Raw genomic sequence first — 144,179 nt, 5'->3', positions numbered from 1 at the left:
TCTCACAGACCTGTAACTTCTTCTTTAAGAGGCTCCTCTGTCCTCCACTCATTACCTGTATTAATGGCACCTGTTTGAACTTGTTATCAGTATAAAAGACACCTGTCCACAACCTCAAACAGTCACACTCCAAACTCCACTATGGTGAAGACCAAAGAGCTGTCGAAGGACACCAGAAACAAAATTGTAGACCTGCACCAGGCTGGGAAGACTGAATCTGCAATAGGCAAGCAGCTTGGTGTGAAGAAATCAACTGTGGAAGCAATAATTAGAAAATGGAAGACATACAAGACCACTGATAATCTCCCTCGATCTGGGGCTCCATGCAAGATCTCACCCCATGGGGTCAAAATGATCACAAGAACGGTGAGCAAAAATCCCAGAACCACATAGGGGGACCTAGTGAATGACCTGCAGAGAGCTGGGACCAACGTAACAAAGGCTACCATCAGTAACTACACCGCCAGGGACTCAGATCCTGCAGTGCCAGACGTGTCCCCCTGCTTAAGCCAGTACATGTCCGGGCCCATCTGAAGTTTGCTAGAGAGCATTTGGATGATCCAGAAGAGGATTGGGAAAATGTCATATGGTCAGATGAAACCAAAGTAGAACTGTTTGGTAGAAACATAACTCGTCGTGTTTGGAGGAGAAAGAATGCTGAGTTGCATCCAAAGAACACCATACCTACTGTGAAGCATGGGGGTGGCAACATCATGCTTTGGGGCTGTTTCTTTGCAAAGGGACCAGGACGACTGATCCGTGTACAGGAAAGAACGAATGGGGCCATGTATCGTGAGATTTTGAGTGCAAACCTCCTTCCATCAGCAAGGGCATTGAAGATGAAACGTGGCTGGGTCTTTCAGCATGACAATGATCCCAAACACACCGCACCGGCAACGAAGGAGTGGCTTCGTAATAAGCATTTCAAGGTCCTGGAGTGGCCTAGCCAGTCTCCAGATCTCAACCCCATAGAAAACCTTTGGAGGGAGTTGAAAGTCCGTGTTGCCCAGTGACAGCCCCAAAACATCACTGCTCTAGAGGAGATCTGCATGGAGGAATGGGCCAACATGCCAGCAACAGTGTGTGCCAACCTTGCGAAAGCTTACAGAAAACGTTTGACCTCTGTCATTGCCAACAAAGGATATATAACAAAGTATTGAGATGAACTTTTGATATTGACCAAATACTTATTTTTCCACCATAATTTGCAAATAAATTCTTTCCAAATCAGACAATGTGATTGTCTGGATTTGTTTTCTCATTTTGTCTCTCATAGTTGAAGTCTACCTATGATGTCAATTACAGGCCTCTCTCATCTTTTTAAGGGGGAGAACTTGCAGAATTGGTGGCTGACTAAATACTTTTTTGCTCCACTGTATGTATATATTTATATTTATTTTGTTTTTCTATTATGTCTAATATCTATTTAAAAAGAACATTTTTTTCAATTATAGATAATTGGCTACCAGACTGGCATAATATCAGATAGTATACAAAAAGGTGAAAATAAAAGAAAAAAAATTCCAGGGTCGCTAATATTGCTGCTTCTGGCACATTTTCAGAAACTAAATTTGATTGATTTTATTAACATTTCTTTTTTCAGAATTTATGAATGTCTTGAGTATAGCTTTTTTTTTTTAAACCCAAAATTGCTAGTCAAGCATTGAAATATGTGATATTTTTGTAAGACCATCTATATGCCGCAATAAAAAATAAATCTAGAAATAGGCTAAATCTAGATTACATTATTGTTCCTTACCTTCAACTTTTATCCGAGAAAAGCAATTACATTGTAATCATTGTAACTAAGTTATTTGCTTAAAACATTAACACACACCCTGATAACTGAAACTCAACTTTTATTTTTGTTTTTGGCATGTACAGTAGACAGTTTACTTTTCATTTTATTAGCAAATTTGTATCATCAACACTATAACTTTTAATCGGGGTTCCAGGAATTTTTTTAACAAGTTCCGTGGCTTGGGAAAATGTGAAAACAGAGGAGTTTTCCTGTTGATTTAGATAATCAATTTCATCTAAGAATCTCTGTATTCCCATCCCGCCCAGCAATAAAATCATTTTGCTGCAGAAACTGCTCTTCCCTTGTTTCGCTTTCCACAGATATATTTCTCAATTGAGGAAAGTCCATTTTTCTTACTTCCTCTTTCCTGTAAAGGAAGAGTTTTCTTTTGGTTTGAGGGCTGAGAGAACCTTTTTTCCCTGAAGCAACTCATTTCAATTGTCTGTGAATCAGGACCTGGAAACAGGTAAGTTCCAATGCTAAACTATCAATAAAAGAAGATATTCCTTTATCTTTCCTTATCCTTCCTAAAGTTTCAACTTTAATTGAGCTGATGAACTGTGAGTTTTACAAGACTCTGCAGTTCAAATTCAAAGGGAAAGAGGCGATGTTAATTTGAAGTGTTTCCTGTAGATATCAAGAAATAGTGAACACTGCCTGCATTGGTGAGAATAAAAGTTTCTTTTAATGCCAGAATCATGATTTTATTAGTACCACAGCAAGGACCCCAAAGATTGTTATGTCTTATTTGAATTCAGACCCTATTCATTTCCAAACCATTTACACAAATTTGAATTGCAAGTGACATGTCATCTTCACACATAAGAAAATGTCCTAGAAATTTGTTTTTGCATTGAACAAGTAACAAGAAGAAATTATGAGAGAACATGCATAAATATTGTGTGCACAAAATCTACCTCTATATCAATGTAAGCTCTTTTAAAAAGATATTTCATTGATTTTTTTTTAGGTTTTTAATTTTTTTTCTGCTACAGCTACATTGCTCGGACATACTAGACTCACTAGAAAAATGTGGCACAGGAGTTTTCATATGTTTTTTTCTAATAGCTCAAAAAGTGGGAAAAGGGAGAGGAGGAAGTAACTTGTAAATACTTTTTAGCAGAAACTGACTTCAGATTAATAATTGACATCCTGCCTAAGATTTTGTTTCTACTGTCTGGCAGAGGAACCCGAGAACCACCAAGTGAATGCTCATAATATGCCGGGATAAACAAAATTTTGAGCAATTTCCTGGCTTTGGATGAGTTTATAAAGTCTGTGAATTAATCCTGTTCCTTTCCTCCTAGACTGGTAGCCTCAGGTATTGAGGATGGATACAAGTAGGAGGGTAGATGCTCTCCTGATATTACTTGGAAACCGTCCTTCATGCCTGTAATCTATCCTCCAGGATAATCCTGAACACAGTTCTAGTGTGCTTTTCAAAAACTGCTAAATCTGTTTCCAAAAATGACCCAGCTGTCACATTGCAACAGTAAAGGATGAACACATAATGAAACAGAAAGCAAGCTCTTTGAAAAGACAATTTGTCTTTTTGTCAAATTTGTCAATTTGAAGGGGGGGATTTAGTAGTCTAAGGATAGATAGGTTAATTTAGTTTATGATTGTTAATTGAAATACCTTATATTTTGCTCTGGGAAGTCGGGGGGGGAGGGGGGGATGAGAGGAGGGAAAGGGTGGGGGGGAAATCTTTTTCTTTTCTGTAAAACTTTTCAATAAAAAAAAAGAAAAGAAAAGACAATTTGTCACACATTCAGAAATAGTCTTGCTCACAAACTGGAGGCATGGAGCACTTCTGATCTATCAGCCTGCTAGATGCGCAACTTGATAATTGGCCAAACCCAACATTCATTCTCCTGTCAACCTAGCAGTTCAAAACCATGCAGATCAGGGATGGGTTCCACTTACTTTTACTACTGGTTCGCAACAGGAGCATGCGCAGATCATCAGTGATGATGTCAGGGTGGGTGGGTGGAGCCTCCTGCTGCCATTACTACCGGTTCGCAAGAACCAGGCCGAACCAGGAGCAATCCACCACTGATGCAGATGCAAATTGATAAATAGGTACCACTTTGGTGGGAAGGTCACAGCATTTTGTGTACCTCAGGGTACAGTCATGCTGGCCATATTACCACAGAAGTTTCTTCGGACAATGCTGGCTCCCTTGGCTAAGGCTAAGAGACATAAGCACTGCCCCCTAGAGTTGGATTTGACTAAATGGGAAATTTGTACCCTTACCTTTTAACCTTCATTCACCTAGACACTCTTTAGCAGATATTATGGGTAGAGATGAGTAGTTGTATTTTCAGCCAGCAGTTTGAAGCTCAGTTGGAGAGGAAGGAAACCAAGCAGTTGTCTCCTGTAACTTCTGAATTAAAACTATAAGACAGCATCCTTTACCATCCTGGAAATAGGAACCAGCTGATAGGGCAGCAAATTTTAGACCAGTCAGATTTATGCCACCTCAAGGAGTGGTGGATTACAGTATACTTTAACCTTGTTATCTGGCTATCCCATATACAGTGGCAATGAGTGTATCATTAGAAGACTTGAAAGAACAGGTTAAGGTTAGACCATCATGGAGAAAATCAATCTATCCGGTTGCTAGCAGTAAAAAAGGTCTTGATTAATCAATCTGGCTTTGCATTAAAAAATGTAATAAGTAATGCTCTAAAAAAGTAGCAAAATGTACTACTTGTGATAGCAGACCCATACTACTTCAGTTGACTCCTTGGGGAAAAAACCCCCACCATAATTATTATTACTCTGTGCAATGAAGTATGTAATTTCAGAGCCAGATCATTTATGATGTATTGACTTACAATTTTGTTTTGTTTTTAATATCATAGAATGGCTGCCCAAGAGACTTCTGCAGATATCAGTAACATTTCAGAGCTGGATTCCACTTATATTGAGAGGTTTTACCCTCAGGCAAATTTTAATTTTAGCAAAATTATGGAAGAAATGGAGCTAGAATACCGGCAAATTCGCAAGGAACATCAAAGAGGGTTTAATCCTACAATGAGAAGTGAAGCCAAAAGGTTAAAAACTTTCCTCTCCCTACCTACTGGTTGTAAATCATCTTGGGCACCCTCAGAAATGGCTGCAGCTGGCTTCCATTACATCAGTGTTAAGACTGCAGTACAGTGTTTTTGCTGTGGATTAGTTTTGCTTGCAAGAAGTCTTGAAAGGTCACCTTTTGAGGAACATAAAAAGCTATGGTCCAGTTGCGAATTTATTTTAGGCAAAGAGGTTGGTAACATCTCTAAATATGACATTCGAGTACAGAATCCAGAGAACAATTCTTCAGAAGTAAAAAATAAGCACAAAGAAATGGAGTCAAGACTTGAATCCTTCACCAACTGGCCATTTTATTGCAAAGAGATACAGCCTGCTTTACTAGCTAATGCTGGATTTTTCTTTACAGGTAATCCTAAAGCATATTTATTTTCTAATTTCTAAAATTTCCATGCTGCAAAGAGAACATAAAACATTACAAGTTTTTGGTTGAGTTGCAAAATTTGGCTAATGGGCTGCTTAACAACCCTGCCACAATTTGCTGCCGTTTAATTGTACCACATTTCCAACACTTTTTGCTGTTGAGAAATATTACCATTTTTATGTTGATCAGTGGCACTATTCCCACTGTACATCAAGCCACAAACCCAAACAAGCCTTCTTACCGGTGTTTCTGGCAGCTCATTCATATTAACTGGGCTTTTTGACAAGGCAGGGTCCTTATTCATTTTCTCCAGGAGGTGCCTAGACCATAAGCCCATGGACCAAAAGAATTGTCTGGGGTACCAAGAGGATTACTGTTGTTGTTTTAAATGGTGGCATTATTCTTTTTTATGTTTTTGACTGCTGCTTGTAAGCCACCCATCCAGTGTTATTGTATGTAAGATAGGCAACAGTGCAAGTCCAATAAACAAACACTCCTGAAGTTTGAGCCCTGGTGGAACATAATGCAGAATTGCAGGCTAACTCTGCCCACAGCCTGGACTTCGAACCTCAAGGTTGACTCAGCCTTCCATCCTTCCGAAGTAGGTAAAATGAGGACCCAGCTTGTTGAGGGCAATATGCTGACATTATAAACTGCGCAGAAAGTGCTGTAAAGCACTATGGGGCAGTAGGTAAATCTAAGCCAGTGATGGCTAACCTTTTTGCCGTTGCGTGCCAAAAGCGGAGGGAGTGCAGGGGGGTCGCGCGCGCGCGTGCCTACACCCATAATTCAATGCCCCCCTGCCCCCTCGCGTATGCACATGTGACCTCCCCCTCTGCGACCCCTGCTTTTGGCACGCAATGGCATGGTGGGCCTGGTAGGCCCATTTTTTGCCCTCCCCAGGCTCCAGAGGCTTTCTTGGAGCCTGGGGAGGGCAAAAACAGCCTTCCCTAAACCCCCCGGAGGTCTCCCGGAGGCCGGAAACAGCGCGTTTCCTGACTTCCGTTGGACCTGGAAGGCCCAAAAATCAGCTGGCTGGCGCGCACATGCTCGCTGGAGCTGGGCTAGAGCAACGCTCGCATGTCCACAGATATGGCTCCACGTGCCATAGGTTTGCCATCACGGGTCTAAGCTATTACTATTGCTATTTTACCTTGGCCAGCCAAGTAGAAGTTTACATGTTTTGTTCCATAAGCATCCAGTAGAAGCTACAATTAAGTCTATAAATTCAATATAGTATTTTGTATATGTACTACGCATACAGGATGACTCTATTGGGTTTCATAAACAAGGATGATTAATATAGATTTCACTATCAATACAATTTTCTGCTTGATTGGCATTCTTATTGTACTGGTTTGCCTTCCAGAAGGATAGCTTCAAAGTACCAAAAGTCAGATGAATAGCTCAGCTCTGTGTAATTGTCTTTCATGCAGGCATAAAAGATACAGTTCAGTGTTTTGCCTGCTCTGGGTGTCTGGGAAATTGGGAAGAAGGTGATGATCCATGGAAAGAACATGCAAAGTGGTTTCCTGAGTGAGTAATACACGAGACAAGTTCACAATCCCTTTATATTCCTGGTTCTAATATTGAAGATAGCAGTACTGTAGTTATATTCCCAGCAGCTGTGACCCCCCCCTGTGACTACCAGACCCCTTGAAGCAAATCCAAGATAGCCAAATGAACAGAAGATCCAACAGTATCTTTGATCTGTGATCACCAACCACAAGCTTGTTTGCTGACCATGTCTCCAGATTATCCTCAAAGGAAAGCACCAATCATTGTAGGGTGATAGTAATATGGCCTCAGATCAACATAATTCAATACTCATCCACTACAGGGCCATTGGAATGGGATTTTTTTGTTACTTGTATAGAAAAATGCAAATTCCATACGCATTCTCAGTTACAAAAATGTTGTTAGAATATCTTCGTTGCTCTGTGTCTGTGAAACACTCTCCCTTTGGAAATCAAATAGAATTTTACCCTCTCTGAATCCTGGAAGAATATCTTTTAAATGTAACATTTCAAACAGTTTTAATAGGTTTTAAAACGTTTACTTAATGTATGTATGTTTATGTTAATATAAACTGACATTATTTTTTATTTGAACAATGCTATGTATTGCTTTAGCAATATTAAAAACAGCGGGCAAAGAGCATTAATAAGTTGAGCGTATAAACTAAATTCCCATCGTGGTTGGATTTATAGGTAAGAGTTGGTCAGAGGTTTCTAAGGCATCAAATCCTGATCCAACCCAATATCTTAAACATCAGTAACAATGATGAAATTTATGTCATTACGTAAACATATTACCATATAAGTAAAAACAAAGGAATGCTGAATGAGAAAACATAATATAGGTAGACTGAAGGGGTGCTTGGAAGCCTTAGGCTATCCTAATTCATTCCTGCCCTTCCAGGATGCTGCTTGGCTTCTTACTCCCAAATAACAAATGACTCTATCTGGATTGCTTGGGATGAACAGGTAGAAGAAACAACCCTTTTCACCATCAACAATCCCATGCTATCACTGTTCCATCTTCTATCACCACCATTCTGAAAATTGGAATGGTACTCAGATTTCAATATAGTAGTTTTGTTACTAGAAAAACAATATAAATACTATGAATAGATACATTTATGCATTCATTTCTAGTGGGCAAAATTCCAACCTGATACCCTCAAAATATCTTGGACTATAATAACCATTGCCAGCTAGCATTGCCAATAGCCTGCTACAGCAGATAGTGGAATTTATAATCCAACATTTTTGGCAGGCGCTAGCTAGAGGAACATTGTTCTTGGATATTTGTATGCTAGTTCTAAAGCAAAAAAGTGTAAGAATCCTGAGAATAAAAACTAGAACAACATGTCCTTCTTATTTCATAATATGAAGCTCAATTTGCTCATTGTATAAAATCTCCACAATACAGCGTACCAATTACTACATATTTACATTTGTGCTTTAAATTCTTGGTCAAATGCCAGGACAAATTGAAATTTCATTAATTGTTCATATCTCTTGTGATAATCTAAAATATATAAATTGCCATTATATTATTTTATAGATGTGAATTTCTTCAAAGAAAGAAGTCCAGAGATGAAATTAAACAGTATATTCAAAGTTATTGTGGATTTTTTGGCATTACGGTATTCTTTTTTCATTTTTATTTTATTGAAACCTGATTGTTTAAGGAGCTACTCTTAATGGGATAATCCTCAAGGTTTTAATTTTTGTGTTGGAAAATCTAACTAAACCTCATGAAAAGTATTTCTCTAGGTTCTCTTCCTTCACAAAATTAAAAGTTAGAATGTTTGAGTATTATGGGAAATTAAAGCAGCAGTTAGCTAATGCTGAGATCTGGGGGGAAGGGAGAGTCAGAACAATCCTAATTGGAGGACTACCAAAGGGGGGAAAACTGCATCTGTTCAAGACATAGTTATTTGTCAAAGTATAAACTCATGGCAGATCAAAGAAAGGTTACTTGAACAAAAATGTTCAACAGAGTCCTTAGAGCAATTTATGTATAGTATTTATAAACTGAATTCAAAGCATCAGTGTAACATATTATCAAAATAATAGAAGAAATAGAAACACGAATAAAACTAATTCTAACAGGTTTTTTTTCTTTGTTTTTTTTTTAAGGGAAAGCATTTTACAGCATCTGCCAGGAAATGTTTACCTTCTGACCCAGGTACAATAATGGAAATATAATTCTAGGCTTGTGATTTAAATCACAAGGAAGCAGCGTAGATATTTTGGATGTTCAAACTTGACCATTGGCCTCATTGCCAATTATGGATCTTGGAATCAAAAATATCTGAAGAATATGAGACTGCAAGACCATGCTAATTGTCACGAGATCCAAAATGCCATATGATCTGCATTATGAGTTCCCTTTTCCTATTGTAGCCTGCTAAAACTAATTTTTAGTGTTTGTAGAACACATGTTGCAAAGTGCAATCACTGCAATGAAAATTCAATTATCTGTTTGTGAACACCAAATCAGTTTCTATAGAATCACATGCTTCTTTGGCTTCTTATGCTTGTATGAATAGAATTGCTATCAGTGGTTGCGATCATGTAGATGTCTATGCACAGCAAATATATCAGTTCAGTGTGGACAGGGCAGGAATTGATTGCAACAGATAACATTGTCCAATTAATTGTTTTGTCAAAGCTTTGAAACATTTCAAAATCTGCTGAATTTTATTTATTTACTAGCACTGTGTTTATTTTAAACACCTTTAATTAAGAGCTCATGATGGAGTACAATTGAACTCAAAATAAATTTTTTCTCTAATCCCATCCTATGCATAAATAGTGAATGCTGTATAAATGTCTCTCTACACATAAAAAAAGACATGCAGTTGATGATTTTCAGTTTTCTTTATGTCGTTGGTTTGAGTTCTGGGCTTAGCGACTTGATTGCAAGCGTTTCATCCCCACTTTGGATAAGCACATTGAAGATGTCTCCTCAAATGGGGACGAAACACTTGCAACCAAATCGCCAAGCTCGGAGTTCAAACCAGCAACATACCATATTTTTAGGAGTATAAGACACACCTTTTTCCCCTAAAAAAGAGGGTGAAAATCTGGATGCATCTGGCTTTCATCTAAAATAATAAGGCAAGCAACAAAAGAAGAATCAATAAAGGTTCTAACCAAACTATGCTAACAAATCTGGAGAATGACACAATAACCAACAGATGGGAAGAGGTTAATCTATATACCAATACAAAAGAAAGGAGATTGAACAGAATACAGATAGTCCTTCAGAATAAAAGCCTCTGAAAGAAGCTTCAGAAAAAAGCCTCTGAAAGAAGCCTCAGAAACAAAGCCTTTTTTTCTGAAGCTCTGTTTTGGAGGCTTTCAGAGGCAGATTTTTTTTTTCTGAAACAGAGTTTCAGAAGTTTCAGAGGCAGAAAAAAAAGCAAGGCACAGAGCTCACAACCAACAACCTGTTGCTAAAATTCACCTCTGGAAACAGCTGATTGGGGGTATTCTGGGAGGCCGATCTACCCACCAATCAGCTTTTTTCTTACTCCGGTGTGTCTTATACTTCGAAAACTATGGTAACTACCAACCCAAGCTACTAATATTCAAAGACATTTCAGTTTTCTTTATTTACAGTTTTCTGGGTCTTTTAAAAACAACATACATTTTATTCTCTACTATAAATCATGAAAATATGTCTACTTGACAATGTCTCAGGCATTTCTTCCTAAACTCTGTGATGTTTTTGGTTGCAAAAGAGGACCTAGAACCCTTTCTGAACATCTACAAGGATGAAGAGATTCGGCTGGAATCCTTCAAAAGGTGGCCACATGATGCGCATGCTGATCCAGCAATTCTGGCTAAAGTAGGTTTCTTCTATACAGGTAAGTCCGCAATAATCTTACCCTTATTTACCAATGTCTGCAAAGTGTTATTGGAGTTTGATTTAAATTTTTGTATATGCATTCAGTTCTAATTAATAATAACATTCTCTTTCTAATTCCACATCTTGGTATTCTTTTACTGTTTTAAATAATATTTTGGAAACAGTTTACATTGTTTTAAATCAAATCAAAAGACAGGTTTTGGAAATGATGGCTATATTGATGAAATTTTAATTCAGTCACCTAGGAAACTTGTTTTTAATTTTTTAAAATTCCTTGTATATAAAGCAGTGTTTCTCAAGTTTGATGCCTTTAAGATGTGTAGTCTTCAATGCCCAGAGTTCCTGGAATTCTGAAAGTTTAAGTTCACATATCTTAAAGTTGCCGAGATTGAGAAACATTGATGTACAGTTCAGAAGTGGGTTTCACTTACATTCGCTACCAGTTCGGAACTGTGAGTGTGTGTGCATGCTCATGCGCAGATCATCCATGATGACGTCCTGGTGGGCGGAGCCTCCCGCCACTACCGGCAACTGGTGGAAACCCACCACTGGTACAGTTAAACATTAACCATACCATTCTAAATATTTAACCTTACTACTGTTTGATGAGGTTCCGCGTGCTTGGAAAATGATTCAGAGGAAAATAACTTCAGCTTTGAGTAAATGTGAACACAGCACTTTTGTGGTACTCATTAAAGCAGCTCAACTTTTTTCAAGTTTTATGAAAGCGTCAACAAAGGAGCAGTTACTTTAAGAGACATTTCAGCTTTAAATAATATATTCCTTAAAGTGTCAGCATGCTTTTCTTCAGGCTTTCATGGCCTATTCATTATAACCAACAAATTATGCTTGGTTGAGGGCTTAGCTCTACGTATCTTGTATTTAAGTAAGGAAGCATGTACAAAGGTGTCAAAAAAAAGGAGATGGGAATTTAACATAAATTATATATCTTGCTATATATACATTTTCTTGAATTGGTGTTTTGCCTAATAGAAGGCCATGAAGACCTAGCTCTTCACTCACTCGCTGGGGTAAAGTGATAGGAGCCTTGGCATGTTGTCAAGGCATTCTAGGATGACTAAGGAACCTGGTTTTTAGCTTTTAGTGTTATATTTTTCATGGTTTTATGTTTTTATAGTTTTATTGTTGTAAGCTGTCCAGAGGCTCTTGTGTGTTTAATCACACTTGGCCAATATTCTATTCTGTTCTGTTCTGTTCTGTTCTGTTCTGTTCTGTTCTGTTCTGTTCTGTTCCGTTCTGTTCTGTTCCGTTCCATTCCATTCTTGGAATCCACATAGCCTCATAGCTGGGCACCTATCTTTCTCAGTCCTTTACTGCATAAGATTGATGAAAGAACATGGGGAAGCTGTTAATTGTTAATGGTGTGGTTTTTAATGATTATTGTTTTTCTAAAATATAAGTCAACATTGATGTCCGAAGTTTCTGTGACCTTAATATATTCATTCTGTTCTGTAAAACTACCCCAACCAACATTTTGCCTCATTGAGCGGATGATGTTATGGCAGTCCTAGACATATTTTTTATAACTCTCAGTCCCAAAATCATAAAATGTATTCCCAAGACCAAAAACTGTTAGCTCCCTGTATTAGGTCCTCAAGTTGTTTAATTCAGCGGTCACCAACTGGTGGTCCGTGAGAAAATTTTGGTGGTCTACAGAAAAATTATTTGCATTTTTTTATATTGCACTAAATCAGGGATCCTCAAACTACGGTCCCTGGGACAGATACATGCAATGAACTTTTGTGTTGCTGCAGAGTCTCCCCCTTAGGGGTCTTTTTGTGTGGGTAGGAGAAATTCTGAATTGGGGTCTGCTTCAGCAGGGTGAGGCATTGGGCAAAGGCTGGAGGGAAGTGCCGCTGGTAGTGAAGAGCTGGAGGGCCTTGTTCCAGTGGGACTGCATCATGGCCTAGAACTGCTGACCATCTCAGCCCGCTGAGCCTCCAGGCGCTGGTACCTGGCCTTCCACTCCCGCAGGTCTTCCCTCTGCTTGGAAAGCCTATGCTCGTAGTCCTCAGTGAGGTGCTTCTGTTGAGTCTCCTTCTCGGTCAGATCCAATTTGAACTGAGCAGCTGTTTTGCCAACTTTTTCTCATGGTGGTTGCTTAGCTCCAACAACTGCTTCCTGTTGGGGCCCTAAGGTGCCTGGATGGGGAGTCGAGGAGTGGCTGGGAGGGGAGGGGGTGAATCGAGGCTGGCGAGGCACTCTTCAAAGTGAGTGACATTGAGTTGGCCACACCCACCCAGTCACATGATCAGCTAGTCATTAGGCAGATCATATTAGTGGTCCACAGGATTTAAAATGAATTTAATGGTTCCTGAGGTCCGCAAGGTTGGTGACCCCTGGTTTAATTTATTTACAAGAAAAGCTGCACATTTAAAAATGAGAAGAGGGTCTTCCATTTAAGTATACCTAAGGCAATCAGGACAAAACTGATCCTACTTGATATATGGACCAAACAATGGCATTCCAATCCCCATTTCCTGGCAAACTAGGTGTCATCATCTGTTCATATTGTCTGACAAGTTAGTCCTTCCAGGTAGCAGCCAGGTTCTCATAATCACTCTCACATATCACCCTCCCTTACAGTATCAATAATTCTCATTTCACCCCAAAAGGACCAATTCTATGCATTCTGATAGATGTTCCCTTCCTTCTACTTATAAGTAAGAGAGTGAAGGCTTTCATTTTCTGATTTTCATTTAGCATTGTATCTATTATTAATGATCTTGATGTAGTGTTAACAAGTCAACTGAAACAAAAGGAAGTATTACAGGTTCTGATAAAAATTAAAGAAAAATATTGATCATACACTGATGACAGTATTCTTCTCTCTCTGTCTCTGTCTCTCTCTGTCTCTCTCTCTCTCCCTATGTGTGTTTGTACATATACTACGTGTATACGCGCACACATACCCCACAATGTTGAACTGTTATTGCCTTTTTTGTAGGGAAAAACGATACTGTACAGTGTTTTTACTGTAGTGGGTGTCTAAACAACTGGAAAGAAACTGAAGACCCTTGGGAAGAACATGTGAAATTTTTCTCTCAGTAAGTGAAGATTGTACTGAATTATCTCATTATAGATATCTGAATTATATTTATAAATATCATTTATAAAAATGATACAATTGTTTGTTTATAAGTTACAAATACTTGCCATTCTTGTAGAAATGAATAAAATAATAAATAATAAAAATAAATATTTGGATAAATATGCATGTTTTAATTGGTTGGTTAAATTACTCTCTAAATTGTACTGAGGTGTCCTCCTAGGGCCGTGATGGCGAACCTATGGCACGGGTGCCACAGGTGGCACGTGGAGCCATATCTGTGGGCACGTGAACATTGCCCTAGCTCAGCTCCATCATGCATGTGCGTGCTGGCCAGCTGATTTTCAGGCCTTCCGGTTCCACCAGAAGTTGGGAAATGGGCTGTTTCTGATTTCCAAAGGGCCTCTGTGGGTGTGGGGAAGGCTGTTTTTGCCCTCCCCAGGCTCCAAGAAAGCCTCTGGAGCCTCGGGAGGGTGAAAAACGGGCCTACCAGGCCCACTGTGCCATCACGTGCCAGAAGCAGGGGGAGTGGGGGGTGTCACACACACATTGAATTATGGCCGCGCACACGCATGCGCGGCCCCCCTGTGCTCCCCCCGCTTTTGGCACATGATGGCAAAAAGGTTAGCCATCGCTGTCCTAGGGAGTTTGTTCTAACTCTCGTGAATTTACTGGTAGTAACGGTAAGTAGAATCCACCCCTGTGTGAAGCGGTATATAAGTCTGTGTGCTATTGCTATCATTTCTATCATCTTCATTAGCACAACATACAGAAAGCTAGGATTGGTGACGGTTATAGTTCAGCCATCACAAATGGTTCTAGATTGGAGCAGACCACATAGTGTATTGATGGATCCTAGGCTGTGATATAGGTATAGAGATATAGTTTTATTTGTTTGAAAAAAAGAAAGCAACTTAAGGCAAACAGACTGGTTGGTGCCAGCTAGAAAATCCAGATAAAATAGCAAGATTCAACCATTCAATAGTGCATTATCTAAGGATATACAAATACTAGTGGTATCTGATTCAGTTCATTTTGTTGATGTCAGTTAACACAGCTATTCTTTAAAAATGCATTGCAGTTGTAAGCTATCAGATCCAGAAAAACGGATATCATCGGAAAATAGCAAAATGCAACCGGAGGCTGAGTCACAGCATGAAAAGGTAAAACAGAGGATAGCTAGGATTTGATAGGTTAACTTTTTCACAATAGAAAATAATTTCCATTTCTATAAATAGAAGTGTCAGAGGAAAAAACAAGAATTGCTTTTTTTGTAATATTCTAAGAAATTGTCCCTGGTGTGCACAAATTTTAGATTTTGGTTAGAAATTCAGGTTGCCAGTATACAGGATACTAAACTATCAGAAACTAAAAAAAGGATACTACATTTCTTATTTAGCTAGTATAATTAGCTTACATCTTATATAGTGCAATACCTCCTTTACATATTACACAACCAGCGATGGGATTCAACTGGTTCGCACCACTTTGGCGGAACCGGTTGTTAAATTGCTGGCTGGCCCCGTCTCGCCCCTTCCAGAAGTCCCCCTGCGGCCTGTTTTTGCTCCCAGAAGGCTGCAAGGAGGCCTACAGGGCCCAAAATGGGGCATGGGGGGTGATGCTCCCTGCCCCGCAACCTGTTTTTACTGCCTGTCATACCCCTGGCCACACCCACCCAGCCAATCATTAGGGCAGAGAAACGGTTGTTAAATTATTTGAATCCCACCACTGTACACAACATCTATTGGTTGTGCTGGATCTTTATATAATTTTTAGTACCATTAATTGTAAATGGCTGAAATAGAAGAAGGTTCAATGTCACAATGATCATGTTACTTCTTAGAAGTTGATACTGAGGTAGTGATAGTGGCTCTAGATTTGTTATAGATTTGTTGTCACCTGTGTCCCAGGTGAATCATGTACAGTAATCAGTGTGCAATCCCTATGGTGACTGCCTAGCCTGCATATGTGGAAGAGCCATATCAGTGCAGTAAAGGTTTTCATGCTATGATGTTCCACAATATTCTGTCTTGTCATCCATGAAATAATGGTTTACATGAAATTAATGGGATAGATTGTAGTTGGTGCCACCAACTATTCTGAAGACACCCTCCCTTTGGAATGCCAAGGAGTCTCTTCAAATTCTACACTACTATCTAATAGCAGGGTAAGACTAGTGGTGGGATTTAAGTAATTTAACAACCAGGTCTCTGCTCTAATGATTTCTTCCAACAACCAGTTTGCCAAACTGCTCAGGAAGTTAACAACCGGTTTTCCCAAAGTGGTGCGAACTGGCTGAATCCCACCACTGGCTAAGACTAAACAGAACAAACAGAAATTTAATATTTTAAAAATATTTTATTTATTTAATTAATTAATTAAAAATATTTTAATAAAAATAAATGATAAATAAAAACATGTCCTTCTCAGTGCTATACAAGACAGAATTATATGCTTAATATGCTTTTTTTTAGCAAACATGTTACAATGAGAATCCGAATGAGATAGAAGCTATCAGCTCAGCCACAACCAGTAAGTATTTCACCACACGCAATGACATTGTTGCAATATTTTCAGGATCAGACTCAATAAAAATAATAGGAGTTAGAGCTTTAAATATATTTCTTTTTAATTATGATAGGCATTCTATATTCACTGAATATTCAAGGTAGAAGCAACGAGAATGGTGAGGGTGGCTCCTTATATATACAAGGGGTGGAGCTAGGAATGGGAGTGGTAAGTTATGAATACATTAAAGTCCAAAGAATAAGTTAACCTCTGATGTTCCATATATACATTATTTACACATTGGAGAATAAGGCATTTACATCTGACAAATCCCCCTTTAAATGCCGGTTCGTTACACAACACCAATTACATTCTGATTCAGGACAATATAATACATATAATTTAGAAGTTAAATATTTGTGTTGTTTAGAAGGTAAGGGTTTTGTTAATATGTCAGCTAATTGTTCAGAAGTATCGCAATGTATTGCTTTAATGAATCCGTCTTGAGACAGTTGTCTCACATGCTTAAACTTTATATCAATATGCCTGGACCTTTGTCCAATTGCATCGGATCTGGATATTTCAATGGCCGCTTTATTGTCTTCATGCATAATAAATGGTAAAGTGGGTTTCTTCCAAACATCAGTGATCAGATCATTGAACCATACAAGGTTATTTGCAGCCTTGGACAAACAAACATATTCCGCTTCTGTAGTAGAAGTGGCTACTAGTTCTTGTTTACCAGTATACCAGTAAACTGGACAATCATTCAATAGAAAAACATAACCAGAAGTACTCTTTCTGCATGATGTATCACCAGCCCAATCTGCATCAGCATAACAAGTAATTTTTGGTTCTCTGTCATTATTGGGTTCCAACATTAAACAAAAATCTAATGTACCCTTCAGATATCTTAGAATTCTTTTGACAGCTTCCCAATGATACAAGGTTGGTTTACTAACATATCTTGACAATAGATTGAGAGGTAATGCAATATCTGGCCTAGTCCAATTAGATATATAAAGGAGTGAACCTATAACTGATCTGTAAAATGTGTTGTCTTTAAACTCAGGGGAAGATTCATCAGTGTTTCTAAGAAAATCAGTTTGCATAGGGGTGTCACAGGTTTTGGCATTATTTAAGTTACATTTGTTTAGGAGTTCGATGATTTTATCTTTCTGTGTAAGTTTGAATCCCCTTTTAGTTTTGTTAATTTGCACACCAAGGTATTTATTCACTTTACCCAGAGATTTCAGTGAGAAGTGTTCATTTAACTTATTTACAAAGATTTCCCTGCTCTCTTTATGCTTTCCAATGTATAAAATATCGTCCACGTAAATTAATACAAATTCAATATGATCATTACTCTTTTTTACAAAGAAACAGTTATCAGCAGTGGTGGCGTTGAAATCCATGGTCTTAAGTACTTTTACCAAGCAATCGTACCATCTTTTGCCGGATTGCTTTAATCCGTACAGACTCTTATTTAATAACCAAATTTCGTTCTTATTAGTGTATTGACTGTGTGGTGCTCTTACATATATTTCCTTATCTAATTTTGCATGTAAGTATGCGGTCTGTATGTCATATTGGAATACGTCCAGATTGAGTGCAGATGCTACTACAAGGGCTGTTTTGACACTCTCTGTTCTCACTGTGGGTGAATATGTATCAGTATAGTCTTCTGGATATTTTTGTGCATAGCCTTGTGCAACTAGTCTAGCCTTGTATAAGGTATTGCCTCCTTCTAAGTTCTTAATTTTATAAATCCACCTGGTACCTATAATTGTTTTATCCTTAGGTGCGATCGCAGGTGTGAATACATTTAATCCTTGTAAACTTTCCATCTCTTTTTCCATAGCTAGTTCCCATTTTTCTCTTTCTTCATGTGGAAGTTTCAATACTTCTTCATATGTATTAGGTGTTATTTGTTCTCCATTCATATGCATTATGTAATCTTTGTATTTATTTGGTATTTGGTTTCTATTGTTTCTAATAGTTCTTTCAGGCTTGCTATGGTTATCATGCAAATATCTAGCTTCCTTTTTTGTTAATGTGTCTGTCTTTATTTTATGCTGACTATTAGTCCAAGTTTTGGTTTTGTTCTTACTTTTGTTAATATTTTGATTTTCTGTTGTTCCTTCCTCGCAAGATATCGTATCTTTACATTTATTAGGAAATATTTCATTAAGGTGCAATTTTGACCAATTGGCCTGTTCATGGAACACAGCTGTTCTGGATACTATAAATTTGTTATTACTATCAATAAATCTGTACCCTTTGGTTCCAGTTTCGTATCCCATGAATCTTAATCTCCTGGATACGTTTTCTCCCTTTCTCCTCAATTGTTTAGGTATGTGTACGTCTGCAGTGACTCCAAATATGTGCATGTGTGATAATTTGGGTTTTCTATTGTACATCACCTCATATGGTGTCTTATTCACAATACTGGACCAGGTTCTATTTTGAGTGTAATTCGAATAATGTAATGCCTCTGACCAAAATTGTTTGCCTAAACCAGCATCCTCTAATGTGCACCTAATCATGGTTTGTAGTGTGGAATTTTTCCTCTCTGCAACTCCATTTTGAAATGCAGAAAAAGGATTGGACGTGAAATGTAACATTCCTCTATCCTTTAACCATTGGGAGAATTCTTTAGACATGAACTCACATCCCCTATCTGTCATAATTTGCTTTATTCTGATATTATGTTGTGTTTCTATACGTTTGTAGAATTCCTTAAATTTCTGAAATGTTTCATCCTTGTGCTTTAATGTGTAAACAAAACCATATCGGCTGTAGTCATCCACTATTGTTAGGAAGTAACGTTTTCTATAGGTAATTGAGGGACTTAATGGACCAACTAAGTCCATATGTACCAAATCAAAAATATTGTTAGTTGATCTGTTAGATTTTTTTGGTCTGGGACTGGTTTTTAGTTTGGTGGACTTACATACTGAGCATTCCAAATAATTTTCACAATTTTTTATTTTGACACCTTCTGCGTGTTCAGTCATTTTTTGTACTACAGGAAAGCTTGCATGTCCTAACTTCCTGTGTAAGATGTGAGCACACTCATCATGAATTGGTTTACCTATTTTTGGTTTCTTTTCCTTGTATGTATTTTTGTGATCATGAGTTATTCTACACTCATCATTGTCACTGTTACTGACATTTTCATCATCTGCTTCAATACAATCTTCCATATTTGAATCAATGTTATGTAAACATCTTTCTTTAGTTATCAGATAGGGTAGACCTCCTTTTATCATTACAGTACCTACATTTGTTTTGTTCTTTTCTATAGTTGCTTTCCCCTTTGAGAAAACTATATTGATATCAGATTCTCTGCTTAATTTTATGGCACTTAGTATGTTGTGAGGTATTTCTGGGATTAATAATACCCCCTCTATTTTCCCTAGACCAGGCAAGGTCACATTTCCTTTGCCTAGTACTTGAACCTTTTCTTGATTAGCTACCTTTATCACAAACTTATCTTCTATAAATGAAGATAATATACTTTTGTTGTTGGTGGTGTGATTTGTTGCACCAGAATCAATAAGCCAATTGTTATTCTCATCCTGCTGTGTTCTGGTGCTGTCTTGTTTATTTAGCCCATTCAGTGACCCAGATTTCCTCTCTTTTGAATTTTCTCTACCCCTTCTACCTTCTTTGTAATTTGGTGGACTTCTATATTTGTGTCTATCTGTGGAAGATTGTCTGTAATTATATTTGCTCCTATATTCTGGTCTATGTCTCTCTCTTGAGACTTTGGGGCAGTCTCTTCTACTATGTTCCCTGGATCCACAATTGTAGCATCTAAAGGCCTCATTATGTTTATCTTGAAAGACTACTTTCCTAAAAGGTTTGTGGTCTGTTTGGTTACTGGATCGATTTTTTCTTGAATTGTCTTCTGCTATCAATTTGTTAGATAGACTTTCTATGGATAAATATCCCAAATTAATGGTATCTAAGTGTGACATAAAGCTATCCCATGATGGATCAAGTGAATTGATAATAACACTTTTCATTGTTTGATCTGAAATCACTTCCCCCCTCAATTGTAGCTCAGCTCTTATTTTGTTTAGATTTATCAAATGCTCACTTATAGAAACCCCTGGTTTTACTCTAGAGGAAAAGAAATCCTTAGACATTCTTGTGGTTGTAGCTACGCTATCGCTGTGAAATAGATTAAACATGCATTGAATTATTTCTGATACAGTTAGGTTTGGTTTGATGCTATGATACATTGCAGGAGACACGCTAGATATTATTATGAAAAATGCTCTATGATGTAAACAATCTATTTTTAAAGTCCAAGGTCTTCTTGGAGGGCTAGTTATAAAGAATAGTAAATTTTCTTTCATGAAAATAACCTGAAGCTGTTGATACCACTCTTGTAAATTAATGCCATCAATTCTAAGTTTTGGGAAGTCACTGGGTAAGTTACCTACATTATTCTGTCCATTACTTACAACCTGGGGCAGTCCGTGATCTCTCAAGTGCAGGAAATTACAGAACGGCATTGGGATGCTTGCAATGAGTCTGCGCGGTTCTCTGGCCAGTTCAAGTCCTTCTGGGTCGTCTACGTAGTTTCGCACATGCGCGTTGCTCATTTCTTCTTTGGTGGCGTCGTGGAAGGTTCTCTCCCTTTCAGCTCTCTCGATCCGCTCCTCCTCAGATGAGTCGGTCTCTGGCTCGGTTTTTGGGGTTCTGGTGGTGGCGACGGTTCTTTTCTTCTTTTTGTGTGCGTTGGTATTCGATTTTGTCTGTGGTGTAGGGCGAAATCGGCATGGCTCTCTGGGCTCGGGCGTCGTCGCTTTCGAAGTCAGGATGGGAGCGTGCAGGTCTTGAGTCGCCGGTTTGATTTCTTGCTTCTTCGTAGATGTCTTGGTAATTTTCAGTCTTGGCCCAAAAGCAGCAAAAAGCGTTTTCATTGCTGATTTTACTTGAGATTTTGTTAAATCGTCTTCACTTTCTGATTTTGGATCATCTGAAGAGTTTGAGACTTCTTTCTCACTTTCTTCGTCTGATAGTGTTTTTCGCGCCAGAAATTTTGAACTGAGCGTTTTGATTGGCTCTGCTCCATTCTCTTTTGAAGTTCGTTGAAACCAAGATGGCTGCCATTCAAAATTTCGCGCGGGATCACATCTTTTCTTTTTAACAACTATTTTCTCAGTAGTCATCTCACTTACGGTTTTTTGATCTTTGGGTTTTTCTTTAATGACGTTTTTCTCTCTCGCTGCTCCGCTGTTCTTCAGCATCTCCTGGAGGTCCGCGATGAGACTTTCATCATTCTTTTGGCTTTTTAGTATCTTTAATATCTCTGACCTGAGTTCGTTATTTTCTATTTCGATTTCTTTCTGGTCATTATTTTCACTCATTAGTTCTTCTTCTTCAGTGGTGTATTCTTCGGGTTCTCTCGAAATCGCATTGGTGGATTCGTTGATCATCTCTTGATCAGTTTCTATTTCTTTGCTGTAGGCCCTGGTGTTGGGCCTATCTTTCTTGGACATTTTTAATTACTTATTGAGTCAATTAACCATCCTCTGCTACCAGCTTGTTGCAATATTTTCAGGATCAGACTCAATAAAAATAATAGGAGTTAGAGCTTTAAATATATTTCTTTTTAATTATGATAGGCATTCTATATTCACTGAATATTCAAGGTAGAAGCAACGAGAATGGTGAGGGTGGCTCCTTATATATACAAGGGGTGGAGCTAGGAATGGGAGTGGTAAGTTATGAATACATTAAAGTCCAAAGAATAAGTTAACCTCTGATGTTCCATATATACATTATTTACACATTGGAGAATAAGGCATTTACATCTGACAGACATGAATCACAGAGATTTTGCCTTAAATTTTAAGATAAGTATGTGATGTGTTCCGTTTATTCAGGGTCTAATAACCCTGCACTAAAAACACCTGTGTAGCATTTGTATACAGTTCACTGATTCAACAGGTTTTTTTTTTAAGGTTTACATTTAAATTAGCATACCTAAGCTTTCAGGCCAAATGAGGGGCATACAGTCAACTGCATTGCACAACTGGATATCAAAAGAGATGCCTTATGTAGATGTTAATTTATTGTATACTGTAAATGAAGCCTGATATGTGTCAAGTCACTGGTCTAAAGTAAAGTATGAATTTATTATCATCATAATATAATTTGGTGTCTTTGAGCCAATTTTGACTCCTAGTGATTGCTTAAATAAATCCCTGCAGTTTTCTTGGCCAAGGGTTTTGTTTTGGGAATGGCTCGCCCCTGGCCTCTTTCCTAGGGCTGAGAGACTTATAGTCTCCTGATTTCTAGCCTGGTTCTCTGTCTCTCTCCCTCTCTCCCTCCCTCCCTCCCCCGTCTCTCCTCCACACATAGGAGCTATCATAATTATCATAATTATCTTCATTAAACAGTTTAAGTTTACAGATTTATTTATTATATTTATTACATTTATAAAGCTGCCCAACTTGTATCAAGCTCTGGACAGCTGACAATATACTAATTCCTTTGTTTGTCTTAGTATTCTATTATTTTACCTCTGTTTATACGCCTTTTCATTTTCCTTCCTTTTTATTATTGTAAGCCACCTACAGTAGCCCTATGGTGAGATAGTAGGAAAATAAAGTTAACAAATAAATAAATGAATAAATCCACAATAATAATCTACAGCTGTCATTTGAGAATCATTATTGAGGATATGATGATTATTTGTTGTTTCCCAAACCAACATTTGCTTGCCGGACAATTGCTTGCTGGACTTTCTTTCCTTCAAGTTTCATCTTACCAAAGGGATTAATTTCTGATGTGCATTTTTATTTTGCTTACACAGTCTGCAAAATATATAATGCCAATATATTCATGGAGAGCTGGAATCTTTCTTATAAGTACTTCACACGTTTGTGCTTCTCATTAAGCAATATTTAACTGCTTTAAAATTACTATTTACATATTGAAAACATTAGCGTGGCAAATTCTCAAATTTCATTCACCATTTCACCATTCACTTATATAGATGTATATTTATATGTGCAATATGTATGTCCTTGATTGGATCGCTTTGCAACATGGTAATTAAGAGCAGACAAGTAAACCCACTCTATATTAACATTTTACTTATTTATATATATCGTACATCACATTTAGAGTAACACTAGGAAGTGTGAAGTAAGACACAGCTTTGCTATAGGTATAGGCTATCCAACAAGAGAACAGCCAACTAAATGAAAATGTACAATTATAAATAAAAGTTACAGTTAAAGCAGCTCAAATCAACTTTATCAAGGCAAATATCTCATTTCTGCTTTTACAGATATTGCTCTGGATGAACGTGAACGGCTGCAAAGAAAGCTCTCAGAGGCTTATAATTATTTCAGTTTCAGGAAAACGTTTTCTTTTGGGGATCACACCCATTTTGCTGTTGACTTGAAATTGCTTTACGGGGATCTGGCCATTGTCTCCAAGGACATCAGTAACCAACCACAGCAGCAGCTGACCTTGCCTGAGGTCCTGGAGAGCTTTGATTCCATTACAGTAATAGAAGGAGAGGCAGGTAGTGGGAAAAGCGCATTGCTTCGGAAAATAGCAATTCTTTGGGCCTCTGGATGTTGTCCCATACTCAACAGATTCAAGTTTGTTTTTTATTTGTCTCTCAATTCTGGGGAACGTGACCAAAGTCTGGCCGACCTTATCTGCAGTCAGGTAATAGGGCTTAAAGGGACCTTGACTGAAGATTCTCTGAAGAGCATATGTCAAGGTTTAACTAACGAGGTCCTGTTCCTTTTGGATGAGTTTGACAAAATGAATGGGCTTCCCTGTGCAATCGAAGATTTGATTCAAAAGAACTATTTGAACAAACACTGCTTGGTTATTGCAGTTCGTCCTCACCAAGTTAGAGGAATTCGCCAACACGCCAACACTCTTCTCAGTATTTTGGAATTCCCTTTAAGTAGCACCCTCTATCTGTTAAGAAAACTATTTTCATACAATGTTCGGCTTTTGGGAGACTTTTTTATTCAATTGTCCTTTGAAGAGACCATGCGTTCCATGCTGAAGACTCCCCTTTTTGTTGCAGCCCTTGCCTCGTACTGGGCTCAGAATCCCAATGGCGATATATTCACTGGGACTGTCATTTTAAAAGCCTACATGCTGTACAGCTTGTTGAAATATCCTCAAGAAGTGGATCTCATGAAAGCTGTGATGTCTGCTTGTGGGGAATTAGCTTTACAAGGTCTCTTCAAATCCCACTTTAACTTCAGTGAGAAAGACCTGTCTGAAGTTGGGGTTAATGGGGAGGAAGCTCTCTACTTTGGATTGCTGAGCAAGTTTACTGCCCAAAGGCTCCAGCCACTCTATAAGTTCTTCCACCTTTCCTTCCAAGAATTTCTTGCAGGACAAAAAATGAGTGAGCTCCTGGCTTCAGATGTAGAGGCAGATATAAATAAAGGCCTGGAATACTTGCAGCAAATCAACTCATTTGTGAAAATTAATGGGCGCTACCAATATATTTTGAGATATGCTTGCAGTGAACCATCCAAAGCAGTACCCATAATAATATCCCACCTAATGAATTTACTCAGTTGCAAGAAGTCACTTGAAAGCCATTCAGATAATGATATTTATCTGCAGCAAACTCCAGACCTTAATTTAAAGCAATATAAGCTTATCAGCATTGCCTCTACTTTGATTCCAGAATATTATCACTCAAAATTCACCGAAACTGTACTGGTATTGGCTACTGAGTTAGCCTATCAAAGCAATATGGTTTCCAGTTGTGCACCTATGATTTTAGAGTTTCTGACTGGGAAAGAGGTTCCTTTATATTTGTTGAAAAGTGGATCCATCCATAAATTATGTCTAGATTATCCAGAAAGTTTGTTCTTACCAAGTAGATTTGAGGAAACGCTTACAGGAAGGGAGGAACTTATTGATATGGCTGCAGCAGAAAGTGCTTTTCTCAACTTGAAGGTTCCATCGGTTGAACCAATATACACTCAAGGTTTTCAACTCTTCAGTAATGTTAACCAGCAACTAAAAGAAGACTTAGATAATATTAATAGTTTTAGGACCTATAGATGCAGACAGATTCCGGATTCCATAATAGCTCCATTTCTCTGTGTGAAAAGCCGTGAGAAGATTCCGTATCTGAAATTTGCTGTCAAACATATGACTTCCCTTGAAGCTCCTGATATTCAGAATTTAACATTGCTCTTCTCATTTTTTGATAATATTGAACTCAATTTGCAAAATTGCAAAGGCCTCCTTGAGAATATCAAAATGGCTGTTGAAGGGAACTTGAAGTCTTTTAAAATCTGCAGCTTAGATAATACTGAACTGAATGAGCTGGAAGAAAACCTACTTCTTTCAATGTCTTCTCTTGAATCCCTTGACATTAAGTGGAGCGCTTCGGTACCAGGTACTTCTATCTATTTTGCTTTTAATTTATAATGCAATATTCAATATTATTGTATCTTGCAAGATTCTAGGTGCCTGTTACAAAAATATTTTTTCATAAATAAATTGGGAAATACTGGAGAATTAGGAGCAACATAAGTCGTTACCAAGTTCTTGCATGAAGAGTGTGGTGGTGGGAGAAGACTGCTTTTGATTTTGCTTGATTTATTTGATACTTAATAATAAGTATCATTAAGTCTGGCAAGCATGTCAAACCAACTTGCCATAAAACACACTAAATACTGTGTTCACAGTAAGCATGCACAGGATTTCATGATAAACCTGAGTAATGTATTTTACATATTAATGTACAAATAAATGTATTGACTATCTGTTTGCCTCATAAGTTTCAGAAACGCTCTTTGCAAATTTGGACAAATACACGTTTTTAAAGGAACTCTCGTTGAATCTATCTGACTGCCAGAATATATTTGATACCGTTCCAGAGGGGTTCAAAAATCTTCGTAACATTGAGAAATTGATCCTCCGCAACGTTCAGTTTAAAACAAGTTCTGCCTGGCTTGGTAAGTGCTATGTGTATAAAATTCAAGAGAACTTTCAATGGACAATTGGTTGCATATGGATGAAAAACTGGGAGGTTTAATGCTTTTCTCCTTTTCTCCTAAGATAACACCATTCTTTTAAAATGTGTCTCTCTTAAGTTATATTAGAACTGAGAATTCTTGTTCCTGTTTCCGAATGTAGCAAGTCCAGCTCAGAGGACTCTTAAGTGGAACAGATAGTCTTTTGGTGAAGAAGGATTCACGATTCAGGCAGTCACAACCATGTGATAGTAATCTCTAAGTGTGTAACTAAGAGCAGTAGCATCCCGTCGTGTATTGCATTGTTCCAAACTGTTTAATACTGTACATCACCCAGAGCTGTGATGATGTTAGGCAGTCTAAGCATTTAATAAATAAACAAATAGACCCACCAACCAATCTAGGCAAAATGCTGATTGCAGCATTAGGATCCAACCCCAATCACTTTTGTGCATGCATTGGTGGGGCATGGACATACAAATGGATTGGGACTCAAGCATGATGTTGCAATTGCCTTTTTTGTCTATTTTGACCCCCTCTAATGGGAAGCACTAATTAGAGAAAAATTGGGTTAAATGCTTAAAAAGAATGTGAGGATTTTAATAAAGTCACTGTGTTTCATTCTTAAATTTTATTTTTAAAATACTGTACTGTTAATGGTATAATCATTAAAAGATTGTATTGCCACAAAATTCTAGGGCGCTAACAACGAAAATATATATATACAAAAAGTACATATGCTACAATGCACATAAGATGTTTGTATATAGCTTTTCCTTCATATCCACATCATAGACCAATATGGAAATCAGGTTGGAAGAAACTTGTAATTCATATCATGAGGAACTAGCTGAAAATGAAACTGGCAGATTTGTTCATGCCTAGGGTAAAAAAAAGGAATAAAGTGAAATACTAGCTTATGTAAAATAGATTCTGAACTAACATGAAGAAAATCTACTGTACACCTGACACTATTAAAGTCAAAAGTAATTTAAAATCCTTCACATCACATTTTCTTTTTTTCTTTTACAGTTGAACTCATACGGAACTTTCCAAATCTCTCTCTCTTCCAGTTGCAAAAATCAACTGGTTTTGATCTGGGAGCTCTTATGAACGCAATGTCTTCCTGCAAGAAGCTCACTGAAATTCTACTCAATGACTTGAATGTTGGAGATGAAGATCTGTATGCCCTTAGTAAGAAAAGTTTAATGGAGAACTTTTGCAATATTAATACCAAATTATATTTTTGCTTAATTACAAACAAATGATAATTTAAAGGCCACAAAGTTCTTAATTTAAAATATATCTCAGAGATTAGAGCCTTCTATGCTGACCTGAACATACCGGTATTTGGGGAAATGATGTATCTGGTTGTTTTTCTTCTATTCTTATACACACATTGCTAGGAAATAAGAGTGCTGGATATGCTGTTATATTTGTAATCAGAAAAAAACATAAAAGGTTGCCTGCAGTGGACAGGAGGAATAACTCTGAGGAAAAAGAGGAAAAACGGATAACCAAGACAATGGTTGAATAAAAGAAACTTGAGTCAGGGCAGTACTGTAACTTGAGAAAACAAGAGAAGTTTCTTTTATCTGTTTTGGCACTGGCTCTTCCTTCTGCTACTCAAGGTCATTCCTTCTTCCAATTTCATTCCCACAAATAATCCAATTTCCTTTTCATGTAGCAAGAGGTCCTATGAACTGGAAGATTCAGAAGTGTCTGTGTCAAAATCTGCAGGATGGAGACTGTGGTATTGTAATCAAAGCCATATTGTTTTGTACATAGATTGATATTACATTCATATACAAAAGGATAGAGCTTAGATTGTGGTGACACACCCATCATTTTGCAGATTTTGGCCATAAAAAATCTAGATAAATGAATTACAAGAAGCTTAAAGAGTGATAAAAAGCATTTTGTTATTGTTAAAGTATTAGTGATATTTTAATCATATCGTCTGTTGATTTGAATTGAAGGCAACTATTTGTAGTTGTTCATTCATGCCGATATTTATTTTTATATGTTGCAGCTGCTGTTTTACCAAATTTTACAGCATTAAAGATACTGAATCTTTCAAGATTGTATTTTGAAAACAAGGAAGCATGCACAGCACTGGGTATGGTTTAACTTTTCATTCCTGATGAATATGTTCTGAGGTTTGGTATAATGCTGGTCTAGAAAATTCAGCATTTATGATGTTGCATTTTCTTGAACAGGTTATATAGTCTATCTAGACTAGACAGTATGGTTTCCTGGGAGACACCCAATGTTTTTTTTTTACTTTGCAGCATTAGCTTTACGTTCTCTTATGAATTTGGAAGAATTTGTTCTACCGAATGGAGAAGGAATAAGGCATGCAGCTAAATTGATTGTTCAACAATGTTTCCATTTTCCAAATCTTCGTAAATTGGAGTTTAGTCTGTATTTAAGTGCTGAAGGCCTATTGGAAATAGGTAAGTTCTTAAAACAAATAATCTCTATACAACTTTTCAGCATAGCCCCATACTCTGTTCATCATCCAGTTGATAGATTTGGCCTGGTCTATCTTATCCCTAAAATGAACATGGAGCTGACAAACACATTTTAAAAGCCCTTAGAGCAACTTTTGACACATAAAAGCCTGCCACATAACTGACATAAATTATGTAATGTTCACGTTGTCATGCAAATGATGTAAATGGTATTTGTTTCAACTACATGATGCAACTAAATATATAATTTGCTTCAATTGAAAGAAAATGTAATGCAAATGATATCTCTGGCTATCGATACTCATGATCTAAAGTGTGGGTTAAAACCCACAGTGATATCCCATACATTATTGAGTTATTGTGCAAATGATGTACATTTTGTAATTCTTTAATGTATGAATTAATAATTCTTGCAATTGATGTTAATTCCATAAATTACATTCTTTGCACAATGACAGACTGATGCTTGTAACCCATTTCCCTTCTTGCAAATGCCATTGAAGGCAATAGAGCCCTTTGTCTGTGATGGTTTCATTTAAATTCTAGAAAGGAATTTGGACATTGCCTAAATGGCCCTTCTAACTTTCTCAGAAGATAGTGAAACCTAATTTTGTAAAAGTGTTTGCTACCATGGAATAACATTATGCATGTTGAAGGAAGAGCTAATGCTTTAAAATATTTAAAGTCAATGTTTTATGTTCAAATGAATCATATAAAGTTTCATTCCTTTTTATTATAAAGAGGTAGCTCTTCCTTTTTATGCTAATTTAGTATTTCTCAACTTTAGTAACTTTAAGATATGTGGCTTTTAATTCCCAAAATTTCCTAGCCATCATGCCATCTGCACTGATTCTTTGCTGTCTGTAATCATGACATGACATTGAGTACAATTTATTCAAAATAATTTCATTTCTCTACTCATTGCTTTTGTTTCAGCAAAAGTAGCTGCTGATGGAGGTTTTCAAAAACTTGAATTTCTATGCCTCTCAGCCAACCATAAAATTACTGAAGAGACTTGGAGAAATTTCTTTCAAACATTGTCCAACATGCCAGACTTACAAAATATGGATTTCAGTCGCCTTGTTACACATCAAATCAAATGCCAAGCAGCAACTGTGAAATCTTTTGTCCAATGTGTTTCTCGACTGCCCAACCTCAGGTCAATCAACATGATTGGCTGGTTGTTCGATGAGAAGGATCTCAACATGTTTGAGATTATGAAAGAACAACATCCCCAGTCAAAGGACTTAAACTTAACTTGGAAATTTATACTGCCATTTGCACCTATTATTAATGAATAAAGAAGTGGAATGTACTTCACTGTACCATATTAACATTAGTTGGCATGCCTTATACATATTCTCACCATTTATTGACTTATTTTAAAATTTATTCCAGTGTCATTATCCTTTAATTTTTTTTTTTCACAACCAGATTCCCATTTTTTTGAAAGCTCTTCCCCATCAGTATTGGTACCAGTTCCTGATTGGTACCAAACCCCTTTGGTTCCATGGCATAGTTAGCATGGGCAGCTGAGATATTTTACTTACAGTTCAACTATAGCTGAACACCACTTGCAATTCTGTATATTGCTGAAACTTTGGTTTTAGGCCAGTTTTCCCATTGATGGGAAAGATGAAGTAGTCCAAATTCTGACATGAAATTCTGACACAATTATAAATCTTAGCGCATTGTAAGCCGCCCTGAGTCTCCAGAGAAGGGCGGCATATAAATCAAATTAAAAAAAAAAATCGATGGAATAGTAACTGGCATGTAGTTGGAGACCACCATCCTAAGTCTATCTGGAAAGAATTACTACTATTTTAATCTTTTTTGTCACATCTGTCAGCATTTTTTCCCATGTTACAGCAATTTTTTTCCTGATTGAGACATTTTATTCCATATAGTATTTAGCATAATTGTTTTTTCTTTCTCCTTTGCTACACTCAACTGGTAGATCATTTCTACTGATATGTTAAGATGTCCATTCTTGTACGGTAATAATTTTACAATTGTTATTTTATCTTTTTATGTATTTTTCTGTTTTTCAAAATATAATAACCTTCAGGGATAAGTTCATGATGTTGTTCAAGATATCTAAAACTCAGTTCACAACTTGGGCATGCTTTACCTCCTTTAGTCTTGTGATCCTGACCAAAAGAGTTATCCCAATGCATGTTAGAAAACCCTGTTGATTTTCTCTCTCTCTCTATCTCTTAAGCAGGGAAACCTAAGTATAATCTTAATAAACGTAATGTAATATATATTATGCATGTCTATGTAATTTATTAGGTATACTGCTAGCCAGTAAACATATATTAAATTAGTAAAATAGATTCATATGTTTCATATGTAGTTCTGTAACTGCTAATGTGTGTTCAAAATACAATTAATTATCATACACACAATAAAAGGAGACATGGTATGAGATGAAAAACAAGCTCTTCTGCTATTATGGCTTCCTTACTGCTTCAAAATTGAAATCAGTGGTGATACCATGGGAGACTTTTAAAATCCTAAAGGGAAAGCAGAGTGTTTTCCAGTGAGCTTAATTCATGCAGTGTGTGCATGTTCTGTGTTCTGTTGTGAGGATAAATAACCACCTGCATATAATCCACAGAAGATTCCACAAAAGAAAACATGACCATCGTGTTAAAAAATGCTTTTTACCTATTCTAGATATCAGTAAGCTTAATAAAAAAGAAAATGGAATATCAATTTGGAAAAAGTTAATTTTATTGACCAGTATTTCAAATCAGTTGAGTGATAACAAGCAACCATTCCCTTAACTGACAGAAGAGTTGTTCTAGTCCTGGATCCTGGATAATCTATGCTTGAATAGAGTTTTTCACTTAGGTCATTGCTGTTGTCCACAACTACAACATGGAATACATCAAAATAATGTTGCGGTGGAGCTAGCAGTGAAGATTAGTCTTCGTCTTCAACTTCGTCTAAGTTGACTCTAAGAATCAGCATGTCAGAATTTATCTGAATGTTACTCAATTTGTCCAGAATAAGCATCTAAAAATGAACACAAGATAACACCAGCAACCGTATCAGTATCTTGCCAGCAGTGAAGATAATGTAGACAAATGCATTAATGGCAAAATTTCATCTCTGAGCATTGTCTGTTATAAGTGAAATTTCTCTAACAAGGGTTGAGGGGGAACTCTTTCTTTCTGAGAGACTGTCAAAAACATCATGTGGGAAAGCAAATTCATTTGGGAACCTTTGCCAATACTATTATGATTTATTCCAGATTTGCGATGGTGGCAAATGTCTGTAGGTTGGGTATAGGATGAGGGTGGAGGTTTGTTCTCCAAGCTCGTGGATTGTTTTCTGAACATTTCATTACTAGGCTAGGTAATATCTTCAGAAGAGTTATGGGGATGTCAGTGTTAGTGTTCCTCTGTTTATAAGGGCTTCATGTGGTATAGTGTTCCTCTGTGCCACACAAAGCCTTTATAAACAGAGGAACACTAATATTGATGTACCCTAAACTCCGCAGAAGATGTTACCTAGCCTGGTAATGAAATGTTTGGAAACCAACCCACAAGCTCGGAGAAAGAACCTCTATCCTTATTCCAGATTACTTATAACTGATAGAAATCTGATGCTTAAATACTTATTCTTCTTGGGCATGTAAAATATGATATAAATAATATAGATCGGAAAAACTACTCCCAATGATTTTATCAATCCATCCCTATACAGCAATTTTGGATTCAGTTATATTATTCTATGAGTTCTACATGCTACTAACAATTACCACAAGACATGCTATTTTGAAGTGATATTTGGTCAGGGGCCCATCTTAATACATTCAAAGGAATATCTTCCACTGCACAATTAATACCAATAAGATACAATACTTACCAGACTTATTTCAAGTGACTGTGTCTTCCCAAGGTAGCTTCCACTCGGCCCTGCTTTAAACCCTATGCAATGTAATATACAGTTTGAAGTTAAAGGTTAATACATTTTGCAGTCCTGCAAGAAACAGGTAACACAAATACAAACTCAAGCTAAATTAATCTAAGTTTTTTCATAGGTAAACACCATTTATAAAACCACCCTGTAAAAGGGAGCAGGAAGGGCTTCCACAATGAAAGGTATTAACATTTTATGTGTAATTACATGAGTTATAAAGCTCATATTTTCTCTTTCAGCACAAATGAAAAGCAAATTATTCCAAAGCAAATAGCTTTGGTTCCAAGCTTAGTTTATGATGAAACAGAAAAGTGGTAATTTTAATCCAAACTACTGCCATTCCTGCCATCTGGAATGCCATTATTTCCCATGTCTCTTTTACAAGTTGTGCTTTAGAAAAGTTTTAAGACCTTGGCTTTATTTTCTTTTTTGTACATTTACTCAACAAACTGGCATTTCAATATTTACTTTTGTATACCGCTTTGAGTCTTCTTTTTGACTTGATATAAACCTCTTGTCATCAATATCCATTTCATGTTTTTAGCTGCAAGATTTTATTGCTGAAATTTCTAGAGCATCATCAATGGTGTTTAGAGTTCTTCTTATACATATTCTCTCATTTTTCCCCACAAGAAATGTGTTTGCAATAAAGGATTAAAAATCCAGAGGATTTTGATGTGATCATCTGTCTGTATTACTGACATTTTTGACATTTGTGGAAGAAATTGAGAAAAATTTGTTATGATAGAAAATGCATTTGTCTTTTAAAAAATCTTAAGTATTGCCAGATTTGTTTCTTTGGCCCAATGCACTTTGAAATATGAATGAAGCATATGAAAAAAGAAGAACTGAACAACTCAGGTGGTGAAAAGATTACATTATAGAGCTTAGTACAATCCAACTTAGAACAGATCCATGTAGACATTTTAATTAGGAGACATAACAATGAGGATCCAATTCCTCTTTCCTGTAGGCTGGAACTTATGAGCAGGAAGTGTCTTACTATTATTTTTTTAATGAAGTTCTGGGAGTCTTTTGATTGAAGAAAAGAGTAATTATAAATAATATTGTCACTATTAGGCAGTACTACTATCTAGCAGTATTAGTACTAACCTAAAATTACTGCTGCATATTTTTAAAGATATAACTCAGAGAAGCAGATAGCCAAGATCCACTTATAAGCACCTATTACTTATTATAATTAAACAGAAATAGAAAACCAAAATACAAATAGAAAATAAAATATAAAAAGAAGATGACATTGTGAGCCTAACAAATGAAGAACTCTCCCTTTAAACTACATGGTTTAATATTTACATTGGGTTTTTACATCAATCTCCGTATATAGGACATTTCTTTCAAAAAAGTCATGTCATAAATCCCATTTTTATTTTATTTTTAGCAGCAATAAATCTGATAAAGTCGGCTGTTTGCCTTTTAATATGGAAAAAAGATGTCTTACCAGGTAATAGCCGGTGTGGTAGCCACTCATATACCAAGCTATTAACATACTTCCTAAAGCTTCATCATCATCAGGTGAATCTGAACTAAGAAGTGGAGGAGGTGGTATCAACTAGAAAAATAATGGACAAATTTATCAGCTAGGTTTAGTTTGCAATAGTGTTTCTCAAGAATGGCTGGATAAATCTGAGAGTTGGAATTCACATATCTTAAAGTATCCAAGGTAGAGAAATAGTAGTTTATACGAACAAAAAGGAAAGCACTCATCTTAAAAATAACAGTGACATTTTAACTAGACAATACAATACAAAAGTTCAGAATTAGTCACTTCAAATTTAATGTATACATTTTTATTACTGCTTATTAAATTCAGACAAACCCTTAATGCAAAATTAATCAAATTAGTGAAATAAAAATTATAGTGGAACATTGTCATTTCATCACAATTCTCAACTAGAAACTCAACAAAGTTTATTTCTCACAACTATGACGTGCCTTTTATTGCCTATCATCACTCACCGGTGGTCCTGATGGAAATGGTGGAGACCAGCCGGATAAGAAAGATGGAGGCTCAGGGAATTTTCTTCCAGCCTAGAGCAGCAAAACATCCTTAATCAGTTATACTACCATATTCATGCATGACTCAACAATCCATAACATAAACCTAGAGAAACATCAATGTGCTTTTGGGCAAACCTGTATGAGCATCAATCAAACTTATTATGATTGATTGATGCTCATACAGCACAAAGGAGGGTAGAGTACAGTAAAAAAACACATGCCTATTGGGTTCACTGGCAATAAAGGTTGGTATCTTAACTATATAGTCCAACTGATACTCTGTGTCTGCTACAGTGTTTAATGAATGCTTTGGCCCGATTTGAAGAAAAGTCTGAGGATGAAGGTTTAGTTGCCACTGTCTTTTTCCATGTGGACTGAAAACCATCCCTAATAGTTAGTGGGGCAAGATCAAGAGGAAAAACAGCAATAGTAGAGTACGGCAATTCACACTATAGCCTCCACTTTCTTGAGATCCGTTTCTAGTCTTATTTGGAGACTTGAAGGGTCAATCTTAGAAATTTGGACTGAGCAAGTTCTAATGGTGCAAAACTAGAGAATGGGCCCAGGTGGGCATAAAGTAGTTGTGCTATTGGTTTGATTTCAAATAATTTGAGTGCTACAGGAATGTAGTGGCCAACTTTTGTTTTGGCGAGTAAGTTTATGTTGAGGAGCTGGCCCACCATGAAGTTGATATGCAAGCTGGAGTTAATATAGAGTAGAATGATCCACTCATTCTGATGAAGGATGAAGCCAGATAGATAGGGTTAGGAGGAATGCATTGTCTCTAGGGTTGGGAGAAGGGCACTTGTGCTGTGTGCAGAGGATGTGGTCATTGGGGCATGGGCATCAATGTTTTTCTTAGTGAACAATGTTTTTTTTTCCTTCTTACCCATGAATCCCATTTTTACCCAGTGATTTTCTGATGGTGGTGTGGCTTTAGCCAAAGTGGAAAAGACTTGCCGATCCAGGTATTTCTGGAAAGTATTTTGTGCCTTTCTAGTTTGTTTGTTTGTTTTATTAACAATGTTCTCTTGGAATGATTTTATGAGAATGGTCACTCTAAAGAACATTCACTGTTCTCCAAAATGTCTATTTTAAGGCAATGTTTATGGATGTTAACTGAACCACAAAACTTTAGAAATATTTCTATAACTTTGTTCAAATGGATAGGTTTATTTTCCAAAATCCTCAGAAATGTCTTCTGAGTGGGACATGACATGCCTTCAGAAACCATGAAGTAGGGAGTCAAATTTGTGAGATTTACATAGTGTAGATTTGGTCCAAACCAATCTGTTTAATAAAACACTCACACAGCTGTCCTAGTCATTTCTTTTTAACTGAACTGCATGAAGTAGTGAGACAATTAGGTTTTCACACTGGTACACTACTTGTGGGATGATTTTGTTTATGCAGAAAAAAGTAGATGTTTATTTTTTCAGATTCTCTTTACACATCAATACAATTTACACAAAGTTCTGTTCTGATAACATTCAGAATCAAGGATTTAAAAAAATCAGAAAATCTGAGAGGGACAAATACTTCTTCAAACAACTGCGTTTATTCATCTTTAAAATAACCTACTCATTTGCAGTGAGATTCTACAGACTCTGGTGGGAGTTTTTCCATTCAATATGAACAACCCAAGTATTAAACTGATAGCAAATTTTGTTTGAAAAGTTTCCAATATGTCCTTCCTCATAAAATTAGTTTCAGTGATGCATCTTAAGTTTTAATATAACAACTACAATTTAAATTTTGTGAATACCATTGCCTAGTAAGGTAAAAGCTTTCAAACTTGCTTATAAACTTACCCTTTCTGAGCCTTGTGCTGAAGGTGATGGTGGAAGAGGAAAGTGGGAGTTCCACTGTGCTGATTTTGTAGGGTTGTGTTTGTTTTGAGGTGACCGGAAGGAAAAGTCACTTTCATCTGTTGAATATTGTGTCTCATTTTCATTCTAGAAAAATATATATTAAATTTTATGAATATGCAGCAGATATTTAAAACTATAAAATATATACTGTACTTTTTATTTTCATTCTATTCTCTGTAAAATGTACTATTTTAAATGCAACTGTTAAAATAATCCCTATTTCAAAGTAACCAGTAATCAGTAAAAATGACGATAATGATAATAACCACAAAGTAGCTGGAATAGACTATGGTCACTAAATGAGGACAGGATGCATCTTTTAAATTATATTTTTCCTATTTGGTATAAATTGTTACATTTGTGTTACCTCAGCAGCACTTTTCTCTTCATTAGTTCCCTCAGCATCCATCGGTGGTAAAAGATCTGATAACTTCTGCTCTTCCCTATTACCATATCCAGTATAAACTACTATACAAGTTCCTTTCTTCCAGTTAACTGAGATAATAGTTGCTTGGTATACATTGCCATCTTCAGACCAAACTGCGCTACATACATCATTAACTCTCCACTGCATTGAAAAGAAAAATGTTACATTAATGGTGCTTCAAATCAATTATTTCCTCACCTTACTATATATTTTTTAGCTAGCTCCTGGCATAAAGGTGTGGCATTATTTTTATACAGCAAGCATTCCAAACAGTTAAAGTGGCTCTGAATTTACTAATGGATTGATGGAAGGATATAAAGTAAATCTCAATCAAGTGGAGGCTGTGGAAGTGGAAGTTTTGTCCTGGTTTGGGATCTGACAGTAAACCAGATCAGCTCAAATTATACCAGTTTTAAAGAACTGTATTGTTTTAAAGATGAATGTCAGAGGCAAATACCTCGTCCCTTACAAATATATATCCTATAATTTTTTGCTCTGGGATTGCTCTAATTACTTGCTTGAACTTGTACTATGTAATTATAAAAGAAAAAACATAGTTTTAATAAGCTAGAAACACAGATTTAAATAATACGAAATGTAGAAGACCCTAAGCAGAGACATCACCCTGCCAACAAAAATGCATATAGTCAAGGTTATGGCTTTCCCAGTTGCAATGTATGGCTGTGAAAGTTGGACCATAAGAAAGGTTGAGCGCCAAAGAATTGAGGCCTTTGAACTCTGATGCTGGAGAAGACTCCTGCGAGTCCCTTGGACTGCAAGGCAATCAAACCGGTCAGTCCTAGAGGAGATCAACCCTGACTGCTTTTTAGAAGGCCAGATCCTGAAGATGAAACTCAAATATTTTGGCCACCCAATGAGAAGGAAGGACTCACTGGAGAAGAGCCTAATGCTGGGAAAGATTGAGGGCAAAAGAAGGGGACGACAGAGAACGAGGTGGCTGGATGGAGTCACTGAAGCAGTAGGCGCGAGTTTAAATGGACTCCAGAGGATGGTAGAGGACAGGAAGGCCTGGAGGAACGTTGTCCATTGGGTCACGATGGGTCGGACAAGACTTCGCAACTAACAACAACAAAAGAAGTCTCCATAAATACACTCTTTTATAACAACAGTAAACTATTTTAGTAATTGGAAAACAACTAATCTACCAAAAAAGCTTAAATCTTGGCAAATACTGGATATCTCAATTTCTCTAATTTCATGTGAAACAGAATTAGATAATTGAAACTCTGTCTCCTCTGTTTCATGCCAGGGAACAATTTTTGTCTTTTTATTTTAGATTTTTAATTCCTTTTTGAAGTCCATTTAAAAATACTTTTTTTTTCAATAAAACAATTATTAAAAATGGCTCATCTTTATTTATTTTAAATACAGTGTTCTACCATAGAACCAACAACAACCTGTTTCTGTGTTGTAGCATTATTTTTCTTTCTACTCTTATTCTTTTTATTGTTTTTTCTTTTTGTTCCAGCATTTTGCTCTGTTTTGTCCAAAGGCTCTGAACAGTCACCATTCTTTAAGGCATTCTGTGGGAGAAAGTAAAGAAATTAGTAAAAAGACATTTCTTCAAGTTGAGCTTGATTGCTGACGTGGCAACTGGCTTTCCACTGCCTAGTTCAACCTACACCCTTGGGGTTCCTGATAAGACTTTCAGTAAAATGTTAATTAGATGCGACTCCCTTAATTTTCAAATTCATTGGTTCTGCAACCAACTGCTTATATATTCAAACCCACTATAAAACCTCATTTTATAACTACTAGTCTTTTAACCGTACTGTGATTGTTTAAATTCAAAATACATATTTTAAACAATTTGAAATAATTATGTAACATATGGAATGTAATAAAACAAAACAAAAACCATAAAAAGAAACCTCTTGGGATTGTACAAGCAATCCTTCAATGACTAAGGTTGGTGATGTGAATATCATACAGGCAGATGGATTGGTTGTTTCTCTATCAAACTGCGGTTTCTAAAATGTAGTTCTTAAGGACTTCTGTTAAGCTTTCAAGTGATATGTAATTCTCAGAAAATGAGAATGTGACGTATTGGTTCAAATTTAGTTTGCTTGCTTCTACATAAATACACATGCATAAAGATGCTGCTGCATTAGAACGACAGTTCAGGCACAAGACAAAGAAGTGTAATTTTGGCTATTTAACTAGAATATAATATTAAATAATAAAAGGATCTTTAAAAATCTATATTGATTTTCTTAAAAAATTTGTTACAAAATTAAATTAACCAGAATATGATTGGAGAGCCGAAAATAGCCAACCTTGGGGCTTAGTCCTGGCACATGGTTCATTTTTCCTCTCAAGATAAATAACAAGTAAAATTTAGAAAATAAAATGCCCTTGTAGATATATAAACATGTTCTTTCTGAAATGTTTTGCATTTTGAGCGCAAGTGCTTTTGTACTTTTGACTACATCTCTGCATTAGGGATAATTATTTCTTTAGAATTTTCTGTTTGGTTTCTAGCTGGTTTAATGTTTAAGAATCAAACAGTATATGATGTATACATTGCAGCAAAAATAATCCTTTTGCATACTGAGCGCGAAATTCCATTGTGCGTTTTACCTTAAAAGATGCAACTGCTTTGTCGTAGGCTTTTATCAGCGCTGTATCATCCCATATATCAGAATCATCACTCTGTGAAAAACAATTAAAAAAAAAAACCTGTATATTTCTGAAGAAGTTAAAACAACAACACAACAGCCACAACCACGAACCATGCAGTGTGAATAATCTTGGCTTTCACCGGACATCACTATTACTTTGTTTCAGGAATAACTTTTTTTAATTTATTTATCCTGTCATGTTCATGTAGTGCAGTGTATCTCGACCTTGGAAGCTTGAAGATGGGTGGACTTCAACTCCCAGAATCCCCCAGCCAGCGCTGCTGGCTGGGGGATTCTGGGAGTTGAAGTCCACCCATCTTCAAGCTACCAAGGTCGAGAAACACTGATGTAGTGTATATTAGAGGCGGAAAGACCCTTTGAGAGAGAGCTGTATGCAAGGAAATTTCATTTTAATGTATGCCGATTAGTGTACATTCAAAGTGACAAAGTTACTCTAAGTTCTAAGTCTATTTTAGGAGCCTTGATGGAGCAGCGGACTAAAGTGCTGTTAAGTAGCACCAGCTGCCTGCAATTACTGCGAGTTCAAATCTCACCAGGCTCAAGGTTGACTCAGCCTTCCATCCTTCCGAGGTAGGTAAAATGAGGACCCGGATTGTGGGGGCAATAAGCTGACTTTGTATAAAAAAAAAAGAACACCGCTTGGGGGGGGGGAAGGGAAGCGAAAGCCCTATTAAAGCAGGTATATACAAAAGTATGAAGGCTATTGCTTAAAAGCATTGTAAACCGCCCGGAGTCTCCGGAGAAAGGGCGGCATATAAATCGAACTAATAAATAAATAAATAAAATAACTTATTGGCATGTTGGATTCGAAGCTCTGCAGCCAAGTGGCCTCTCTATCGCGTGGAAGGGAAGAAACGGCGACTTGACACGCTTCCCTGCCCTGCAAAAACTCTGCTCTCTTGAAATTCCGCCAAACTTCCAGCAGTTTTGCTTGGTGTCCAACAGCGGAGCTTCAGCTCCTCAAACTCGGGCGCTTCTTCTCCCTTCTTCCCCGCATTTAGCCCCTCAGGCCAGCCCCCCACCCCCCACCCCTCGGCCCCCTTTAAAAGAAGGGGCTTTATTTCCCCCGCCCCTCCTCACTGTTTCCTTTCCTTCGCTCCCACGCGGGGACAGTTTCAGAGCCGCCGGCCAGCCTCAGCGACCGTGGGTTATGGCGAAGGACCTCGAAGAGACGCCTGCCTAGCGCCGTACCTGCCCGGCGCCCCGTCTGAACAGGACCGCGTCGTCCTCTTCGCGGGAAGCCATGTGAACTTGCGAGCCCCGGTGAAAAAGCGACCTGAGGGAAGCGCCTTTCCCGAAGGCCACTTCGCGGCTACCGCCTGCCTTCCTTAGCTAAGCATCGCCTGGGAATGAGCTCCAGCCAACGAGGCTTCCACAAGCGCGGGCCGGCTTGTGCGCGGCGCAGACGCGATACCGCCCCCTACCGGTTGGGAGGCTCCGCGTCTTTCCCTCGCTAGGAGAGCGTCGCTTCGTTGGCAACGGCGGCCAACCACCGGCTCTTTTCTCAGCTGGAGGCTCCACAACACACGGGGGTAACCGCTCAGCGTTTTCCAACAAGGGGCTCTCCGGAAAGGAGGCCACGACCTACCAAATTCCCAGCCAACTGGGACAACAGCGAGTGATTTGGGGAGGCATAATCTACAGAAAGTAGCAGGCTGGGAATCAAAATCCCCGACAGATTTTCAAGAATGGTTCTCTAGCCACAAGCATTACCCCCCCTCCCTTTTCAATTCCTATCTCCAACGGGCTGCCAGTGTTCTCTTTGTCACAGCCCATAAATTTAATCTGACAATCCTTTACCCACCATCAGTTGGCCCATTTCTTCCTCCTTAGATTTAGATTTTTTAAAATCCTATTACTTTTATAAATAATTATAAATTATATATGGTGAACATACCTAATATTCTTTCCTCCTCTTCTTTTTCCCAACAATCTGTGAAGTAGGTTGGGCTGAAGGAGACTGACTCTGGAGGAGTCATCCAGTTGGCTTTCATGCCTAAGGCAGACCTAGACCTCCCTGCCCGCCAGATTCTAGCCTGGCTCAAACCTGCTTGCTTAGATCAACAGTTATGGCATGTTAAGCACACCGTACTTAATTTCACCTCTTCACAAAGTTTGCTTGTGTCAATTTGATCAGTACTCGGGACAGTACCAAGGAGGATGGAGTACATGCCATTTGCTATTAATGCAATTCAGTAGTACACTCAAAAAGTAAGTTTATCCCTTCCACCACCACCACCAAAGACAATGCTTTCCGTTAGCAAACAAGGATACGGTATTACATTCTTTTGACATAATACAGCAAGGGCTAAGTTACACTAAAACTAATGGCCAAAAGCTGAAGAATCTATACCTAGTATTACATACCAATGGTCAACCAACAAACATCACCTATTCCCAAATTGAGATGTGTAGTACTAGAGCTACAATATTTGAAATATCCCTCTTTACTGTTATCTACTAGTTCTTACTGCTTCAGATTTGTACTTTACTTTGCCTAATGTCAAGCCAGAAAACAAGTGGGTACTAATCCCCACTGTAATGCTGAATTTGCCATGAATTAAAAGGCCTTCCATTTTTTATACTTAAAATTTTGATACTCAAAAGTAAGGAACCATTCTTCCCAAGTGATTATTTCATTCGATGCTGCTGTATTATTTGTTCCTCGCATATTGCATTTAAAATGGCAATGCATTTTTCAGGATTCTTCTGTAATCTACATGTTGCATTTGTTTTAAAAATGACAAAATATTTCAAAAATTATTAACATATATGAGATGGACCTCAAAGTTTGAATTTATAAGAATGATTGAAAGATCTTTGAAAGGTGGATGGCTCTTTAGTAATCTGCTATAGAATGCATTTACGATGAAATAGCTTTTTGGACCAAATACCTCACCCAGTGTTTCTTCTGTATTTATACAATTCTGTCTACATTAACATACAGGTTTCATTTGAATCTTGGTGATATCATTAACAAAGCATTGTAATTTTCTTGACAGTACAACAGTCACTGTCATTGCCTTATTATGGAAAGTTTGTCAATTTCCTGGCTTGCATTCAACTTTAGGATTTTTGAGGTAGTTTTCCTAATCTGTCCTTTTTTTTCAACCCAGAAAAAGTTAGCCATGCACTGCCACCTACAGACAATGCCCAATGCATCCTAGTACATGCAATAAAATTAATCTTACAAGTCAGATGCCTACTTATGAGGATTACACTGTTAAATTTTAGTGAATTAAATATAGTACCCCTAAATTCTTTACACAGAATATTTAAAACAATACTGAGTCTGATCAACTCGAATGATTAATGATAAAGACTGTGACAAAGACACTAATAGTAACTACATTGCTTGAAAAAAAAATTAAATTGATTTTTGTAAGTACTCTATCATCTTTCCCAAAGCTCTATTTCCACTGATTACAGTGCAAAGAGCAGAAAAGAGGGCAAACGTATGAGAAATGGGGGTTATTACAACAATCCAGATGATTTCTATATGGCAGTAAAGATATCCCATCTCTAACTTTTTGTTGTCAGCCAGCCATTGTCCAAATTTTAGCATTCCACTAATCCTATTAAAGAAGACAAAACACATACTTATCATAGATACGAACTGACTATAAGTTGTTAGGAATATTTCTTCATTCTCAACCATTTTACAGTTGCCATATTTTCTAAAGCATCTTTCTGGAACTGAATCTGAGTAACTATAATCTACAAATTGTTTTTAATCCAGAAGGCCAATTTTTACCTAAAGTTCAAGTCCATTTTATCTAAAATCCAACTATTTTTAAATCCCACATAATTGAAATTTAGTAACATCACAGTAAGGACACAAGGCTAGCTCTACTTTAAGTTTTATACCAACATTTCACATTTAAATCACAACTGTACTTGTTTTAAAATTAAATCATGGCTAACAGCCATTTTCAAAATACCTACTTTGTTGCAATAAGAATTGCTTTCTATTTATTCCCTAAAATCTCTGACCTAAGAGACTGACTTATCTGTACCTTTCAAACAATGCAATTAGTTCTTTGTACGCTCTAGCACACAGTCTTTGAAATGTTCAGAATTAAGTTAAGGTCACCCTGATTATCCTCTTTCAATTGACAAGTATGCTAATAAAATTTCATTGTTCCGAAGAAGTTGCTGTTCTCAGAAGATTCTCTTGACCTAATTCTAGTTCAGTCTGATTCTGTCCCAAGCTGAAACACAATTATGCATGTAAAATTAATTGTTCAAATAAGGTCCTTACCAACTGTGGAAATAATCTTGCACATCAATAAAGTTAAGCAACCCATTCCCTGACAGCTGCACTTACAACCAAACCAAGTTTTAATCAAAAGATAATATAGTTTATATTTTAATTCAAATTAGATTTTAATTGCAATTTTACATAGAGAGAATCTTGGTTTGCAATTACTGAATGGTATTAAATACTCAGACTGAAGTTAGAACACATGATGAAAGGCAAGTTATTTGTGCTAAATGTGACAAAGGATTCTCTAAATTATGTCGTATTTCCAGCAATAACTGAAAATCTATTGGAGCTTGAGTACCCAATTCTGACAATATGTCATGCAATATTTTTATTGTAAAAATAATTTATGATTAACTTTACAGCTGACCTTTTACAAAGTGGAAAGCAAGTACAGATGCCTATCCTTTTAAAATATCACTTCTGAATGTAAGAGTGCTGCCATATACATTTTCCAGCTTACTTGCATATATAATAACTAGTATAATCACACAAGCAATTTATTGAGCAAACATTTTAACAATAAAATACATTCTGGCTATTGCTACTGTTACTAACAGACATGCAAAGGGAAATACAACCTTAAAATCCAATTTTATTGGACCAGATACTAGTAATTCAGTCAAAGCCAAGTCAGCTGCAAATACACTATACTAAGCATACATTCTAAAATAAATGCATACCGGACAAGCAAGCAAGTAGAAGATAAACATTAACCATTTAATGGCTGGCTACTTTACAAATATGTCTTTTTAGGCCCTATATTTTGAGATGCTGCAGCATTATTAGGTCCTCTCTGTAGCCACATATTATTTTGCTCCTGCCTGATGAGTCTTCTTCTCATCCGCTGCTTTTTGCTTCTGCTGCATAATTTCAGAATCTCTGTAAAAAGGGAAAGAATAAGAAGGTCAGTTTGCGGTGCCAATTTTTAGCGTCAGAACATCACAAATAAATTTCAGGTATTGGGCTGAACTCATCAATTTAATATCAATAAATTCAAAAAAGCAAAACATCTAGCTTTTCTGAGCACAGAAAAATTTTACGCCAGATTTGTACTATGTACAGGTAGTCCTCGACTTAGGACCACAATTGAGCCCAAAATTTCTGTTGCTAAGTGAGACATTTTAAAAGTGAGTTTTGCCCCATTTTACAACCTTTTTGCCAGGTTAAGTAAATCACTGCTGTTATTAAATTAGTAACAGGGTCATTAAGATCTCGCTTCCCCATTGATTTTGCTTATCAGAAAGTCCCAAAGGTGCTTTTTCAAGAGGCAACTGGACTTTTTGGTTTTTCTTTGACGTTTCACTTCTCATCTGAGAAACTTCTTCAGCTCTGACTGGATGGTGGGAAATGGAGGGATTTATATTTCTTGCAGACAGCTGGTCATTTGCATTCTTTTAGCGAATGTTAAGGGCAATTGGAGATTTATCTATGTCATTAGAGTCACCTGAGTGGTGCAAGTGGGTGTGGAGCCTTTTTGGAACTGCTGAAAGGACTGTGTTGTAGACTGGAGATAGATGATGCCATATCCCTCCCCCTGTTGAGAGAGGGATGTTCAATTTTGACATAGATGGTCTCTTTGATCCCTTTCAAACCAGAGGTCCTCTGTCCAAAATGTGGATTTTGTCTTTTAAATGCAGATGGACTGCTGAATCTGGTCCTGATGAGTTTGTTCTCCTATGCTGTGCCTTGCATTTATGAAGTTGTTGTTTTGTTTCCCCAATGTACAAATTTGCACAAGGCTCACTGCATTGTACCGCATATATCACGTTGCTCAGTTTGTTTCTGGGTGTTTCATCCTTGAGGTGGACAAGCTTCTACTTTAGTGTATCCTTGGGTTTAAAGTGTGCATGTATGCTGTGTGGGCTGAAGATCATCCTGAGCTTTTCTGATATTCCTGCAATGTATGGAATGACAATCGTTTATTGTTCTCTGTGTTGTCTGTTATAGAGGAGTTCCTGTAGGGTCTTCTTTGAGATTTGATGAAGGCCCACTTGGAGCCAAACATTCTGAGGACTTCCTTGATGTGTTTTTGTTCCTTTTCTTTCTTATCTTTGCTGGTAGGCAGTTCAGTGGTGTAGGGTTCTGATGTCTCCCATTTTGTGCTCCAATAGGTGGTGAGAATCAAAATGTAAATATTGATCTGTGTGTCGGGGTTTTCTGTAAACTTCAATGTTAGGGCTTCTGTCCTCTTTGATGTGTTTTGCAGAGTCCAGGAAGGCTAGACTAATTTCCTTATCATCTTTTGTGTGAATTTAATGTATCTGTCCAGAGTTGATATGTTTGGTGAATGCTTCTAATTCCTGTGTTCTGATCTTGACCCAATTATCATCCACATACCTTCCCCCCCCCAAATCTGACTTTTATTTACAAAATAATCCGTTTCTGAGCTCCAACCACAAAGATGCAAAAAAACAAAACAAAAAACAAAAAAACAAAACAAAACAAAACAAAAAACCCACACACACAAAAACAAAAAACCCGGGAGATTTTAGGGTAGGCAGTGGGGAGACCGAGGTGTTTAAAAAAAAAAAAAAAAACCAAGGAAAAAAAGAGAGGAGGGCATTTCAGAACTTGAATTCCTTGTATTTCTTGGCTCCGGCTCGGCTGTCCTGAGGCTGTGCTTTCTGCTTCTTTTGCTTCTGTTTGGCTTCGTGCTCGGCCACCATGTCGCTGAAATCCTCCTCCTCCACTTGAGCCTTCTGCTCTTGCACATGCTCCTCCTACTTCTGGGTCATGGCCATGGGATTGAGCTCCAACTCCTCGGGTGCCAGCGCGACTTCCACGCCTTGGATTTCGGGGACCGGCCCTTTGCGGCTCATGACCGTGGCCATGTCATAGATATGTCTGGATCCCATCATGGCACCCACAACTACATACCTATACCAGTGAGTGGGTGGAATTCCTGTGAAGGAGTCTAGGCCTTATACCAGCTGTCTGCAGGGAATATAAATCCTTCCATTCCCCACCATCTAGTCAGAGCTGAAGAAAAACCAGAAAGTCCAGTTGCCTCTTGAAAAAGCACCTTTGGGACAACCATGACTTGGATGACTGAGAATCTTCAGACATTTATCAGAAAGTCACAAAAAATTATCACATGACTCCAGGACACTGCAACTGTCATAAATATGGGTCAGTTACTAAGAATCTGAATTTTGATCATGTGATCAAAATGTGTGGTCGTGTGAAAAATGGTCATAAGACACTTTTTTCACTGCTGTTGTAATTTCAAACGGTCACTAAATGAAGTGTTGTAAGTCAAGGACTACCTGTATTCATGATATATGAAAGGTGTCAAAGATTATGCAAATATACCTCTGTTTCCTTTGAGAAGCTGATAAAGCGTCCTCTTTTCTTTTCCCCTTGTTGTTTTCTTGTGCTTTCTTCATATTTTTCTGGCGGGAAAGTTCACGCTGGTTCCCACCTGTAAAAGTAACAGTCCAGGTTTTAGACTAATTATTGGTAATTACATTTGCTATTAAAATACAATCCACAATATCAAATCCAGTTACCAGTGTGGCATTAAAAAGAATATCCTGGGTTCAAATATGTCTTTTCTATGCCCAAATTACCTAAACTACAAAACTAAGTTTGGAATATTTAAGAACTGCAAACTCTTAGCAGTTGTTCTTATGAACCTATTATGCTTTTTACCCACTGTTATTTTATAGCAGTCGGAAATGCATTTAAAAACAAAAGATGTCTTTAAAAATCATAAAAATGGAAGTCTTGCTCAAATAAGAAAAACAGGAAAGAATGAGTTTTGGCTAAATATATGCAACTAATTGATAAAAAAATGTATGCAAAAGACTTAAGAACAAATAGCAGTTAATATTAAAACAAATATCTTAGACTTAGAATAACTTTATTGTCACTTTAAATGTAATATTTAAATTAACATATCTGCAAATTTATTTGGAATAGGAAACCAACCAGAAACCACTAGGCTTCTAATGGGATTATTAAAGGTATCAGAAAAAAAATAAGGAAAAAGCAGGGAAACTGATTGAATTACTTGCTTCTGTCTTCACTACTGAGGAAACAGAACAGATGCCAATTCTGAACTGGCGGAATCAATTGAGATGTTACATAAACATGATAAAAAAAAAAGATGAACCAACAATCAACACACGTCCAAATGATATCCACTTGAGAATTTTTAAAAGAAATGGATCTGTTCACAAATCATCTTAAACATTTTAATGTCTTTCACAGGACTAAAATATCTGGAGTGACCCTCTTAAAGAACTGTAGGCCAATTATCCAAACATTTATTGCAGGTAAAGCAGTTGAAATAATTAAAATAAAAATAACCACACATATAGAATGAGAATAATTGGGTTGTACTCCCTCTTTTTATATTCCATATAAATAAAGGAGCATTTGCTTAAGCCACTTTCCAATGTTACCTTGGGGTTCACTAGACTTAAAATATGTTTTAGTCTCTTTTGCCTAAGTAATATTTCTTGTGTGTATCTATCAAGATATTTCCCTTGCTCTCTACACATAATAACACTAAAATAAACAGCAGCTATCTGGCAAGGAAGCATATGGAATTTAGTTTAAAATTGAGGGCAAGGTTTTGAAAATGCTGAACATATGAAAAATTATTGTACTTTATCTGGCATTATGAAATTTAGGAAAACCATATGCATATTTGCTGAATCTTTTTAGTACAGTTTGGTGATTAACTATGAATTTGAAACTTTAAAAAATGTACATTATTTCAATTCTACACATTGCGATCTTAGAAGCAAATTTTTCAAGTTTGAAGTACATTTTAACTGGGATGTGCTTTTTTATTTTGATCTACTTTTACAATCTATATATTGTTAGAAATCAGTCTTGAAAATAAGATTTTTTAAAATTCTATTAATTCCAGTTTTGGCCAATGCTTCTTGTAACTCTTAAAATATTTTTTAAAGTCATAGGAAAAAAAAAAAGGGGAGGCGGGACACAATACTTTCTAGGCATACTTAATTTTAAGCAAACCTAAATTCTATCCATTTAAATAACAATTTTCTGAACTTAAAACCAATAAAATACATCAAATAAACATACTATTACAGAGAAATCTGACATTTTTATTTCTAAACTCATTTTATAAAAACGCGCTAAAAGAAAAAAAACTAAATTAGTTTCTCTCTTAGCCTAACCTATTTTATAGCACTGGTGCAAGGATAAACAAATTACATAGGCAACAACCGTGCATATAATTTTTAGTTCCTTAAGTGAAGAGGCACTATAATCATAAGGTATATCTGTACCATGTTTAAAAAATGTGGGTCCCTGAAAAAAAAAAAAAACCAAGTTATCAGTTCCTTCAATAAGGACTATACATTCTGTATTTTCAAACCAGAAGATCTAAATGTACAGTATTGCACAGAAACTGCAGGTTTTTGTTATGCAAATTTCTATGTAAAAAAAACATGAATCAAATTACTGAGTTAGCTGTGATTTCCACGAAGCAGTAGAGCGGTCCAGAAGGGTTCCTTGAGTTGCGGCCCTAAACACATAACTTCTCAGGCTTTCAGCTACAATCAGGCGCAGGGGTCTCCAACCTTGGCAACTTTCAGCCTGGCGGACTTCAACTCCCAGAATTCCCCAGCCAGCAAAGCTGGCTGGGGAATTCTGGGAGTTGAAGTCCGCCAGGCTGAAAGTTGCCAAGGTTGGAGACCCCTGATCTAGCGGGTATATTTTATTTGTTCAGTTTGTTTATGGAATAACTGTTAAAACTTTTAACAGTTTTTAAAGCAGATCACACCGAACCACCAAGAACCCCACATTAGTTCAGTCGTAATTGCTATACATTCAATCGCCAACGTCTCCTTAAGGAGACACGCTAAGGGGCTTCTTTCAAATACCATGCATACATAGAGGATGGTGCTCGGTTTCTTAACAACTATTTCCAGTTGAAGAACACCGAGTGCCACGCGAACGCCGGACAGTTTTCCACAGCTTCCTCTCGAAGCTACTTTACTGAGCCACAGGCAGATTTGAGTGTAAATTGGGTGAGAAAGGTCAGTTCACCTCGCAGACTTATAAAGAGGGGGGCCAGGGCTCCCTTCGCCCCGAGAGCGGATAAACAAAAAACGGGGAACCGAAGGACCAAAGCTGCCCTTTCTCCACACACATTTGTAGCGCCCGCCGGCGACGGTTAACAAAATCCATAATCCAGCGACGTTTGCGACGCACCTCGCTATGGCTTCCACTTTATTAAATAGGTTGCTGACCCCAAAGATCGCCGCCCACCACGGAGATGCCACGAACAACAGGCAGAGAGGCGCCTCCCTCTCCGGCCTACGGCCTCCGCAAGGCCCCGTGAACTGTCCCTCTCGGCCCCTAACGGGCACCGACCCAGCTGGAGGGACCGCCTTGCCTTCCTGGTGGTGGGAGAGGGCGGTCGCGTCGAATACTTACGGGCCATGGCAAAACAATAACCCCAGCGATAACAACCGTTACGCTCGCAAGCTCCAACTCCCCACCAACCGCTCCAACTACCAGAACCTTCTCCTTGCCCCGCCCGCCCAAGTTTTTTTATTAAGTAAGGGACCGCCCCCGTGACGTCACGCCGCACGTCTCTCCGTCCCGAACGGAGCTGTTCAGTGACGCCCTGCCTCTTATTGCGCTTGCGCAGTTCTAGGAAAGCCTCCTTTGTTTGGATGGTGACGTCTGCTTCAGCAGCTGACTCAAGTTGTAGTCCTTCGCCTGGGTCTGAATTAGTAGCTTCCAAGTTAGCTGTCACCAGTCAGGTTTCTCTTTTTCTTTTCTTTTCTTTTCTTTTCTTTTCTTTTCTTTTCTTTCTTTCTTTTCTTTTTTTCTTTTCTTTTCCTTTCTTTCTTTCTATCTTTCTTTCTTCTTTTTCTTTCTTTCTTTCTTTCTTTCTTTCTTTCTATCTTTCTTTCTTTTTCTTTCTTTCTTTCTTTCTTTCTTTCTTTCTTTCTTTCTTTCTTTCTTTCTCTCTCTCTCTCTTTCTCTCTCTCTGGTTTTTTTGGTAACAGAATAGCATGATTCAAATAATCCAGGGTTGTTGCCATTAGAAAAAAAGCTACAAATAAATGAATATTATGTGGTGGGTTGCCCAGATATTTAACCTGAATTTGGCATTTTTATTCACTCAGATCCTAGTCCTTCCCATTATTATTCTTTGTTCACAACAAAGGGAAGTCACAGATGTCAGTTCTTTAACCGTTATTGGTCTTTATAAACATTGTGTTTGTCTCAACAACCTAAAATGTTATATATTGGTGTAGTTATGTGTGGGTCCAAGTATTGTGGTCTTTTGCAAGTGACAGTTGAATGTTCTAAGTGCCATCTCAAATTTTTAGGTATTGGCACCCAGTGGGTAGATAGCTGCTGGGAATACAAGAACTGCTTTATGCCATAATTTTTCAATTTTGATTTTTGTTACTTAAGATCTCCAATTCTTTGTATTTTACTGTCCTCCGGTATTGCCACATCAGTTATCAATATTTTCTTTTTTAAAAACCATAGGTTTTTTTTTTTATTATTATTTGATTTATATGCCGCCCTTCTCCGGAGACTCAGGGCGGCTTACAATGCGTTAAGCAATAGCCTTCATTCTTTTGTATATTTTATACAAAGTCAGCTTATTGCCCCCACAAACTGGGTCCTCATTTCACCTACCTTAGAAAGGATGGAAGGCTGAGTCAACCTTGAGCCTTGGAGAGATTCGAACCAGCAGAAATTGCAGGCAGCTGTGTTAATAACAGGGTGCACTAAACCACTGTACTATCAAGGCTCTATAGTTATGTCTTGTGTGTTATCAGCCAACTTTATCTGTATTCAGAAATCCCATCATATATTAATTAACCTGCTGCATTTTCAACTCTATGTTCCCACTATTTTTTTGCCACTTTGGTCTAGTGGTTAAGAAATCAAGCTAGAAACTAGGATGTGAGTTCAAGTCCCCCCTTAGCCATGAAAGCCAGTTTTGGGCCAGTCATGTTCTCTCAATTCAACCTACCTCACAGGATTTTTGCTGTGAATAAAATAGGTGTCTTGAGTTATTTGTGAAAATAATAAAAATGGGATACAAATAATTTTTCATTACTGGTACATGATAATTTTTAGAGATGTTCCAATGAATTATTTTGGTGACTGTATTATGTGATTGTTTGCAATCAGATTAATTTGGTCTAGAGAAATGCTATTCTTCAAAAAGAATAGTGAGAAATTGGAATTAGTGGGTATAAGATTGTGAGAGGTTTGGAAATCAAGTTGTGTGAAATGATGTATTTAAAGAATTTTGAAGCACTTACAAAAAGTGAAGATTGACCAAACTAAATGGCTATACCTGTATTTAAAGAATCTGGTAGCATTTAGCCTACAAAAAGTGAAGATTGAGATAAGGAAACAATCTTTAACAATCTGAACAATTGTCACATGGAAGAGGGGGTGGATTTACTCTCTATTGCATCAGAGTAAATTTTATATTAACAGGCTTGAAGTCACCAGGACATACTTTTGAAAATCCTTGGACTCAAGAGGCACATGTTCTTATTTCACACAATTTCTATAATAATGGTGCTTTACAGTTTTTTGTCCTAATCTTGTGTGTCAGTGTAAAATTCTGGAAATTACAATCCCACCTTACCTAATTAATGAAAGGCTAAGGCATTCTTTCTTATTGAAAATAAACAGAAGAGTGATACAGAATTGTGCAAATGGGGGGGGGGGAGAAACAAGACGTTGAATGGGAATGAAATACAGAATTATGGCACATAGGGCATAACCTTTACTACATGGACTAGACTAGAAGACCTCCAAGGTCCCTTCCGACTCTGTTATTATTATGGGATTTATTTATTTAGAAAATGTATTTGCCACCCTTCCCCTATCCAACGATGAATTAACAAACCACCCCTCCTTTCCTCAGTACAAATCTGAAAGGCAAAACTCGATTTCTGCATTGCGGGCGGTTCACTAACCCGTTAATAAGAACCAAACCTTTCGGCTCGCTTTTGTCGCAGAATGATGACGCGACCAACGCCATCTAGGAGCAGCTGATTCAAGTCCTCTCCCAGAAAGGAAGGGCGGGGAGCTGGACGGAGCCGGGCCGATGACATGAGGCGGCCTCGCCGGCGACGCTGGACTTTAGCCGGTGCCGGACCTTCCGCCTCGCGACATCATGTTCCGACGCGCCAGGTTTAGCGTGAAGCCCAATGTCCGGCCCAATGCTGCAGGGAGAGGCGGGAATAGTGGAGGCAGCAGCACCAGTTCAGTTGTCCCGGCGGTTGTCAACGCCGCCTCCGCCGCCACCACCACAGATGCCGACGGTCAACATGACTCGGCGCCGACCACCTGGTCTTCTACGGCCGAGGACACTTCGATGCCCCATCCCGGTGACGCTGCCGCCTCTGGAGATCTTCACCCGAGCGGGGACAGTAGTAACAACAGTAGCAGGTAACTGAGGTTTGCTTTTAGCCTCTCGTTGATGCTTCTTCTCAGAGCTTCCTCGTTTCCTTTTTGAGATGACTTGAGAGACACATGGGAAGTTAGATCTGTGACGCTCGTTTTACTACGGTGTTTGAGGACCCGGCTTTGAGGAAAGCTTCTCTTAGTAGAGGTTCATAATCTTCTGAGTCAGCAAAACTCCCATCTCAAAGAGATGTGTGAGAGAACTTTAGGTTTGTGTTGTCATAACTGAGATGCTTGGACTCGAGTCTAGTGACTTGATTCTGTAGTGTGAACATTGCAGAGGAGCAATTGGCATTAAATAGACTGTAGAAATCCTACCAACTTGCTGTTCTCCTATAGAGAAATTTTCCAGGTATAGTGATGATGATGATGATGATGATGATGATGATGATGCAGCAGTGGTGAGTTCTAACCAGCTTTACTACCGGTTCTCTTCGTGCATGCGCTTTGCTCCGCGCAAGCGCGTTAGGAATCTGCCCAGCTGAGGTGCGGCAATCCACTCTGCTGCATTTATCAGCTGGGCTAAAAAAGAAGAAATAAAAGGTAGGAATAATGTGGGGGTGGGAGGGCCCAGCTCCTGGAGAAAGAGAACCAGTTCGGTGACATCATATCGTCACTGCTACCGGCTCGGCCGAACCGGGAGGAACCCACCACTGTGATGCAGAAGCATTGCCTTGGCCAAACTCTGATCCAATGATAGTATAATACCTAAACTGTATTACCGGTCACCTGTGCAATGAATAATGCTGTCAGTACGTTCATAAACTTGAGCTGTGTTGTTTAAGTCCCTGCCAATCTTGTAAGTCTTTAATGACAGCTTCTTATAGAAAATTAGATAACATGTACAGGTAGTCCTTGATTTACAACAGTTTATTTAGTGACTGTTCGAAGTTACAACAGCACTGAAAAAAGTGACTTGACCATATAAATTTAATAAGTAAAATAAACAGAACAATACAGGTAACTGTCATTGCTGCAGTTTAGGGGTCCTTTGGATTGTTGCAGCCTTGATCTGGATGTTATACATAAATTAATAAAGTAATGTCTTTAATTTGAAACTTGTTTGTTGTGTGAGATCTCGCATTAAATTATATCATATGAATAAATTACAAATAGAATTGTTCTTTTGATTTGTTTAAAATGCTTGGTGAACTTTCAAACAGAATGGCTTGGTCTTTCTACTGTTCCTCTGAGGCTGCAGTACTACACACACACACACACACACACACACAGGGAAGGGGAGAGACGTGAACACTCATATATACATGTGCAATATATCCCAGTTAATAAGTTTTATCCTTGTCTTCAGGCTCAATTTGAGACTCATTATCTAGCCCCATTTAATTTTTGATTAGTATTGGGATTCCTGTTAATGTAAGTATCAGTTTCATTATCTGCTGTTAATGCTCCAAGACATACAGAGCAAGTATTGGGTTACAGATCTAATTTTGTACCCTTTATCTCATTACTTTATGGGATAATCCCATTTAAAAAATAATGTCTAAATCTGTTGGGGGAGGGGGTAAACTGGACATCACAATATTATTATTTTGGATCAATTCATGTCTGAGGAAGCAATTTTTTAAATTCAAAATTATTACATTTAATATATGTGTGTGCGCATTTTGGGAGGGGGGGGAGTTAAAACAATTTGATTTACATCAAGGAACTTTTTGGCAGAATATTCAATTAACACTGAACCAAATACAGCTGCTGCTTCTGAAGCTCCCCAGAAGTTAGAGGTAGTGGCTGCTAAGTCAGTAACTCTTTTAACAAGTTGATGAAATTGATTTTAGTTATTTATGTAACAATTAGCATGATGAGCTTGAATGCTGTACTCTGATAATCATTGAAAGGTTGCATTAAACAATGATAATTTTGTTTCCTATGATCGTAAAATGAAATTAATGTGATTTAAAACTTTGTATATATTGATGCTTCAGATAATGTTAAATGAAGTTTGATTACAATCGCCCTGCCATTGGAGATGTAATTTAGGAATTGGTACATTAATCCATATGGTTGGGTCATTTCCTATGATTGTTGGGTTTGGGGCTGACATCAACAAGATTGTTAAATTCTAGATCAATTTCTGAATGTTAAAGATGTATGTGTTCTACTTGGCTATAACCCCGTATTTGAAATTCACCAAAATATCAAGAAATGTGCTTTTTCAAGCATAGGATTGACTCAGATAATAACTCTGTAACATTAAAAGGAGAAATCAAACTAGCCGCAAGAATTTTGATAATGTGTTGCTTGTAACCTAATTTATCAGTTTTCAGTACACATTTAAAGATATGATCAAAATTATTGAAATTCTGTTTATTAACATTTTTCTTTTTTATTAATCTTGTCATCATAATGATACCATACTTTAATGTTTTTAAAAGTACTTTTGCCTTTCAAAATCAGATCACAAAACAAAAATAAAATAGATTAATTAGTTTATTAACAGAGATGTGCAGGATTGAATTTTTACATAATGATATATTTTATATATTTACATGGAAGTTAATCTCATTGATCTCAGTAGTAGTTATATCTGAGTTGTTATGTATAAAGTTAGATTGAAGAAACCCAAAACATTTTCAGGACAATTTATTACATAACTATCCTTCTGAATTCATGAACCTGCATTGTAACATTGTAGTATTGTGTTACTTTTCTACTAGTCATGGCATAAATATACCAAATAAACATTTGTTGATAATACAAGTAATCTTCATTTTACAACCACAACTGAACCCCAAATTTCTGTTGCTAAGTGAGACATTAGTTGAGTGAGTTTTGCCCCATTTTATGACCTTTCTTGACACAGTTATTAAGTGAACAACGGCAGTTGTTGAGTGAGTAACACAGTTGTTAAGTGAATCTGGCTTCCCCATTGAATTTGCTTGTCAGAAGGTTAGAAAAGGTGAGCACATGATGCTGGGATACTGCAACTGTCATAAATATGAGTCAGTTGCCAAGCATCTGAATTTTGATCATGTGTCTGTGAGAATGCTGTAATGGTCACAAGTCTGAAAAATGGTCGTCACTTTTTCAAAGTTGCTGTTGTAACTTTGAACTGTCACTAAATGAACTGTTGTACGTCGAGAATTACCTGTAAACTTGTGTTTCTGGGAAATTTATTTATTGATCTATATTCATTTTGCTATAGAGTCCTAATATATTTGTTTAGGTCTCAAGTTTAATCTAAGAGCATCAGTGTTGCTCTTAGATTAAGAATTAATATAGTTAATAAGAATTAACTATAATATAGTATAATTATTTATATAAACTATGGCATACCCATATTTCCCCAAAAATAAGACCAGGTCTTATATTAATTTTTGCTCCAAAAGATGCATTATGGCTTATTTTCCGGTTAGGTCTTATTTTTTGAAGAAATATGGTAAATGCGTTCGTCTGGCTGACGATCTTAACGGGGGCTTATTTTGAAGGTAGGGCTTACATTACAAGCATCCTGAAAAATCATGCTAGGGTTTATTTTCCAGTTAGGTTTTATCTTCAGAGAAACATAGTAATTACTGAACTACCTTTCAAAAAAATTCTGTCATTATGTTATTCTATTCTATTAGCTAATATTTCTCTTAATTTTCCAGAAATGAAAAGATTAGTGATAAAAGTGGAGATGGAGACTGCAGGAAAAATGCCGAAGGATTTCCACAGAGAAGAAAACGGATATCCACTATGCCTAATCTTATAAAACCAAAAATTGTACCTCCACCTCCTCCCACTGTTGATTCGTCATCAAAATGCTCTCAAAAACAAGGATCTCACTCTCCTGCTTTTAGTAACTCTCTGTTTCAAAAAGAAACATCTTTACCTGAAAAGATTGATGTGGAAAATTCTCCCAAGTCTTCCATATTGCCTGAAAAGAAAACTTCTGCTCCTCAAGTGCCACAGTTCTCTCCATTTAAAAAATCTGCTAGTAAAGAACCCAGCCTGTGTATGCCAGCTCAAAGAAGTGATGAAGCCCTTCTGAAGAACATAAGCTCGCCCCTCAAAGAAAGACCCACCCAGGAAACATTGATGGAAGAGGAAACAATGCAGACAAAATCTGCTTCAACAGATAAGAAAAAGATTTGTTCAGATCGTGTGAAAATTATCAAAACTCAGAAGCTAAGGAAGATGCTGAAAGAAGAATTGAATAAAGAGAAAGTACAGTATTTTTATAATTTTAATCTGAAATTATCAGGGAAGGAAATAGAAAGAGTTCTAACTTGTTTTTTGGGATGAAATATCCTATAGTGAATCAGATCATTGATTTTTCCAGCCTGATATTTTTTCAGTACTGAATGGCAACATTTCTTAATTCTAGAGAGTGATTAGGCACCAAGTCGTTGTTGACTCCTACCGACCATGGGTAGATCTTCTCCATGATGATCTGTCTTTAACCAGGTCTTACAGAGAGAAGATTTTTTTAATCATTATCTGGAAATAATAGATTTCATCCTGTGACCTCTTGCATGTAGATCTTAAGCCCTACTGTTGAACTAAGGCAGTCTTCACTTGTGAGAAGTGAAGAATCTCTTGTTACAATATGGAAGTATTACAGAAAGTATCACTGTAAACTAGCGAGATCTTTGGCAGCTTGTACTATACCAAGCTATTCTAGGTAGACACTTGGTTTTGGATTTCAATTTCTGCCATGAGCTCTGGCTGTCATGGTCAGTAGCAAAAACTCTGAGGGTTCTAATTCTAAACATCTGAAATATATTAAGCTGCCAGCTAAGCTCTCCAATGCTTCTTAATTTCTGTCTGATGCTTCTGGTAAATAACGGGGATTTAAGTCAATGTGTGATCAGTAGGCTGTGACCAATTGGTCGATCTTACACATTCTAATTCTGTCTTCCATCTAAATTAGGTGAGGGGGTGCAGAAGGTGTATTGGTGTTTGAATATGGTAGCGTAAATTGTATGGTAAATTTTCATGTAATGGTAATTAGTTATGGTTTCATTATACATTCACATACATTTTTAAAATTTAAAATTATATTGTGTTTTTCTGCTTCTGTCTCTCAACATTATAAAATGTATTAAAATAATTAAAATAATAGATAAAGTTACACCAGCAAAAAAGTAAAAATAAAATAAAACAAGCTAGCAACTGAATATGACAAGTAGAAAACTCTTAAATATATACAAATGATAAAATTTGAAACAAGATTTAAATAAAAATCTATGGAACGATAAAACTATTAATTTATCTTTCTAGAAACAACGGAAATTTAAATATCCTATAATCGAAAAAAATATGCCGGAAGATCGCTCCAAAATGACTATGAGAGATTTTATTTATTATTTGCCTGAAAATAATCCTATGAAGTAAGTGCATATATTCTTTTGTCATGTTGGTACAAATTGTTTTTATTAATTCATTGGATCTATATGCTCTGTATCCTCTAAAGATCTTAGGGAGCCTTATATGGTTTCTCACTCATTCTTTTATCTTAACAACAGTTTTGTTAACTTGGGCTCCCAGGCATATAGCACTAAACATCTGAGACATTAAGTCTAGTAGTCTTTTACTTATGAAATATTGGCTTCTAGATGTTTTTCTACAGTATAAATTACTAATATGTATATATGTTAGTTTCTATAAAACTGCATCTGTATTCTAGCCAAATGAGTAGCAATATAATAAAATGTGTCTAGGAACTTTATCAAATTGTTACAGGGCAAGATTTATTGAAATCAATGACACATTTTTGGTTTTGGTATGTATAAAACATTTGCATAATTTGTTTTTTATTCTTTGTTGAAAATTTGGCATTTCTAAATAAGTGGATTTAAATCATCTTGTTATCTGTTGTTTTCAGGACATTATTGTTATATTGTGAAATCTGAAGTGATAGTTGTGCTTTATTATCTTGATTCACTAATTGAGAAACCATGCAGATTTACCTTAGTTCAATCTTACTAAACTTTACATGAATAAATTAAATTCAATTTTTGTGTGTAAAAATGTATACTGTAGCATGCTAGCAATTAGCACAGTTGAATACACAATTTAATTGCATTTGGACTATGCACTATGAAATTTAGAATTTTGCTGGATTAAATGAATAATTAAGTATGCACTTTTCAATATTTAATAGGTCGTCATTCATTGAAGAGAAGAAAACAGAAAAGACTTCTACAATGACCCAAGCAAAAGAGTAATTTATTTCTTTTTTGCAATAGTATTAATGAAATGTACGATCAGTAATACATTTGTAAAAAATAAAAAATGTGTTTGCTTAATATTGCTGAAATTAAATTATTGGTTTAAAACATAATCCTAATAACCAGTTGCAGATTAATTATGTTATCCTTTTGATGAAATCCTGGTTTTATTATAATTAAAAATCAGGGGCATGCTCAGCTCTATAATCTCCCTTCCTTTTGCTTGTCCCTTCCTTCCTTCCTTCCTTCCTTCCTTCCTTCCTTCCTTCCTTCCTTCCTTCCTTCCTTCCTTCCTTCTTTCTCTTTCTTTCTTTCTTTCTTTCTTTCTTTCTTTCTTTCTTTCTTTCTTTCTTTCTTTCTCTCTCCCTCTCTCTCTCTCTCCTCCCTCTCTCCATCTTTCTTTCTTTGCCTTTATTACTTTATATTAAGATGGCAAATATACATAAAACTCCTTCCTCATCTTATTATTTTGCTACTGTAAGCATGTAACCATTATTTTTATAAAGTGTAATTTAAGCAAGTTTAATTTAATTCTGAGGTAGCATTCCTAACCTAACGTTTAAGTGCTGATTTTCAGTGCTGTGTTAGAAGTACTTGAGGATTAAGACATAAATAATTCCATACTATGTTTAATGGGGGAAAGAAACATTTGCAATCAAGAGGTGGTCAGCTAAAGAATAAAACCCATCACCCGTTCTCATATCCAGTGCCTAGGCCATAATTTATAGCTGGTAGTATTAAATTTATGTTTGTATAAATATGCAATTATTAAGTAAGGTTCTGCTGCAATCTTTTAGGTATAGGTGTGTTAGTTAGGATAAAGAATATGAACATACACCCCAAGGAAAGTTATACTCCAGCTAAAAAAATGAGATAGATGTAATGATTCTTGTAAGGATATATTTTTTTTGAAAAGTAAATATGAAAAGAGCTTAGTGCTATTTGAACTGTTACTCCCCAAATTTCAGGCCTGAAGAAAGAATAGTTGCTGATCATGAAGATGAAAATGAAGACGATGATGATGAAGAACAGGGAGGAGGAGGAGGAGGAGGAGGAGGAGGGGAAGATGATGGCTCTCTTTTAGTCCCTCGAGTGAAAGTTGCAGAAGATGGCTCAATTATTCTGGATGAAGAAAGGTTAGGTTTTGCTATCAGTCAATTTGTGTTATAAAATCGGTGCCCATTTATAGAAGTGCTTAATATTGGTGAAGATATTTTGGTACTTGAAATAAGACTTCCCTCATTAGGACTGACTGTGTATAAATAAAACCAGATATTAATTCCTGCCTTTAAAATATCCCCTTTTTCTGCTTTTCTTTTTAAGATTTATATCCTGTGACTTATTTTGTAAATCCCATTGGAGTTTTGGTACTTAATTTGGAAAGATGTTCAATAGGACAATTATGTATTTCTCCCAAAAAATATTTCTTATACATGTAATCATTATCCTGTGTCTGGAGGGAGAGTTTCATAATCATCTATTTATTCATCATGGAAAGATAATGTAAAGTGAAACTAAATATTAAAGAGCTGCTTTAGCAATACTGAGGGCAAAAAAAATATTTCATCAATTTCTCAGTCTTTCTTGGACATTTATATATTTTGCTGTATAGGTAGTCCTCGACTTATAACCACAATTGAGCCCAAAATTTATGTTGTTAAGTGAAAAATGTGTTAAGTGAGGTTTGCCCCATTTTACGACTTTTCTTGCTACATTAGTTAAGTGAATCACTGCAATTGTTAAGTGAATCTGGCTTCCCCATTGACTTTGCTTGTCAGGAGGTTGCAAAAGGGGATCACATGACCCCAGGACACTGCAGCCATCATAAATATGAAGCAGCATCCAAATGTAAATCACATGACCATGGGGATGGCTACAATGGTCATAAGTGTGAGAAATGGCTGTAAATCACTTTTTTCAGTGCTGTTGTAACTTTGAACGGTCACTAAATGATCTATTGTAAGTTGAGGACAACCTGTATTTCAAAACAGGTCGCAAATTTTCTCCATTATCAGTAAGACAATTGTTCCTAAGATTATAATGCTTCTTAAGGCATTTTTTATATAATTATTTTCTTTTTGTTGTTCCTATTTAGTTTAACTGTAGAGGTTTTAAGGACAAAAGGACAGTGTGTAGTGGAAGAAAATGATCCCATCTTTGAGCGTGGTTCCACAACAACATATTCAAGCTTCAGGAAAAGCTATTATACTAGACCATGGTCAGAAAAAGGTATGTATAATTTAGTGCTATAGGCACAGAAGCATATTAAGTATATAATATGCATCTTTCAGTGTGTGTCAGTGAAAGATATATGCAGTTTAATAGATAGTTATAGATTGCAAGAATATATATGAATTATATTTACTGCCAAAAAATCAGATATCAATAGAAGAATATATATGTAGCTAAGGTTTGAATTTTGGAGTTGGTGCTGTCTGACTTTGGTTGCTATTCTGCAGACATTTCATTACCCAAGTAGGTAACATCATCAGTACTATTAACTTAGGAATTTTCTTCCTCTTTAAATATAATAGCTTGCTCTATCAATGTTGCTGGGTGTGTGATTTTTCTCAGTGGTAGTTCCTTGATTAGGGCATTTATTTTGATTGTTGTCTGGTATCAGTCCCTGCTTATATGGATATTGGCTCCTGGAGGGGATGTCTTCTTGTCTTTTTTGTTTCCTTCTTATATTTTGTCTCTTTTGAATGGTGTGTACATATGTCTTATTGATACATATTGATGACTGATTTGTCTGAATGCCAAGTTTCCAGGAATTGCCCAATACAACCACTTGACCTACATTGAAACACCTGGAATCATTGACCTCATCAATCTCTGCATCACTGCCTACTTTCAGTCTGATTGATGCTGTATATTGACAAATCAGAGGCACACCCATGGAATCACCACTTATAGGAGAAACTGCAATATAGCATCCAGAAACTATACCCTAGGAACTACCAAGAAGATAACCATACCCACATGAATATTGGCAGGCAAGCTTCTGAATATAAACAGGGAGCAAACTCCATATTCACTAGCATTAATATTGTAATGTAGCTGGACAAAAAAAATGCCTGCAAGCAAACAACCAAGTTCAGAGAGCACCAAAGACTCCTCAGTATCTCAGACTGGCAATTTCCTGTATTTTTAATGAGTTATACGGAATTAGAAATAATGCTTCTTGAAATAATTCAGGTGATTTACACATGGTAAACAATTGGGCAATTTTTTCATAGATCAATATTAGGATTAGTGTGTGACTTTCCAGCTCTAGTTGGTGAATTTGGAGGTATATAGTTCATTTGCAAAGATGAACATGTGAAGTGAATAATTTAAAAAAATCCTTTGTGTTTAGAATATTTTAAAAGTTCAGTTATTCTTCAATTAACTAAAACCTTGAGAAATGACCAAAGTACGGGCCTCTTCAACGCTTACTAAAATGTACAGTTCATGTAACAGATATGAGTAGGGGCTTAAAAATAGGAGATAATTCAACACTATGTTATTTACTTTGTATGCAAAAAAGCCTCAGACGCCTGGATATGTCACCTTTTCTGTAGTAAAGGTGAAAGTGAAAGTGACAGCCAGACACTGGATGAAGTTCTAAGTAAGGCAGATCACATAGTTTCCCAGTGTGAAATAAAGAATATTTTTGATTATTATGAAAAAATGATACTTTGATGTTTAGATTAATCTATAATCTGTTTATTTAAGATTGACACTGATATGTTAAAATGACAATTGCTTTAATCATATTTTATCTTTTTTTAAATTACAGAAACAGACATGTTTTTCTTAGCCATAAGTATGGTAGGAACTGACTTTTCGATGATTAGTCAGCTTTTTCCTCACAGAGCAAGAACAGAAATCAAGGTAAACATTTTCAAGAAAAAAATTAATAGGATCAACAAGATATTCTTTAGCTTGTGTATTTAATATTTTATGGTATCTCAGAGAATGTACCAGGTATCCTTTTTTTTTATTAATTACATTTCTTAGTGCTTAATAAACATGTTGTCTGGATATTTAATTTGCTTAACAATACATATTACATTTTTAATCTCCACTCCTTTTTTCCAACCACTGATAAAATAGATTCCATGTTTGATAATATTCTGTATCTTCTTTCTGTTTCATTTTTAATGTCAGTCTGTCAATTTCTGCACACTCTAGTATTTTCTTAATTATTTCTTCATCTCGTGGTGTTTCTTCATTTTTCCAGCATTACACAAATACAATCCTCGCTGCTGTCAAGTTGTGCAATATTAAATACATACTTTTCTTATCAAGTTTACCTGATATTATACCTAATAAAAATAGTTCAGGTTTAAAATCTACATGCTATCCAATCATCTTTTCTAGTGATTTATGTATTTTTTCCCAAAAATTTTTTGCCAGGCAGTCTTTTGATGTAGATTAATTAGTTCATGTTCTGTTTTTAGGCTTCTTATTTTTACTTATCATACTATCGTCATTATTATTAGTAGTACTATTTCTAATAGGACTAGTGTCTATTTATCAATATGTTTCATTAGATTGCAGTTTTAATCATAGAGTTTTTTTCTGATATGAATTCAGAGCATTAACTTTGCTTTTCTTAAAGGTAAACTTGCTTTATGGATACTAAAAATTCTGTCTCTTACCTAGGAAACATACGAGAATAAAAACATGCAACCCTCTCCTTTCATTCTCTGAGTAGGATTAAGTATGGATTTAAACCAATATTATTTCTCAATAAAGTAATTATCATGTTACAACGTTCTGTTTTCAGAATAAATTTAAGCGGGAAGAAAAAGTCAATGGATGGAGAATAGATAAAGCATTTAGTAAGTATTGGTATAGGCTATTTTTCTCCTTTGAAAACATATGTGCGTTAGTAAAAATTCATTGGACTGCATCTTCACAGTATGAATCTCAGTGTGAAGGGCTTATTTTATTTCTTGAAATTAATGAATATAGTGTGAGTAGAACTCTGATCATTGAGGGGGAATTTTTTTTATTCTTGTTGCAATTTTTCATGTTCCCTCAAAATCAGACCCTTGACCTTGTAGTATGAGGACTCCAGGATGATAATGAGACCATTTTTTTCTAGTCTATTAGCAGGAATGGCCTCCAATGTACCATTGGATTTAACCTTTAACATTTCTCAGACAGATATGCATCTAAGTACTACCGTACAATCTTCCTTAACTGTAATATTTACAAAATGTTTTAATTTTAAATTAAATTTAAAAAATTTTTTTTTAAATAGTTCAAATGTTCTCTAAATCCTGACACATTAAAAATTACACATTCATTTTACATTATTTTTTTAAATAAGCAAAGACTTATTTTAATAAACAGAACTAAAGTTAATGATATAGCTACTTCACTTATTCCATTTAATAAAGTATATATTGTGTTCAGTAACTTTATCACATCATTTCTCTTTTGGACAGAAGAAAAAAGGCCCTTTGACTTCAGTTTTTTTACGAAACTCCTTGAGAAGGTCCTGGAAAATGAGAGGAAGAAGAAAGATAAAGATGCTGCAAGTCAGCAACAAAAAGAAAAAAATTCCAATAAGAGAAATTCCCCAAGATCTCAGAAAAAGCGAAAAGGTAATTTTAATAATACTTAAAATTCTTGGCAAAGTCATGAATAGCTCCTCTGCCATGTGGCATTCTGTTCTTTCTATACAAGGACAGTAGTTGTAGGACACTTGAACATAGAACATACTTGATTTTTGTGTGCCTGTATACCTTTGAGTCGGTCTTGATTCTTGGCAATTGCATGTTTATTGATCAAAGCAGAATACTTTGATTCTACTTCAATGATCCTGATAATTTTTGATGAAATATTTTGTATATAATACCAGACAACCTGTGACCTTGGTTATCATTTCAAAGATATTCTCTTCAGAATATCAGAAAAACAGATTGATCACGGATGGGCAAAAATATCAGTGGAAGTGGGAATGACTTTTGATTTCCTGGCAGCCAGTGTCAAAACCTTCCTTCCTTCCATTTCTCCTCCCCTCCCTCCTTTTTCCTTTCCTTTCCCAGCAGGCAGGTAATTAACTGCTGCCAGGTGGAGAAGGGAGTAAATGAATGGTTGGCACGGTACAAGTGCAGAGGGACTGGATGATTTCTTCATTGTCTTTCTTCCTGCAATTTTCCCCCAGGCAAAACTTTTGCTAATAAGGAGATGGCAAGGAGCGCAGGAGTGTCAACAATTATATAAGTCCCTCCCTCATATGAGACAGATTGTGGGAAACTATCAGGGAATGTTGAGAATGAGGATCAGTTGACTGATACTGACAGCATGGTGGTAGTGATAAAGTGGCAAAAAAATAAATAAATCCCCAAATTTAATTAACTCCAGAGTGATGAGTTCTGGCATTCAGTAAGTTAGTCCATTTGGGGAATCTTTGTTGACAAAGTTTTGTTCTATGATGCAATGTTTTACCCAACTGAAGATTGCAAAGTATCAAACACACAAAGAGTTTTAGTACTATAGAGATATATAACCTTGAGAAAAATGAAGGACATTTCTGTATAACTAAAACAATTAGCAATTTTGTGACCAACATTAGGAGAGCAGAAGATGCTGTGAGTTTATAAGGAGCAGCAAATGGAATGTCTCCATATTGTCCATGCTGTTTGAACAAGTTTATTTTTCATTATTTGGAATACCTTTGCTTAATATTGTATACTTTGATAGATAAAGTTGTAAATGGACAGTCCAACCATGGTCCGGATGAACATCAGGATAGTAGAAGTTCTGACATGGAAATAGAAGTAGATGCTGAAACAGCTGAAAAGGAGAATGAAGAATCTCCTAGCATTTTGGAACAGGCAAAAGAGCAAACAGTTATTGAATCAGCAGTGACCAAAAAGAAAAGGAAAAGAAAGAAAAAAGATTCTGAACAAGAGACAGACAATCTTCTTGAAGAAAGAAATATTCCAACAGAAATGATGGAAGAAAAAATGACTAAAAAGAAAAGTAAGCTTTTGAAATGCTATTGTTATACCACTGAGATATTATGTCTTGATTGTGCTAATTTCTGAACTTTAACTCAATTTACCTTTTATTCCACTGGTACAAATCCTTCCTGGACAGATTTTTATTTGGAATGCTGCCATTAGTGTAAATCACCTAATTATTTCTCTCTCCCCCATTTTTGTACACCATCCCGTGTGCCATTTTCCCTTTGTGGTGTACAGGCCCTCCAGAAGTATCATAAATATTTGGGAAGAAGGCATGAGAGGGAAATGTTCTCTTCTGCCATCAGTATTAACTCTCTTACTTTTATCTGGAAGATGATTCATACCAAATCCAACCCATTACTTGTGGGGGGAAAAAAGGAAAATAACAAACGGAACAATACGATAAACATTCCATTGAGACTTAGTTTATTTACATTGGAAGAGCCGGGCACAAGCAGAGAGTTTTGGTTTTGTACTGGAGGGAACTAAACATCTATGGCTTGATTCGCCTACAGTACAAACCATAATGTCAACCATAAATGGTTACGGTACTGTGAATATAACTGTGGGCTCAGCTTCTATTTAATTATGGATAGGTTTAATAGTTATGGCCAGTTCGAAGGATTTTTAATGCATGACAATCTGTTCTTAGGGAAAAATATATCGTCTAATGATGAGATAAGTGGCATTCAGGAAGTTGGTGATGAACTGGAAGTCCCAAACAGAACAATCCCTGATGAAACTCTTATCATGGATAAAGAAGAATCACCATGCTGTATCAGAGTAAATGAAGAAGCGGGAAAAAACCATAGGTATAAATTATATATACATTTTATACTGTATCAAAACAGTCTTGCAAAGTACAGCACATTTTTATAACTTTATAAGACTCTCTCCTGTGTGGCTTAATTTTAAATGTTTCTTGTGTAATTTAAGAAACAACAATATATTCAGATTTAGTTCGGTAAATTATGCTGTTTTCAGCATGTTGTTGATGAAGCTATATATGAACTTCAATCTTGCTAGAACTTAGGGATGTTGAAAACTACTTTTTATTTGGGTGAGGAGGAATCTGTGCCTCTAATAAATGATGAATTGACTATTGTGCACTATGAATAAATTTTCCTCTGATAACTTTTTCTCTAACTTTGACAGTCTGATTATATTAGGTAAAGGTTTTTTCTCTGTGAGTTTTGATTTTTACCTGTACTATGAAAATTAATGACTTTTTCTTTTCCCATTGTTACTATGAATATATAGAACTGGTTTGTACATTAGTAAGGACTTAAAAATGGGAGTATCACTCACTGAACAATATAGTGTCACTTTGCTTGCTTGTATAATTTTTAAGATAAGTCTGTTTCGTAGCTTACACATTATATGAAGAGAAAAATGCCATTAGTTCTTCATCAGTTAGAGAGAAAAAAAAGGAAAAATATATATTGCGTGCATATTATAATATTTTCAATATTCAAAAAGTAAACCAGAACAAGAGGATGTTTCATCAGTTACTTCTGAGCACCATGTTGAGCAGCATTCGGTGTCTCAAATGACTCCAAAAGAAAATATAGAAGATTTTGAAAGGTCCACTGAAGTCCAGGTAAAGTATATATTAACTTTTCTCTGTTAAAGCTTGCTAATTCTCTTTGTTTGAGGAATATCTATATTAAATCTATACTACAAATATGTCATTTTTAAAGACTTGTGCTCCATTCCAGCAAAGTCAGTGAGCCCAAATATTTGAATATTGATATTGGTTCTGACAAGGGCTCTTTGTATTCAGAGGTAGAAAGTGGGAAAGCTCTGCACCTACATTTACTGTATAGGTATATTGCCAAATTTTTGGTATTATTGGCTGCAATATGATTGGACTAGGATTGATTAAAAACATCCCATCGCTAATTTGATAGTACATCCTCCAGTTATTTCTGGCATTATTTCACTTTCAACCTTTTATTTTTCTTTTTACTCTTTTTTTCATACATAGACCTGGTTCATACATTGCATCATACTTGTTCATTTGTTATTTAGTGTATGTTAGAGTATGAATCCTTGTGGTTGATGAATCAAAGTTGATTGTTAAATGCAAGATATAAATAAATCAATTGTGTAATTCATAATGAGATCATGCTACTTTGATTGCTTTGCAGAATGAAGTACCTATAAGAGATAAACTGGATAAAAATCAGAACGTGGCATCACAAAAATGTAGTGAAGAAATCATGTGAGTAAAAGTTGTTCTTCCTCCCAGAACCAAATGAGAACTTTTCCCCAACATGAAGTGGGGTAGAATGGCTTCCAAACAAGTTTGAAGTGCTTTGTTTTCTATATGACAGTTTAAGAATTAGGGCAATTTGTGGTATGGCAAAAGAGTGGGATCAGTTATTTGAAGAAAAATGTGTATGTAGGGACTTTCCTAATGCCTTTTTTTTATCCTAATTAAGTTTTCAGAGACTCTGTTTTACATGCAAAATGGATATTTCCAATTTATTTGCAGGGAAATGGATAGGGCAATTCCTGAAAAGCCCACACAGGAGGCGCAGCTGCAGAACTTCGAATCAGACTTAAGAGGAGCATCTGAAAAAATAGAATCTGTAGCATCTAACCCATTAATTGTTAAAGTTTCTTCTGAGTCACTTGTAGAAAATAAAGCTGCTTCCATTTCTGGATCTGCTACAGAGGAAACATGCAATGCAAGCAGTGATGTCATAAAAGTAATAGAGTAAGTAATTTATTAGGGTTTGTTGCACAGTCAGCAATTAGCATTTAGATTAGATTTGGCATTTTTATCTACCTGTTGAGTCCTTACCAAGGGCTTAGGGTAGGCAGATGTTTGATGTAAAGATATTGTTGCAAGATGGAAGCTATTCTAAATAACGCTGCCTTTTGAAATTGATTGATGGTGATTTATCTAAATGTTCCATTTCGTCTAAATCACTCTAGGTTTCAAACCAAGTTTTTTTTACTCTTTTTTTCTGTAGAGAGAGTCAAAAAGCTTTTGTGGGAAAGATGGAAGTGAGAGGTCGATGGACGAGACCTAAACCTAATATTGGTAAAGTGTCTGGCAGAAAAGAAGCATCTGCTCAAGGTGAACTCAAGAAGTCTGGATCTGATGGTGCAGGCGAGAAGGTATTCATTAGTTTGGATTTATATGTGTTACTGAGGAACTGAAAGCTTTCAATTATCTCTCTTGAATAAAAATATTGTATAACCCACCATCTCATTTCATAGCACACTGCACAGGAATGTACAGTTAAATTTGAATCAGTGTAGAGTATGGTGATCAACAGTTTTTGCTTGAATGTACGTGAATGTTGAGTTAGGGTCTTCCAGGATGTGTCACTAAAGCAGAAATAATTATTGCAATTATTATTTTCTCTGGAATGATGTACAGTACAGTAACAGCATAAAAGGGACACAGCATGTTTTCTAAATTGTTTTTTAGAGGTTTTGTAAAATTCTTTATTTCTTTAAAAGAGAAGAAATATATTTTACATAATCCTGTTTCTACAAGCTTATTAAGAAAAACAGAATAGAAACTGTATAAATAACCAGTGTCTAGATAAGGTCTGGAACATATTTTCAATTTCTTTTGGGAAGGGAAGATGTATAATAATAAAAATATGTTGGTTAATATTTTTACTTTCTGTACATTTTTAAGTCCTCCTTGCCATTTAGTATATTTCTTTCTTTTGGCAAGAATGGTAATAAACGTGAGGAATAGGAAATTATGGAATACGTTGAAAAGTCTCAGCTGCCAGTGTCATGTTTGTTTGCTTTGTGAATGCTCACTAGTCATTTTTCCAAAATGTATGACTTGTATTTGAGATGAGTGAAAATTAATATTCTTAAGAAGCCAGCTAATTAAAATATAAACTTGAAATCTGGTAAAATAAAGTGTTTCTAAATTTTATATGAAGAGAGTGATTTGTTTTGAAAAGGTACAGCCGTTCTTTTTTTAATGATTAATTCTCAGGAAATTGAGCAGAATGATGCACCCAGCATCATCACAGCTGAGAATACTGAAACACATTGCCAGGGCTTGGATGCAGAATCTGCGTAAGTATGGGGAGAAGAACTCAGAATTTGGGCAAGGATTTTCTTCCTTATTAACTAATAATAATAGAAGTAGAAATGATTGCCATCTTTAGGAATTACTTCATTTTATTATTGCCTTTTCATGGTTGATTTTTTTAGGAATAAGAACCAATCTACCTCACAAGAAAGTAGCAAGCAAACTGTTCTCAAACCTGCACCATTAGCAAGGGGACGATTTCAGAGACCAAAACCGAATTTAGGAAGAGTTGCTAGAAGGCAAGAACTACTTGGAAGAAGCACTGAGGCGGAAAAAAATCCAAGCGAAGCAGGGACTGAATTAGCAAGTGAAGCAGTAATCACTGAAAAGACTGTGATGCCGACTGAATGTAATGATTGTCAACTTCTAAATAAGAATACCACCGTAAGTATGCTGTATGTAAAACAATAACTAACTGTCAAAGACTGAATGAATTAGGTACCAACCTATACAAATTTCCTTCTGTGAAATAGGTATTGTTTAAGATACCAGTGCCTTCACTGAATTAATTTGAATTTCTTCTTAAACCATGGTATGGTTTCTCTGTATTTAAGGCGTGTGCTATATAATGATAGTTTAGTCTACTCTAATAAGTCAGTCTGTTCTACTTATGTACCTATTATAGGTAGTCCGTGGCTTATGACCACAATTGCACCAATTTTTTCCATTGTTAAGCAAGGCAGTTGTTAAATGAGTTTTGCCCCATTTTACAATCTTTTTGCCATAGTTGTTAAGTGAATCGGTGCTGGTGTTAGATGAATCATGCAGTCATTAAGCAAATCTGGGTTCCCCCATTGACTTTGCTTGTGAGAAGTCATCTAGGATGGCTAGAAATACAGTGATCACAATTATCCCGGACAGTACAACTGTCATAAATAGATGCCAGTTGCAAGTGCTCCAATTCCGGTCGTGTGACCAGGGGGATGCTGCAAAGCTCCAGACAACTCGCGACAGCCAACACATCATGGCTAATTTGCTGTGGCCAATTCACTGTCGGACAATTGCCACAGGACAATTCAACACTGTATTAATCATTTTATTCAATTACTTTTATTGGCAATAACACATTATTGTAACTCTTGCATTTCTGGATTGATTTCTTTATTTTATTATTATTGGCCACGGTTACATTGAAATTAATTTAATTTTTGTATTTGTTCAGTTCTCCTGTGGCAAGTTGTGGCAAGTTGGTCTCAGTGAGTTGGCTGTGGTGAATTGAGCATGGTGAATTGTCCCATTCTGGCAGCAGTGTTCATAAGTGTGAAAAACAGTCATCGGACACTTTTTTCAGTGCCATTGTGACTTCAAATGGTCACTAAATGAATGGTTATAAGTCAAGGACTACCTGTTTGTGAAGCATATACTGATATACTAAAAGCAACTCCTATAGATTGACCCAACTCTTGATTACTACAATCTGGAATTTAGAATCCTGGGGAACAGGTTAAACTGAACAGAAGATGGCCTTTATAAATGCTGATAATCCTACTCTCTACTTTTGCAGTGGATATAAAAACTTAATTCGTATATGTTGGATTTCTTTCTCTTACGTCAGCATTACTATGACTATGCTATATGTTTTTGAAGTGCATTAAGTTCATAATAGAAGAACAGCAGTTCAGTACAACAATAATCTGAACACCTCTGATAAAGAGTTTTTCTTTTGTTGCTATTTCATTGTCCTTTTAAAAAAATAAAATACAGTACTTGTATTATCTAATATGTGAATTAATGACTTTTAAAAGCTTTGCATTCTCCTCTGGGAAAACTAGCCTTATTCTAGCTGATCATTTTTCTCTGTAAACTATTATACCTCAGAGATTTAATCTTTTTCTAGGATGCAACAGCTCATGAAGCTGACACACCACAGTGTGAGGCATTAGAAAAAAGAACAGTTGTCAGCCATGAGAAAGTAGGTGGAGCACATTCAAATCAATCTCCTGTGAAGAAGCCAATAGAGTCTGAAAGTTATACACTACAAAATGCCTCTTTGTCACTTGATATTACAAAGGATGTGGTAAATCCTGCCAGCAGGTAGGCGTATTTTATTTTAAAAATGGAGAACAAACACATAAAACCCCTATTTCATAGGGAAATGCATAATACCTGTCTTTATGACATAGCCTATATATAGCACAGGGCTGGGAACTAGAGGCTCTCTGTGTCAGCTTCATACTGAGGCTCAGACCTCTACATACATCAATCGTTATCCTGTCTTTGGCTTAATTTTGTGGAAGACTACATGACTCAGCTAGCTACATGTTTCATTGCCTCAAGAAAATAACTTTAACCCAACAGTGGATCATCCATCGCGGTGCAGAAACTGTAGGCATATTTTGTATATTATCTATGCTAGCACAGAGGAATCTACAGCAGGGAAGTCAAAACAGTTAACGATAGGTGCAATCATGCAATCAAAAGCCTGCCCCTTTTTAATGTGTGCAGTATTGCCTACTTATAAAAGAGGCCTGGATTCTACCATTTTATTTGCACTGGCCATCTTGATTTTACCACCGATTCTGCTGCAGTTTAATTTCTTGGTATTTTCTTCCTACCCCACTGAGTTAATGGATACATGACTGGCCTCTTAAGGGCGTTAGGATACAGCTGTGATACAATTACGTAATACTTCTTTCTAGAGCAGGACCTGCTGGTTCCCACTTGTGATTCTCAGTTCTTAACACTCTCAATGTTGTATTTCAGCTCCCATCAACCTTACATAATGGTAAATGGGAATTGCAACCCAACAGAAAAGGAGGCCTGCCCTTGTTATAGTGCATGAATTATTTATCCATGTTGGCTATATAGTGTCTAATGATGAGCTTAAATAATGGAAATGCTCTACATAATCTTTCAGGTACCAAAAGATTCAGATTGGATAAAATTACTAACAATTCCCTATTCCTGCAACAAAGGGAGTTTAGGACCTCTCCTATGCCAATTCAAATCCAATTATATTTCTAAGCTAGGATAAATGTTATTCTAAGTAGCAGAAGCTTCAAGACAGGAGTTCCTCTAGACCAGTGGTTCTCAACCTGTGGGTCGGGACCCCTTTGGGGGTCGAATGACCCTTTCACAGGGGTCGCCTAAGACCATCGGAAAACACATATTTTCAATGGTCTTAGGAGTAATTTTATTGTTGGAGGTCACCACAACATGAGGAACTGTATTAAAGGGTCGCAGCATTAGGAAGGTTGAGAACCACTGCTCTAGACTTACCTGAAGAGCATATTGTTTTTTCTTATCTGAAGGCTACAGTTAACTTTGGATGGCTTATTGAGACAGTCTAAAAGTGTTACAGAGGATCAGTAATAAGTACTGGAATCTGTCAGAATGAAAACTAAATTTGATTTATATTTAATATTAAGAAATTTGTTCATTCTCTAATTACAAATATAACAATTACTCATTTTTGTTGCATTCAACAGTACAGTTTGATGTAACTTTGAATCAAAAGCTGAACCCCAAAGGTTATGAAAGTGGCATGCAATTCTAAGCTTCAAGTTGGACATTTTTTTAACCAAATATGCATTAGCAGTGTTTTGCCTCCAGAGTCTTCTCAGTATTAGTTGCAAGCTGCATAGAAACATTTTGTAGATTTATTAGAATCTTAACAAATTAATTGCAACTTTTGTCTGTCCGAAACTCATCATAATTCTTTTTAATAAATTAGATATTATTATAGTGGGCACGCCTATCTAAATGTTAATTTCTATAATTTTTAAAATGTCAAAGTCTAAAATCTCCATGAACACAAAAATTGTGTTTTTCTAAATTATAGTAGTCATAGGTTGATTTTTTTCCCCTTCGTTAATCAGAGATTCCAGTCTTCAGGAAGAAAAAAAAGATAATACTGTTGAAATAGAGCATTCATTGGAGAGTTTGCAATCAAGATGTAAGAAGAACTTAGAAAATGCATCAGACAGAGAGGAATTGTTAAACACAGTACAACCCCAATTGGATACTGCAGAAAAGAGTGAAAGTGAATGTAGTGTCACCTCTAATCTAAGTGTAAGATTAACTTTGTATTTTGTTGCTTGTAATTACTGTGACTTGTTTTATTTATTTTCTTAAATTTTTAAGCCGCCCATTTGGAACAATTTAAGGATACGTAAGAGCATTTAAATTTATGGATTTGTAATGTGTGTGTGTGTGCATTTCACAAAGTATCCTGGCTCAGAAGAGCCAGTTTTTTAAAAGCTTTCTTAAAAGGTAGCAGATTGGGATTATGTAATAATTTACATAATAAACTTGGAGAGAATGTCCCAAAGGTCAGAACCAGCAACAGAAGACACATGGTTCTGAGGATCCATAGCATAGATTGCTTTGTTGATTGGACATAGAGCATGCCAATCCTGCCAGTTCACATAGGAAAATCAGAAATGAACAAAGAATGGCAATTCTGTTAGTAACTAGGCCCTAATTCATGAAGGGCTTTATAGATGACAGCCTCTTGAAGTGCAATTGGAAGCCAACTGGTAACTAGAACATTTTGTAAAATGGTGATGATGGACAAACTGGTGCACAACATGGATCTGTGCGAAGTCCCACCGACCTATGACTTTGGTGTCAGCTAGGGTTTTTTTAATGTCAAATGTCACATATGTCAGGGTCTGGAGAACTGAAAATTATTTTCTAATTGCTTTTCCTGAAATTTGTTTCTTGTGTGTTGCACTATTTTGCAATTTCAGAATTTTAAGTGCTTGCATCATGCATTAATTCTTGAATAATTTGATATATTCTAGGAAGCAGTAAAATCTAAAACCTTATCAACTTCAGAGGAATGTACTACCAATGCTCAAGAGGAGGTTGCAACAAATGAAACCCATTTGTCTCTCCAGAATCTTCCAGGACTTAAGAATGATGCATCAAATGAGATTTCACTGGAACCTGATACCCAGAAAAATGAATTAGTTGGGTAAGGATACTGTGGTTATTAAGACTCTTGATATGAATTTCTTTTGTAAGGCTTATAACTTACTTGTAGCCCTAATCCTAACCCTTTTTTTGAAGGTGAGTTAAATTGATAAGGTTAAAAGGGAAAATGTAAGTCATTACATAACCCCACCCCTACTTTTTTGTGTGTTTCTGACTGGTTTAACAGTTGATCCAAGAGCCTTACATTTAAAAAAAAGTAGCTAAAATGTTTGGGTTGACCACAGGGAATGGTGTGGGGTGGGGGTGGGGGGAGGAACATGCTGTGAGCTGTCAAAAGATTGTTGATTTTTTTCCTGCTATTGGAACCTTGGAGGCAGCATAGCAATAACACAATGATGTTACTAAAAAGTATTTTCAGCACTTCTTCATTTGGATATGGGTAATGTTTTTACAATTTAAAATAAGTGGGTGAGGCAATCATAGATAGAAAATGATCTATCCTTATTGGCTTTTTGCCACAAAAGTTTTGGAAGTAACCATGGGTACGCCCAAGTTGTCACAAAAAAAGGGATATAGAGACAAAAGCACCACTGTGTAATAAGTTATGCCCCTTTGATATTTGTATGTGATGTCTATGATGTGCATATAAAAAGGGGATGTTACTTTTGCTATTTACTGCTCTTCCCCACCGCCTTCTGTCTAAGTAGTGAATTCATTAAAATCAATATGATCCATAATGCACAAAGAATGGTGTTTTATGGTTAGAGACAGGTTTGCTTCTGTGAGTGCCAGAGCTTAGTTCTCCTTAATTTCTGGTTGAAATTGATTTTTCAGACACCTTATTAAATTAACCTGGCTAACAAAAACTAATAGAAAGTTCCACTGCTTAGGACTTTCTTTGGAATGTCTTGTCCTTTAGGACTTGAAAATGCCAAGAAATAACATATCTGGGATACTGATTTTCACATATGTTTAAGCCTACTATCCAATCCTACAGTATATGGATTCTTCTCAAATGGGTGTGCCATCATTTTATCTCTCTTCAATTCTAATTTTGAAAATTTGTGGGCTTTCACCTTGGCCAAGTTGGATGTACTAACCTCTACAGTTCTATGGGGGCAATATAAAAACATCTGTTTTCAGCGGTGTTACATAAATACAACACAAGATGGAGATGGTTCTATGGAATCTCTTTGTTGCTCTCTTGGGAAGGAAGGAAGACATACATTTATCCCATTTTAAAGAACTTCCCTGGTAGAGAGCACAATGTCTATCTGTTGCTGCTTTTATCTGACCAGGATTCTGATGCATCTTTCCAGGTTGCCTGATTTTGTGCCATCACTCGTATCTGTCCTATCTACAATGGACGTTTAGAACAAATTTTGGTGATTGCCATTGTTATTTGTACTCCTGTTATTACAATAACTTATTTCATGTAATTTTATTACATTTCAAAGTTTATTAATAATTACAGGACTGTGCATATTTCTTGTTGTGCTCTCTAGTCCAAAGGTCATAATAAAGGTTTGTTTTGGTTTGATTTGAATGTAACTTACAAGAGTAGCATGTTTTTATGGTTGTACCAAATCTGAACAGAGTCAGATTGCTTATGAGATGTTGTGCTTCCACAAATTCCAAAACATTTTTTCTAAAGCAGTTTCAAAGCATCAGCCCTACTACATGTGCTTTGTTTAAATCCAAACTGAAGATTGGATGAGAATTAAGTTCAATAACGACTAGAAAATAAATAAAATTTACTATTCTATTAGATATCAGCATGCCAGTTAAAAATCAATACAAAAATGGACATACATTTCCTTACATTTCCTTATCCTGTTTAGTGATCATATGGATATTATCTGTTAGAAATTCTGTCAGTAATACTTTTGGCTAATTGCCATGTCTGCTCGTTTTGATTTTCCTCTAGCAAACAGAGGTCACAGGAAGAAAGCAAGCATAGTGATACTCGATCAATACCATTTCTCAGAGGCAGGTTCCAGAGACCCAAACCTAACATAGGAGGAATAATTGGAAGGAAAGAAAAGAGATCCCTGGAAGGAAGTGGATTAACAACCACTGGAAATCTGGAACTACAAAAATCTGAACCTACCAAAACTCCATCAACGGTATTAAGTCAAAGAAAATTTGGTTTGGATTGTTATTTTACATAGAAATCTTGAATGTTTGGAATTCAATATAAATGGGCTTTCTGGGTTGCCACAATTATTCCTTGATATTCAGCATATCACTGCTGAAACTATTTCTCAGTTTAAGATTGAAACTTTTAACTTTCAGACTCAGATCAACGATAAAATTTTATCTGATGAAAATTTGGAGAGTAGACTACAAAACTCCGAGAAAGTAATTCAGAAAGACTCTCTAGTGCCTGGTACTTGTCAGAATAGCTCCGATCTACGTCTCAGGTATGTTCTCAAATGTGACTTTTGTTTTATGATCTATGCTAGTAAACCTAAATAAATAATTGAAATAATTAGATGTTGCTTTTATGAACTTACACTTTTTAAAGATATGTGTTTTCATGTGCAGATTTTTTTTCTTTCCTTTTCTGACCTTCATGAACAATTTACAGGAGCACTGATATGGAATAGAAAGTGATAGAAACCCTTTAGCGATTAGAAACAAACTCATGGAGAAGGAATACAGAAAAAGGGGCATATTTTAGGAGATGGGGCTAAGGAACTATACATATGAATCATATACCAGACCGATAGAGTTTTAGGATTTGTTAATTTCTTACATTCTTACACATATGCTAGTTTGGAAATTTAAAATTTGCTTTTCAGTTTTGGAAGTTCGTTGGTTCAGCTATTTTCTTTCTCTTTGAGAAAGGCAAGCAGGGAGTAGTTGTATTTTATTTGGTGGACTACCTTATTTAATCTTCCCCAGGGTAATAGCTGAAGAAAAAATATATTTTATTATTTCAGAATAAAATACTGAAGGCAAGTGTTCATAATTAATTATTCTTCAACAATACTCACCTTGTTTTTAGCACCTAACATGATCATATCCTGTATTCACATAGCATGCTGTAAAATAATGATTTATTTATCAAACTACTATCCTGCTACAGTCATAGTATTCTTGGTAGCTCACACAATAAGAATATACAATAAAATATAACAAATACAGTGAATGGCATTGGGCCCCAAAGTCCCATGGAAAAGCAGAAATACAGTTTATTTTCAGTTATTTTGAAGGAAAGTTTCTAATTAACATTTGACAAGCAGGCAAGCAGAAGAAATAATTCTTAAGAATTAATTTCATATCAACATACAAATGCCTGTTTTAAATATCTGTTAACTCAATTTGGTACTTTCCATCTTTGGTTGATAGAGAGAAATCCAGTTTCCAAGGAGATAAGTCATCTACAATCAAGCCTGCTCAGTTGGTAAGAGGGCGATTCCAGAGAGCCAAATTTAATGTTGGAAGGACCAATTGCAAAAAGGAAGTACCCGTGTCAGAAGATATTAGTGTTCCAATTGTGGAAGAAGTAAAAGAGATGGAAATTAGCAAGAAAGATGATCCATATCTAATTTCAGAGGTTAGCTACCTACTCAATTTATTTGAACTTTTTCAGCACTATTTAACAAATATTTATTTATATCATGTCCTATGCTTTCGTTTGTCCATCTTACCTGGCAGCTGCTAGAGTTTTAATAGTGTGTGTATAATGTATGTATGTATGTATGTATGTATGTATGTATGTATGTATATGTATATAAATAAAAACATGATATACTTCTTTTATCTTTAATCTTTATTAAATATTTTATATATTTAAGATATTTTTTAGTTTTTATTTATTATAAAATAAAATAAAATATAAAGGATGGATTAAAGTGGTACATTTGAAATTAACTATGGTAAAGATTTGAAAATCTTCCCTGGTTCAGCAAATAGTGCTAAATGTAGTTCATCAGAAGTTGAGATGAAAGCTTTCATGCTCCTTGTAGTTATGGGATAGTGGAATTGTAAGCCTGTATGGAGGCCACAGTTGTTTAAGTCTCACTAAACCATAAATTATTGTGATTCCCAGATGCAACCATACCTGTCCCACATCTCATAAAAAGAAATCATGCAGTTAATGTTTGAGTTTCAATTAAAATATTCTTACATTTTTAGTAACATAAAAATTAGATATCACTAAGTACATCACTGTTGTAACAATATCTTACCAATTTACATAGGATATGAACTGCAAATTTGGAGAAATCATGTCAACTATCAAAATAGGAAATGTCAATATTCTAAATTCTGAATTTTAATGTGAAAGTGTTTTAGCTGTACTCTGATAATAATTATCATTCACAAATTTTCTTCAACATCAAGGATGAAGTCATTGTCCAGGCATTCCCAGATAATCTAGATAGAAAAGAAGGATCAGAAGCTACTGAAAGCTCATCAAAAAAATGGATTGATCAGAAGAAACATCCTTCTGAGAAATCACTGGAATGTGGTATTCTGAAAAACCAAGATGACGTTAAAAGAAAAAATTTGGATGCTCTTGGAAGGTAAAACAGTTTTCAATAAATAAATGAAAACTTTCCTGAGATCCTAATATTTATTTTCTATATAATATGGCATAATACTTTCATTAATTTTCAACTCCAAATTTTTCTTGCTTTTTCCACGTTTGTCTTTTTTGAATCAACCAAATGAACTTGACTGGTTTTTGGTTTTTGAAAAAAAAAGTATGATTTAGACAACGAATAGTTGCAAATATATTTTCAATTTCAAAACCTGTATGATCTCAATAGTTTTGGTTACTTTTGTTTTTAGTGATACTTGTGACCCTCAAGAAATAAATCATTCAGAAAACAAAAATACAGCCCTGCCTGTGATAGATCATCTGCAGAAGGTAAAGCCAAATGTGGCACAAGTTCCTAAAAACACAGAATCCTCCTTAGAAAGAGAACATAGCAAAGGAGATACGGGGAGAGATGGAGAATGTGATACCTCATATGGCAGCAAATTTGGAAAAACAACTCTGTTAATGGTAAGCATAGATTAATCATCCTCAATCATCACTTGATTAATATTTTCATGAGTACTGCATTTGCTAATACAAAATACTTGTTGGATCTTTTTTATTTTCATAGAAACTTAGAGCAGCTCATGAGCAGATTTCAAAAAAGAAATATTATAAAAATGTATTTAAATACCATACATTTGTATATGTGCATGGAGTATATTTAAGTAGAATACATATTGGATTATACTGATTTTCTGGTGTTAGTGGAAAGCACTTCTATTTTTCTGATTTCCTTTTACAAATAACTCTCCCTTGTATACAGATGCAGCCTTCCTTACCGCAATTGATTTTAAGGGCTGTAAAGTTGCAGAGGAAGGCAGCAGGAGGAAATACGCTGTGCAGTGCAGCCGACTGAAAGGTTCCACTGATGCTCCTTAAAAATATTTGGAAAAATAAATATATATAGGTAGTCCTTGACTTACAACCATAATTAAACCCAAAACTTATGTTGCTGAGTGAGACATTTGTTAAGTGAGTTTTGCCCCATTTTAGAACTTTTCTTGCCACAGTTGTTAAGTGAATCACTGCAGTTGTTAAGTGAATAACCCGGTTATTAAGTGAATCTGGCTTCCTCATTGACTTTGCTTTTCAGAAGATCTCAAAAGGTGTTCACATGATCAGGGGTCACTGCAACTATCATAAATATGAACCAGTTGCCAAATATCCAAATCTTGGTCACGTGACCATGAGAATGCTGCATAAGTGTGAAAAATGGTCATAAGTCACTTTTTCCAGTGCTGATGTAACTGAACAGTCACTAAATGAATTGTTGTGAGTCGAGGACTACCTGCATTGAATTTATAGGTGTTCACAAGGTCAAATAATGATATACACGTGAGGACATCCCACATGACTTATGTGCTTATCTCCAATCTTAGGACATCATGGCATAGTAATGTCTTTTCTTCAACGACATCATGACAAACATGTCACATTTTGACATCTTTATATAAGTGCCCCGATTAACATGGCATGTGTTTCTACTCTTTCCAGGGCAGCCCAGTACATTGGATGGAATCTGCATCAATTTCTGAATCAAGGAAAGAAAAAAAATGTACAGAAAGCATAGAATTAGCTTCCTCAACAAGAAGTAGGCACTCTGGGAAACATGGTTCGTCAGGCCAGCCTTCGGAGAACGAAACTCAAATTAAAAAAGAAATCCCTAAACCGCTTTCTGTCCAAGAGAAAGAAGTAGAAAACTTAAAAGGGTAAAAGTACACCTTGAGTAGTGTTATGTCTTGTATGGGGATGAGAGGGCTCTAAAGCATTCAGGATCAGATTCTAAGGAAGGTGTCCTATAGTCAGAAAGACTGTAAGAAGAAGAACAATAGAAAATTCAAAACAAATCCTATGAAAGTTGAAAATTGCTTAGCGCATTGTAAGCCGCCCTGAGTCTCCGGAGAAGGGCAGAATATAAATCAAATTAAAAAAAAAAAAAAAAGCTGAAAGAGAAGAAAAGTCGACCCAGGAAATATAGACACATACACATCAGAGAGATTTCACAGCCCAAAGACAAACAGCAGACATTGCTTTCAAGGGTCCGAGTCCTCTCAGAGTTTTATACTGGGGTTATAATTCATCTTCTCTTACACAGCTGATTCTTATCAAACCTGATCAAAGCAAGTCTATGTATAGTAAGGGTAATAGTAAGGGTATAGTAATTCAGTTATTACTCATTGTGGTTATTCATCAAATGCTTGCAGACAAACACCTGAATACTGTATATCTCTACCTTAAGAACATAAGAATAGCTCTTCTGGATCAAAAGCCCATCTTAGTCCAGGACAAGTATCTGTATTTAGTTTTACTTATGTATTCATTGAATTTGATTTTGATGTCTACTGACTTCAGAATGACCATGGATGCTTCCGTTCAGGATGACTGTGGATGCTTCTGTGGTACTTGCAAGCTGGAGATGGAGGCATACTCCTGCCATTATTTTTCTGCAACTGGTATATGTAGTCATTTTGCCCTCAACCCAAACATTACATTGAAATTTCAAGACAAATAGTGCTTGATACTCCTGACCTCCATAAATGTATCAAATATCTTTCAAAATCATCCAAATTAGTGGGCACCACCACGACCTGTCATAACAAATGTTACAGGTTAATTATGGTCAATTATGGGTTTAAAAAATAGCCTGCTGTAAATACTCTCCTTATCCACTTCCTCTGTTCCAGATATTTTAATATGTTTTGATTATGTTCCGCAACCTTCTAGTCACCTTTCCTTTGAGCTAAGCATAAATTCCATATATTTTAGCTTCCCCCCCCCCAGAAGGTTGGCACTTGAACCCCCCTCCCGCCCCCCCGCCCCATGTTTTGGTTGTTGTTGTCTGTATTTTTTTTCAGATCTATTGCATTGCTTTTCAAATGTGTCAGAGTTGCTACTCAGTGAGAACATCTTGATCTAGCTTAACATAGGGACTGCTCTGTGTTTTCCACAGTTGGATTCAGAGAGCTACGAAGTTAGAAATTTTTGCTCCAGTGTGCCTCACTTACACCTTCAAATATTTTGCCTGTGCCTGTGCTTGTTCATGTCAATTGGGGGTTGCATTTGTCAGTCCCAGGCCAATGAATTCATAGGCCCTGTTTCAGATTTGATCAGCAAGGATATAAGACTTGGTAGAATGGTTTGAGTGTATTTTTAGATGGGAACACGGCCTACAATATTTCTTTTAATTTCAAATACCAGAATATAAACTCATTTATACATTAACAATTCTTAAAAATCTATTTTAGTAACTCAGATGCCTAAAAGAAAATCAAGATATCTGTTATCTTGTATTTTTGATATTTTAAAAATTACTTTAGAACTATTTACTTTTGTTCCTTTTTTGTCAGTTCTATTAATTAAAGCATCTCTTTATGATCTAGAAAGCAACCAGGAAGAACATTAAAGCAGAGGAGCAAAAACTATGATTCAAAAACATCTTCCACTTCTGAATGTGAAAATGACCATGGTAGAAAAATGAAGCACCAACAAAAAGTTAAACAACATGTCATCAAAGGCAGAAATTTAAAACCAGCCCCTCGTAAAAAATCAAGAAATGGAAATTCTAAAGTTAATTTGGTAACCCTTAGAGCTTCTTCACAAGAGGAGGAGGAGGATGATGAGGATGAACTTGAATCAGAATATGAAGTTGAATTTTTTTCACCAGAAGAAGTAAATAAAGCTCCTGTGTTTGTTCCTAAAGGGCTTCGATCTCCAAATCCTGTTCCTATGCACATTGAAGAAACAATGGAAGAGGTATATCAAAAATACCAACTAAAAAAATGTTCAATTAATGCATCCCATTAGTCTTTTTGTGCCATAGATTCCTTTTAGAGTCAAGTGAAACCTGATAAGACCTTTCTCAGCTAAATTTTAGTTAAAAGTTGGTGAAGAAAAGTTGAGTCCGCAATTTTGGTTGTAAGTCATTATGGTTGTTAAGAGAGACATCCACCCAACTGCCTCAGTCACCAACAACAATCTCAAGTCTGTCCATTGTGGTCATTAAGCAACCACAATGCAGGAATGCTTTGGGGGGGGGAGGTCTCCACTCAGCACCCACAGACATGCAGAAACTTGCTGTAGGTTGTAAGGCAGCATGTGGGCTTCCTCTATTCCCCTTCCTCCCCCCTCCCATCCATGCCCAGAAGACCCAGCAGTGTGCAGGGCTCTTCCCTCTCTTCCCACTTCCAAGAGGCCTAGCCTTCTTCCTGCCTTGCCAGACTTAGCTTTCCCTTTCCCTGCACCTGCTGACAGGCATGCCCAGCTAATCTTCCCTAAGGCCAGCCAGGAACTGCTGGCTGACTTCCTAGCAATGATCCCTTTAAAAACAAGATTATTAGAGCTACTTAAAGTACATAAAAGTTGTAAATCTGTCTGTAAGGACTAGTGGTTTAGTCATTACCACTAGAACATTAGTAACTGCTCTATGTACTTCTTTCCCCAGTTCATTATTTGTGTCATTATGAGGGGCATATAAGAATCTTAAAACTGCCTTTTAGATAGCGTGTTCACTTTTTTATGCTCGGATAGAGACATGTGCTTTTTCAAAGTGAGTCCTAATAGAATAATATGTAGAGGTAAGGTAATTCTCCAAATGATAATTTTGTGTATTCCAGTATAAGTAAATACAATAATGGGGACAAAAAAAGATCTTAGAAACATCTTTGTATGAACTTTCCACATGCATAGTTTAATTTATTTATTTTTATTTACCAAATTTATTTGCTACCCATCTCATGGTTCAAGGCAACTTTATTTTGCCTTTAGAATGAGTGAACAAGTCATATACAGAATGGAGGAGAGTTAATGAATAGAACTGAGTTTTTCCCTAAGAAAAGGGTGTGATGCATGAAGGAACGTCACACTTTTGAAGAATTGCCTTTCTCTCCCAGACTATTGGTTAAACAAATTATATCTTTTAAGAACATAGGTGAACAAAAGAAAAATAAAACTTGTGCAAATGATTAAAGGATAATTGTTGCCCTGTAAAATTATTATAATTGCCAATGCATTTTAATGTGGAAGCAGTCTTAACATGAGTAATTAACCTGGGAAATGTAATTGTCACTGTAAGTGTATTTTGAGTAAACTTGGATTTTATATTTTATAGTTTGCACTTTTATTTCGAAGTATAACATTATAGCATATAAAAAGAGAATCAACTAGATTATTTTGGACAATTAAAATAATTGTTGTTTTTCTCCATGACAGTTGGAGATATATGAGAATGTTGCAGATGAGCCATGTATCTCTCATGATCTAAATCTGTCTATTCAGCCTGTGGTGCAAGATGATAGCAAATTGTACATTCCAGCAGTTGTAAGTATGCAAATTTTTCTTTTATGATGAAACATAAATATGTGTAAGGCAGAATGAGCATTACTGTTGTCCTACTGTTGTCATTACAGCAACTGTTAGAAGCTGCAGTGGCACTGAATGAGTAGTCCTCAAAGTTCTGGACATCACAATGCCCTCATGACCATGTGATTGTGATTTTGGCAGTTGGTTGCGCAACACTTATGATTATTGCAATTTCCCTCAGTCACATGATTGTCATTTGCAACCTTCCCTGCTGGCTTCCCATAAGCAAAGTCAGTGGGAAAACTGACAGGGAAGATTGCAAGTCACTCTGATAAATTCCCCTGGCCTTCCTGTACTCACACCATAGGACCCACTCCCCCAACTTCACATAGACCAGGGGTCTCTGACCTTTCCAGCTTTGTCAACTGGTGGGGTGGGAGAGGGGATGCATGCGCAGCTCCATTTACAGAAGCGGCGAGTGTGCGCGCCTATCATTCATGCAAATGGAGCTGTGTGTACTTGCACACTTGTTCGCCACTTGTGTGGCCCTGTTCCGAACAGGCTGTGGCTTGGTACCAGGCCGCAGCCTGGGGATTGGAGACCTCTGACATAGACAGTTTTGTACTCCCAAGGTCTCCCCCAGCCTCCCTATCCCTCTTAGGCACTTCCCTACTCCCCTATGGCATCCTCAAGTTCTTTACCTGAGGCTTCTGACACTTTCCACTTAACAGCCTGCACATCTTTGGGTTATAATTGCAACCAATCCCAATTGCCATTGTAAACAGAGGACCACTCACAAAAGACTTGATCCACCAAGATCTTTGTAACAATTTATTATTGTAAGCAAATTATCTACTTTCCTGTTTAACTTCTCATCTTGCAATTGCTGCTGGCATTTACTTGCTGTTATTGATTGATTGATTGATTGATAGACTGATTGACAGATCGATTAAACAAGGTTCAATTATACAGAAAGCAGAACTTTCATTCACTTTCCTAACATTAGTTATAATGTACTTAAAAGAAAACAGGGAATTGTGGTCCGCTACTACTATTATTAAAAAAGTGCTAGGATTGTATTGGATTCATTCAAAGTCTCCCATTCTAGGTAAACCTTGGTTTGGTTATAGCATTATTCTTTGTAATAAAACTATTGATGGAAAAATAATGAGATTTCATTAGCTTTACTTCTTATCAGTGTATTATCATAGTTTGCTATTGACCCCCAACATGTATCTCTGATTAATCCAGTAATTAATACCTGGATATTAGGCAAAGTGGTATAAAATTTACAAAATAGTGTGCTTTAATTATAAAATTGTTTAATTGTTTAATATAATTCTCTGGATAAGGATATCCAGAGTTAAAATTAAAACTTCTTTCTTGTCAACTATAACTGATTTTTTAAATATGTGAGATAGTAAGAGTTTTGTTGGTGATGGAACTGATTGCTTATCAAGATTGTTGTTGAGTATTCTTCAGTAAATAGTCTTGAACACAGTGTGGTTAGAAATACTGGGAAGGATGTAATTGAATTTATGGTAAACTGAGTCCATTGTCACTATTATATTATTTGATAGTAATACCACAAAATAAATCTATTTGCAACTGTTTTTAGCATAAAGATTTAGAATTATATCCATTCATGGAAGTGAAAAATCAAAGTTGGTTCATTTAATTTATTTTAAAATGTAGTCCAGAAACATAGTAGTTGATTTCTTTTTTCTCTCTCTTTCAAAAGGATATTACACAAGAAGAACAAACAAAAGGAACAGGTACATTGTCCAAAATATTCATGAACAAGTTAATGGAGATTTGTTTAATTAAAAGTATAGCTTTTAGTTTACATGGTGTGTGGCTGTGGCTGTGGCTGTGGGTGTAGAGAGGATGTTCCTAAATCCTTCTTTGAATGAATCAAGCATTAATCACTAAGGTTGTATTTCTATATCTACTTATCTGTGAATAAATTCCATTGAAAATATAATGATATTTTCAATAATATAATATAAAGAAATGTGATACGTTTGTTGATTTGTAAGCCTATATATTTGGAAACTTTTTTAGGAATTAATGATGGAAGTACTGAAGCAGCCATGACTTTACTTGCTATGAGAGATCCAGTGTTTCAGTTACGTACTGATATCCAAGGTATGGTCAATATTATCATGTACAATGAGAGTGGATAGCCTATAGTAACAATAGCACTTAGACTTATATACCACTTCATAGAGCTTTTACAGCCCTCTCTAAGCAGTTTACAGAGTCAGCATATTGCTCCCAACAACCTGAGTCCTCATTTTACCAACCTCTGAAGGATGGAAGGCTTTTTAAAGTCTCCATAGCTCGGTCCGGTTTCATTGAATCACAGCAAAGTTTCTTGCTATTTTGACACTGGAGACAAAATAATTATGCAAAGCCTAAAATATTATTAGCACCTTTCAAAACCTGAAAAAAAGTTATGCTTTTGTCTTCTGTGTCTCTCATTTTTTCCTGCTGCTGTGCAAGTGCAACTATGTTTTGAATAGTCAAGGAACAATTTAATGATTTCATTTGATTTGCTTTAAATGCAGGAATGTCTCAATAAGGATAAATTGAATCTACCTGTTATATTTTTATATTCAGGAAATGAAGTACAAATAGCAGTCCCTTCAGCAAATGAACCTATTCATTCAAATAATACAAATAATACAGAAGGTAACAGCAGTAAACCATCATATTCTGAAGAATGCTTGGAAGAAAAGACAGTTGTGTTACTTCCAGACTCTTCAAAAACTGCACTGGTTTCACCACATGAGACAAATAAAACTACCGCAGATTTGGAAAAATCTTCACAGGAAACTAGAGTCTGCAGGTTTGTTCTCCTATATTACCCCAAACATTTTTTAAAATTAGGAATCCTATCCATTTTTAAATTAAGTATTATTTTGATAACATGCTTAATTGTATAAAACAAATTTCCCCATTTCAAATTAATTTTTTTAAGTTATTGTCTTAACTTTTGGTGCACGTGCAATGAAAATGCAGAAATCTGCATTATAAATATTTTTATTTTAAAGATTTTTATAAGTTGCTCATCTATTAAAATGTGACTGTATGGCATTATGGGAATTTAATCCAAATAATCAGCATAGTGAACTACCAACAAACTAGGATTGCTACACAAAATGTCTGGAGGACAGTAATCTGCCTTAATTATTAATATTATTAGGATAATTAAATTCTAATGTTAATTTTCATGTGTTATATTCAGAGTGATAAACAGCTAAGAATCCAACTTTTTTCCAGTTCATATTTGAAGCTATCGTATAATATGCCTACGTTATAAGCATATTATACATTGATGTGGAGTGTGAAAACAGTTCCTTAGCGTCTTTCCTAAATTCCTCCTTTAGTGATAAATCCAGATTACTCTAGATGCCAATGAAGGGATATATTATATATCTTTACTCTGGGATTCCGTAGCACAGATTTAGTAGTCCTAAAGTTGTTTGCTAATTTTTCTACCTAATAATATATTAAGAGCTGAGAAAATGAGTGATCCATTTAATGACATTTTACTTTTGTCTGCAGTACTGTATCTTTATGTAAAAGAAATAAAATACCCAGGCCAGCAAGATACAGACTCCCAAAGCCTAAACCAAATCTTAATAGTGGCTTGGTATCTACCAGGAATGTTTCTCAAAAACCTCTGAATCTAGGTTCAAATATGGAAGAATGTAAAGAAATCCAAAACGGTAGGTTTTTGAAGTTTATACCATAGAAAATTTTGAAATAAAATCTTATTGATATTTATAGCTATCAGCACAATTGAGAGAGGGTGTTATTTTTTTAAATCTATGGGCTACGCCTAATTCATTAATTTTTGTAGAAATATTTGGACATTTGTTTCTTGATAGCTAGTAGATTAATGACAAAGTCTAAGTGGCTTATAAAATTCTAGATCAGTCTATACTTTAGGTAACAACTAAGTCATCTCACAACTAAGCAAAATGTATTTTTGTCCACCTCATCTAAATAGTAATAGCTTACAAACTTTTCCTGTGTATTCTAATATCTAAAGTAACAGATGACAAATTGTCAGAAAAACCTAGAGAAGAGCAGAAAGTTGAAATGAATTTCCAAATGGATGAGCAGCTTGCTAAAATCAGCACTATTGGACAGTGTGATGTACATTCTGTAAGTGCTGGCCCCGTCATGCAGGAAAATAATATGGAAAGGTATACATCCCATTAAAGTTGTATTTTTATTATTTCTCAAGTGTTTGGGGTGATGTTTCATAATATGTAGTAAATTGTTTTGTAAAACATAGATGTCTGCATGGTGAAGTTCTCAAAAATTACTGGGAATATAATTATAAATGATGTTTTGCATTTTCTAAAAAAAGCAGTCAATCTTAATATTTAAATATAAATGCTCTTAATTTTTTTCAAATAAGTTTAGATGCATGAGAGCAATGAAGTATCTTCTTAAGAGAATTGGAATTCATTTCTCTTTATAAAGCACCATGTTCCTTACTATCTACATTTCTTAAATTGTGTGGTGCAGTGGTGGGTTCTAACCGGCTTTACTACCGGTTCTCTTTGTGAATGTGCTTCGCTCGCGATCGCCTCTTCGTGCATGCGCTCCACGTAAGCGTGTTAGGAATCTGCCCAGATGAGGTGCAGCAATCCACTCTGCCGCACCGATCAGCTGGGCTAAAAAAGAAGAAATAAAAGTTAAGAATAAGGCGGGGGCGGGTGGGAGAGCCCAGCTCTTGAACAAAGAGAACCGCTTCGGTGACATCATATCGTCACCGCTACCGGCTCGGCCGAACCGGCCCAAACTGGGAGGAACCCACCACTGGTGTGGTGCCATTGTTTATACATAATGATTGTAAACCGCATGCCATTAATTTTAAATTGGCATGGTATAAAGATGTTCTGGAACAATTCATTGATAAACAGCATCTAGATTAAAACTATTTTCATTTTTTTGCAAAAGTGGAAACCCGATACAAGATATTTGTGAAATTTCATCTGAGTTGACATCTCCAAAATGTTCTCAAGAAGCAGCAACTTGTTTATCTGAACCACCAGATAATCTCAACATACAGAGTAATATCTACACTTTTGGGTCTGCTGAACACCAGTTTTCTACAGCTGAAGTTGCACAAGTAAGAAGTGTTAATTAACCAAAATAGCTACATTTTGGAATGTAGCATAAAAGGAAAAATGTTGCTAAATAATATAAGTTTACAACATTCATCATATTTTGGTTAACCATATTCTAGTTAAATTCATCATAGTATATTCTGGTTAATTCTGTTGAGAGTTATATGTGTGTTTGTATAAATTGGATAGGTTGCTAATATTAAACGCTGAATTATACACTTTAACTGCTTTTTCTTTTCATGCTTCCTTTCCAGTAAGCTATGCCTTTTTAGTAAGCATTTAGCATTGATTTAAAATTGTAGTTATATTTGTTTTGAAAAGGCTTGTCACTGTTCTTTCAAAAAGTGTTTGACTTTCCATTAATGAACAAAGTGTTAGTGGAAAAAGGACATTTGGGTTTAGATGAAGCTACTATAATTACAACTATTGAAGGAATATTGTTTTTAAATTATTGCATATTATTTTTCTGAAAAACTGCTGGGCTATAGTTGTTTCTAAATACTGTAAATGAAAGGCAAATATGCTGTATTCCATTCTTGATTAATAATATTATATGTATTTTCATTTACAAATGATTTATGTTGTGTTCTGACACTTGCTATTTTTCTAGTTTGTTCATAGTTTTATTTATTAGGGGCTTTCCAGTTTCTTTCCTTTGAATTCCTGGGACAAGAAGAGCTTTATGTGATTTCTGACAGCATGCCTAAACATATGCAATTATTTTAGAGTTATATATACCGGACACTAGAATTATTTGACATGCTGGATATATTCATTGTGATATTTTTATTCTTAGACTGAAGGAAACAAGAATGCCATCATTTCAGCAATGACAGAGATGAGTGCAGGTATGATCTAATATTTAATTTTTTTATCTGAACACAACCTTTATTTATAATTTAATTTTTCTTAGAGGACATTTTTGGGATTTAAAATAAAGTATTCTTGCATTTATCCTATTTGCATCTTTCCTTAATGCTACCATTATCTGATAGAAGGGGAAAAGAATAATTATTGAGAGGAAGGAGTAAAGTGAGACTTAAGGACAAGAAATAGAGTAATGAGAATGATCAGGGGACTTGAATGGCAAGAGAGAAAAAAGAGCAGAAAGACACAGCACATTTTAAGCAGGTTAATATCTACAGGAGTGGTAAGCATATTTGCTTACCAGAATAACTTGGGTTATTTGGTTAAGCAGGCCTACTTTTCCTTACAGGATCTGCATTGCTCAGAAATGCAAACACATGGTGATTTAGAAGTAAATAAGTATATAAGAAAAATTGAATGCTTATGTTCTCAAGGGTTTACTTTTTCTGCTGTTTTTATTGATACTCTTGATAGTAAGAGATGACATTACAGATTTCGTAGATGCAGAGGAAGAGCCAGAGTTCATTCTAACACTGGTGGAAATCTCGCCTGATTCTGTGGAATGTAATAGTGTCCCTGCTGTGCTTTCACATGGTTCTGGGGAATTGCTTCCTCCACCGATACTTTTCACCTCAGATAATATGGACTCATTGGAACTGAGAAGAGATGAAAGGTAAATGTTAAATATGAATGTAATCTTTAGCATTCAGGTGCTAACTTCTGGAACTTCTTAAAACTAGAGACTGGATTTTGAGGCTGAGATTTCTCTTGATATTGCCTGCCTGGCTTAAAATTCTACTTATTTCATGGAGATTAACAATCCTTGGTTTTCTTGTCCTGTCAAGTGACTTTTGATACTATTAATCATGGTATCCTTCTCAGGGAGTGGGCAGCACTGTGTTATGCTTGTTTCCCTTTTCTCAGAGGCTGGTTGAAGTCCATGTTTCTACCTGTCCAATCTGGCCCAGGAGGATAAGCATGCTTTGGGTTCTGTTAGCTAACGAATGCTAATTGTCAGGGCCTATAAGACATGCTTTTTTGCTCCAAACACCTATACTATGAAATATTCTCCCTCCAGTGATTTAGGATGACCCTGACTCTGCTGACCTTTCACAAGATACTAAAGACTTGGTTCTGTGCCCTGGCCTGGGGCCCTGAGGGTGGAAGGGTCCCATCTCCTGATTGTGTTAAAAGCCTTTAATAGTGATATAGCTGCTGTATATTTTATTTTTTTATGTCTGAAGAGAATTTGTTTTTAATTTATTTTAAGATTGGTTGCCAACCAGTGTCACTTGTGGAAATGGGCAGCCATGTAAATGGAATAAATAAATAAATAAAGTCCATATTTCAAGGTCAACTCAATAAAGAGTTCTTTGTTTGCATATGAGAATCTCTTAACCTTGGGAAGCAAACATGAAACATTTTTTAGTTCAACATGTTGCCAAGGCCTTGATTAAATTGTACCTACTAAGATTAAATCCAATTTAATCCTTGGTAAGTACTTTTCTGGGGACAAACTAAAAATAGAGAGGGGACTTTGCCTTTAAGCCATAGGCACGTGTTAAATTTAATATTCTTTCTCTTGAAAAGAGATGTAACAATGTACAGATAGTCCCCGACTTACAACCACAGTTGAGCCCAACATTTTCATTGCTAAGCAAGATAGTTGTTAAATGAATCACTTCAGTTGTCAAGTCAGTAACATGGTTGTTAAATGAATCTGGCTTCCCCATTAACTTTGCTTGTCAGAAGGTCCCAAAATGTGATTTATTTATTTTATTTTTATTTTATTTCCAATTTATATACCGCCCTTCTCCCTGAGGACTCAGGGCGGTGTATAGCCAGAATTAAGAACATAAAATACAAATATTAAAAAACAGTTAAAATATATATAAATTTGGCCCAAAAATTAAAAATCACAAACCAATTAAAACATTTAAAAATTTCTTCTTAAGCCAGCCCGGCTTGCTGGAAAAAGTGAGTTTTAAGGGCACAGTGGAAGGCACGTGATCACATGACCCCGAGATACTGTAGCCATCATAAATACATACTAATTGCCAAGCGTCCTAATTTTCATCACATGACCACAGGGATGCTGCAAAGGTTGTATGGAAAATGACCATAAGCTTCTTTTTTTCAGCACTGTTGTAACTTCAAACAGTCACTAAATGCAGTCGAGAACTACCTGTATTCCAGTATATTCTGAATCAGTGTTTTTCAAACTTGATAACTTTTAAGATATCTGAACTTCAACTCCCAGAATTCTCCAGGCAGTGTGCTAACTGGAAAATTCTGGGAATTAAAAGTCCACACAAACTAAAAGTTGCCAAATTTGAAAAACACCATTCAGAATAAATGAGTATGTACATGTTTAAAAGTGACATTTTGGGAAAGAGCTAACTTGTGTGACTTTTGAAAATATTGGGGGGTATTCTTCGTAGAAATGAATGCAGAATTACCTACTTTTATTTGTAGCCATGCAAACTTGAGGCAGGCAAGTAAGCAAAGTACATTAGAACTATCAATTATTAATGAGAAAAAAAGTGTTTGTTTGGAAAGTTTATATGGCTGCCTATTCTCTCCCAGCAGTGGTGAAATCCGATTTTTTTTACTACCAGTTCTGTGGGCATGGCTTGGTGGGCATGGTGTGGCTTGGTGGGCATGGCTGGGGAAGGATACTACAAAATCTCCATTCCCACCCAACTCCAGGGGAAGGATACTGCAAAATTCCCATTCCCTCACCACTCCTGGGGGAAGGATATTGCAAAATCTCCATTCCCACCCCACTTTGGGGCCAGCCAGAGGTGGTATTTGCCAGTTCTCCAAACTACTCAAAATTTCCACTACCGGTTCTCCAGAACCTGTCAGAACCTGCTGGATTTCACCCCTGGCTCACAGCAACTCTAGCGACTTACAAACAGTAAAAACACAGTATAGAAAATAAAAAAATAAAAACAACCCCTTATAAACATGTTATAAGATTTACTGCAAAAAGGGTCAAAATAACTTTCTGCACCTGGGGAAAGCAGTTCCCACCATCACAATGTGCTTGTGGTTACTTCTCATGATCACTGCCTAGTTTCCTATCTTTAAGAGGTTTTATTTTTTTTAGATTCTTTTCTTGCAATCAATAGTAACCTGCAGTGCTGAAAAAATGCCAGTATTTATAGTCTTTATTTCTAAGAATTCTAAGAATGCCTTACTGTGCATCTGGTATGCACAGATATTCTTGGAAAATGGATATCTGCAGTTTCATGCTTTGTTTCAGAGAGGCCCTATTAGCCTACTGTATAAAATGAAAAAGATATTGTAGAGGCCATTCTGCGAGTGTAAGAGTGTAGCAGGAAGCAGCCTTGTCAGGTTAGTTCTGCATAACTAAATGGGCATAGTAGCTATTTTGTGAAAGCATCTGCAAGACGGTAACAACATTCGGTATATGCCTGTGGTCTCCAAAGATTGTTTATTGCTGTAATCTTATAACAAAGAAAGCCAATTAAACAAAGCCATAACTGACAATAAAATTTCATTGGTATCAGTGAAATTACTTCTGAGGTTAATATTTTATTATTAATAAGGCTTTGAATGTAAAGTAAGCTTTAAATCTCAGTAATATCTGAGATTCACACACACACACATATCTCTATACAGTGTTGGATCAATCCAAGCTGCAGTTGAAGAAAGTGCTGCTTCTGTCACGGACCCCACAGAGAGACAATTGCATCCATCTTCATCAGAACAATTAGTAGATTTGGGTTTGAACTCTTGGAAGAATTGGAAAAAGTCTTCAATATCTATAGAAGAAAGTAGTGTTTCTGAGAAGATAAGACATACTGTTCCTATAGAAGAACACCTGGAAAGCTCTGATAAGGTTAGATTCAAGGATTCACAAAATATTTATTTCAGAATCCGTTATCTGTTAGTTACCACTGGATCCAGAAAATTTTGGATACCACATGAGAAAAATGTGGCAAGAGTCTGTCCTAGTCTTGCATTCTATTGATAACTACAGATACAAAGTGTCTATGGAAATTCTCAGTCATCCAGGTCATTGCTGTCCCAAAGGTGCTTTTTCAAGAGACAACTGGATTTTCTTTGTTTTTCCTTGAAGACTTTTCGCTTCTCATCCAAAAAGCTTCTTGGATGAGAAGTGAAATGTTTTCAAGGGAAAACAAAGTCCAGTTGCCTCTTTAAAAAGCACCTTTGGTCCAGATATAAAGGTTCATTTCTAAATACTGTGTCCTGCAGTGAACTCACAGAGGCCTACGTGAATAGTTTGCATGCTTGATTTTCTGGGAAGTTGATAGACAGTTAATTTAAGCCATGCAAAAAATCAGCCATGTTACTTCCTTTTTCTAAAATAACAAATTATTTTAAAAGTATCCTCCAACTTGTTGTGGCCCATCGGCGGCCTGTGCAACTAGTAACTGATTCCGACAGTGAGGAGGCTGGTGTGGTGCTGCGCCAGCAGCCTGTGCAGCTGGCACTCAAGTCAGACAATGAGGATGCTGAAGAAGATGTGATGCCAGAGGCGGGGATTCAGCCAGGGCCTTCAGAATCTCCAAAAGCTCCCTTAAGTGAAGAGGACGAAGAGGAGGAGCCTCTTCTCGATGCATGGTTGCGCAGAGCTGCCAAAAGGCAGGAGTGGTTCCTCAGGAGGAGGTCTCCTCGAGAGTAAGGCTTGGGGCTAATTGACCACTCCCTTAGCCTATTTAAGGAGGAACGCTGACTGAAGCAATTTGCAGGGAACAACTTCGTTCACATACCTTCGTGTCTTGTCTTGCTTATCTTATCAGCTTCCTGCAAATTGCTTCTGGGCATTCTGCCAACCACAGTAAGCTTTCAGTTATTATTCTTTGAATTCTTGGCGGCTGTTAATGCAGTTAATTAACAGCCGTTGTTGTAAAAGACTGGTTTATTTAGTAAACTAAGGTTTGAATGGACTTTGTGTGTGCTGCGTTCTTTGGGGTCCATAGCTGGGGAAGAACACAACCCCACCCCCAACTGCAGCTATGTGGGCATATATTTCTTGATTATAATGTTGTATGCTGTTTTTTATGTTGTATGCTGCCAGAATTATTATGGAACCGGGGGCGGGGGGTGGCTATACATCTGAAAAGCAAATAAACCAAGTTGGCTGTTCTGTATTGAATCCCCTCAGCCAACTTTAGTTAGTGGAGAGAACTTACGATGCAGTAGATGTGGTCCTTGCTCCTTTTTTGTTCCACTGATTTTAAGTTCTTTTAAGTTCTGCATGCTGGTGCTCATCCTGGAAGCTGAATCTGTTTATGGTTGAATCATGTGTTAGAAACTGGTGGATTCTGCTGAAGGGATGGGCCAGCTCTTGTCCCCACTTCAGATTTGATTTCATTAGGCAGCTTAAACTCCAAACCATCATTTCACAAACTGAAGCATGTTAAAATACCTTACTGTATTGAGCTTTTTAGTCATGCGACTAAAAGAAATTATTTACCAATATTCATATTTTTTTTAATGCAGGGGACCTCTCTTACATTACAGTATATATCAAGAAAAGATGCTGGTAGGTAAAGTTCCTTTTGTTTTCACATGCAGAATCATGACACATATACATGTTTATTTCTCTTTAGCCAGGTTCTTCCTACGTAAACCAAGATTTTTATGCAGCCCTAGTTCAGTGAAATCACAATCCACTAGTTTCTAGGCTTTTTTCTGGCAGCCAGCAAACACTCTGCTGCCCATTGGGAGACTAAGACATAAAAATCTTGGTTTACGTAGGAAGAACCTGGCTAAAGAGAAATACACATAAAGCCTATGAAAAGGAAAGAAAACAAATACTGTACCTTTACAGGGAGGATACATGGGATGAGGGTGTGGCTAACTGATGAGGACTTATAAATCCGAAATAGATCTATCTTAGTCTCCTTAGTCTCCCAATTACTTTAATGTAATTTTTCAATAATGTCACTTACAGAGCTACAAGTGGAGGAAAAAGAGCAGCCTCAGTCTTCTCTGAATGTAGGGACTGCATTGCTTGGTGAAACAGATAGTGAGGCTGAACTCATGTCAAGAATGCCTGGTGCAGGAAAAACAGAAACAAACAAAGAACAAAGACGCTGTGTAGCTTACAGTTCTGAACAATCAGACCAAGTTAGAAATACAGAAGCCCTTTCAAAAACATCATTACCCAGGTATGATTCAAGCATCATTTTTACATTGTTATATCATTTTCTGATCCTATAATCTTTTATTTAATATTTGTAATGAAGGGAGAAATTTAGAACCATTAAATTATAATTGCTCTCCTAAGTTAACCACTGTTAATTGATACAAGATTGTTCCTTTAAATAGAACAATTAACCACTGTTCTATTTAAAGGAACAATCTTGTATCAATTATAAAATGCCCTATTTTGGCAACAAATTTGTTAATTAAAACATTCACTAAGATGTTTGCTTTCTTACTGTTGCTCCATCAAAGCCATAATACTGTATACATTCATTTACTTATACATGATGTCTATTTATGTTCTAAAAAATCTCTAAGTTTGCAATATCCCTACTAATAAGCATAAATAGCATAATACTTCTGGACCTGTGGAAAATGAATTTATTAATTAAATAATCTATTTCAGGGGATTTCAAATCAATAATCAAATTCAGGGGATCTCTGGGGTTATTTTTATAATTTTATTAATTTATTACATTTTGTTACATTAATTTTAATTGTTTTTAATATGTCATATCAAAGATCGTTGGGATTTCTACCTTTAATCTGTAAAATTAATACTGATGAAGAGGTAGCTGCTAAAGAAAACAACAAACCTCCCCAGAAAACCTGTACGTTGATTTCTGAAAATACCGCTGAATGTCCAGCTTCAACTTCCAAAGACAACAATACAGAGATTCAGGAATACAGTTCATTACCAACAACCATGCTGTCACCTTCAAAATATGAGAGTGGAAGCTGTTCTTCTGTTCAGGTATAGATGGATATCTTTATAAGAAACATGATCTGTTAATAGTACCAAAAAGTTGGGAACTAATTCTTGCCAATTTTCTCTTGCTATCTTAATTATCTGCATCAGATTCTCCAGACTTTAGACAGAATGCTTTCAGTCCTCAGAGAAATATTTCACTGGTGATCAGAAAGATACCTCTGGATTCAAACTTTTGATTAATTTCATAAGATAGATATCGCAGGATGATTTGTACAGAAAATCATATTGTAAAACATAAAATTGCCTGTCCCTCTGCATAACTAACTCAAACATCCTGCATATTATGCTTTTACATAATTATTAAACAGGCATCAAATTGTAAAATGTTTATTGTTTTTTAGGTTTTACCTGAGGAAGAGGTTTCTGCTAAGGAGCAAGAAAAAGAAGAGGCAATAAGCATTTCAGAATATTTCTTTAGTGATATTTTTATGGAGGTGGATGATTCAGAATAACCATGAAGATTATGAGATGCTTGGTTTCTAATAATCCCAGAAGCAATGTAATATCTTAATTAAACAAATGATTTATGTTTAACATATTAATATTAATATATTAAGAGGAAACTTGCTGAATGAGAAAAATATTTTCTTTTATTCTGAGCAGTCTGATATTTTTGAAACATTGATGAAAAAGTATGTTAAATGTTAAGATGTACATGATCAGAAAAGCTCTGTTTTTGTTTGAATTATGTTACATTTTTCTAAACATGCATATTTAGAAAGATTTAGAAATGCAATGAGGAATAGCAGAATGATCATATGCCACTTCAATACAATATTTATGTAAATAATATTTGCTTCTTTTTATGAAGTAAATCTTTATGGAAAGGAGAATATTATCTCTAAAATAAACAAATTCTGGACATTTCAACGTAATAAATACGTTGTAGGTAATGAAAATTGAAGTCAACATCTTTTTATATATTTTTATAATGAATATATGTGAATTGTTTCAAAAATAATGTTTAATGACTTTAAATGTACAGACATAAATGTGAAAAAATATTTAAATTGAATGTACAGAAAGATAATTATTCTGTGTTAATTCTGTTCATCCTGAAAATACATAACTTCCGTAAATTTTGTTTAGTGCTAAAGTGCTAAATTTATGAAGCGATGAGCTGCCATTTTAAAACCCAATTATACCAGTGAAGAGAATTAAAATAAAATGTATGAGAGAGTAAGAGTTGCCCCAACATTATAAATATGGTTCTTTTCCGCTTTATGTAATTAATTTTTTTGGGTTTTTTTTCTTATTGCTCTAAGTTACTAGTTTAATAACACAAGCTATACACATATTCCATTTCTCATTGTTTTCCCCCCCTTTTTGATCTGTAGTATGATTCGGACTGAAAAAAGGAATCCTATAAAATAACTTTTAAATTAGCTATTGGATCTTAAATTCTAGTTGTTTTTTTCAGTGCAATTAGTGATTGGAAAAGAATTTTTTCTCTAGATATTTCTTAATCTATGCAATATCTATGAAAATAATTGTCTGCATCTACCATTGTTCATGTGTACAATTTTGAATAATTAAGCTATTTCTATTTCCTAGATTTATTCTGTGCAAATATTACTGTAGGCAGACATTAAATTATTACTGGATTTCATATGAAAGGTATTAGCATTTTTAAAAACTCAGACATAGACAATTGGTTGGATCCAGACTTTTAAAAAAATTACAGTAGACCCATTTAATTATTATTTGTCATGACCAAAGATCAGTTTATTTCAGTGCCTCTTTTCTAAAGATATCCAAGTCAGTATTCTAGTTATTAGTAACAAACTCGGTACTCTATGAGACTTAACAATTCTATATTGATTTGACTGATCTGAATTTTGGTTTCCTATTTTAATTTTGCAGTGTTGCAAGGAAATTAAATAAAACAAGAATCTTACTTATCAAATGTACATATAGATCTAATATTCAGTGATAACAGTTAACCCAAATAGTTCCACCATAGAGCAGTGTGGGTTCATATTAATACATGGAAGAATATATCCTCAAAAATCCACCATAATCTGCTGTAATAATTTTAAATTTCAACGAAAAAAGTGTAGCACAAAAATCTTTAGAAACCAAGCTATAAGGTGCCTTACCTTTCCTTGCTAAGTGGAAAGGACAAGAAGATCCTGTTAATATTTATTATAAACTATAGTATGTTTTCTTGACAATGTTTACAAAATTCTTTAAAATATACAGGTTCCTTCATAGCAAAATCAATATATTTACTGATGACAGAAAGACAAATAACCTTGGTTAATTGGTAGAACATCTTATTTTAAATTAATATGCAAAAAGGGTTCCTTTTGTGAAAAGTTTGATACATATTTTCAGTGGTATGTAATGTTCATGCGAAAGCTTTCTGTTTCAAAGAAAGCAGACATATTATGTATGTAAATTATGTGAATAAATTTTTATATGAATTTTATGTCAAAGTTTCTCTTTAATAGTTGATGGAATTAGAAAATTCAACAAAATTAATTATATATATTTCATTGTTATACTATTCCATTTTTAAACATTTAATTTACTTATCAGTGAGGAACAGATTGGAAATTAAATATTTAAACTATTACATATTGTATAGTTCAATTTACAGGTTCATTATTATATTTGAAACTAGTTCATCAATGTACTTTACCTCTTACATTATTTTGTGGAACTGGAATTGGCAGTTTTATAAATATGTACTAAATTAAAATAATGACTCTTTAGGCTATAAAACTATAAATTAACGTGAATACTTTAAAAAAAAGTAAGTCTGATCTGTTCATTCACATTTAAGTGGTGGTTTGGTACTACTCTGTCAGCAAAGTTGAGTCACAGGATCTTTTGAATTCAGAAGCAGTGACCACACAATCTCAGTACTTAGGGCTTTATTTCAAAGTAGTAAACATAAGACAATAGTTAACAAATATTCATGAGTACTGAAGAATATAACTAAGATAGCAATCAAATTGTAGGCAGAAATGAAAGAATATTCCAGAATATTGAAGAATACAAGATGACAAAGAAAGAAAGACCTTCTGTCCCTTGTGCCAGTAAGAGAACCCCGAAGAGATGATGGTGGGCAGACCATTTCAAAGCCAGCAAACATACATGCACTACCATCCCATGGGTCTGCCTTTCATGCTTTTTGACTAGCCTATACTGAAGTTGCATTCCATTTATTTTATTTATTTATTTATTTTTGAATTTGTATACCGCCCTTCTCCCTGAGGACTCAGGGCGGTGAACAGCCAAATAAAAACATCAAATACAAATATTAAAATACAGTTAAAAAATATATATAAATTTGGCCCCATTAATTAAAACAATAAACCAAACAATTAAAAAACATGTAAAAAGAATTAGGCCAGCCCGGCTTGTTGGAAAAGGAAGGTTTTAAGGGCACGGCGGAAGGCACTGAGGTCATGGATTCTCCTTATCTCAGGGGGCAACTGATTCCAGAGGGTGGGAGCCCCCACAGAGAAGGCCCTCCCCCTGGGGGTCACCAGCCTGCATTGTTTGGCTGATGGCACCCCGAGGAGGCCCTCTCTGTGGGAGGCACGGGTCGATGGGAGGTCGTCGGTGGCAGCAGGCGGTCTCGGAGATAGCTAGGCCCTATGCCATGGAGCGCTTTAAAGGTGATAACCAACACCTTGAAGCGCACCCGGAAGACCACTGGGAGCCAGTGCAGCTCGCGCAGGAGCGGTGTTACATGGGAGCGCCATGCTGCTCCCGTCACTACCCGCGCTGCTGCGTTCTGGACCAGTTGGAGCCTCCGGGTGCTCTTCAAGGGGAGCCCCATGTAGAGAGCATTACAGTAATCAAGGCGAGAGGTCACGAGGGCATGAGTGACTGTGCACAGGGAATCCCGATCAAGAAAGGGCCGCAACTGGCGGATCAGGCGAACCTGATAAAAGGTCCCCCTGGTTACAGCCGTCAGATGTTCCTCCAAGGACAGCTGTGTATCCAGGAGGACTCCCAGATTGCGAGCCCTCTCTGTGGGGGCCAAAGACTCGCCCCCAATAGTCAGTGATGGAGTCAACTGACTATATCGGGATGCCGGGAACCACAGCCACTCAGTCTTGGAAGGGTTGAGCCTGAGCCTGTTCCTCCCCATCCAGATCCGTACAGCCTCCAGGCACTGGGACATCACTTCAAGGGCATCATTGGGGTGGCCTGGGGTGGAGATGTACAGCTGAGTATCATCAGCGTACTGATGGTATCTCACCCCAAAGCCACGGATGATCTCGCTTCACATAAATGTTGAACAGGAGGGGCGAGAGGACCGACCCCTGAGGCACTCCACATATAAGAGGCCTCGAGGTCGACCTCTGCCCCCCTGTCAACACGAACTGCGACCGGTCGGAGAGAAAGGAGGAGAACCACCGTAACACGGTGCCCCCCATCCCCAACTCTTCCAACCGGTGCAGCATGATACCATGGTCGATGGTATCAAAAGCCGCTGAGAGGTCTAACAGGACCAGAACAGAGAAGCAACCCCTGTCCCGAGCCCTCCAGAGATCATCAACCAACGCGACCAATGCCGTTTCCGTGCTGTGCCCAGGCCTGAAACCAGACTGGAATGGATCCAGATAGGATGTTTCCTCCAGGAATTGCGGAAACTGTCGCGCGACCACACTCTCAACAACCTTTGCCAGAAAGCGAAGGTTGGAGACAGGACGATAGTTGGCCAATATTGCCGGATCCAGGGACGGCTTCTTGAGGAGAGGCCTCACCACCGCCTCTTTCAAGGCCGCGGGGAAGTAACCCTCACTCAATGAAGCGTTGATAACACCCTGGAGCCAGCCTCGTGTAACCTCCCGAGAGGCCAGTACCAACCAGGAGGGACACGGGTCCAGTAAACATGTGGCCGCACTAAGTCTCCCCAAAATCCTGTCCACATCATCGGGAGTCACAGCATCAAACTCCTCCCAGATAACATTCTCAAGACTATTCCTCGTCACCCTGCCCTGATCTACCCAGTCAGAGTCCAAGTCCCCCCGGATCTGAGCGATTTTGTCATACAGGTATTGTCCGAAATCCTCCGCCCTGCCTTCCAAGGGATCCTCCCGCGCTCCCAGATGGAGCAGGGAGCGGGTTACCCTGAACAGGGCTGCCGGACGATTCCCTGATGACGCAATAGAGGCGGAAAAGTAATTACACTTTGCCGTCTTTATTGCCACTAGTCTTAATATGCGACCTTACCAGTGTTCAGTCAGATTCAGCGCGACTGGCCCTCCAACCGCTCTCTAGGCGTCTTTTCCGGCGTTTCATCTCCCTCAGCTCCTCGGTGAACCAAGGAGCCGCGAGGGATCGACAGCGGGTCAGAGGCCGCAAAGGCACGACTCGATCCAAGGCCCCACCAGCCGCCCGATCCCAGGCAGCTACCAGGTCCTCGGCCGAGTTGTGTGCCAGATCATCAGGAATTGGCCCAAGCTCCATCTGGAACCTGTCAGGATCCATCAGGCGCCTGGGGCGGACCCATCTAATTGGGACCGCCTCCCTGCGGCGGGGTGTAGCGGTACAAAGGTCCAGACGAAGGAGTGAGTGATCTGACCATGACAAGGGTTCCATGTCTATATCCCCTATAACAAGATCACTCAACCACTGGCCAGAGACTTTAATAGCCTATACAAGCTCTGAATCACCATAATTTAAAATCACTATAAAATCATGGCTTGGGACCAGGTTATCTGAGGAACCGTCTCTTGCCGGTCACATCTACCCAACCCATCAGAGCGGGGAGGCAGGGAATGTTGTGGGTCCATCCCTGAGAGAGATACATCTGGTGGGACCCAGAAGGGCCTTCTCCATGGTGGCTCCCTCTCTCTGGAACATCATTCCCCAGAGATTAGAATGGCCCCCACTCTAATTCTCTTCCGGAAGGCGCTGAAGACCTGGTTCTTCCAGCAGGCCTGGGGAACCCAGGGTGGGATGGAGCACATTAAATGGCTCGTGTGATCTGCTGTTGCATGGGTGGGAGGTGGGTGTGTGTGATTTTGTTATATTGTACTATATTTATTTGATTCTTTTTGTTAGTTTTTATTGTTTTAAATGTGGTTTTATATTCTGTAAGTCACCTTGAGTCGCTATGGGCAAATAGGCAGCAATATAAATTCAATCAATAAACAAGCAAATAAATAAATAATTTCCACCCATTGTATATGGTCTCATCTCACTGGAGTTTGCAGAATACAAGTTAATCATCTCTTACACTTAGAATGCTTTATCTACTTCTGCAAAACTGAGGCCATCAAGGTTAAAAAGGATTTGTTCATATCGTGATGAGACCATCTGAAAGTTAAGAAGTATGTTTCTCAAAATGGTTGGATTGATGATGAGAAATCATTGTTAGTCATCCCAATTTACACAGATGACCCACTAAGGACAGGACAAAACAAAATACATCATTATTTGTGGTAGCTATGTTCTACAAAAATGTGAAAGCTGAATTAGCGAATACTAAACTATTGCTCTTAGGGGAAATGCAGGACACTTGTTTATAGTAGAATAGAAACAAGAAGGAAGAGCATTGCCTTGTTTGATCTTAACTGGGAAATTGCATATTGGGTAATTAAAATTTTTGCTGCTCATCAAGTGTCTGCAAATGCCTGCAAAATGACACAATTATTGATTTTGGAGCTACAAATAAATGTTAGCAAATTCACATACTGAATCTGTGAATAATGAGGTTCAATTGTATAATCCAAATATAACACTTTAGTGACTAAAATGAATGCTTATTTCTGTATTACATATTCAAACATTACACAGTAAGTTTTATGTACCATGCATGAAGGGAAGGTGGTACATACTACTATTCAATTCCTCCTTGCCAATCTTCCAGTAAGATCACTAACATTACATTTTATCAAGTAAAAACAGTGTTTATTGAAACTATTAGGTGATCACTGGCTATAGAAGCTATGAATTTCATTAACTCTGTTACATTCTGTACAGACTCATTCAAATATCTTATGGTAGAATCTTTCTTTTTTCTTGAGAAAACTTTTTACAGACGACAGCAGTAATTCCATAGCATTGCCAAAAGACTATTATATATAGAGCAAGACTTAAAGGCATTTCTGCTATATGACTTGGGACTAAGTAAAGTTTATATTGTTATTGAAATCCCAGGTTTTACTGCACCTATACATTTTATTAATAATTTATCAGGTTTTGTAACAGAACAGCACAATTCAGCTGAAACAGTAAATAAAATGCACAGGTACAATATATGTGGTACCTTGCTCAATAGTGGTGAGTGTGAGAGTCCTAGTGGACAATCACTTCAATATGAGCCAACAGTGTGCTGAAGCTGCCAAAAAGCCGACACAGTTCTAGGCTGAATAAACAGAGGAATAGAATTATGATCACATGAAGTGTTAATACCACTTTATAATGCCACACTTGGAATACTGCATCCAGTTTTGGTCACCACAATGTAAAAAAAATATTGAGATTCTAGAAAGAGTGCAGAGAAGAGCAACGAAGATGATTAGCAGACTCAAGGATAAAGCATACAAAGAACGGTTGCTGGAACTGGATATGTCTAGTCTTATGAAAAGAAGTGCTAGGGGTAACATGATAGCAGTGTTCCGATATCTCAGGGGCTGCCACAAAGAAGGGGGAATCAAACTATTCTCCAAAGCACCTGAGGGTAGAACAAGAAACAATGGGTAGAAACTAATCAAGGAGAGAAGCAATTTAGAACTAAGGAGACATTTCCTGACAGAACAATTAATCAGTGGAACAAATTGACTCCAGAAGTTGCAAGTTTTTAAGAAGAGATTAGATAACCATTTGTCTGAAGTGGTGTAGGGTTTCTTGCCTAAACAGGAGGTTGGATTAGAAGACCTCCAAGGTCCCTTCCAACTCTGTTATTCTAAAGATAATCTTGTGTAGGATTACCAGAGCTTTCTTGTGGAGATAGAAAGCAACGAGAGGATTGGAATAATCATAAATTGAGGATTTCTAGTAGTTTGATAGTAGGTAAGAGGTGATGATGGTTAATTTAGAGTAAAGCTATTTGAAATGAGGATAGTATTGACTAAATACAGAAAATTCTGCCATTTGCTGGCTGCCTGATTTTACAGCCTAGGTACAATAGTCCTAGTTTAGATAGCAGGTATCAACCAAACTGTAATTTACTTTCCCATTCCTTTTCATCACAACGCCTGGGCCTATGTGACAGTCTGCATTTTCTTAAAACCAAATGCGGCGGCCCAAAGACCTAAACCTCTTTCCATTCTGCCAGCAGCGTTTCTCGAACAGGAGAGCGGGAGACTAATCCGGCCGCAGCTCATAGTTCCTCCTTAACGTTAACTCTTTAAGCCTTGGCCCGCCGTCTCAAGAGGAGAGGAGCTAGCGCACGCTTCCAGGGTTCCCTCGGCTGGCCCTTTAATAAGGCCGAGATGGAAAAAGGAAACAAGGCGGCGTTGCTGGCTCGTCGGCTTTTCGACGCCTCCTTCCATTGGCTTCGGCGTGGGAGGGGCCGCGTGCTTACTTCCAGCCCCGGGAAGTCGTGCCCCCGGCGCCCCCGAGCAGCGATGTTACCGGGCCTAAGATGCCGTCTCTTTGGCTGTCCGCGGGCGGCTGCAGCGGCTCTCGGCCGTGCTTATCACGGCGACAAAGTGGCCACTGTGGGTTCTCAGCCCGATGTCGCCTCCCCACTCTATCAGGTAGGCCAAGGAAGAGGAAGACTCCTAGCGCGCTTGGAGATCGCTTGTTGATCTTGCACTGGAATGAAGGTCAGCTGGTAGGGATACTGCAGTGACATCTGCTTTAGGCAGGAGGCTGGACCTGAATTTCCTCTGAATTCCTTTCTTTTCTGTGATTTATATTGACACCAAAATGCACCTAGAAAAAGTCCCTTGAAAGATTAGAGCAGTTGTATTTCTCAGTAGTTTGTTCTTCTCATTTAAGGCTCCCTTGGCTCCAGAAATATTCCCAGTCTTCAACCTAGATTAAGTCTCACCCACCCCCCAGTCCCGTTTTCTCCTTCACTGTTGTCATAGGCAAGCAATTGACAATATAGTAAACTAAGTCAAAACAGTTTTTTTTTAAATTTTGATTTATATGCCGCCCTTCTCTGGAGACTCAGGGCGGCTTACAGTGCGTTAAGCAATAGCCTTCATACTTTTATGTATTTTTACAAAGTCAGTTTATTGCTCCCACAAACTGGGTCCTCAATTTACCTACCTTAGAAAGGATGGAAGGCTTGAGCCTGGTGAGAATTGAACTCGCAGTAATTGCAGGCAGCTGGATGTTAAATGCTGCCTTAGTAGGAGGCATTAGCCTCCTACGCCACTCAGGCTACTGTTGCTAGATGATGGTGACACTGCTTTTGCTTTTTTTTTAAAAAAAGGACAGGTTCATAATTCAATTTTGACTTCAGTAAGCAATCTACTTTATTGAGAGCAAAATAGATTTTTTTGCCTCCAAAAGCTCTTTCTTTGCTGTGAGTCTCAACTACTCAACAAACTGTTCTATGTTGCCTAAACTGACCCAGTTCTAACCCAAATTCTGCTATATAATACAGGGATCTTATACCTTACAAGTGGATTTAAAATTCAGGTTTTAACTCAGGATTTTTGTGTGAGTGGGTGTGTCTTCAAGTCTGTTTTTTCCACTCCTAGTGACTACCTGGATAAGTCCCTGCAAGGTTTTTCAGAAATGATTTACCATTGCCTACTTCCTAGAGCTGATAGAAAGGGGCTGACTCAAATTCACTCTAGCGGCTTTGTGCCTGAGAAAAGTCTAGAACTCATAGTCTTCTGATTTCTAGCTGGATATCTTAATTGCCATAGCAAACTAACTTTCCAGGTGCTCCTTTCTCCTCCTTTTTTCCCCACAGCAACAGTTCTGTGAGGTGAGCTGGGCTGAGAGAAAGTGACTGGCCTGAGGTCACCCAGTTGGCTTAATGCCTAAGGTGGGACTAGAACTCACGGTCTTCTGGTTTGCTTATAATTAGTCTGCCTGTCTTGGAATCAATCCAAAATTTATTTAGTTTTAGAATTTATTCAAGTGGTCTTACTTTTGAGCATGTATGCTTAAGTTCGTGGGTCTTGTTCCCATGACAGAACCTGCAGGCTAATGACTGAAGATCATATCTAGCCTTCTGAGCAGCACATGGTTGTCAAATTAAAGATAGGAACCATGTGGCTGTGGCAATTAGATTGTCTGGAAGGCTGTGAATGGGAAGGCTGTGAAAATAGTTGGTGACTTGAATTCTGTAGGATCTGACGATAGGTGTGGTCTGGGGATATAGTCTTTAAAATGGTTAGGAAGAAGATTTGGGAAAGAGATCAAATGGAACAATTTGTTTAAGAACCAATCTACATGACTTCATTTGTACATCATTCAGGAAAAAAGATGATCTTGTTTCTCAACTGTTGCACCTTTACAGCAGCTCAGAAGAATGGGCCAACATGAAAATTCTCTGGTCAGAGCAACTGTATGGTGAAAACTTGAAGAAAGTGCAGGGGGAAAAAAGATGATGTTTGCCTTATTTGCCCTTTGTTGTTTGTCCTCCTCTGCAAATTTAAGAGATTTAAGAGATTTAAGAGCTGGTGAAAGATAAACCTCTGAGATAGAATAGATATAAATGTACTTTGGTGGGATAGTAAGTGTATTTAATTTCTGAAATTCTAAGACGTATTGAATACACAGAACTTGCATCAGACTTCTAGTATATGTTCTTTGTGTGATTAATAATTAAATTGTTAACACTCTGTTTCTATTGTCAAGCCAAAATAGAAGCAGTTATGTTTGCTGTGACCATGTCACATTAAGAAACATTTAAGAATCCAATTACTTCATATGATTCATCTAAATTTAAAGATCTAGTTTATACAGACTGCCAATTCATGTTTGGCCTTTGCACAGATGAGATTGAATTTAGTTATTCAAATTTTCTAATGGTTTGGTTTTGGGTTGATCATTTTGCATCCAAAATGGCATGCCAGTTTCAGACTATGATTTCAGTTCTGATTTGTAATTTGCCAAATTGAACAATAGCCTATTGTGCTTTGCTGATGTAAATTAGGGAGTTGAACACATGAAGGAAGGGCCAGAAATTGTGTAACTGAAGCTTGCTTATACAATCTTGTATCAAAGAAGTCTTGTATCTCTATACCTGTGTATCTTCCAAGCAGACATCTTTAACTTTGCTGTAAATAGAAATCTATGTTTGAGATTGTTGGGGATTTTTTAATGCTAAAAAAACCTCAAATGTTTTTGCTTGTTCAAAGATTTTAATACAAATATTCCCTTGAATCCTGATTCTAATGCATAAGCCTTTTTTATTTGCCTGGATAAAGTTATAATTTTTATTTGGTTGTACAAAATATTGTCTCAAGTTCATTATGCCTTATGTTATTTTATACAGTATTTATTTCCTCATTCTGACCTTGGTTTAATCATGAACAAAAATTTTGTTTATATAGATATAATAACTGGTAATAAGTTACAAGTTTCAACTGGTACAGAATGCAGCGGTATAGGCAGTATGTGTGCTCCCAGAACAGCACATGTCATACCTCTACTCTGAGAGATGCATTGATTTGTTTCCAGGTCAAATTCAAGGAACTGTTTTTTTACATCAACACCATCAATCTCAAGAGATTAGGAGCTCTTCCTTTATTGTCAGGGGTGTTAAACTGGCGGCCCACGGGCCGGATGTGTCACGTGCAAGCCACACCCACCCCAGCTCTGTGAAGGGAAAAGTCATGAGAAGTCACATGACAGCAACGTGTTGTTGCAAGTTTGACACCCGTGCTCTAGGTGATATTTGCCACATATGCTGCAATACCCCTTTGGATTCTAAGTAGGAAAAACAGACCAAACTTTGTACAGAAAAATTAATGGACATAAGTTTGACATCAGGACTCAAAACAAGCAACTTCTGACCATTTTATCTTTTCAGGATACTCTGTTATAGATCTCAAAGTAGCCATCTTGGAATAAATACATTTAAGTTGCATAATTGAGCAAGCAATTGCTGAACTCACATACATCAAAAAAATTCAGGCTACTTCCAAAGGTCTTAACAAACACAATATATATTTAAAACATTACAATTGTTAAAAGGCTTGAATCTTCATTTGTAGCCATTAAGTTTTCCTGGAGGCAAACTTAATTTACTTGGAAGTAAATTAGGATTCTCAGCCAAGGAAAATGTATAAAATGAAAAAGAATGGATCTATTATTTTATATCCAGTTGTAATTATTTAGAAATTATGTTTAAATAATATGTTTTGAAACTGTATAAAGCTTAAATACATATAGGACAGGACAGGAGAAAAAAAGTATTTGTTGTTGTTAGTTGCGAAATCATGTCCGACCCATCACGACCCCATGGACAACATTCCTCCAGGCCTTCCTGTCCTCTGCCATATTCTGGAGTCCATTTAAGCTCACACCTACTGCTTCAGTGACTCCATCCAGCCACCTCATTCTCTGTCGTCCTATTCTTTTGCCCTCAATCTTTCCCAGCATTAGGCTCTTCTCCAGTGAGTCCTTCCTTCTCATTAGGTGGCCAAAGTATTTGAGAAAAAAATATATACCTTCAATTAAATATTTTTCTAACTAACTCATCTTGGATAGTATGTACATTTCCTTAACATATGATTATTTCTCAACAGGAAAATTATGAGCGAATGAAAGCTTTAGTAACGAACCTGAAAAGACAATCTGAAAAAATTAGATTAGGTATGTATGAATGAATTTTTTTCTTGTTACAGTATCTTGCATTAAAGTCTGATTGATTGGTTCCCAAAACTAACAGTGTTTAAGACAGTCTTTCCCAGCTTATTGTCTCTGACTATATTGAATTACAACTCCATATTTCCCAATCAGCAGTCCATTTCAACACAGCTTTAAAGTAGTATTGAAAGCCTTAAAATATTAATAGTGTAATTTAATGATTTAATTTGTATTAAAGGTTCATTCCTATTTCTCAGCCATTAGACCTGAATAAACATCTAGGAGAGATAGAGAGTTAAAGTGAGTGACAAGGTTGATTTGAGAAAACTCTAATAGTAGTACTACTATGGTTAAGTTAGAGGAGTTCAGGAAGATCTTATTAAAGGAAAAGAGAAATGAGAAATATATAAAAAGATTATCACAAAAAGATAAGAGTTCAGGAGTTGCAACAATTATCTTATCAATAATTATGTTCTGTAGCCACTGAGTATTCTTGTTGGTTGGTCCCATTGTAGAATTTTGTCGTCTTCCATTTTTGGTCTTTCTTTCAATTTTGTGGTTTCTGGGTATAGATACATATTTAATATTCCAATCTGTGATGTCTTCATTGACTGCTATCATATATTTCAATTTCTGGTACAGAGATATCTAAAATTAATTCGGAACAAGAAGGTGATCTGTCCATAAATATGCTGGCTATTTCTGTAGAATTTTTTTCTAAATTGCCCCCAAACAGTAGGAATAACACAAATATAAGAATAAGGAAAACTAATTTTTTTACTCAAAATCTTCCAGGTCAAAGGCACACTGTAATGTCAGTAGGGCAGAAGCTGTATATACCTCTGGGACAGCATCTTCACCTATACTGGGGCTGCTATAGAAGATGTCATTGTATATCTACATATGTTTAGATACTTGATTCTTTTTCTCTCCAACTTCTTTGCTAGAGTTTCTACCGTTCTCACACCTGAGATATTTGGTGTTCTTTTTGTGTTTTGCCAAAAGTCTTCTTGTGTGAGAGGAGTGGTATTAATTGCATTTGCACAATAACAGGAAAGATTGGATTGGTATTACAAGAAGTGAAATTAAGCATTCATGAAATAATCAGAGAATAATATAATATGCATATTGTTTATGCATGTCTACTTGGTAAATGTTTATATACATGGCAAACATTGAAATGATCAAAGACCTTGCCTGATAGGTGGTGGAGAAAAATCACGGAACCTGCACACATCAAGAGGGAAGTTGTTACCTAGAGAGAGAGTTGACAGACTTATAGATCCTGGGTAGGTATTTGCTGATTCATTGTAACTGTTTTAATGTAAGATGCATACATTTCCAGTTTTTCTGTTTTACTATTAGATGCTTTCAAATTAGTAGAGATGCTTATAATTTTGGAATCAGTTAAAATTATCATTTACATATACTGTGCATTTTTAGTAATAATGTGTGTAGTGGTCACTGTGACTATTCCCTGGTCAGAATTAGAAAGGTGGGCTAAAATTCCAAAATAAGTCTCAATGTTCTTTTAGAGTTAGGTTATTGTACTACAAACTTAAACAATACATACCTGCCAATAATAATCAGGTAAGAATGCTTCATGTGACTAACTTATAAAATGTTCTTCTTTTTCTTCTAGATCGCCATTCCTGGAGTTCTCCCAGTTTGCAGGTTATCAGCTGTATGGTAATGAAGAAGTACCAGCAGGAGGTATCATTACTGGCATTGGGCGAGTATCGGGGTGAGAACAGCTACTGCTATATTGTTGGTTTCATTTCTGCTTTTTACTGTGCTATTTTAATCTCCTTTCCTTTCTAATATGAGTTACTGATATTCAGAAGTATTGTATCACTGTTGTATATTGGCAGTTCTACTGTGCAGTTTGTATTGTTGAGAAATTATCAAGCCTTTATGGAGCTTCATTGTTAGGTAGGCCAGTCCCACCTTGTCCTTGCTGCCAATGGCTGTTAAAAAGTGTAGTTGAACAAGATATCTGGAAAGCCAGAAAACTTCATCTCTACATTAAGCCATCACTCCATATTAAACATTAAATTACAACTTCTTCAGATGTACTAATAAAACCAGCCTTTTATTAGTACATCTGAAGAAGTTGTAATTTAATGTGTAGAGATTGTGCCCCATCTGACTTGGTAAACTACAAGTTCTAGTAGCCCAGCCAGGGTTGTACCAGGCAACCAGGATGACCAAAGGTGAAGGATGCTAGGAGTAGTAGTAGTAGGAATAGTAGTCCAGTAACAGCAAGAAGTAGTAGTAGTAGTAGGAGTAGTAGTAGTAGTCCAGAAACAGCAAGAATGCCACACAATATCTGCCATGGCTGTGTAGTAATGTGTCTGCATAAAACACTGACAGATAATTTTCTTTGTCAGGTTTCGGTGTCGTCTCAAATAAATAGCATTTCCAAACAAATAGTCTTTGGTGAAATCTTTCATTTATTAAGCACGACAATCTGTCCACCCGACTCGTCGCAGCCAACACTGACTTCCTGACCCCAAACCTTCCCTTTCCATTCCCCAATTCTCTGCGTCTCATTGGCCATCTTCCAAATCCTCTCCCCTTATCTACTACTTCAGCTCCCAGGAATGTCCCCCCTCCCATCTCCTAGGGGATATTATCTTCAGGGAAAATAAGTAGGTGAAAAGTCAAGCGTCCTCTTGCCAGCTGCCTCCTCTTCTCCTCCATATGTCAGCACTGGAACGAATGTAGTTTGGAGTGCTAACATCCTTGCTGTTAGAACAAGCAAGGTGTTAAAATAATGATTTAATTGTTTTATTGTACATCCAGCCAGAGTCCCTCTCTGTGGGACATGGGTAGTTCAAAAATGTGAAAAATAATTAATATATAAATAACATGGGTAGGATAGTTGTCATTCAGCATTTTAGCTTTACAATATTCTTAACCTTTTTCTGTGTCTGGAATTGTCAGTTGCTCTGCTGGCTGGAAATGCTTCTCACTTGTTTCATATAATAGAGCCTTTTCAGCAGTGTCTGATATCTTTTATATTTAAATGTTACAATATGTATGGATGATTCATAAAGATTCTTCTAAGGAAAAGAAGAATCCTCTGTTTGTTACAGTAGATGTAGTAAGCAGCGTGTTTACTACATGCTGTTTAAGAGTTGTAATATATAATAATAGAATCTCTTATTAAATAAGTTTGGAACCGCAATGTAAGCTCACATTTTAAAGTTTCATTAATTTTAATCACACAATATTCAATGTTCTCAATTAACTAATAAAAACTGAATTTCAGAGTGGAGTGTTTGATTATTGCCAATGATGCTACTGTCAAAGGTGGAACCTATTATCCAATTACTGTAAAGAAGCATCTACGTGCTCAAGAAATTGCAATGCAAAATCATCTTCCTTGTGTATACTTAGGTAATTATTAAGTTTTGAGGCATGTTTTATTTTGTAAGAGACTATTGTTATGACACACAGTGTCTACTGTACCCAGCAATTGGCTGTAAAGCCACAATATTTTCTAATTCAGTGGCAGAATATATAACAGCCTTGTCTTTGAGTTGACAAAAACATGATTTATAATTGAGTGGAAACCAATGTAGGAAATTGGGTTGAACTGATTTTGAAAATCCGGAGTTGCAAGGATAATGGTTTGTTATAATGTCTGACTGGTCTGTTAATTTACTTATGATGGAAAACTATACTCAGCCAAGAGCCTGATGTGTTAAGGGTGGCAGGAATGATTTTTAAAGCCGAATGCTCAGTATTTTTTAAAAAAAATCAGAACAGCAATAATGAATAATAATATAATAATAGCTATAAATGATAGAGTGTACATAAAACATAGATCAATGTTTCTCAACCTTGGCAACTTTAAGATATATGGACTTCAGCTGGCTATGCTGGCTTGGGAATGCCAGTAATTTAAATTCACGTGTCTTAAATTTGCCAAGGTTGAGAAATTCTGATGTAGGTTGTTGGATAAGCACCCCTAAACATTGACCATATTTCCTGTAGCGGAGTTAGAATTAGCACTTCTGGTTTGAAAGTTTAAACAATGTTGTTGAGCAATAAACAAGGCTTACTGTCATTCATTATTTAGCATAACTTCCAAAAAATAACATGGGTAGAATAAAGATGCAGAAGTTGGATTTGGTATATGCTGTCTTGTAGTTTGTGAAACAGTATAGTATTACATCTCCATTGTAATAGTATCTTCTAACTGTGTTTCAATATTTTGTTTCACTGTTCAATAAAAAAAATGGCAGTCACATCTAATGGACAGCTGAAAGGAATGAAAAGGAGTGGCCTTAAGCAATCCATGATTGCACTAAAACTGGCTAGCTGTTCCATCTTCCACCTGGGGTTCTTCTTTTTTTGTCTTCGTAGGATTCGGAGGTGGTTTAGATAAAGGATTATGGATTGGTGGTGAGGGGATTCCTTCATCCATGTAACTGCCCACCAACAGCACCTGTTTGCATTGTAGCAATGACAGTAGCAGATTATGAATGTTGGGCAGAGAAATAAATCTGCTTTTTAATTTCCTCCTCCAGACCTGTCTATGGTATTGCTTCCTCTAAGGAATACTTTTAAATAAGATTTAACCAAAATGCCAATTATTAATGTTCAATTTTTATTTGATCTTAGTTGATTCAGGAGGCGCCAACTTGCCTCGCCAGGCAGAAGTGTTTCCTGACCGTGATCACTTTGGTAGGATTTTCTATAATCAAGCAGTCATGTCCTCCCAAAGCATTCCACAGGTAATTTTATTTAAGAACGAAAGCAGAAACGTATTGGTGTCAAAATCAGATATGAAGTTTATGAATACTAGTGGAGGGCATGTGGATCACTTGGAACTGAGAACTGTGTAAATGGGTTCCAATAGTCATCTGTACTGTGAGACTGTAGAGTTATGACTTCTAATGTCTTCAAAGCAAATATTTGTCAAGAATTCTTGATTCTTTGAACTTTCTCTTTAAACCGATACAGATGGTCTTCATTTAGCAACCACAATTGAGCCCAGCAATTGGTCATTAAGTGTAGTGGACACTAAGTGAAATTGCAGCTGTGCTTATTATCTTATTTCAGCTGTCCTTTGCAAAGGTCATAAATGTAAATTAAATAAAGCAGTTGCTAAACAAAGACTTTCTGTAACTTATATCACTTTGGCATTACCCCCATCCCATTTGGCAATCCAAGTGCCAATGTTTCTCAGATACAATGATGGGGTGATATCTAGGAATGCACCTTGGCAATGGATAGGTACAAAGGGTGAGACTCAATATAGTCTATTTTCAGAACTGAATTTCCAATATAAGTGGCCAAATTAGAGCAAAAAAAGAAAAATCAATTGGGATATTTAATTTTGGAAATATATTCATAATATGGATTATATGGCTATGTGAATAGTGCTGAATATGCGGTAGACGTAATAGAAAAAGATACAATTGTAGTTCTAAATAAGACATGACATAGCAGGTTTCTCTGTGTGAAAAGTAAACATATTTATTGACTTTTTAAAAGATGAATGAATGAAGAAGGGACAACAGATAGGATAAAAAAATCAAAATGGGGTCTGCAATTGCATAATTGAAGTCTGTCCATTTTTAAACCTGCATAATAGCATATAAAAAGGAGGATTGTGCAGTTGTCATCTTGCTTTTTTTTTACCCCTCTGTCCCCCGACAGGATAATGCATTGATCGTAAATTATTTCCCAGACTTATTTGGGAAGGATCATTAGGAAAAATTAAACTAATGGGAAAAAACAGCCACAGCCAATGAAGGAACACAGATCTAAGTGTAAATCATTAATTTAAATTCTACTGGGAACATCCAAATATTGCAGGAAGAGATAATCTGTATCTTTTGAATCTCTGTTTTGCCAGTTTAATAGAAATAGTGAGGTACGGGCTGAGATCATAGTAGAAAGAAAGACCTGACAGTCACTTTGATGTTAAAACACAAGTGAAGGGGAAAAAAAGTTCCATCTATTATAAAGGTCAGAAGAATAGACATGCTCTTTCCATTTACGTAGGAGATAAAAAATAGAGAAAGTTCAGGTAGAATAATGTGTCACTGTGTCTTTTAACTAGGTATTGTTTTGAAATAATGACTAATTTACCGACAATAGCAAACAAATGATTGAGTTGATTACTGAGGTCAAGAAGAATGACATTTTAAAAAGAGAGATCAGGAGCAAACAATCTCAGCTCCCTTGCTGAAACTGTTCCTCTGGTAGGCTGGAGATGGATTTTATTTGTTTGTTTGTTTGTTTGTTCATTTATATCCCACCTTTATTATTTTTACAAAGAAGACTACAAACATATCCTCCTATTTCCCATACAACAACTACCTTGTGAAGTGAGTTGGGCTGAGAGAGAGTGACTGGCTCAATGTCACCAAACTGGCTTTCATGGCTAAGGTGAAGCTTGAACTCACAGTCTGTTGCTTTCTAACCTTGGATTAGTTTAAACAGGGGCATCCTTATTGTGATTAACCATGGTGTACTTGTGAAAGATTGTGCAGTTGGAACTGTACTGGACAGGACGTTTGTGGCCTGTGTCAAGGATGGGTTCTATGTACCTTTACTACCGGTTTGCAACTGGACTGCGCGCGCGCTTGCTTCGCATGCACAGAAACTTCCTGATAACGTCTGGGTCAGTGGGCGGAGCCTCCCGCCGGTTTTACTACCAGTTCTTGTGAACCGGTCTGAACCGAGGGCAACCCACCACTGGTTTGTGCTCTAAAAATCATTGTTGTTCAACCTGACAACTTTAAGATGTGTGGCCTTCAAATCCCAGAATTCCCCTCCACTAACTGGAGAATTCTGGGAGTTGAAATCCACACATCTTAAATTGCCAGGTTGAAAAGTATTGGCCCAAATGATCCTTTTCAGCTCTATGATTTTGTGACACAAAAGAATGAAACATTACCCACTAATTTATTGAACTGAATACGAAATCATTCAATCAGAGCTTGAAGACGTGTTTTTGTTACATACTTTGCCATTTGTTTTTCCCTCTTTACTGATGTGTTAAATTCCGTTATATAGCAAATACACAATAAGAACGGAAAGCTCATTAAGAAGAAAAGTGATTAGGATCAGCACATCTAAAAGAATGAGGGTTGATTAAGTAATTCAAGTGTGTACGTAGGTGGTATTGATAACATGGTTAAAGGTACATGAAAAGAACAAAAAGAAATTGATCAAAAAAGAAATGTCCAAAGTAAAAGAATTCACAAGAGAGGTAGAATAATTCACAGAATAAGAAATATAAAGGAAACAGTAATAATTTAGATTTTAACCATGACTGGATTCTAAAGAGTTTAAAGGTAAGGGTAAAAGGTTTCCCTTTCCAATCGTATCTGACTCTGGGTGTGGTGCTCATCTCCATTTCTTAGCTGAGAGAACCAGAGTTGTCCAAAGATGTTTCTGCGGTCATGTGGCCAGCAAGACATCTGCTGAAGTGCAGAGCATGTGACGAAACATGGAATGCTGTTACCTTCATGCTTTTGAACTGCTAGGTGGGCAGCAGCTGGCACAAAAATTAGAGCTTGCCCTTTCTAACTGACAAGCTCATCTTCTTAACTGCTGAGCCATCACATCCCCTTTTAAAGTAGCTTAGAAGAAGTCAAATTCATTGCAACAATATGATCTAAGATGAGTGGCTGCAATGTAGAGACCGAAAGAAACATAGTTCATACTCCACTGTGCTGCTTTCCTGAAGTTAAAGATGACTTTCCAAAGAAATTTGGTGCCTAAAGGAATGTTGAAAAGTTAATTATGACCTTTTAAAATGATCTTGGAATGGGACACTCACAGGCATTTTAGCTGCTGACGGTTGCTGATTCTTGATTCTGAAGCAGAGATTCCATAGTCTTGTTCTAGCTGAAAGTTGAAGCTACCCCATTTGTACAATGAAGTTACCTCAGGACAACTGTTGCTTTCCAGAGTAGTCAATAATTTTGGCTTAGGGAAACACAAGGGAAGAATTAGGTTTGTTATGCATTAGATTCTTAGACTGAAAACACAAGGCGATACATGGATTTGATTTCTTATAAATCATCTTTTGGGTTTTTTTCAGATTGCAGTAGTCATGGGCTCATGCACAGCTGGAGGGGCTTATGTCCCAGCAATGGCTGATGAAAGTATAATCGTTGGAAAGCAGGGAACAATATTTTTGGGTGGACCGCCATTGGTGAGTGAAGTATTTTCAAAGGATTAGCAAAGGTTTCCTTTTTTAAAACAGATAAATATTATATAACTGTATTGTAGGTTTCAATATAACAACTGGGTTTTGCAAAAATGAATATTTTGTTAAATACCAAAATATTTTATATATTGTGGTTGCTTAGCATTTGGCTGATTCAGTAAAACACACCAAGGTCAGACCAAGTTACTACTTAGACTACAAGAAATACTAGGACTGAAAACTAGGCTGAGAAATTAAAAAAAAAAAAAACAACTCCTAGAAGGAGACTGTGACAAATCACTTCTCAATTGCTTTGTAAAAAATTTATGGAGGTGTCCATAAAGTCACTAGGATTTAAACATAATTTGAAGGCATCATCATTTTTACTTCTATTTTTTATCTACTTCAACAGCAGAGTTGGGTTGATTTTTAAAAAAATCCACATTTTTTGTCAGCTATTATGGATTCAGATGTCTTCTGCATTTCTTGCAAATGGGGAAAAATCCTGGTGGTTTTTATATTAGGAAAAAACATACTGTAGTATCCATGGAATCATAGACAAGTTGCATTTTAACTGAACATAAACTTGTCATTTAAGTGGCCTGCATGAAATACTGCTTTAATTTTATATATAGAATGTCATTTTTACTTAAAGACATACAAAATAACAAATAGGGGAAAAATCTCAGTGTGTGGCCCCTCAGAGCTGACAGCACTAACCCATATAAATCACAGATAAGTAATTATTTTTGACCTTATTTGTTTGATCAGTTAATATTTTGCCATTGCCATTTTGCAATGATTTCCTAACCTTTTTGTCAGAAATACAGTTAAGTACTTTGTAATAATTAGTTATTTTAAATATAAACATTATTTCTAGATTTTCAGGAGGGAAACTCTTTTGAAATATATTTGAATGACATTTTTGCCCAAAATATATTGGCAGGGGAGGTAAAACATGTATTTTGCATTGCTTTGTCTTACAAAAATAGTTGCTTGATGTGGAAAGGGATAGTTTTCCTGTGCAAAGTAATCAGCAAAAGCAGACATAGAAAATCAATAACAATTCTTGGATAATGAAGCTCTATAATTTAGCACTTAATTAATCTGTTATTTAATCTCCTGTTGAATTTTTAAGCACTAATTATGTCAGTTTAGAAAAGTGGGAAAGAACCAGTGTTACTGATTAATTCTCAACATTCTTTTCAGAATCAAGGGCTTTTCATGTGGGGATATTATCAAATAATAATGGAAAATAAGGGCAAGCATCTAATAACAATATAACTATAAATTGCATTTATATCCTCTTACAGATAGACAGATAGCAATAGAAGAAAATAGGTGTAGCTCAAGGTTGAAGTATTGGATCCTTGGTGTTTTCTAAACTTGGTTATTTGCTTACAGACATTTCATTACCTGACTAGGTAATATCATCAGTGCTAGAAGGGAGTTTGGTTTATTCCCTATTTATATATAGTAGCTTGCCCTGCTGGTGTTGAGTGGAGGTGTGGTTTTCTTCTTGATTCAGAAGAAATTGTTTTCTGCTTGATTGTTTGCCTGATGTTAATTCTTGCTTATCTGGGTGTTGGCTTTGGGGATGATTTGTTCTGGTCTTTTTCTTTCCTTCTTAGCTTTAAAACAGAGTGCGTGTCCAACACAACAGCACATTTGGAAGTGCTCAGCTTTAGTTTTCATTTTTAGGTAAAAGCAGCAACTGGGGAACAGGTATCAGCAGAGGACCTTGGAGGTGCTGATCTTCACTGCAGGTAAAATAAGCACTTCTTTCCACCAATAGTTTGGATTGGAATAGCTTTTCGTCATGCTAGCTGTTATGCTGTTTTAAATGGTGGTGGAATCGTCTGCTATCACTCTCCTGGTGAAATACTGGTAGTCCTTGGCTTATGACCACTTCTTCATTGAAGTTCAAAGTTATGACAGTATGAAAGAAGGGAGACTTACAACCTTAGTCCTCAGAGTTCTGGCTATTGCACTTTTCCTGAGATCATGTAAACACAATTTCTGACGTACTATAGTTTTGTATTTTTAATCTGCAGGAAATCTGGTGTAACCGATCACTATGCTTTGGATGATAATCATGCACTCCACTTGGCTAGAAAAGTAGTGAGGAGTTTGAATTACAAGAAGAAAGTTGATGTGAGTGTATATTTTTCTTTTATTAGGGATGTATCAGAACTTATATAAAGATGTTATGCTGCATTATGTGTTTCCTGGGGTAGTTCAGAGAAAAGTATGAATTCAAAGTCGTTTCACTTTGACATAATTCACGTGATTTCTTAAAGGTAGATAAAAGTGCATTGCAGACTCCTGTGTACTTTCTTCTGCTCTTTTTTCCTTCCACCCCTTGAATGCTCCATTTCTGTTTTCAAGTCTGCCAATAATACAGTGCCATTATATTAGGGACTTACTGTACTTTGAGAGATAATATATAATATATAAAGAGTTGGAAGGGACCTTGGAGTTCTTCTAGTCAAACCCCCTGCTTAGGCAGGAAACCCTATACCACTTCAGACAAATGGTTATCTAATCTCTTCTTAAAAACTTACAACTTCTGGAGGCAATTTGTTCCACTGATTAATTGTTCTAACTGTCAGGAAATTTCTCCTTACTTCTAAGTTTTTTCTCTTCTTGATTAGTTTCTACCCATTGCTTCTTGTTCTACCCTCAGGTGCTTTGGAGAATAGCTTGACTCCCTCTTCTTTGTGGCAGCCCCTGAGATATTGGAACACTGCTATCATGTCTCCCCCTAGTTCTTCTTTTCATTAAATTAGACATACCCAGTTCCTGCAACCGTTCTTCATATGTTTTAGCCTCCAGTCCCTAATCATCTTTGTTGCTCTTCTCTGCACTCTTTCTAGAGTCTCCACATTTTTTTTACATCGTGGCGACCAAAACTGAATGCAGCAATATCTGAATGCAGATATTATAAGTATTTGCTACAAGATGGGTGGCATATAAATTTAATAAATTAATACATAAATCCCCCTTAAAAGTATTTTTTCCAGGGCTTGAATGATATCCATGTGATCCTAAGAATATATGAGTTTGCGTTAAGGAGATGCCCATACCCAGCCCCCCAAATCATATTGCATGCTGGCAGAGATTACTTAACTCACAAGATGTATTTTTTTAATTATGTAATTGCGGGCTAAACCACAGAAAACATGACTAGACTAATAAATTTGTCTGACTGTTCCCTTGGCTACATTTCTTTGCCTTGTCTCCCAAGGTCATTCCCACATAACATTGCAACTGCTGTGCAAGCCAGAAAAAGCTGTCAACCAAACTAAAGGACTTTTTTGAGTTGGGATATGAAGAGCAACTTGCCTTTATATTATGCAAGATGACATGGGAATCGGAGAGAAACCATACACTGGTAGATAGGAAGCAAGTAGAAAAGGGTAGTGGTGGAAACAAGTGGAAGTAGCAAATGGAAATATGGAAAGTGAAGGAAAGTATAGTATAGCTAGTCCTTGTTTATTGACTGCTCATTCAGCAACCATTTGAGGTTACTATTGTGCTGAAAAAGGAGATTGAGACTGATTTTCAAACTTGTAGCTATCATATCATCTTGTGATTACCATTTGTGATTACCATTTGTGATCTTCACCCCTGGTTTCTGACAATCCAAGTCAGTGGGGAAGTTGGCAGGAAGTCACAAATTATGGTTGGGAGATGTCATGTTTAATGACCACAGGTGATTCGCTGAATAATCACAGTTGGAACTGACATGGTAAGTCAGATAAAACCACATGATGTTTCATTATACACCTGCCTTGCTTAGTGATGGAGTTGCCATCCCAATTGGTTATCTATAGGTGTGGAAAGGGGCATTGTAGGTCACCCACCACCTTCCTGAAGGATGCATATGGCCTAAAAACTGCACATTTTGCTCTTAGTGTAATGGTTACACCAAGTAGCTCTGACTGAATGTTAGATTATTTCAAATTCAAATCACTAATCAAGCTTGGTTTATAAACCAGATAATATTCAACTTGAGTTCAAAAATTGGACCCTCCGTGCTTGTAGATGCTACATTTTGGCTTCTTGAGTTTTTTAAATAAATAAAAGTAACCACAGATTGAGATCCTGAGATAATGTACATAAAACCTGGTTACATTTTGGGTGATTTTAAAATATTTTAGGGACGTGGTGGCTCAGTGGCTAAGATGCTGAGCTTATCGATCGAAAGATTGGCAGTTCAGTGGTTCGAATCCCTAGTGCTGCCTAACGGGGTGAGCTCCCATTACTTCTCCCAGCTTCTGCCAACCTAGTAGTTCAAAAGCATGTAAAAAATGCAAGTAGAAAAATGGGGACCACCTTTGGTGGGAAGCAAGGGTGAAATCCAGCAAGTTCTGATAGGTTCTGGAGATCCGATAGCGAAAATTTTGAATAATTCAGAGAACCGGCAAATACCACCTCTGGCTGGTCCCAGAGTGGGGTGGGAATGGAGATTTTGCAATGTCCTTCTCCTGGAATAGGGTGGAAATGGAGATTTTGCAGTATCCTTCCCCTGCCACGCCCACCAAGCCATGCCCATCAAGCCACACCATGCTCACCAAGCTACGCCCACAGAACCGGGAATAAAAAAATCCAAATTTTACCACTGGTAGAAAGGTAACAGCGTTCCATACCCCTTTGGCATTTAATCATGCCGGCCACATGACCACGGAGACCTCTTCGGACAGTGCTGGCTCTTCGGCTTTGAAACGGAGATGAGCACCGTCCCCTAGAGTCGGGAATGACTAGCACATATGTGTGAGGGGAAACTTTACCTTTACATTAAAATATTTTAATTATGAAGTTTTAAAAATAATATTTTCATTTCTTGGAATGATTGTGAATTGTGTGATGAAAATATGTGCCTGAAAAGATTGCTAACCCCTACTATAGCCTCTTACCTCCATATCTCACTTGTTTCAAACATTATCCCACCTTCCACTCTTGTTTGCTGAGGATGTAATTCTTGTGAAGTCATGTATTCCTTGAATTGTGGGTGGTTATAAAACTCATAAGATAAATAAAATACATATATAATCAAGGACCCCATTTTTACTCCTCTAATTTGGGTCTGATTGAATCAATAAACTTGATTTAAATATATGAATATTGGAGTTATCTGGAGGAGAACAGCATTTAGTCTAAAATTTAGAGTAAATTTAAATTTCATACTGAATATTGTCAATTTTTTAATCTGGGCTTGTAGAAAAGGAGAACTTGTAGTCAGTGTGCAAAACTGATGTATGCCTGAATTCCCTTGTAATTCTTGTCTTCTTTTTTGGTACTTCCAATTATCTCAGGTAACAGTAGAATCCTCAGAAGAACCTTTGTTTCCTCCAGATGAATTGTATGGCATAGTTGGAGAACAGCTTAAAAGAAATTTTGATGTCAAAGAGGTAAACATCTCTAAAAATGATTTTAAAAGATTGTGCCTAGCCAGATTCTTGCACACAGATATGGTTGCGTACAGGATATCCATGGGACTGCTTAATGTTCTCGATATGGGAAGCTAATCTCAAGAAAATCATATGAATTATGGAAGTTTGCTTTATTCTTTTTTTTATCACTTTGAGAATATGAGAGCCCAAGATAACACAACATGGTATAAAACTCTTTGTTTTAAGTATAGTTTATGAAACAAAGCCAGATTCACACTTGTGGATGAGCAAATTAATCATGTCTTTTGGCAGTTCTTATATTTTACTTCTTTTTAAGTGGTTCTTTTGTCTTAAACATTCATGTCTTGATCTGAAAAAACTTGGGTGAAGTATAAAAATCAAACAAGAACAGGAAACAAACCTCCATCCTGGTTTATATATCACTTAAACTATCACCAGTAAACCAAGAAACCTTAGTTTCAAATTGTGTTTACTGAACCAAAAATAATCCATCAAAATTATGGAATTTAGATTAGTGTAAAATGGAATTCTACTTATGATTGTGTCGGTAGCTAGGTGCTACACCTGACTTTTCTCATTATTGTATTTCTAGCTCAGTTTTTGCATTTAGGAATAACGATGAATAGGACTGAGAACAGAAGTACTGCCATATGTGTTCATCTATCTTTAACAGGCCTCTGCTGCTCCTGCTCTTTTTCAAGAGGCCAAGTTCACAACTCTTTACTACCAATTCTTGTCAAATCTGTTGACACAATTAATCAAGTCTTGAAGTGGCAGGTAATACGATTAGATACACATTTCAGCTTCAATTTTCCAAAGGCCAAAGTAAACAAACCGCTGCTCATGGTCACAGAGCAATCTTGACAGAGTGGTCCAAGGTCTTTAGGTGCGCAATCCTAATACTTAGTCATTGATTGTAACTGTAGGCTAGGAATATTGCTATATCTGGGGATAGCAGCAGCTCCAGAATATTAATGTAATCTTTGCTTGCTTCCAAGGACATACGTTTTGAATAATGCTTTTAGGTTACAATGAGTTTTAATTTAATGGGTATATACTGTAGTTATTAGAACAATCAAGAATATTTTTCTCAAAATGATGAGAAGTAAGTAAACTGGCAGATCAACAGCAATATTTGTTTTACTGCAGTCATAATTTTTTAGAAGGTAATTTTAGCAGACTCTTTAGCATTGTAGTTCTTTGAAAGCAATTAAAATTTTAATGAAAAATAAAATGTTGGTCTTATTTTTTAAAAACATTGCTATGAAAGGCAAGACTAGGCTACCATTACTGTTTGTGTAATACTTTAATATGAATTTAAATTATATAATTTCTATATAGTTTTGTTAAATCTTTGCAGTTGAAATTGAAATGTGAAAACTATTCTAAGCCAGCAATATTAAGCATAGGGCAGATAAAAAGACAAGGACACTACATGTACAATAATACAGCAGTTATATCAAAATCTTGCAACCAGTTTCACTAATTGTATAAGTAGTATCCCAAGACTGAGTCCTTAGTTATCTCATATTGGGCTTTACATACTGTGCACAATGCTTAAGTGGTATATTTTACCTTTTTTATCAGTACAAATAAGTTATACTGAACTCATTCATTCCTTAATCATAAATAGAAGGAGCCATTTCAGACAACAGATTTAAGACTACATGTGGCTTGGTAGCAAATGAGCACCACATACATTTAAATTCCTTACTGTCCTTGACCTCCCCTACCAATATTAGAATTACAGCTGATTCCACCTTGATTTGTTAGCCTGACATGGGAATCTCATGATTCAGAGCAGGATCATTTATTTGCACAGTACATTAAACATATTATGAATGGAGCTTCTGTAATTTTACAGCTACAAACTCTTGGGAGAGAACCTGGCCATGTAATCTGAGCCATATGCAATAATGTACTCTTGCTAACACAATTGTTTTATAATTGAGCAGGTCATCCGAACATAAAAAATGGACATTTCTTACAAACTGTTTTAAGATAATTGCATTTTTTCCTTAATTTTATAATGACACAGAAATGAAACGTGTGATATGAGTAATTATGAGCAAATATGTACTTTGCAAAGCAGCTTGTTATTAGTGCCATCATCCAGTCCATTTTACTGAGCTAGTTGGACATGAACATGAACTATACTGTTTGGAACATGGATACAGTTTAAAATGTAATGAAAAACATCTGACTTTACATATTAGGTTGATATTTATTACAACAAAATGAGTTGCTAATAATAAATGTACCTCTCCTTTTTATTTAAGGTCATTGCTAGAATTGTTGATGGAAGCAAATTTGATGAATTTAAGGCCTTATATGGGGATACATTAGTCACAGGTATTATTTTTAAATAAAAAAAATGAAACTATTCTACAACATCATGCTTTGAATTTATCTTTTCAATTTAAAAAGATTTTATGTGATTCAGTGGTGGAATTCAAATTTTTTTACTACCGGTTCTGTGGGCGTGGCTTGGTGGGCGTGGTGTGGCTTGGTGGGTGTGGCTTGGTGGGCGTGGCAGGGGAAGGATACTGCAAAATCTCCATTCCCTCCCCACTCCAGGGGAAGGATACTGCAAAATCTCCATTCCCACCCTACTCCAGAGGAAGGATACTGCAAAATCCCCATTCCCTCCCCACTCCTGGGGGAAGGATATTGCAAAATCTCCATTCCCACCCCACTCTGGGACCAGCCAGAGGTGGTATTTGCCAGTTCTCTGAATTACCCAAAATTTCCACTACCAATTCTCCAGAACTTGTCAGAACCTGCTGAATAGCAATCCTGATTTGATTCTATAGAAAATGTATTAATTTATTAATTAATGTAGTAATGGATTTACCACTTCAATGCAAGAACTCTAGGCAATGTTTATCTCTAAGTAATAAAAAGTTATGGCAGATTACATATTTAACTAACATTTAATGTTATTTAAGCATTAGTTAAATATGTAATTTGCCATAGTACATTTTAACAATAAATGATTTGGTGCCAGGAATTTCACACTGATCAGTCCTCAAAGGCTTGATTGTTCTGGAGCAATCAAATTTTTACAAGTTTTCTGAGAACCACCTTTTCCAAAGAGGGAAGCCCCCATCATAACTGTTTCCTTTGGGTCTTGGGATATGACCTTGAGCAGACTCCAGAATTATCCAATTTGGATGGAAAGGTAGATTGAGGCCCCAAAATTGATAAGTAGCAAGTAAAGGCTTGGATTGCTTTTGGAAACACACTGGTAACCAATGTAACTATCAAAGAGATAAAATGTACTGATGTTGGCTGGCAAAAACACAGGCCATTTTCAACCAATTTCTAGTTTATCATCAAGGGTAACTGTAAAGTGCTCAGGTAATCCATTTGCAAGATGACCAGGCATGGAGTAACTGACCTCATGCATCCTGTTCGAAATAATGACACAACTGAAGCTGGGCAGGGCCCTTCTGGCCACAGCTGTCATCTGGGTTTCTAGGAAATGCTGTGATTTCAGAAGGCCCCTGAGGTTCCAGGTCTCCTCTCTCCAGGGGGAGCACAACTCAGTTGAGGGTAAAATTAACAGGCTTCTGAATTAACATCAGTATCCTCCTATAGTAAATTTGCTAGTTCTTATATTGTCACATTTTTAGTTTGTTGCAGCAAAAGCAATTGCCATGGCTATTGCTATCATAAATATTATCATAGCTGCAAAACAATTTGTTTTACATTTGTGTTACTTGTTTTTTCATGAAGGGCTGGGAACTCTTAAGTTTAAAGCTTTTCATAGACAGTTGATAAGAGTATGATATTCTCATGATTTTTTTCTCTTTTCTTTCAGGATTTGCTCGGTTATTTGGTTACCCAGTTGGAATAATTGGAAACAATGGTGTTCTTTTTTCAGAATCAGCAAAGAAGGCAAGTGTGAACACCTGTTATTGAAGCTTCTCCCTATTTTTGTAGCTGAGAATCAAAATGCACACCAGAGGCTACAATCCATAGTGGCTGATTTATATTAAATAAGAGCATCTCTTTAGGCTTTTCTCCAGGAATCTGCATCAACTTAAATGTGACTGAGTTTATTGCTGGGAGGGGGACCTTCTGAGATCTTGCAGCTAGCTTTAGAAACAGCTGTACTGAAAACATGTGCAAAAGATGTGCAAAGTATATCTCCACACTTTTAACCCTTAATTGATCCAAAAGTTGTGAATATTATAATGCTGCTATTTTGTCTATGGATTATGCTGCTGCCAGTTTATTATTGTGTTGTAATTTAGCTTGTGATTCATTAGGCTAAGAACTACAGGTAGTCCACACTTATTAACCACTTGTTCAGCATCAGTCTAAATTACCATGGTCCTGAAAAATAACCTTACAGCCAATTTACAACCATTTGTGATTTTTGCAGTATTCCTCAGTCACATGATAGCTTTTACAGTCAGTAAGCATTGTTCTATGCCTGATCCATGTTTTTTTCTCCCCCCCTCCCCTTGTAGAGCAGAGAGATTGAAGAGAAAGAAATTTCAAGACAGTATGCTCTTCCATGCATTCAAAACAATGCAATCATGCTTGGAGCCCAAGGCTGGGAATCACAGGCATGCTATGCAAATAGTTTACAGTACTCTCTTGAAATCTCTTTCTCTCCAATCTTTCTGTTCTGCAAGGAGAAATGAAGGAAGAAAAAAAGCAGTTCCAGTTCTCTTTTGTCTTACCTTTTTCTGCTACTGGTGTGATCATATTGCTTTTATATGTAGAAGAACAAACAGCTTTCTCCCTTGAAATCTTTCTCTCCACACTGCAGGGGAGATGGGGAGACAAAGGCAAACTATTTTTGTAGACAAGCTTTCCTTTGCCTGACTCTGTTATTGGTTACTGTGGTTTTCTGGAGTGCTTTAGCCCAGAGCAGAAAGGTTTCGGATTTGACTTGAAGAGGACTTTGAGTGGATGGTACAAAGGTGGGATGTGCTTTTGGAACCTGTCCTATGTTGCTCACTAGGACCCCTTTGGTGCTGTTCTCTGAACATTGACCCCCTCTTTCAGACTCAGTGATTGACACTTTGATTACCCAACCATTTACTCTATCCCTCTGTTCAGTGGAAGGGGGGCAGAGGTTTGATAGTGCATGCTAGATGACTTTTACAGCTTCTCTCTCTCTCTCTCTCTCTCACACACACACACACACAAACACACATATACACACACACTGTTGCTGAATGCCAGGGAAAGGTGTGGTCTGCAGGAAATATACTTCTGGAAGAGCTGTGTTTGTGATGTTTAGGGAAGTGATTGTGGTTTATCTGATCAGTGGATGATTGGAGGTGTCTAGGATTTGTGAGTGGGTGAATGGATGCCTTGGTTTAAGAGAAAGGAGTGTGAGGTGAGAGGGCTTGAGGGGAGTGGAGATTGATGGGAGAAATGCAGGAACTATGATGGACGAAGAAGGTATTGGCAGATCCTGGGAGCAGACTGGAATCTGCCCTCAAGGCCAGGTTATCAGATGTTGGTGTTGAATGATAGGGTGTTAGCATTAAATCTTGCTTGTGTTACCAACATTTGGTTTAGTCTACAGGGGTTAGGTTTCCCTCTTGCAAATGGGCCCACTGGATTTCATGCTTAGCACCATCTGAGACTGGAAGGGATGGGAGGGGTGGGGTGGTAACTTGCAAGTCAATGAGGGCTTTCATAGACATTGATCTGAAGATAAATGAGTATGAATCTGTCTGGTTGAAGTTAGATTTGCTGCTGCTGTACACTCCTCCCTGTCTGAGCTGCTGGATTCTATCACTTGCACTAGAGACTCTGTTTCTTTCTCAGGAATTTCAATTTGCCACTTGGTGACATCATGTCTGGGGTGTCTCAGGAGTTTGTGGCAACAATGGACCCATCCCAAGTCGTCGTGGGCCTAACATTATTAGAGCTCTTTCTCAAGATCTGGTTTGGAGGGCATTGTCATCAATCTATCACTATGGTTGATCACTCTCTGATTGATTTTTGGCTTCCTGGCATCGCTCCACTTTGCAGTGGTTGTTAGATTAGCCTGTTAGATTGTCCATCCCGGGCATCTGAAGGACCTGGATGGAAATCTCACTGACAACTCCTTATTTGTGGATGTCACGGGATTTGACTCTCTTCCTTCTTGCTTAACTTCTATATTAACTGAGTGAAGTCATCTGTTGGTTTTGAGTCAGGTATCATCAATACGTTAAAGGTGCATTAATAATGTACCTTGGGTGTCAAACTCAAGGTCCAGGGCCTGGATCAGGCCTATGGGGTACTTAGATCTGGTCCTCAGGGCTGCCCTGGAAACAGTAAAGGACTGGCCCACAGTACTTCTGCCAGCAAAAATGGGTTCTCAAGCTCCGTTTTCAGCTGTCATGGCCTCCTGCAACCCTCTGTCACTGAAAACGGAACTCAGGAGGGCCACGAGCTCCATTTTTACTGGCAGAGGTTTGCAGGGGGGCGTGGTAGTCGAAAATGGAACTTGGGAGCCTATTTTCATTGGCAGAGCACTTGGGCCACCACAGGCCCCCCTGACAGTGATGAGCTGGCCACGCCCACCCTGGCCACGCCCACCCCAGACCCCTGAGGTCAAACACAACCTTGATGTGGCCCTCAGTGAAATTGAGTTTGAAACTGCCCTAGACCAACCAAGTGATGCCATTGAAGCCTTAGTCATGTGTCTGGAGACTGTACAGGTCTGGATTGAACACAACAGCTAAGTCCTGCTCAAATTCAAGTGGTTATGTTTGTTGGCCTTTCTAGTTGGGTGCCATTTCATATTTAGTTTTTGATAGGGTTGCACTTTCCCATGGAATTCTGATGATGAGCATTTGTTTAGATTTATATCTGCTGTTAATATATAGTGAAATTCAAAAAGATGAAGATGTTTTCATTTTTTTAAGAGATAGGATATAGCCTAATGATTGAATAATTAAGATCTTTCTGTTTGTCATGTTGTCTTTCTATCCAATCCAATTTGCAATATATGGGATTCATTGTGGGGCTTAATTTTGAGAACTGTGATGTAGATGATGTAAATTATGTGCTTTGACCTTCTACAGATGCTGAGCAGTTGAGGGTTGTTATTAAGATTTTCTCAAGATACCTGCTGCAGTACTTTTTGGTACTTTGTATAGCAATGTTACTATTTCTAGGATTAAGTACAGTAGCAAACTGTTACCTCAGTTACTATCACCTGCTATTTTATCACATCATCATGTGTTAAAACCTGCTACAATCTATTTTAGCAGTTATTAGGGAATGAGTAATTGCTTCATGGATCAGCTTTATAAGAAAGTAAGTCAATGTTACATGGAAAAAGTTTTTTATGATTTCATAGTTTGAGGGATAAAGCCATTTACAGAATTATTTCACTTGAGAAAATAAACAACAGATTCAAATTCAAGATCTTGGCACATTTCAAAAATGCAATTTCTTTTTCCCATTTTTTTAAAAAAAATAAGCTTTATGGTTTTAGAAGTACTGCTTTAGGATCATACAATGGTTTTAGCAGCAGGTAGTATCATATTATTTAACAATTATTTTTCAGTATGTCAACTATCATTTTTTTCTTATCTTTACAGGGCACACATTTTATTCAGCTTTGTTGTCAGAGAAATATTCCCATTATATTTTTACAAAACATCACAGGTAATAAGTGATTATCATAGTCTATGGAACTGAATTGCAAGACAGTAAATATTTGAGCAAACAATTATACCTTTTCTTTCAAATAAGTGTATAATAGTAATCAATTAATTCCTGCACATCATTTCTAACAACCTTATTTATGAGTTTGAGGGATATTGTCAGATTGAATTACTGTTGCTCTATTTAGTTATTATTCATTTATAATGTAGTTTTCTACAATTTACTTGTAGTTATCATTTAGAAATAATAAAGTAATTCCCTGAATTAACAATTAAATAATTATGAAACAGGTTGTTGTAGTTAAGGTACAAGTCTAGAAATCAGGAGATTGAGTTCTAGTTCCATCTTAGGCCTGAAGCCAGCTGTTGATTTTAGGCCAGCCATTCTCTCTCAGCCCAGCCCAGCTCACAGGGATGTTGTGGGGAAAATAAGAGGAGGAAGGAATGTTATGTATGTTTAATTTCTAGAGTTACTTATAAAGTAACAAAGGCAGGATAAAAGTTTAGCAAATAAATAATATCAGCTAAAAGCCTACAAAGCATCAAAAATGGTAGTTGAATCAATTAAAGTAATAAATGAAGTTTTACAGTCTCGCTTGCTTTGCTTTTCTAATGGCAAAACAAGCTATTTGCAAATATCCTTGATAATGGTCTTAACTCTTTCTCCAATTAGGCTTCATGGTTGGTAAGGATTATGAAGCTGGTGGTATAGCAAAAGACGGAGCCAAGATGGTTACTGCTGTAGCATGTGCCAGTGTGCCTAAAATAACGGTTATTATTGGAGGGTCCTATGGTGCTGGAAATTATGGGATGTGTGGAAGAGCATATAGGTAAGTATGCACTTCAGCGATAGTATTATAGATGTTGGGAATGTGTCTATAACATATGATTATAACGTATATTTTTAATCTGGAAGAGAGTATTGTTCTATTGTATGATTTAAAATACCTATGTGAATAAAATATTTAATTCAAGGATGCCACTGGACTGCATATGGCTGCATATGCATAAAATTTGTCTGAAGTGGTATATTTGTCTGAAGTGGTGTAGGGTTTCCTGCCTAAGCAGGGGATTGGACTAGACGACCTCCAAGGTCCCTTCCAACTCTGTTATTCTATTCTAAATGCTGTAGATTTTACTGAATAAATCCCCTAGTAGTTCCGTTTAATGAGATACATATAGTAGTGTCCCATATTAAGGAACAAAAGGCAAAATATGTTTTGTTTACTATATGGGCTGAAAAGACCATTGATAGTTTTGAAGGACAGTGAAGGATCTAGGAAGGTTTTAATAGTGTTCACATTATGCAGATAACATTCCTTCCTTCTCTGCCCCCTCAGTCATAAAAAGTGAAGGAACGAATTTGTAAACAGCTGAAGAGATTTTTATTCTATCATTTGTATTTTTCAGTCCAAGATTTCTTTTTATGTGGCCGAATGCTCGAATCTCTGTGATGGGAGGAGAACAAGCTGCAACTGTTTTAGCTACAGTAGCCAAGGACCAAAAAGCAAGGGAAGGGAAGCAGGTAATGTCCACTACTTTTGATATTTTGAAGTACTTTAGGAGGGAATGGTCATAATGCTGTATTTGGTGCCATCATTTCCCTCTATTTTCTTGCAATATAGTTACTTTTTCTGATTGTATTCATTCAATATAATCTCAGATGAACTTGTATGAAATGGGATTCATACTATAGCTTACAATAGTACTTCAACTATCACTTGTACTTACATATTAGTACATACAATAGTAAAATTAGGAATACAAAGGAGTCTAAACTATTTATTTAGTGACCTGCTATCAAATTGTTGTACTTAAGTTTTATAAGCCTAGCACTATAAGCAAACTGTTGAAATTAATGTTACTCTCATAGGGAATCTAACGAAAGAGAAATTTTTATAACTAAGAGGAGCAAGAAAAACAGTTTTTCAGAACATTGCATTTTAAAAAATCGTTACCATTTACATAGTTTAAGTAACTATTTTCTTAAACTCTGATACTTATTTCTGTAAGAGAAATGCCACTAACATTAGTGCAGTTTGGAGCATATTTAATAGGAAATCCTACTGAACTAAACAGAAGTCCAAATGTACCCAGCATTATTGATTATTAGACATTTAATGCATATTACCTCTTAGAACAGGATGTCCAGTGCTCTTGCGGATGAAAATTGCCAGAGTTTCTATTCCTGTTAATTATCTTTTGTAGTTTTCTGAAGAGGAAGAAAAAGCTCTGAAAGAGCCAATAATTCAGAGGTTTGAAGAAGAAGGAAACCCTTATTATTCTAGTGCACGGTACGTACAGATGAGGGTGACAGCTTGTCTTTATATGTGTAACATCTTAAAGATAATTTTTAAAAGTGGCTGGAAAAGGAAGCCAGACAGCCAGCTGGCTAGCCTAAGCCTTCTGAATGTTGGAAAAGCTGAAGAGATAATATTTATCCTGTCCATTAGTGAAACTTTGGTTAAGATTGATCTTGTAACTAAACGTAATGGAATGTGGGAAAAACATTGGGAGACAGGGCAAAGAGGTGCTGCCAAGGGAACAGTCAGAAAAGATATAGCATGACAGGGCAAGAAGCTCAGAAGAATAGAATAGAATAGAATAGAATAGAATAGAATAGAATAGAATAGAATAGAATAGAATAGAATAGAATAGAATAGAATAGAATAGAATAGAATAGAATAGAATAGAATAGAATAGAATAGAATAACAGAGTTGGAAGGGACCTTGGAGGTCTTCTAGTCAAACCCCCTGCTTAGACAGGAAACCCTACACCACTTCAGACAAATGGTTATCCAACATCTTCTTAAAAACTTCCAGCATTGGAGCATTCACAACTTCTGGAGGCAAGTTGTTCCACTGATTAATTGTTCTAACTGTCAGGAAATTTCTCCTTAGTTCTAAGTTGCTTTCTCTTTAATTAGTTTCCACCCATTGCTTCTTTTTCTACTCTCGGGTGCTTTGGAGAATAGCTTAACTCCCTCTTGTTTGTGGCAACCCCTGAGATATTGGAACACTGCTATCATGTCTCCCCTAGAGACCCTCCCTAGTTTTTTGGGGGGATAAGGAGAAGGGGGAGACTTCCTCTTTCAGACTTGGAAGATTCTGTCAATATAACATTACAATGAAGAAGAATTAGCTCATCTGATTGCTCAGCAGAGTCAGGCTGTTGCTTGGAGTTTGTGGCCTAGCAGTTGCAGGTCCTGGCTATGGTGAAAATGCTCTGAATCGGAGAGCATGGGGGTTTCTAAGCATGTTCCTTTATCAATTGTTACATGCCCATTTTCATTGCTTTTTATATCTTTCAGTTTCTTTTTATAAAGATAATATCTCTCCAAATTGTGCTAGGGGTACATGGAGTGTTGTTAATGGGAGCTATACTAAGTATTCATTCTGTATGTTTTCTGAATGTGGCTTTCCTTTCACACGCATGAACACCTCCCTCCCCATTGCTGCCCATGTTAAGTAACAGTGAATTCTGTGCTTTTATTTCCTTTTCTGTAAACTTGTTCTGTCGCTCACTCTATTAGTGGATCTAAAGAACAAGGATTCTACTAACATGGGCAAGAGGGGAAGCTTCCAAGTGAATCATGGGAAAATTAGTTATTTTTTAATACTGAAGTGCCATGTACGTGCGTGCAGTGTTCAGATATTTTAGTTCTCATTAACTATTTATAAAGCAAGTTTCATATGTGAAATACATTGTTGTTGTATACAGTTACAAATAATCTACCCTCTCATTTTAAAGAGGAGAAGTTGAAGCTAAAGAATAGTAATTGTCCTCTGTATCTTATCAGATAAAGTGTTAAAAATGATATTTTATAAGGTATCAAGGCAACTAATATTTCTCTTAAAACAAGTAAAATAAAATGTATATTTATGATATAATTTAAAATTCTTTTACTAATGGGTTTAGCAGTAAACCCATATATATTTTAAGAACTTCAAAATGTCATTTGAAATTTTTCACATAAGAATCAAGCTTCTCTTCTAAAGCAGAGTGACATGTTTCACCACAGCTGAGAAATTTCCAGTTGTAACTATGGCTTGCTAAATAGTGTTATATGAGTGTCAATTTAAATGCAATACTCACATCCTTACTTTATGTGTGTGTATGGTGGAAAGGTATCTTTGAATCAGGATTGACAACTGGCAACTGCCTGGCCTAGTCTTCTTGGCAAGATTTTGGACAGGCAGAAAAAAAATCAAATTCATAAATGATACAGCTGCATAAAATTCTTATAAATCCAAAGCATCATCATGATTGATGTCAACAAAAAACCAATTTATATTCAAGCTGACTCATTTTCAACAACAACAACAACAACAAAAAAATAGAACAGGCTCATTAAATCAGTATGAAACCATGGCTTATGAAGCATAGTTATATTAGGAGGATATATCCTGCTAATCTGGCTAATATCTTATAGCGCTAAAAACTGGGGAACTATGCACTCTAGTCTCACTTTAGGCTTAAAGTCAGCCAAGTGACTGTTTCCAGCCAATCACTCTTTCTCAGCCCTAGGAAGAAGGCAATGGCAAACCACTTCCAAAAATCTTATAAAAAACTTGTCCATGTTATTGTCAGGAGTCAGGAATGATTGACAGGTACCCCTCTCCCCAAAATACAAGATTGAAATAAGTCCTTGCTCAAGTAGTTTTATATGTATTTACAGTGTGCCTGAATGTTTATAATTTAGATGTACCTTTTTTGGCAATAGAAACTTTTATGCTTTTTATTTTGGAAAAAAAAATCAACATAAATTATATTTCACTCTATATATGTGACATTTGCTGCATTTCCTCATCAAATGTGCCAGGATAGAAACTTTCATATACAGAGGTCTTAATTATCAGGCGTCATTAGTCAGACTTCTTTTTAATGAGCTAGATTAATCTGTTTAGAGAATTCTAAAAGGAGTTTAATCAGTTTACCTTGTAACAAATGACATGAGCCGCTTTCTCCTGAGTTTTTGTTGCTTTTCTTTGCAGAAGTTATGTTATGAATTTTTTACAAGGAGACATATGATTCATATTCTCACCATGGGACTTGATAGGTTGTTCAATAATTAATGTTCTGTCCCACTACTGAAGATGAGCTCTTACTAAACAAAGAGAAAGCTAAAGTGACTTGGAGAAAGCAACCTTTATTCTGCAATGAAAAATCTTTCAAGTGATCAATAAAATCTCCGCTTCCCTTAACGAAATTGTGTTTTGCAGGTTTAAAGGTTGGAAATTTTTTCCTCAGCATGAGACAGTATTTACAGTATATTTATATTCCATCTTTCCATACAAGCAGGCCTGTCAGGGTTGTTAAATAATACAGTAAAAACAACAGCAGCAGTAAATTATAATCGATGCAGTTTAGAATAATTGAAATACCTGTACAACTATAAAAATTTATTTATTTATTATTTATTTATTAATTAAGCTTATATGCCGCCCTCTCTCCGAAAAGGACTCAGGACGGCTCACAGCAATAAAATAGACAAATCAATATTAGATGTTAAAAACCATTAAAACTCCCCTTAAAAACCCCTTCAGTCCAAACAGGCATGGTGAAATAACCATGTCTTAAGGTCACGGCGGAAAGAGCACAGGTCAGGGGTCACCCGGAGCTCCAGGGGGAGTTGATTCCATAAGATAGGTGCACCCACAGAGAAGGCTCGTTCCCTAGGAGTCGCCAGACGACACTGCCTGGCCGATGGCACTCCAAGGAGGCCCTCTCTGTGGGAACGCACCGGGTGATGGGGAGCTGTCTCTGGCCGCAGATGGTCCGTCAGGTACCCTGGGCCTAAGCCATGTAGGGCTTTATAGGTGATAACCAGCACCTTGAATCTCACCCGGAGGGCAACCGGTAGCCAATGCAGGTCGTGCAGGAAGGGTGTAACATGAGAGTGTTGGGACACTCCCATCACTATTGAAATTGAAATCATTCTTACAATAGTTCAAAAGGCTGTGATTGAAAAGCTTTATCAGTATGATTTTAAAGGAGGAGAGAGGGGAGAGGAATGTAATTCTCAAGAGAATGTGTTCTCTAGTTGGCTGACAGAAAGAAGGCATTCTCTACCTGACTAATTTACCTCTGAAAGTATGGGCATCATTAAAATGTCCTGTTTTGCTGATCTTAGTATGTGGAGATTTGTACTGGAATAATGATGCATTTAATAAAAGATTTCCAGTTTTCTTTTACGTTTCCAATCTTGGTTTATCCTATATTAAAAAATGTTGCTTAATTTGGATTTTGATTGGAAAAGATTTCAGGTCTTGTCAATATTCATAGTTGAAATAATATGAACCCACCTGACATTAATATTATCCTGTTCTCTGCCCAATCCAGGCAAAATCAAACAATGATGAGCATCTACAAACTTCAAACTTTCCAGACAAAGATATCACTTGCTCATCTATAAACAAAACGAAACAAAAACAAAAATGCATGCTCTCAAGCTATTTATTTTGTTTTTGGAGGTTTTTTAATTCAGTCAAAGGTTGTACATTCCAATAATTAGCAGTAGCCTTTGGCTTTAAAGTACTATTTGCTTGACATTGTACTAAATGTCAAAACAATGTACTGATAAACATTCACTCTTTTTTCCTACCTTCAATTCAACTACATTTATTCCGATTGACGTAGCCCATGTGTCTGAAAACACAGGCAGTGAATCTTCAAGTTTTTTTTCTGTAACATATGAATCAGTTATTAACTGTGGTGCGTTTCCAGTATATGTCACTGCAAAAGACTAAAAGATAAATGCAGAAGAGCTAGGCTGAAGTAATAGGAAAAGGGGGAGGTGATTACATAATTTTTTAAATTTTCATGATATGTAATCCTATCAAACAATACGTAGTGCAAATGCAATGACAAAGTTAAAGCAGAGCTTACATTTAGCAAATTTTAATTCAGCTATGAATGAATTTGTACACAAATGAAGCTCAGCTGAAAAGTGAATTGTATGTTTGCTATAAAATCAGAATGTGGTTATGGTACTGTTTTAAAGATCCAATTTTCCTCTTAACTATTTATTTTTGTGACATATGTTTCAGATTGTGGGATGATGGAATCATTGATCCAGCTGATACAAGACTTGTTTTGGGCCTTGGCCTCAGTGCTGCATTCAATGCACCCAGCAAGAAGACAGATTTTGGCATATTCAGAATGTGATATGAAAGGTTTATCAGTTGTACTTTAAATAAAATCAAATGGCCTAACGTAATCAAGTAACAAAATAAAGATTTTTACAGTAATGCAGTTGGGTTTAATTTCCACAGACCTAAAAATAATTATTTTACTAAATCAAGCTTTAATCCAGTAAAAATAGATACAGCTGTCTGTGTTTGTAATCCATTCAATCTCTGAAAATCAGATCCATCAATTCACATTAAATGTATTATATCAATAGAACAAAAACCAAAAACATTACTTTTAAAGGAGGGGGAAGATGTTTTTGTTTTTTGTTCTAAGTAGAGAAAGGAAGGAAATAAAATACAACAAACAATAGTAAATATTCTTTAAACAATTTCAGTTTCTTTCTACATAAATCATATTGTAGAGCATTTTTCAACAGTTCAAAGGCTAAGAGTGCATACAAAGCAGCTTTTGGTGTCTGGTTTAGAAATATCTTTTCAAGAAGACATAACTATGTGGAGGGAATAGAAGTTGGCTACAGTCCAGGCAAGACAGATCCAAATAGATGAATTCACAATTTTAGGAACATAATTTAACAACACATCATTGAATCTAACTTGCTAATCAAAGCCTTATTAACAATATCTAGAGACTCCTTCAATATTGTATTTAAAGGTAAAGATTCCCCTCGTACATATATGCTAGTTGTTCCCGACTCTAGGGGGCGGTGCTCATCTCCATTTCAAAGCTGAAGAGCCAGCACTATCCGAAGACGTCTCTGTGGTCATGTGGCCAGCATGACTAAACGCCAAAGGCGCACGGAATGCTGTTATCTTCCCACCAAAGGTGGTCCCTATTTTTCTACTTGCATTTTTTTTACGTGCTTTCAAACTGTTAGGTTGGCAGAAGCTGGACAAGTAACGGGAGCTCACCCTGTTACGCGGCACTAGGGATTCGAACCGCTGAACTACTAACCTTTTGATCAACAAGCTCAGCATCTTAGCCACTGAGCCACCGCATCCCTTATATATTGTATTTATTTATTTATTTATTTTGTTAAATTTGTTAATAAACAGTTAATAAACTGTTTAGCATCTAAATGTACCTTTACCAAATAGACTTAAAATTATGATTTTTCAGTACCATAAATTTAGTGGGTATAACCTGAGAACATAACATATGTTTTTATATAGTGCTATTTGGAAGGTTATATTCTTTCTGCAACTTATCAAAAATTAGCAATAAATAAGGTTAATCCTCTCTTCAGCCCTTTTAAAATAAGGGTTGAACATGGGTCCAACACAATTTATTCTAATTTTACAAGATTTTTGAAGAATTAATCCAGAGAGTCAATTGTTCTTGAGAACAAAATTCAAACTTTAATTTCTTTCCTAATGATATCAGATGCTTTTAAATTCACATTGCATAACACATTTTATTTTTGTTCTATTAATTGCAAGTATAATTTAAATAATATAACTTGTTTAGGATTTGGTAATTCATATATCTTTAATATAGTTAGCCTATGGTTAAGTATTTTCATACATTTCTTTTAATTAAGATTGGTTGTATTGGCAGCTGGTACTATACTTAATACTATGATGCCACTATTTTGTGTTGCTCTGCAATCATTCTGTCTCAAGAATTTTGATTCTTCCTTCATTTTCTTACCATTGACTTGCAAATACGTATTGATTATTAAGCAAGCAAATGGATTCCAGCAAAGATTGTATTTCATTCTGGAATAATCTTCCTACAGTGGGAGGTGCTTGATCCTTGCCTTTCTGAATATCATGGCATTTTGCAGGTCACTGCATAGTCAACTTTTGTTCTAGGATTGTGAAAATCAGATGTAATAAAATGACAGCATTTTTTTCCATCTAGTTGTTGAGTATTGGGAGTGGAGAACTATATCACTCTGTAAGACTATAATATTTGCTGTCATTATTTTATCTTTGAAAGTCTGAGAGATAAGTCATTCTCATTTTGGAGATGAGATTCAGAAACAGAAATAATCCTTGTGGATTATGCATCCAATAACATCTCATTAATGAACTGAATATTGGCATTTCAATGATACATCAAACAGTGCAGAAAGATTTTCTATTTCATCATCTACAAGACAAGTAAACTTGGAAGAAATATGTAAGGAAAAGTAAATTTTAAATGAATCGAACCCATTCGCATTATCTCATGCTTTAAAATTCTAAAATGTGATGTATTTTCCTGTTCAGAAAGGGAGATACTTTCAACTTTTATTAATACTCCCTTCATAGGCTTGCATTTATCAATTCTTAACATGCCTTGTCTGCATGTCTTTACTTTTGAAACCTGAAAAAGGCACATCTAAAGATATGAATACTCAGTACTAATACAAACTTGGGCAAACTTGGACTGGGGGATTGGAAACATTGCATTGACCTCTGTTGAACCTTGGGAAATTTGGGCATGCGGGTGCTTTGGCAGATGGGACAATTAAACGGTCCATCTGTGCTGTCATTCAATCTTTGGGCAAGAAGATACAGTCAAAATATATTATTGACTCCCTGCCCAATGATCCTCAGTAAGAAGGCTGCTTTTTTTCTACTAACAGGGTAACGAGTGACCCATTCTCCACTGCCTATTGATGCCTGTAGGCTGCTTTGCAGAGAGTGAGAATTGCAAGTTGCCTCATGTGATGTAAAGGCACTTGGGGTTATCAAACATTAAACTAAAGCACTTCAGCAAGTGTTTGTTATAAACACTTCCTTTGTTTGCCTTCAATCTTTCCTTGGAGTATTAAATGAAGGATGCCGTATTTTTCTGGGTGTCGCATCACATGTCCAAAGTATTCTAACTTTTGCTTTTTAATGGCTTTGATTATTTCCCTTTGCTTTCCCAGGTGGCTTATCAACCTCATTTTGATTTTGTTAAGCCAGTTTATACATAACAGTTGTCTGTAAATCCACATTTCAAATGCTTCTAGTTTCTTCAAGTGGTTTTCTGTCAGAGACCAACTCTCTACTCCATAGAGCAGGATAGAAAAGATGTAACATCTGACAAGCCTGATTTTCAGTCTTAGGCTTTATTTGCCTTAGGCTGGTATATAATCTATCATGTGAACATTAGATTGTTGTGGGGAAACTAGGAAGAAGGAGTGTAGGTATATTTGCTGCCTTGAGTTACTTATAAAATAATAAAGGCAGGATAAAAATCTAATAAATATAGAACATAGACAAAACTAGTATAAAACAAAAATCAGACTTTTGTTGAAAATTACATTCTTAGGCTTCAAGCTTTCCTGCAGAGTGGTAATTAAAACCTTCCTTGAGCAAGGCATAATTCATCGACAATTTTTTTTTTTAATTTGATTTATATGCCGCCCTTCTCCGGAGACTCAGGGCGGCTTACAATGCGTTAAGCAATAGCCTTCATACTTTTGTATATTTATACAAAGTCAGCTTATTGCCCCTACAAACTGGGTCCTCATTTAACCTACCTTAGAAAGGATGGAAGGCTGAGTCAACCTTGAGCCTGGTAAGATTCGAACCTGCAGAAATTGCAGGCAGCTGTGTTAATAACAGGGTGCATTAAACCACTGTACTACCAAGGCTCTTTCTTGAGACACAGATAATAAAAAGGGCCAATTTCTATACATTTCATACCTTTGAAAATAACTGACATATTAATCATGCGAAAGATACAATTTTTCCACTAGGAGACATTCATTGTATATATGGCCTAGGGTCAAAATGCATTCTTGAATGAATGCACATACTATTGTTCCATTGTCACTATTTTTAAACAACAGGTAGCTTGTGAAACATAGTAGCCTGGTCATTGGCATGATGGTACTTATAGCCACTGCTGTTGCACTTGAAAAAGGACATGCTAAAGTGTGGATTATTTGGCAAGGAGACGAAGCTGAGGGCAAATCAAAACATTCCAACTCTACAATTCCAGAAAATGACTCTGTGACCCGGGAGGGAAGGAGGGAGGGAGGGAGGGAGGGAGGGAGGAAGGAAGGAAGGGAGGGAGGAAGGAAGGAAAGAAGGAAGGAAGGAAAAGGTTTGGAATAATGACATTGCAACCAGAAATGGCTGGAAGTTACCTAATATAATGGAAAAAGAAAGTAGAATAGGGCTAGTTGTGGAAAAATGGGAAACTGCAAAAAAAGAAATATCTCTCCTTGGACGTGAGTGTGCCTGTATTTGGAGGCGTGATTCTGGCAGACAGCAACATTAATAACTGGGCAGAGTGACTTTCGCATTTTAACACTGCGGGGGTGAGAAATAGTTTGAAAGGAACTCTGAGATAGCTGTAGATAAAAATAGATTTCTTATTAGGGGACTGAGTCCACCATATATTTGGGTTCTCAGGATAATTTGTTAGCTTTGCTAATTTGCATTTCTGTGAATTCCAAATGTGCCTACCAGTCAAAAAGATCAGAGATCCCGAGAGTAAGTTTTGAAATTAATCTATGCTTATCTCCAGTTATGTGTGCATACAGCATATACATCATTTGGAAGTTTGAACAAAATGATAAGAATGGGGGGGGGGGCAGTACAAACTAAATCCCAACATTATGCAGACATCACGTATTTCTGTCACCTTCCACTTCTGACATCTAAACATTATATAAGGGACTCAGATTGTTGGGGACAATATTCTGACTCTGTAAATCGCTTCGGGGTATAAAGCACTGTGAAGCGGTATATAAATCTAAGTGCTATTTTCTCTTGCTATATCCCAGATAGTTAAATGGTCATTTAGAAACATTCAAATCTAGTTATATGAATTTTTTTTTTCAAGAGCTGGTATAAGGTCTTCCTCCAGTCTTAGGAGGTTGGATGCGAAATAATATATTGAAACAAAATCTGGATGTCAGAGATAC

The 144,179-nt window shown here is 36.6% G+C and overlaps 5 protein-coding genes across 10 annotated transcripts; 3 read left to right on the top strand and 2 right to left on the bottom strand.

The window, feature by feature from the left end:
* Positions 1-2,181: 2,181 nt before the first annotated feature.
* Positions 2,182-31,136, top strand: NAIP (NLR family apoptosis inhibitory protein). Of its 2 annotated transcripts, XM_034441182.3 has the most exons (15): positions 2,182-2,267; positions 4,669-5,246; positions 6,698-6,797; positions 8,331-8,412; positions 8,909-8,957; positions 10,519-10,644; positions 13,615-13,714; positions 14,798-14,879; positions 16,191-16,248; positions 23,540-25,642; positions 26,028-26,204; positions 27,255-27,416; positions 28,255-28,341; positions 28,514-28,678; positions 29,633-31,136. In XM_034441182.3, the coding sequence occupies exons 2-15, from the start codon at positions 4,670-4,672 to the stop codon at positions 29,995-29,997; spliced, it is 4,233 nt and encodes a 1,410-aa protein (XP_034297073.2). In that variant the 5' UTR covers positions 2,182-2,267; position 4,669; the 3' UTR covers positions 29,998-31,136. The 2 variants fall into 2 exon arrangements, with proteins under 2 accessions (XP_034297073.2, XP_034297074.2); XM_034441183.3 differs by lacking the exons at positions 28,255-28,341; positions 28,514-28,678; positions 29,633-31,136 and having other exon boundaries at positions 27,296-27,410.
* Positions 31,137-31,410: 274 nt separating this feature from the next.
* LOC117679331 (survival of motor neuron protein-like) lies at positions 31,411-41,000 on the bottom strand. The gene is made up of 9 exons (XM_087885833.1): positions 40,801-41,000; positions 39,548-39,619; positions 38,365-38,490; positions 36,887-37,087; positions 36,460-36,603; positions 34,607-34,678; positions 34,089-34,199; positions 32,573-32,634; positions 31,411-31,717 (listed from the first exon to the last, which is right to left on the bottom strand). The coding sequence occupies exons 1-8, from the start codon at positions 40,852-40,854 to the stop codon at positions 32,578-32,580; spliced, it is 837 nt and encodes a 278-aa protein (XP_087741959.1). The 5' UTR covers positions 40,855-41,000; the 3' UTR covers positions 31,411-31,717; positions 32,573-32,577.
* A 3,189-nt stretch (positions 41,001-44,189) lies between these two features.
* SERF1B (small EDRK-rich factor 1B) lies at positions 44,190-50,482 on the bottom strand. The gene is made up of 3 exons (XM_087885834.1): positions 50,294-50,482; positions 47,189-47,297; positions 44,190-44,755 (listed from the first exon to the last, which is right to left on the bottom strand). Exons 1-3 carry the CDS (start codon positions 50,298-50,300, stop codon positions 44,683-44,685), a joined length of 189 nt encoding a protein of 62 aa, XP_087741960.1. The 5' UTR covers positions 50,301-50,482; the 3' UTR covers positions 44,190-44,682.
* Positions 50,483-52,859: 2,377 nt separating this feature from the next.
* BDP1 (BDP1 general transcription factor IIIB subunit) lies at positions 52,860-100,677 on the top strand. 4 transcript variants are annotated; one of them, XM_034441178.3, is made up of 41 exons: positions 52,860-53,299; positions 56,923-57,481; positions 58,538-58,647; positions 59,421-59,480; positions 60,456-60,623; positions 61,583-61,716; positions 63,269-63,363; positions 64,262-64,316; positions 64,929-65,087; positions 66,190-66,471; positions 67,108-67,267; positions 67,935-68,055; positions 68,606-68,679; positions 68,953-69,177; positions 69,437-69,584; positions 70,432-70,514; positions 70,653-70,914; positions 72,368-72,564; positions 74,349-74,541; positions 75,276-75,448; positions 77,336-77,534; positions 77,704-77,831; positions 78,763-78,970; positions 79,759-79,940; positions 80,209-80,425; positions 81,455-81,669; positions 83,341-83,713; positions 85,169-85,276; positions 87,000-87,033; positions 87,323-87,406; positions 87,881-88,109; positions 88,829-88,992; positions 89,325-89,475; positions 90,239-90,410; positions 91,205-91,256; positions 91,750-91,948; positions 94,924-95,143; positions 96,772-96,814; positions 97,226-97,442; positions 98,002-98,233; positions 98,593-100,677. In XM_034441178.3, the coding sequence occupies exons 1-41, from the start codon at positions 53,025-53,027 to the stop codon at positions 98,701-98,703; spliced, it is 7,071 nt and encodes a 2,356-aa protein (XP_034297069.2). In that variant the 5' UTR covers positions 52,860-53,024; the 3' UTR covers positions 98,704-100,677. The 4 variants fall into 4 exon arrangements, with proteins under 4 accessions (XP_034297069.2, XP_034297072.2, XP_034297070.2 ...); XM_034441181.3 differs by having other exon boundaries at positions 89,319-89,475; positions 91,777-91,948; XM_034441179.3 differs by having other exon boundaries at positions 89,319-89,475; positions 91,768-91,948.
* Positions 100,678-104,256: 3,579 nt separating this feature from the next.
* On the top strand, positions 104,257-139,425 carry MCCC2 (methylcrotonyl-CoA carboxylase subunit 2). 2 transcript variants are annotated; one of them, XM_034441176.3, is made up of 17 exons: positions 104,257-106,923; positions 110,887-110,953; positions 112,152-112,236; positions 112,590-112,691; positions 114,222-114,349; positions 115,580-115,692; positions 119,019-119,132; positions 120,828-120,892; positions 121,181-121,280; positions 124,445-124,540; positions 126,823-126,895; positions 128,367-128,443; positions 132,109-132,175; positions 132,848-133,004; positions 133,585-133,699; positions 134,383-134,468; positions 139,225-139,425. In XM_034441176.3, the coding sequence occupies exons 1-17, from the start codon at positions 106,657-106,659 to the stop codon at positions 139,340-139,342; spliced, it is 1,830 nt and encodes a 609-aa protein (XP_034297067.2). In that variant the 5' UTR covers positions 104,257-106,656; the 3' UTR covers positions 139,343-139,425. The 2 variants fall into 2 exon arrangements, with proteins under 2 accessions (XP_034297067.2, XP_060546625.2); XM_060690642.2 differs by lacking the exons at positions 133,585-133,699; positions 134,383-134,468.
* Positions 139,426-144,179: the final 4,754 nt, after the last annotated feature.

The sequence above is a fragment of the Pantherophis guttatus genome, chromosome 2 (assembly GCF_059756535.1).
Source record: "Pantherophis guttatus breed Tessera chromosome 2, ASM5975653v1, whole genome shotgun sequence".
In the NCBI taxonomy this organism is placed as follows: domain Eukaryota; kingdom Metazoa; phylum Chordata; class Lepidosauria; order Squamata; family Colubridae; genus Pantherophis; species Pantherophis guttatus.
Note: the sequence above shows the minus strand (reverse complement) of the source record. Positions and strands in the feature narration are given on the sequence as shown.

Excerpts from the sequence above, each read along its gene's own strand:
- NAIP (XM_034441182.3), top strand. The coding sequence starts at position 4,670 with ATGGCTGCCCAAGAGACTTCTGCAGATATCAGTAACATTTCAGAGCTG. Across the intron at positions 5,247-6,697 it reads TGCTGGATTTTTCTTTACAG|GCATAAAAGATACAGTTCAG; the intron begins GTAATCCTAAAG and ends TCTTTCATGCAG. Across the intron at positions 10,645-13,614 it reads AGTAGGTTTCTTCTATACAG|GGAAAAACGATACTGTACAG; the intron begins GTAAGTCCGCAA and ends CCTTTTTTGTAG.
- LOC117679331 (XM_087885833.1), bottom strand. The coding sequence starts at position 40,854 with ATGGCTTCCCGCGAAGAGGACGACGCGGTCCTGTTCAGACGGGGCGCC. Across the intron at positions 34,679-36,459 it reads CAGCACAAGGCTCAGAAAGG|GCTGGAAGAAAATTCCCTGA; the intron begins GTAAGTTTATAA and ends TTGCTGCTCTAG. Across the intron at positions 32,635-34,088 it reads ACCACACCGGCTATTACCTG|GGTTTAAAGCAGGGCCGAGT; the intron begins GTAAGACATCTT and ends TACATTGCATAG.
- SERF1B (XM_087885834.1), bottom strand. Across the intron at positions 44,756-47,188 it reads GCTTCTCAAAGGAAACAGAG|AGATTCTGAAATTATGCAGC; the intron begins GTATATTTGCAT and ends CCCTTTTTACAG.
- BDP1 (XM_034441177.3), top strand. The coding sequence starts at position 53,025 with ATGTTCCGACGCGCCAGGTTTAGCGTGAAGCCCAATGTCCGGCCCAAT. Across the intron at positions 81,670-83,340 it reads GAAGTAGAAAACTTAAAAGG|AAAGCAACCAGGAAGAACAT; the intron begins GTAAAAGTACAC and ends TTTATGATCTAG. Across the intron at positions 87,407-87,880 it reads GTTACGTACTGATATCCAAG|GAAATGAAGTACAAATAGCA; the intron begins GTATGGTCAATA and ends TTTTATATTCAG.
- MCCC2 (XM_034441176.3), top strand. The coding sequence starts at position 106,657 with ATGGAAAAAGGAAACAAGGCGGCGTTGCTGGCTCGTCGGCTTTTCGAC. Across the intron at positions 114,350-115,579 it reads TCTTCCTTGTGTATACTTAG|TTGATTCAGGAGGCGCCAAC; the intron begins GTAATTATTAAG and ends ATTTGATCTTAG. Across the intron at positions 133,700-134,382 it reads AAGCAAGGGAAGGGAAGCAG|TTTTCTGAAGAGGAAGAAAA; the intron begins GTAATGTCCACT and ends TATCTTTTGTAG.